The sequence below is a fragment of the Cyprinus carpio genome, chromosome A8 (assembly GCF_018340385.1).
Source record: "Cyprinus carpio isolate SPL01 chromosome A8, ASM1834038v1, whole genome shotgun sequence".
NCBI classification, from domain to species: Eukaryota; Metazoa; Chordata; class Actinopteri; order Cypriniformes; family Cyprinidae; genus Cyprinus; species Cyprinus carpio.
In genome coordinates, this window is record NC_056579.1 from 17,142,589 (window position 1) to 17,286,767 (window position 144,179).

General features: G+C 36.8%; 3 protein-coding genes, 1 long non-coding RNA gene and 1 pseudogene across 7 annotated transcripts in view; 2 read left to right on the top strand and 3 right to left on the bottom strand.

Annotated features, from left to right (window-relative positions):
- Positions 1-1,472: 1,472 nt before the first annotated feature.
- On the bottom strand, positions 1,473-12,453 carry LOC109074693 (annotated as a pseudogene).
- A 1,556-nt stretch (positions 12,454-14,009) lies between these two features.
- On the bottom strand, positions 14,010-44,413 carry LOC109074691 (solute carrier family 23 member 2-like). Of its 2 annotated transcripts, XM_042762551.1 has the most exons (16): positions 44,126-44,413; positions 34,006-34,068; positions 31,833-32,089; positions 30,390-30,485; positions 29,510-29,626; positions 27,970-28,127; positions 24,281-24,369; positions 24,119-24,186; positions 22,661-22,842; positions 22,425-22,545; positions 21,153-21,309; positions 20,154-20,301; positions 19,954-20,059; positions 18,563-18,830; positions 18,372-18,467; positions 14,010-17,491 (listed from the first exon to the last, which is right to left on the bottom strand). In XM_042762551.1, exons 2-16 carry the CDS (start codon positions 34,016-34,018, stop codon positions 17,238-17,240), a joined length of 2,130 nt encoding a protein of 709 aa, XP_042618485.1. In that variant the 5' UTR covers positions 34,019-34,068; positions 44,126-44,413; the 3' UTR covers positions 14,010-17,237. The 2 variants fall into 2 exon arrangements, with proteins under 2 accessions (XP_042618485.1, XP_042618486.1); XM_042762552.1 differs by lacking the exon at positions 34,006-34,068 and having other exon boundaries at positions 44,126-44,410.
- A 4,379-nt stretch (positions 44,414-48,792) lies between these two features.
- LOC109070172 (calsenilin-like) lies at positions 48,793-97,453 on the bottom strand. The gene is made up of 10 exons (XM_042763040.1): positions 97,273-97,453; positions 80,242-80,416; positions 52,502-52,504; positions 51,862-51,986; positions 51,147-51,216; positions 50,974-51,044; positions 50,759-50,866; positions 50,468-50,572; positions 49,486-49,548; positions 48,793-48,867 (listed from the first exon to the last, which is right to left on the bottom strand). The coding sequence occupies exons 1-10, from the start codon at positions 97,276-97,278 to the stop codon at positions 48,793-48,795; spliced, it is 801 nt and encodes a 266-aa protein (XP_042618974.1). The 5' UTR covers positions 97,279-97,453.
- LOC109070194 lies at positions 61,385-63,629 on the top strand. The gene is made up of 4 exons (XR_006160670.1): positions 61,385-61,980; positions 62,505-62,582; positions 63,208-63,315; positions 63,392-63,629. It is a non-coding gene; the product is annotated as an uncharacterized LOC109070194 (long non-coding RNA).
- Positions 97,454-120,848: 23,395 nt separating the features above from the next.
- si:ch73-138n13.1 (calponin homology domain-containing protein DDB_G0272472) overlaps positions 120,849-144,179 on the top strand; it is a 39,599-nt gene continuing 16,268 nt past the window's right edge. The window contains exons 1-6 of one of the 3 annotated variants that reach the window (XM_042762554.1): positions 120,849-121,176; positions 126,359-126,452; positions 127,488-128,802; positions 129,314-129,392; positions 130,818-133,952; positions 134,247-134,369. In XM_042762554.1, coding sequence (XP_042618488.1) covers positions 127,496-128,802; positions 129,314-129,392; positions 130,818-133,952; positions 134,247-134,369 — 4,644 coding nt within the window. In that variant the 5' untranslated portion in view covers positions 120,849-121,176; positions 126,359-126,452; positions 127,488-127,495. Of the gene's footprint in view, positions 121,177-125,529; positions 126,038-126,358; positions 126,453-127,487; positions 128,803-129,313; positions 129,393-130,817; positions 133,953-134,246; positions 134,370-144,179 lie in introns of those variants that run through there. The other 2 variants (XM_042762556.1, XM_042762557.1) reach the window with 2 other exon arrangements.

Consider the following 144,179-nt stretch of genomic DNA (forward strand, 5'->3'; position numbering starts at 1 on the left):
CTTTGTGCTTCTCATTATAATTGCTCTTTCCAGTGATCACTGGATGATGAAATTCCCTGGTTTAGTGGAATGTGCTTTTATATTATTGTACCTGCATGTGATTCCCTACAGCACCAAAAAATGTAGAGAAAAATATACAAAGAATTTTTATATAATAAGATGTACCATCCACTGGTCAGCAAATATCAATGCATATTAAGGGTTAACAATCATTTAGGACAGAAGGGGCTGATAAAATTCTGTCTGGAAGTCCATTGATTGACATGAAGAAGGGCAAGTGCTTGTCACATACAGCTGGAGCCCTCTGGCGAACACTGGAGCTGCTTCTCAATGATACACCGCAGATACTTGTATCTATTCAGAAAGAGATGTATGGATAATTAAACCACAAAGAAGGTAATTTAAAATGATTTTGACTGTCGCTTTTAATGCATCATTGCTTTGGAGGTCTCTTAAAAATGAAACGGATATTTTTCCCTGCCTGCTGCCATTGACGTCAGAGCTTAGGATAGTCTCTAGTGAAGGGCTTGTAACTGTGCGTCTTGTGGTGCTATCAGCCAATTAGCATTGTCATGACATCATTTTGTGTGGTGCTTCAGTCAGCAGTCACATGGCATTTAGACTCAAAAGACCTGGCAGCATATATATATTAGATACAGATCTAGCTTTTATTAATTTTTATTTCAGTTTATTTTAGTGCAGGTTAAGCTAAAATAAAAATTAGACATTTTTGCCATTTGAAAAAAAAAAATTCAACTCAACCATAAAATAACCATTAAATAAAAATAAAATCAAGATGTAAACTGAAACTTATTTCATGTAGAATATTATGTTATAGTTCTTTAAATTTATATATATATATATATATATATATATATCTATATATCTATATATATATATATATTTATATATATATAAAGGAATTGTTGGTGAATTCATTTAATATTTAAAACAAGCAGCCTTGTCATAATTACAGCAAAACAAAAAAATTAAAATAAAAATAAAAAAAAAACAGAAATAGCCAATATCAAAGGTCCTCTGAAAAGGTTGAGGTTACGAATATATATAGAGACAATAATATTTTATTAGTATAAAAATTATGTAAAAAAAATAATAATAAAAATAAATCTGGACATTGAATATTAAGTTATTATAACTGGAAATTGAAGGCATATTTTTATGTTGTTACAAAGTACAGTACTGTGTCACTGTAGCTGACTTTCCACTGCATTTACACGCTTTACCAGCAGATGTCAGCAGATGTTGAAACAGTGACTCATGAACTGATTCAAAGCTTCAGAACCCATACTTTCTCCGGTCTGCTTATGTAAGTTAGATCTTACCTGCTTCTCATCCTCCACACCCCCCTCCCCCCCTCCCCCCACATTTATAAAAAAAAACCTCAGCACAACAGACATCAAAAATAAAATACACCGCCACACATAGAACAGGAGAACAACAACCAACAATAATAATCTCTTTGCACGTTTCAGCATCACAAACCTTATAAACTTGAATTTCTAAGCAGATCAGCTCCTTCACACACACTCACTTCATAGGGAATCTCCTCTCCCAGATCCTGCTCCATCAGAAAGATCTTACAGACGTGCTCACATGGTCCCTGAAGTATTCTCACTACCAACGGGTAGTCTGTACGCTTCAGCTGAACACGCTCTGAAATATATATAATATGTTTTGTACATATACAAATAGATTAGATACAACTTTCTGTAGAAAATGAAGAAATGCAAGCAGTATATAGGAGAGCAGAAAATGTTTAGTGGTGACTAAATGTGTGCAAAACTGCTTACCACCACGAAACTAGTGAGTTGTGGGAAGTTGCCAAAGAGTCTGGTTGTTAAAATGTATGCATATGTGGTTGCATACTGGGCCAAAAAGTTGCCCTCTTTAACATCAGCCAGTTAAATTTTAATATCCATCATAAGATTTGAGGTATCATTCGTAAATATCAAGTTTAATACCAAAACTAAGTATTAGCAGTTCCAATACTTATCAAATGTTTGGAATAAGAATTTTTAATGTTTTTGAAAGAAATCCTTTGAGCTCACCAAAGTACATTTATTTAATCAAAAATACAGTAAAACAGCAATAACAGTTTTCTTTTTTTATGCAAATGTATTCCTGTGTTGAAATCTGAGATACATTTGAAACCTGAGATACTGCTGTATTAATTTTTTCATCTTAATTTTTTAAACTTTTGAATTGTTGTGTATCAGGCGATTCAGTGTTGCACAGTCAAGTCATTTATTAACTGGAAACTATAAGCAGGCAGCAGCAAACCTCCACTGGCATGAACGAGATAGAGGGCGAACTCATCTGGGCTGTTCTCGATCTTAAACTTATTCAGTAACACCCGCAGCACCTGTGGCGTGGTCATACAGCTGTTGATCCGTGCGTTCGTTACAGAACCATATGCAGGAGTGAACACAGACGTCTGAGTAAAAGAGAAAGAGGAACAAGAGACTGCATGACTGAGATGACTGAACATATGCTCAAACAATCTCACACACACACACACAAATGTTTCGTCTCAAGTTACCTTGTGGTTGTAGAAGTGACCGTTGATGGAAAATCGGTGCCTTCTGATTCGCCGCTGGCTATAAGACCGTCTCCTGCCCCGTCTCATTACAACAACATCACCTTAGACTCTACAAAGCAAACCGAAAGAAGACAACAGCACGACTATCGCAAAAAAAACAAAACATTAACACGCAGAACAAGTCACAGACTCAAATAAAGTATCACACTCAACTCAATCTTCATGGTCTTGTGTTGTGCCGTTGCTCGATTGGTCCTCTGGGGGCGTCACTTCCATCTGAGGTGGAGTCTGAGTCTGTTTCTGACCATCCTGACTGAAAAACAAGATGTAGATGTTCTGACTGAAAAACATATCGTAAGTGAACATTTTCTTGAACATAGAAACAACAATCCACAACACAACAAAAAAGCAAAAAGTAACCAATCACCAAACCTAACATTTTCAACATTTTCTTGAACTTATTTTCACCCAAAAATGTCAAAACAACCAAGTACAGGTAACTTCCAGTCATAATCTTTCTGTCATGCATGTGAACACATACTGGAGTGGACTTAAAATCAAATGATTCTGGGAACTCTCTTTAAAATAAAACAATAAGTAACAAACATTCCCTCCACGACCTCCACATTCTCACATCTCTTTACTAACCACCACCAGGTGCTGAAAAAAACAATATTAGCATTGGAGCGCTCAGAAATAAATAGTTCTTTTGAAGTCCCCATTTGGAACCATGAGGCAAAAATAGACAAGAAGAGATCAAAACCTATAAAAACCCATAAAACATCAGAAATTTGAGAATTATTCATAACACGCACGTCCAAAACATTTCAGCCAAAAGCATGGTCATCATAAGGATATGGAGTTGCTATGGCAACAAACAAAGCAGGCTCTCAGCTGCTATGATGTCAAGGTTACTTGAGTTTAAAGAACTGGGCTTATGAAAGAAATCTTGGTTTCTATGACGATGATAATGTTTGTATGCTACGGTTGATAAGATATGAAGTAAGTACTGATCAAACACTGTTTTGTTCAATAAAGTGATGTTTAATGGTTGAAAATTTTGTCTTGCAAAGTAATCAGTATTTATTAGTCTTACACCACCTTCCAAAAGTTTGTGGTCATTAAGATGTTTTCTAAAGAAATTAATAATTTTGTTAAGCAGGAACGCATTTAATTGATCAAAAGTGCCAGTAAAGACATTTATGTTAAAAAAGTGTTCCATTTCAAATGTGTTTTTATTAGAAACCAAACTTTCTATTCATCAAAGGATCCTTAAAACAAACTGCATCAAAGTTTCCACAAAATATTAAGCAGCACAACTGTTTTCAACTGATAATAATCAGAAATGTTTCTTAATCATCAAATATTCATATTAGAATGATTACTGAAGGATCATGTGACACTGAAGACTGAAGTAACGGCCAATGAAAATTCAGCTTTGCATAAGAGAAATAAATTACATTTTAAAATATATTCAGAGAGAAAACATTATTTTAAATTGTAATAATATTTCACAATATTAGTCTTTTTACTTTAACGACTTTTTTTAAAATGCAACATTTATGAGCATAAATGACTTCTTTTAAAAACACCATCTTAACAAATCTTACCCACCTCAAACTTTTAAATAGTAGTGTATATTTACACATTAATCAGTCTTATTTTCCAGTAAAAAAAAACATTCTGAAAACAAGGTATATTCACTTGAGGAGCAAGATAAACTTCATTCAGTTTTCTTAGATTTGTGCTTAGAATATATACTGAATTTATCAGTGGACTTTCTTTCTTTCTCTCTTCATCATATACAAAATTAACTAAATCATTTAAATATATTTGTGTGTTTGCTTCACTGTCTGACCTCTGGTTGTCTAGATTACACCCCGAGTGCCAGGAGGTAGAGGAGGGAGGAGGTCTGATTCGCTCATGGTCATCGTCTGAGGAGGTCCATGGATTCGCTCATGGTGAGCAGAAGGGGTCCTGCATCTGAAGCCTGATTGGTCGACGCAAACCCCATGAGATATTGAGAAGTCCTTCTATGATCAGCTCCTCCTCTTCCTGCATGCACAATACATACAGCATACATATATATAGTTTGTTACCTGACAAAAAGAAGTGATGATACATAATGAACCTGAATATTAGATTTAAATAACTTTTACTTTTAGAATAAATGAGGCTGATAAATGATAAATACAGCATATCTAAATCGGTCAGCACCTGAGCAAGCTGCATTTACAGACACAAAAGGAGCCCCGCATTAACACCCCCACACACACATCCCCGCCAGTCACAGACAGTTATTACTCCCCAGACAATAGTGAATAATTGATAAAGCACAGAAGGGGTCAAACGCTTCCCCACCTGCCACACAAAACTCTTTCTCACCTCTCTGTGGCGTAACTGCAGGTTCTTCCCTTCATAGTAGAGATTATAGGTCTTTAAATAAGAGAGAATGCTGCTCCTGAAAAAGAACAAAGTTTGTTCAACAATTATTTTAATCTTAGAAAAAAAAAGATTTTTATATATTTTATATATATATATATATATTTTTATATTTTATATATATTATTATTATTATTAAATTAAAACAACTTACCTTAAATAACCACCTAACTTTAAATTATAACATATTATTAAATAACTAATCAAAATATAACAGAACAATAAAAGCAAAAATTCATGTTGTTCAGAACAATTCATTATTTCAGATCATGGGATGATTTTAACACTCATGAGTTTGGTGCAAGATTTATACTCACTTGCTGATGAATTTATTCTCTCCGACCCGCACACCGTCATTCCTGTCATCCATTTTATCTTAGCTACGACTGCATGGAAGGACTCTAGAGAGACAGAGACAGAGGAACAGGGAGGAGAACAGAGAAAGAGAGAGAGAATGTTTCTTAATTTAACATCAAAGAATTAACTCTTCGGTATCTAGGTCAGAGCAAGAAGAGCGTAAGAGAATAACAAACTCTAAAGCAAGCGAAATAAAGTATGCATATCTCACACTCACTAGCTCGTGTCTCTCTTGACAAGAGACTGATGCTCTGTTCTATATCACACAAACCCATGTGATGCAGACATCTGCAAGTCACAGCTGAAAGCAAACTATTCATGAGGATGCGATCAGAATAGACATGGAGCACATACTGGAATGAATGAGAGGATTGAAACAGACAAAAACAGTTCAACACATTTAAAGACCCCATGAAATTCAAGTTTTGTGCTCTTTAGTCCATGTGTGTTAGCTTTGAATTCACCTACAGCAGTGGTTCTCGATTCCAGTCCTCGTGTACCACCGCTCTGCACATTTTGTATGCATCTCTTATCACTTCAGACGTTTAGTGCCCTGAGAAGTGGACTTCACACCATGATATTCCACCATGATTCCAGTTCAAAGGGAGCGTGTATGTTTCCTTCAAAGGGCATTAAAGTGTGCAAGACATTAATTTAAATTGTAATTATTTAGAGGAATTATGTCACACTTCTCACTTCTCTAGTAAGTTTCATCTGTGTGTGAAGGCGCTGCAGACAGTGCTGTAGCGCAAATCCGTGAATGAATTTGCTGTGTGCAGGGAGTAGGGAGCAATGAACACTGTTTAGGGACCATGTCAATCAGAACACAGTTCATTCATTGAGCTCTCTTCTAACGAGCTGGTTGTCTGAATCAGGTGTGTTAAGAGAGACATGAAAAACATGCAGAGCGGTGGTCACCAGGACGGGAATTGAGAACCACTTGCCTATTCTATACATTACCATTCAAAAAATTCATAAGTTCAAAAGTTTGTTATCAGTAAGATTTTATTACATTTTTTTTTTTTACTTTTTAGCAGTTAATTTCAGCAGTTACACATTATATTGATCAAAGAGGAAAAAAAGGAAACAAAAATATACAAGACTCTAAAAAACTTTCTATTACAATAAATTCCTGCTTTTTTGAAAAAAAGGAAAATCTAATATCCACACAAAGACACTGAAGACTGGAGTAATGTCTTCCCAAAACATAAATTATCCACAACAAAAAAAAAATAAAAGACTGGAGTAATGGCTGCTCAAAACTTAGTTTTTCCATCACAGGAATGAGCTACATTAAAAAAAAATAAAAAAAAAAAAAAACCTTGGTGGCCAAAAGAGACTTCTTTCAAAAACTTCAAAAACATTACAAATTCTTACCAACCCAAAACTTTTGAACAGTAGTGTATGCTAACATACTTCTTAAATTCACTTTTAGCAAATATTTGCATTTAAATTTTATGTCTTTCTCAACTGATGAGTCATGTTGCACACAGTTTTTTGTCCAATCAAAAGATATCTATTGAGAAAGCCCCACCCCCAACAGATACTTCAGGTTTGATCAGACTTTTAACATTTAAACTGCTTATGACTGATGCTCCGTCATAATGATCAATATTTTTATGTTTTTAGGAATGCCACTGATTGAAATACAATCATTGCTGTAGGATAATACAGTATTGTCCCTTGTGATTCATTACAGATGAAACCGGAGATGGAAGAAATTTTTAATATGTAATTTATTCATAATCTTTAGTTCCTCAACAACCAACAGAAATGCTCACACAGAGAATTAAAACACATGAGTGATATTCAGTTTAAATTCTTTATCTTAGTGTGAATTGTTTAAAGTACAAGTTTTACATTTTTCAATGCAGAATATGTAATGTGTCAGTTTCAAAGAGGAAAGAGTACAGTTATGACGGGCTCTAAAGCTCAGCAGCTGACAAATATACTCGTGTTTGGAGGTTCCCCTGCACAATACAAACTGCTCTACTCAAGGCTTCCTTCCTCACCAGCTGGAAAGGCTTTACAGAAGCTTCCGGAGACAGGGACAGGTGCAGGACAACAGGGGGACTGTTACCCCGCTGTTACAACTACTCAACATCTCTGACTCCTAGCTGTTGCTGTTTTATTGTATCTTATTCAAAACATTCAGTATAAAACTGTCATGCCAACAAAACTGAAATGAATAGGTGTCAAACCACATCTAACTTTAATAAAACAAGCTTTTTTTTTAAAGATACTTTTTCACACTGAACCTAATGTTAAAGGAACTGAAAGAGAGGAAATAGCAGTGGCTATCTGCCTAGTACTGTATATGGTTTCACAACTTTGTGAACCAGTGTTAAAGGGATAATTCATCCAGAATGAAAATTCATCATGTTTCAAACATGTATTACTTTTTTTGTTTTGTGGAGCATATACATATATTTTGAAGAATGTCGTCAATCAAACCATTTCGTTTTCCACTGAAAAATTACAATGGAAGTCAATGGGATCCGAAACAGTACTAACATTCTTTAAAATATCTTTGTGTGTTTGTGTGTGTGTGTGTGTGTGTACCACAGTAAAAAGAAATGGCTACAAGTTTGGAACGAGATGAGGGTGAGTAAATAATGAGAGAATGTTCATTTTTGAGTCAACTATCTCTTTAAATGCAGAAAACAGCCATTTGTCCTCTGTATTACATGATAAAATGATATACAAGTCATTTAAAAGAACAACCTTCCTGCATTTACGCCTCTTCATCCGAAATAAGACTTTGATTTAAATCCTGACATTTTCAACAGAGCGAAGAGTAATAGGCTACTTCCCATTTACTGTCTCACTATCTCACAGGATTTCCTGAACTAGATACAAGAAGATTTAACTGAACGCACATTACCTTCTTTCTGTTGTAAATGTCTCTATTGCAGCTGATCGTCTGGTGGTCTTTAAATGTTAAACCAGTGCAGAATCCATGTGACCCGCAGCTTCGCTCTTCTAAACTCTTCCTCCCTGATTTGCACAGCGGAAACTGACATGAGGCTTTAGACTTCCCCAGTGGTGGTTTCACTGCCTCCTCCTCCTCCTTCTCCCTTTATCTCTATGTGTCTGCCTCTCTCAAGTTCAGCCACTGTCTTTATGCACACTGCCATTAATCATTATGAGCACTTAGAATCACTTTAGGAGAACTACTTAGTGTACTCATGTAACTCCAACACACTTAAAAATACACACAAACAGAGCACAGGTGTCCTACTGAGATCCCAAATGGAACCGGTAATGGCCTCATTCAGTCCCTGACAAAACTCCTTCACAATTACCCCTTCACAAGATCATTATCCCACGAGCAAACAACAGGGTCTCTCTCTTGTATTGGCATGTTTTCTTATCAACACTTCCATCTCCTGACCCAGAGTGTACAGTTAGCTGTAGCTGTTAGAGCGTACGTGTGTGTGTGTGTGTGTGTGTGTGTGTGTGTGTGTGTGTGGCCCCTCCCACATCTTTCATACACACCACTCATTGCGCTCAATCAGGAGATGATGAAATATTCAATACCAATCGACCCAGAGCAGCTTATTCTGACATTAATATTTCATATCCCAAATATAGTCCTGCCAGAACTACAGAAGAGCTATTAGTCTCTGATACACATCCAAAAGTCATTGCCAGCAGATAATAGGCATCAGATGACAGGTGTTGATTAGATTATGGATGCATGATATATTGGTGCCAATTCTTAATGTGAATATCCATTTTTCATACTTAGCTAGCATTTGAAATTATTTATTTTGGTTTTTGATTATTGGTATATGTGTATCAGAATATATATATATATACATGAATTTGCATGTACACTACCATTTTTTAATTTTGGGGTCAGTAAGATAAAACAATGTTTTTCACAAATTCTTGTTAACACCAAAGTAGTGTACAGTACTACACACACTGGCCAAAAAGTCAATCCAAGACATGCTGAACAAGGAAAAGGGGAAATCAAGAAAAAAAAAAACATTTCACAATCTTATCTGAACTTTTTCTTCTACTTTTAATTCCTCCTTTATTCTAGCTCTTTGCTTAAAAATTGGTTAGGGGAAAAAAGATAAAGAAAAAAAATCCAGTTTTCCATGCAACATGACCTCGCTTCAGTATCTGCAATGCAAAAGCCACTTTTCACACTCTTCACACTAAAACACATCAAAAAACTACTACTACTAAAAAAACAGCACCACCACTCAACAAGAGCCATGTACTTTTCCACGCTTATGCAACTGTTCACTTGAGCATTAAAATATGTCAGGGGAGTCTATGAAAAATGAATGCAAAAGAGCATGAGAACTATTTTTACACAGTCTTCTGGAGTCATGTGACTATCCAATCTGCCAGTTCTCCAAAAGATCAACTCTGCATCTACAAAAGTACCCAATTATGAATAATTACATGTTTTTCAAACACAAATGGTCTGGTTGCTTGGCACTTGAGTGCTGGGAAGACTTTGGAAGTGCATGTTACTATTCAAGTCGTGGCCAAGTGGTTAGAGAGTTTGACTCCTAACCCTAAGGTTGTGTGTTCGAGTCTCGGGCCGGCACTACCACGACACGATATCACTTCACTTCAAGTAATAAATTCTATCTAATTTCATATTTGTTCATTCTATTGTCTGCAATGACTTGAAACCAACAACGGCCACCATTCCATCCCTTCTCTTCCTTCCCATGGCTTGGAAGTCCCCCCTTGTTGTCCAATTCCAAAGCAACTGCTCACTAACCTCGGTCTTTAAGATCCAGGCCAAGATCTCCGCTTGATGTTTCCTGGCCTACATCCATTCCCTCACCTCCCCCAACCAGCATCTCCCCAAAAACACTATAGCTCAGCTATTGTTTAAATTGCCACGGCAACCTGGAAAACACTTGCGAACCGACAACAAGCTTCGTCCAACAATGCTGAAAGTCACACGTCTGCTCCCTCTTCCTTTTCTTCTTCCTTCCCATCGTTCTTGTGTTTAGAAGCTTGCACTGCCACAGTTGCTGCTGTTTCTGAAACCCTCAAGAGTACGACAAAAAAGACGAAACACAGCTACTTCACAATCTGCTGCATGGAAAATGTGATGCCCACATCTGACTGAGATTCAAACTTGCAACTGAGACACCAAGGCTGATCTGGTAACGAGTAACTTACTTGGAACACCAAAAGAATCCACATTTATCAAAAACAAATGGTTTTTCGATGCAGTTGTTTAGTTTAGAAAAACTGTTTCAAGATGAAGAGAAGGAATCTCATTTTCCCTCATGATTTTCCTCATGTTTGAGCTCACTGAAGAGGTTTCCTTGACTCACTCAAACTCGAATGTGTCACAGGCACCGCCGGCAGTTGTGAGGATCACTGTTAAAAGGGATAGTTCACCCAAAAAATGAAAAATCTGTTATCATTTAGTCACTATCATGTACATTTTTTGGTCTGTTTCTAACAAAGTTTTCATATGGCTTAAGAAGATTTGCAAGAATTGCGTGATTTGTAGGCATTTAAAATAATTCTTGTGGTTTTATAAAACAATTAGTCCCGGTCCTCAAATCTTTACAACAGTCCAACAGCAGTGGGACATTTCACTATTTGTATCACTCTGCTTGTCTGTGTCCTTGGTGACTCACAAAAGTTGATGCTTTGGCCTCTTTTAGAACTATGTTCATTGGCGACAAAGAAATATATGAAATAACTATCCAATTTCAGTCTGAATCACACGCTATCACTCACAATGGTGCTCCTAGTCTAAATATCAGCTATGATTACCAGAAGCCAAATCACATGTTATTCAGTCCTTACTGGAAAGTCAAGGTCCATATATATATATATATATATATATATATATATATATAATTATATATATATATATATATATATATATATATATATATATATAATGTTTTTGAAAGATCTCTTTTATGCTAATCAAGTTACCGTAAAAACAATAAAAGTGTGAAATAATATTACAATTTAAAATAACTGTTTTCTATTTAACATATTTAAAAATACAGTTTATTCCTGTTATGGCAAAGCTGAATTTTCAGCAGCCATTAATCTTTAGTGTAAGATGATCCTTCAGAAATCATTCTAATATGATTTCCTGCTCAGTGAGAAAACTGATACTTTTTCCATGGACATTCTTTGACGAACTGAAAAAAATCTTTTGTAACATTATAAACTGTCACTTTTGATCAATTTAACTTGTCTGCGATGAACAAATCATGTTAATATGCTTTCACTGTACAGAAAAAAGAAGCATGAACTTCTTTTGTGTTCCACAGAAGAAAGTAAGTCATACTGGTTTGGAACAACATATGCATGAGTAAACAGTAACAGAATTTACATTTTTGGGAGAACTATTCTAGATAAAACAGACTGGTTATGTAATCTGGCCAAATATAATGCCAGGCGAGTCATTTGAGCCCATAGTTACTTTCCCATTGCAAACACAGATATCTCACAGGGGACATAAACAACTCTAAATGTTAAACACTGCAGCATATTATTCTCTTGACAAGAGTCTACAGATGCTATTGTAATCTGAAGCCTGAATATTATATTACATTTCCAGTAAGACATTCTCAGTGAATTGCAATGCAAAACTGATCATATTACACATTATGACACAAAGTTGCAAACATATGCCAGCATAAAACAGCCACGGGCACATCAGCATCCAAGTCTGAACAAGTCTTGAGTAACAAACATGCATGAAAGCATAAACACCCACCCCTCTCTCGCAGATCTCTGCTCTCCAGATGCCCGATGTCACGATGATCAGAATCTGAAGGGTTCTTATCTGTGCTTTTATGCCTCCACACGACACTAAACTGAACAAACCCACCATCCGCGACGATATGAACCGAGCCAAGGCTTTACTCACTCCAACTCAAACCGAGCTTCTGCGCTCGCATCGGGAACAATCGCAGTTTGAGGGGGGCGTTTGAGGAGGAGGAATACCCCATCTGCTGTTCCAGACCTCGGAGAACGCAGCAGCCAATCAGCGCTCCGCGGACGCCCCTTTGTTCGCGCTGCTCCTTTAGCGCAGAACAGCAGACGCGTTCAGCGGGGAATCCCCAAAACAATAGCGCGCGGACGCTGAGGGACAGGGCGACAGAGAAGAAGGTGGATCTGATAGGAAATTAAAGCACAGTTTCTCCCGTTTAATCCCCATCGGTAACATTTGTGACTAAAATGTACAAAAAGACACAAACAACTCTAAAAGATGATAACAATGTACTACACAAAAGCCTTAGTACATATTTGGTACACATAAAATTGTCACAATACTATTATATGGTTAAATGTGTTATTAAAATAATCGTACTTTTGCACGGTAACATTTTATTATGTCTCATTTCTTAACTTTAGTAAATGCTAAAATGAATTAACAATGAGCAATATATTCTTATAGCATTTATTAACCTTCTTAATGTTAATTACTAAAAAAATAATCGCACTGCATAATGATAACTCTTCATCTTAAAAAAAATATTAGTAAACGATAAGATTAACATTAGTTAGGTGTTGTAAAAGGTGTTAAAGCATGAGTTCATCCAAAACCAATCAACACCTGCTTACCCCCATTGAAAGGCTTGGAGGGCCCAGGACAATTTTTAATATAACTCCGATTGGATTCGTCTGAAAGAAGAAAGTCACATACATAGGATGCTTTGAGGGTGAGTAAAAGACAGGCTAATTTTCATTTTTGGGTGAACTAACCCTTTAATTGTTTAAGTAACAAATGTAGCTAACTGTTGTTAACAAATAAAACCTTATTCTAAAGTGTTACCATTTAAACATGTCTAGTTGACAAGAAAAAACACATTTTGGATAAGACAGATTCACGTTATAAAATTCTAAAAATAAGCCTGGTTACATTAAATCAGATATATGTATATATATGGCTGTTCAATGAACATTTGCACTTAAAATTTGGAATCAACTGGTAAGTTACACTGAAGGTGAGGATTAGATCATCATGGGTTGTTACGGGTCAGAAAATGAGCAAATCTGAGCTAATGACTGATATAGTTTAATCTCTTGTAATCTGGTACCAGCTATGATCCACCCATCTGTCCAGAGCACTGTTATAGGGTTCATACAGCCTAAAAAGCAGTAAAAGAGTTTAGGGAGCTCAGGATTAAGAAGAACTAAGACTACCAGTATTAAAATACAACATACTTTATTCATTGTATCATTTGATAAATAAACTGCGTTCTTTATTAATAATGTAGAACCCACCACTCAAATGGGACCATGAAGAATAGACCTGGTGTTGTTGACAGCATCTCTTCACTTTCTTCGCTCTGCTTCCACTATGCCTGCATCTATTAACTGTCTGGTTGAGTTGTGTGTGCTGAATCATGTTAACTCAGATGGTTACGGTCAACACACACACACACACACACACACACACACACACACACACACACACACACACACACACACACACCACACACACACACACACACACACACACACACACACTCGCACACACACAGGGTTGATGGGGGAGAAGCAGAGGTGAAGAACAGATATGTGTAACCTGATATACTTAATGAGTTTACCAGATCAGATAGAAAAGAGACCAAGATTTTACTGTCACCTTGCATACATAACTAGACCATAATTCTGAAAAAAAGTATTTTCATTAATTTGAAATGTGAAAGTTTTATTATTTATTATTTTGTGCTATAGCCTGATCCTGAAAACAGTCAAGGATGCAGGAATAGACAACAGTGTAATTTGATTTGTTTGAATAATCATGAAAATAATTATTTATAAAATGTTATTTATAATAATAAGTTATAATTATTATGAATAATATTTCCTTTTTAAATACTTGATATATACTGTTTTATTCGGGGAACCTTGATACACACACAAACACACACACATACAAAAAGACAAAAGACATTATGTTTTGCTCAGAAACATCTTATTAAATATCTTTAGGGACATGGAACAAAACAATTTCTGCTGTTTCTACTTACAGGAGCTGCAATGGCTGGTCCAAGAATATAGCACATTCTGCCCTAAATATATATATTCATATATTTATAATAGTCTCAATGCATTATGCATTCTATTTTTTTTTTGTACTACTTTTAACATGGAAGTAATGTTAGAAAAATACAATATGAAAACAGTCTAGTTAACAAAAATATTCAATCAAACTAAAGATAAAAAAAAGACAACAAAAAAGAGAATTTGTTTTACTCAAATAAAATGTAACAAATTGGTGCGCTCTGCAGCATGATGATTTAAGATAAGCATTTTTTTCCCAACATCTTGTCCGTAAAAACACAAAATGATGTGTAAAAAAACAAAACAATAAAACATTAAAAACATTGCAGTTCAGAGAAACGAAGTATATTCTTCAGATATATCTCCTTCAAAATAACTGAAGGGCTGTTTTTCTTTGAATCACATGCCACCATGTTATTAAGACCTATCACACACTTTACATCTCAGTGGATACTGAAATTCAGCACAAGAGCTTGTATTTCCAAAATGTTCTCATATTAAACACCATATTTAGCATCAATAAATCAACTTTTGCTATACTGTTTTTTTTTTCAGTAATCCCCATCACTTGACAAATATTTATGCATGTCACTGCCGTAGAAACCTTTATGACTGACAGACAAACACCACAGGATGTGAAAGGTCTTCATAAGATGTCATACAATAACATTTCACTAAACTATTTAAGGATAAAAGTTTAAGGAGATGAGGACTGACACCACTGCAAGCACTATCGGTGTGAATGGGAGAAGATTTAGTGGCAAACTGCACACTTTCTCACTTGCATTTACTTTGGATTCTTAGACAATCATTATAACACACTTTAAAATGCTGAATGTTTTAGAAGAAGAGTATTTTAGGAACACAAAGTGTTATAGTAATGAATTCTTCACGACATAATTTGTGTTTTGACACTCAGTGATTTGAACTGTAGATCTTATTCTACTCAATTACTGCAGTGTTGATGAAGCAGTAAGTAAATTATTATACAGAACTCAGATCTGGCTTTTAGGTCCCAAACACTGTCACTTAAACATTCTCAAACACATTAAAAACACTCTGCGATGTGTTCTTTCCTGCTGTAATTCACAGAAGTTTTTTTTTTTTTAAATGTGTAAATAAGGCTGAAAACAAAGTAACAGTTATAACATTGTGTTACCAAGTGAAATGGTCCTTGCATAATTAGGGTTTCGGTTAAAGACTAATACAACACAAATCCAACAAACCAACATCAAGCTGTATTACAGGTCAGCTAGAAAGAGGAAAAAAAAACATCTCAAACATGTTAGTTGGAATGATTCACTGAGGAAGCACCAGTTATGTTGTAAATGTCAAGAATGTGGTAATATAAAACTGCAATTTCTCAGCTGCAACACACACACACACACACATACACCTTCAGCATTTCAAATCAAACCTTAGAGTGGAGAACTGCATCTTCCATGTCCTGCTTACAGGCAGCAAAAGATTTGCACAAAGATAGTAGACATAGTATATATATAAATAAATAAATTACAAATCAACAAAAGAAACTCTTGATCTGACACTATGAGCCTATGAGAGGTTAAAGCACAACCGCACACTATTAAATCACGAGGGCCACTGAAGTCATCATTCCATGACTGAAAAAAAAAAAAAAAAAAAATGCTTTGTATTGTACATGTTGTTACTGTAAAGATCATAAAATGTATGTAAACCAAAGATGGGAAATGTGAAATTATAGTTACAACTAAATATTAAGGATTAGATATTGATTGTGATAATACAGTATAATAGGATTTGTACAGCTGGAGAACCTGTAAATAAATGCCCACTAAGTGCCGCCCACCCTCTCTGTGTTCAAAAACAAACTAAATCTGCAGTGCTTGTGGGAATCTACATTATAAACCACATTCACTTGAACAGCAGTGAGGAAGTGCCACCTATATCAAACAATGGGACTGCCTGAGTGCAACAATTCTCAAGTTTTTCCCTTCCAGTCTTCATTCTTTTGCAAACCATGCACTGACAGTACATTCGTTTTTCATCTAACTTTACCTACTGCATAGCTATCTGCCTCCAAAACGTGCAATCACTACAATTTCAAGGCGTCAAATAACAGTTTTTAATAAGAAACACCCCTTTCGATATGAGCTTTTAATCAAAATAGCAGCTAACTAACGATTTGGAAGCAAGACTCTAGAAGTTAAATTAGAAATAAGCTAACTACATTTTGTGCGTTAATTCAAGCAATGCAATTTAAACATAAAGCACAATAACCTTGCATCACTATGTAAACCTTATCGATCCTCTTGCTTTAACTGGATCCGGAACTGCACCATGCATAATGCGAGTGTGAGCACGTCTGATGTGAATGTGAAAGTGTGTGAGAGCACTCATTAGTGCGTCGTTTTAATTCAAACATCCAATTATCTTCAAAAGGATGCTTTGTGCAGATGGAGCAGTGCAGGTCGAAAAAAAAAAAAAGGAACACTGATACTGGAAATTCAGTAGATTATATAAAGTGATCTTTCAGTCTCTGTTCACATGTGCTCCCACACATAGAGAGATGAACAAGTACAACCTGAATTGTATCCACTCGCGGTTGTCATGGAGACACTTTCAGATCAATGCCGAAGCTGCTGTGCTGTCAAAGTTTTTAGAAACCGTGTTCACAGCTAGAAACCAACTTTAGCGTTGATGAAAAACTTGATGAGTCAATCACAAACGATACAGGGTTTTAAAGGATTGTGGGATGAAAAGAGTTTATAGCTGGCTGTTTAGTAAAGGACTGGACTGCGGATTGCACTGACTGGGTGGAATGGAGCATTGCGACTACTATCTAAAAACCTACCGGGGCTAAACACTATACCCCACTTTCTCCCAGTTCTGGCTTTGTTGGCATGTCGTCCTCTCTCCTGTCGTGGCGCTCATGGCATCTGTTGGTGAGGATGCTCCATCGGTAGCCAGTGAATGTTGGGCTGATTGGGAGGTACTGGAAAATGCGATGGCGCCGCAGGAAGTCCATACCAAACGGAAGGTCGTAAGACTCCATTCTCTCCCGTTTAGATACACCGTTTCCACGATTCATCTTGCGTATGCCCCTTTCCTCCGGGGTGCCTGGAACAGAATAGAAAGACTTCATGACAGCGAAGCAGGGAATGCACCAAAAATGAACTAAAACATCATCAACAAGAAAGAACTAAAGGTTTATAATGTTTTCTAAATATTTTAAACTAGAACTGCACAACTATTTGAAAATAAAACTGAAATTGCAATATGGTTTAGTGTGATTATCAAATCGCAACGGCTTTGATTTAATTTACATTTACATTTATGCATTTAGCAGATGCTTTTATCCAAAGCGACTTACAGTGCATTCTGGCTAACATTTTTACCTAACATGTGTTCCCTGGGAATCGAACCCACAACCTTTTGCACTTCTAACGCAATGCTCTACCACTGAGCCACAGGAATTAAATTGTGGTTCAAAGTATAGCACAGCACTGTATATTTTTACACAGGAGAAGATCAGGAACAAAATAAAAGCCTGATTGTTAAACATCTTATTTAACATTTTTATTATTATTATTATTAATATTGTTATTATTAGTCATATTTATGTATAATCACTTTTTGGCCACATTTGTACAGCCCTAATTTATATAGTGCTATAAAGTCTTAATATTATAATTTCAACTCCAAATGGTGATTACAAAAACTCATCATCATACATCATACAACAGTACAAAAAAAATGCATGTTTTATTCCTATGTTATTACTACATAAATTAAAATGACATTATTTAAAAACAATATTTTTTTTTTGCAACTGCAAATTATACATGAACTAGTTCGGATATTTTGAAGGGTGACAGCTACCAGGTAGCTACCAAGTGACATGAATTTTCACCAAATGTTTAATTGGATTGAAAAGAAATGGCAGTTCTTTTTCAGACAAACAGTGTGTTTATGAGTTTATTATGAGATTTGCACCTACCAGGAATAGTATTATCCAGCACAAACGCCACTGAACCTCCTACAAACATGGCAGTCGTAAGCAGAACGTTCAGCACCTGATCTATCTGCACTATACCTACAAAAGAAGAAAAGAATATGGTTCCTCACTAGTTCCTCAAGAAGCAATCATCATTTCCCTTTGGATGAGTATACAGGTGTTTGTGTATCTACCAGTCACTAGAGGGTTTTCTTTGAGGTAGCTGGGCAGGACCAGGCCAAAGAAGATGGAGAAGCCAAGGACAAACAGATTGCGGGAGGAGTTGAGATCCACAAATTGCAGATTGGAAAGGCCAACAGCGGTGATCATGCCGAACAGAGTGCAGAACAGCGCCCCCAGAACTGGGTCCGGCAATGATGCGAAGAGAGCACTGAATTTACCCACCATTCCTAGTAACAGCATCAGTGCCGCGCCATACTGAATTACTCGCCTACTCCCCACCTACACAATAAAACACACAGAGAAGAAAAGACAAATCAGAGAATAACTCCTGCAGCAAGTGCATTACATGACTAGCACACAATCCACATTGCTATTTAGAAATATACACTATAAACAAAAAGTTTCTAACCAATACAGCTGAAATATACACTATATTTACAAAGTTTGTAGTCAGTAAGATTTTTTTAATGTTTTTGAAAGAAGTCTTTTATGCTCACCAAGGCTGCATTTATTTTACTGAAAACTGTGAATATTACATACTAATATTGTGAAATATTATCAATTTGAAATAACAGTTTTCTATTTTAATATATTTTAAAATGTAATTGATTCCTGTGATAGTCATTTCTCCAGCCTTCAAGTGTCACGTGATCATTCTAATATTACTGATTTACTGCTCAAGAAATAATTATTATTAAAAATATAAATATTCTTAAAAAAAATATATCCAGTATTAATTGGGAAACAGTGATATTCCAGGAGTTATTGATAGAAAAAAAAAAAAAAAGAAATAGATACTAGAAATAGAAATATACTAACATTATAAATGTCACGTTTTTTCAATTTAATGCATCATTGCTGAATAAAAGTATTAATTTCTTACATAGAAAAAATTAAAAATTGCACTAACCCCAAAGGTTTGAAATGAAGCGTATGTCCATAAATTAACTGGTATTTAGTTTCCTTCCCAAATTGCTGAAGTAAACGTGTCAGCACAAATTGTAATTGTGGAACTGTAATACTTAAAGTATTTAAAATCAAAGTAGTAGTCTCATGTGTAGTAGTTGCATGCATAATAAATAAATAAATAAATAAGTAAGTTCTTGTGGGAATACATAGACAGCCAGAGCTTATTTTAAGTTACGATTGCTGGAACCTCAAGAGCTGCTCTCTTCAGTACTGAAGGTCTTTAGGGTGCTAATGATCTGCTGCAGTCACTGAGGGCCACTACAAACTCTAACACATGCTGCTATTTGCTATATGGACTGCTCTCTGAAAGCACTTTTAACACCCAGCTCCTTGAAGCCAGTTTACGAGTCAAGATGGTGCTATTTTGGGTTCCTTCGTAGTACAGGATTACAAAAAAGAAATACCAGGGAGGCTGAATAGGAAAAGACCTTACTTTGGTGATCCCCAGCACTCCAATATTGGGGCTAGAAGATGTGGAGCCATTTCCTGTCCCGAATATACCATCGAGAACACAGGAAAGACCCTCCATGAAGATCCCTCTGGGAAAAAGATTCCAATTAGAGCATTAGGACAACCAAACATACTAGGTGTCTTATCAGTTTTGGTATCTGCAATTGTGTCCGTGTTGTGTACCTGTTAATGGCATGTATAGGTGGAGGCGGGGCACAGGAAAGACGGGCACAGGCGTAATAGTCTCCAATGGACTCTATGATGCTGGCAACTACAGCACTCAGCATCCCAATCACCCCTGCTGCTGTCACTGTGGGCAACCCCCACTGGACTAGAACACAACCATTCAAACAAAGCATCATTATAATCTTATCAGGTTTAGCATTTAACAATTCCCACCACATGACGGTTTATTGAATATATTATATTCACTACACAATTTAGTTCTCACTGTAATTCTCAGTTTAAATGTAAGAACTGATGTAGTTCAATAAAGTACAGTTAAATAATTGTGTTATAATAAGTTTTTTGTTGCACCTTAAAGAAACAAACTTATTTTGATGTATAGATATTACATTTAAAGTTACACTATTAACTACAAATATATTACAAAAAATACACAAAAAAAAAAAACTAATATAAATGAATTACACTATTAACTACAAATATATTACAAATGTGTAATTAAAATATTATTTTAAAAAAATACACAACAAGTAAGTTTTAATAGAAATGAAATTAGTTGGGCATAAATGCTTGTCAGCACACTTTACCATATTTCAAAAACAATAGGAGTAATTATGAAATTACATAAAAAGATGTAAGTAATTAAGTCTTACTTTGGTGGGTCAAAAACACTTTAAAGTTAAGCTAGTTACATTTAATATAAATGTAAATGATAATACTTTTTTTCCATTTAATTGCAATAATGCAATTAATTAATGCAATTAAGCCTCCTAAAACATAACATTCAGTTCACACATAAAAAATATATTATATCCGTAAGTAGGTTTTTTTTTTTTTTTTTTTTTTAAATTTTAAGCAGGCAGTTCACTATACTACTTTTTAACAAGGGTTGGCCTTAAGAGGTGCAGAAATATGGGCAGTTCACTAGGTTTTGGAAAAGAGCAACACACACACACACACACACACACACACACACACACACAAACCAACACTCACAGGGGTAGGGTATCTTAAACCAGGGGGCGGCTGCCAGGATGCCCTGTCGGGCGTCTGTTCGGGCGTAGAACCCATATTTGTCCTTCTCAGGAGGAAATACATCAGTCACCGTGAAGATGAAACACAGAAACCATGACACAAGGATCGCCATGATGATCTACAGAGAGAAAGAAAAAGAGATAAGCTCAGCTACTTAAAAAAAAGAAACTCTTCTCATGTAAAATTCTGATGAGTAACCCAGACTGCTGAACACAAAGCCAGACATGTTATCCAACCTTCTTCACTAGCTTTCAAACAAGCAGACAGCACTGCATGCTGAAACTCTCTCACGATTCATCATCAAGGATCAATCTGTGTATTTTGGCTTGCCTCTATCTGCACCCACACTCACTTTCATTGCCATGTCTGCTGTGCTTCCATTTAAAAACACAGGCCAAAATGATCTCATCTCTGAAACAGCATGGTAATTACGGCTGTCATCAGAGCTAACGGCAGATTAAAGAGCTGTGCCAAACCTCTGAAAATGCCACCTCACGCTCCTGGAAGCCTGAGACACCAGACTGCTTATGATCATGATAATTCCTTTATGAGAATGTGGATCATTTTTCTAAATAAAAATCGCAATACACTGATTTTTGAGATATGGAACAACACGTTCAACAGCTTTACCTGACAATAGATTTAAAATGCAACATTTGCAATTAATCAGAAAATATAATTATTCAGAGAAGATCTCTTGAATGTAAAAAAAAAAAAAAATGTATATATATATATATATATATATATATATATATATACATATATATATATATATATTGGGGACATTAATTGCATTATATGAGTTGCTTTGGAATATAAGTTTTATTTCAGATAATAAAAAAATGTGAATTATATTTCAGAAAATATGTTAATTCCTGCTGTTTCCCTGCATTATTACAGGACGACTTCTTGTGATTACATACTGAGATTCTGCAATGAAGCAGCTCTAATGCACTATTAAATGAAATATGAAATACCATAGAGCAATAAAATAAACAGTGAAACTAACAAAATCTTGTCCAATACATTTTAATGGGCATAATTAAGTGTGAAAATAACTGAAGGAAATCTCTATTTGATAAAAAGTGGAATCGGTGCATCACAAAAATATAAGAAAACATATGTGTTTATACCAAAAAAATAAAAACAATAACAAAATAATTCTGTTTTAATTGTAGATGACTGTAGCTGTAAACTGTTGTGTTTGTCTTGAATTAATGTGGAGAAACTCACTGGGAACATCTTGAACAGCTGCAGGCGGTAAGACGTCCAGCCTTTTTTGGATTTGTAGATTGGGAGCGGCAACTGGATGTTACGCGCATACTGAGAGAACAGCAGCACCAGGAATATGGTTCTGTTTAATAGAGAGGAGAGAGTTTATACACTGCATCCACTGAGCTATAGTTTGGCTATATACACAGCCATCATGTGTGTGTGCGTGTGTGTGTGAGAGAGAGAGCTGTACTCACAGCATGGCAATGCCCCAGTGTTTGCCTGCTCTCTCTCCAGCTGCCTGGAAGCCCGAGAGCCCAATGAGAGTGACAGTAGGGGTGATGGTGAGCGGGCCGATGTACTTCAACAGGACACCTGGCAAACCCAAGGCCCCTATGACCACCTCTATTAGAGATGAGACGATTATAGCACCCTGGATCTACAGAGACAAGAGAAAAACAGAGTGGGAGAAAGAAGTTAAAAGTTGAAGTGCTTAAATCTGATCATCATACAAATAAACTAAAAGAACAAAAAAAGACGAAAAAGATGGATCTGAAAAAAAAAAAACAGTTAAAGGTTAAAAGCGATCAAAGATTGAAAAGTGTCATTGACAAAGACCTCCAGACAGCGTAATGTTCTGTTTAATCTAATTTAGCTCAAGTTGCTTTGTCTTTGTCTGCCACACCAAAATCAATATCAAATCTGTCTATGCAAAAGTATCTTAAAAGACAGATAAAGGGATAGTTCATCCAAAAATGAAAATTCTTTCATCATTTATTCACTGTAATGGCATTACAAACCCACAAGATTGGAGAACACCTCTTAAAGGGATAGTTCACCTTCAGTTGCTGGTCCCCATTGACTTGCATAGCATTTGTTTTTCCCCCTCTCCATACTATGGAAGTCAATGGGGACCAACAACTGAAGGTGAACTATCCCTTTAAGACCAAGTTAAGTCCTCCAATATATCCCCTGTAAGGATGGAATAAAAGCCTGAAGATTACCTGTCTGTTCTCAGTCGTCTCCTTCAGTGTTGTGACACACACAGAGTGAGCGTGTGCAAAAAAGGAGCTCTGTGTCTATAGTCATTACTGCTTCAACTTGTACATTATAGTTGTTTAATTTAATCGCATATTACATATACATTATTAAACTTGTATATAACAACTACTCATTTGTGTATAAAAAAAATATATATATTTTTTATCCACATTGATGCATTTAGTTTCCACTTATCTTTACAGTATATTCACTTCCACACATAATTCATGTCCTAATTTGTTTTTGCACTGATTTTATTGTACTAAATAAACACTAACATGAATTCTTAAATGCAGTTTCTAATAGCTCATAATTCCTGAGTCACTACATGGTTTATTGTACTTTAAATAAATAGTAATCACATTTCAAGTTTTTAATTAACTATACAAATGTAAAATATTGGGAAAAATTGATTTAGGTATTTAATCCATTGTAACATTAAATACTGATGTAAAAATGATTTGTTAACTACCACCTTTTTTATTAACATTTACAGTCATTGTTGTTCTAGAGATGTTTTTATAATAATTCAGAGCCTTTATAACAACTCTGCCTTAACTTGTCACCTCATTTTATTTCATTAGTTTCTCACCATCAGTTCCATTATCGATTTTTACATTAATGTTCCTCATTAAATACGTGTTCTGTTCTTGATTCTCTTTGTTTTAACACACCTCTCGTATCCTGGGGTACCAGATGTCTTCTGTGTGTGGCAGCTCGGTGGCATTTAATAGAGGAACAGCTGCAGAGAAACAAGACAATCAGAATAGTGGTCTTAAGTGTGACTGAGAGGGGACATGGGTGTGTGTGTGTGTGTGTGTGTGTGCAACATGTACCTGTTGCGTTACATTTCCACTTATCCAGTGAAAGGATGGCTCTTGCTGGGGCTAGAAAAGCAAAAGCACTAGCCTGGAACAATGGAAGCCTGGAGGCAAAACACAAAAACACAATCATTCACAAGAACAGCTTGTACTAACACACACTCAAACACTCCTGCTCCTTGGAAACATCTATCCTCCAAGACAGGTAATGGTCACCAAGAGGAGCTCTTAACCACATCATGAGTCAGTGATCAGATCATTCTGTTTGTGATTTGTCTGTAAATCACTCAACTATAATTATAAAAGAACAATTGTCATGAACACTAACATCTATTTAGTCTCAGCTAATCAGACCTTTGACTAAACAATGCAAGATCAGGTCCTTATGGCAGCCTATTTTTGTCCAAAAATAGACCATGTGACTGAAATGTAACACCAGCCATTGTACATGTGGTTTAAGGCAGTCGTTCTCAACCTTTTTGAGTCCAAAGCCCCTCACTGTTCAAATGCCCTCCTATCTAAGCTTATATGGCATTACAAATACAAAAAAAATACAAAAACTCTAAAATATAATAACATTTTGTTGTTGTACTTAATTAATAGCATTTTAAATTAATCAAAATCAAAATAAATTATCTAAATGTAAATCATTTTAAGACTTACACGGCCCATGTTGACCTTTGATTTGGCCCGCCATGCCACAAAAGGATATTACGAAAAAAACAAAAAAACATATAATTGAAGCATCTGTTAATTTCTAATTTATATTTTAGTTTTAACATTTTTCATTTTATTTGCCTTGAAATGTGTGTGTGTGTGTGTGTGTGTGTGTGTGTGTGTGTGTGTTTATATATATATATATTTGTGTGTGTGTGTGTGTGTATTTGTGAATTTGTGAATTTGATTAAAAAGAATTACATTTAAAAGATTATTACAAATGTTTTATTATTGTTATCATTATGATTTATTTTTTTTATTTTTTTTTTATACAGTAATGTAGTTGGATATAATGCAACATTTAATTTTAGCCTACACCCCTCAACCAAGTTCCTATCAAAAGGGGGTTTGGGCAGCTCAGCTTTAACCACTAGATGTCTCCACACACACTTCTCAAATGCTCACTGATGTGGGCTCGCAAGTCTGTCAGTAAAGACTGCTGCTACATCAAATTATAATTATAAAAGGCCACTGATTTTCAAACTCGCTCTCATTTTTTCCCCTTTATCTTTGCTTAAGAACACTTGTTGCTAATTTGCAGAGCAACAAAGAGGGGAGGAGGGTCATCATGACCCAGCAATGACAAAACACACAGTAATATCAAAAGGACCATGTTTTACATAACTACACCAGAAGAGCACAGATCAAATTTAAAAGGTTTGCCTTATGTGTGTCCAGATAAAGAGAATGTTAAAGGTTAAAACTTCAGTTCTTTATCCTCTACTCAGCGGAAAAATGTTCAGTCAGATGTAACAAGTATCAGTAAAGCTCACATACATTGATTCAGCACAAAGGTCTTACGGCAACATTCACCCATTTCTTCCCACTCTTATCTTCTTCTCATTTCCTCTATTTTCGGTCACTTGCTCGGGTTTCCCTGGAGACAGCATGTGCCACGAGCAATTGATGTCAAAACAGAGGGATCACATGAGCAGTACAGACATCTTATACAAGGGGCAAAGTGGCCACAAAAGAACATTGAGTGCCAGACACAGAACAGGCAAAGGCTAAATATCCATGACATGAACAGCCTAAAGGATCAGACCTCCACAGATACTCAGCCTCCTCCACCTCCTCCCACAATCTACGCCACTGGGGGTTTTACGTCATATCAAACAATGTTACGGCATTAATTACATTTAAGTGAAGTGCAGCAGCAAAACATTAACAGTTGAAACTTACGGAGGAATTAACAGTCTCCTGAGTTGCTGTGATTGATGATGTTTTATATGTTTGTATGGGCATAAACGGACCCAAGGACTGTAGATAAGACACTGACGCACTAGTAATTTTTTTAAAGGGATCAGAATGTACTCGTTTGTTTTATCAAATGCACTTGATCCTTATTCAAAGCAGAGGTGAGGCGACATAAGGGTCATGGAGCCACTGGTCACCAGATTGGTGACTGATCCACCCTGTGTTTTATGGTTTGCAAATTATATGTAAATACAAAAAAAATAAAAAAAAAATAAAAAATAATAATAATAATTAGTGATATTTAGTGAATCATGTTTTTGTTGAATATTTACATTACTGTTTAAATGTTCGGGGTTGATAAGAGGTTTTTGGAAAGAAATTTTGTATTCAACAAGGCTTAATTTATTTATAACAATTTAAAACACTGATTTCTATTCTATTCTAATATGACTGAGTGTCATTAAGAAGAAGAAATCTTTTCAAAGAAATCTCAAAGCTATAGGTCAATATCAGGAAACTGGTCTTCAAAAAATGTAATTGGAGGAGAGAATGTAGTCAGGTCTTGTAGCCAGTGGAAAAAAACTTCGGAACGCCCTCGCTCTTCACAGAACTGAAAGAAATATTTTAATCAAAACTAAATCTAGGTTTCACTTTCAGCAAGAGGGAGGAGAAAGAAAAACAATGTACTGTAAGGTGGAGGAAAAAAATAACAAAAAACAACAACTAACAGTAAAAACAAAAAAAAAAAAAAACAAAAATAAAAAAAAAAAAAAAAAAAAAAAAAACAAATAAATAAAAACATTAACAAAACATGGTAAAAAAAGAGGAAGACAGATGTTGTTTTAAGCCATTTCTGTGCAAAAACATAAATTATGGAAATGTATATTGAACATCATTAAAAAGGATGAAAAATATCTAGATTTACAATTTACAATCTCTCAGCATTATACTCTAGAATGATATTCACACTAACCTCAAGTACATGCTCAGACATGCCAACACAGCCTGTTAATATATGATGCCAACTTCTGTCTTCCATGAAAACTCTTACCTTTTGCTTTAATTACAGCTTTCCAGTAACTGGAAACTCCAAGTTCACCTGTGTGAGGTCATGACGTTCATGCCCTTGTTCTGACTTGCTTATCCAACCCATGAACACGAGTGATGCAGTGTTCAACATGTTCTGTCCATCAAGACGTGCTAATAATGCTCTCACACTTTGATCAGGCATTCGATGTTTATACACAGCTTTGCTGAAGAATATCTCACAAGCACAACATAATTTCAAATACGATGTCAATGATGATGACAAGCCAGTGAGAAAGCAGAGATTCTTCACAGCTGTCTTTACTGTGGTCAGAATGAGTGAACAAAAAGAAATAAAACCAAAACTAACATCCTGAAAGTAATCAATAAAACCACCCACCCCCACACACACACAGACACACACACACACACACACACCATACTGTGTGCACAATAAAAGCTGTGTGCACAATAAAAGTGAACAACAGATGGGTTTCTGCCATATACTGAATACTTTTATATGTTTTGATCAGAATAACAGATTCTGAAAGACAGTTATATAAGGTATAAGTAAACTGTTGAGCTTACTTGTAAGTAAGTTAAGTAAACTCCACTGACAGTGGAGCATTGCATGTGATGTCACCATGCAGGCTGGATGCGAACCTGTATCTTGCATTGTCACCATGGCACAATGTGTCTGGAACACATTCTAACAGCTAAAGCTTGCTTTAAAAACAAAAAACAACAAAAAAAAAAACACTTACCGGCAGCCAAGGGTGGTCTGCAGCAGGGTGGTGATGCCCACACAAAAGAAAATGGTGCCAATCAGCTGACTAGTTGCCCATTGGTCAAATCCCACACACATGGCTTCAGCAAGCAGGAAGGGCACAGCGATAGTTCCACTGAAGCAGGTAAGATAGTGCTGAGGAAGAATGGTGTGGAAAAAAAATATCACTATTTTTATCTCTGTAAAGGAGAACATCAAATTAGAGACCTGCACTCCCCCTGGACCCAAAGCAACAGAGTGCAGTGTGGGACAATGATTTGCGGTACTCCCGCAAAACAGAAATATCAAAAAACAAATAAGTTTTTATTCATTTATAGCAATGTAGCCAATCACAGACATATCTGTTGATTTCTGGGACGCTATTGCCATTCAGAGGTGTTTAAGTTAGAATCCACTCACAGCTCAAAACGCCTGAGTTCTTGTGCAGTGCTGAAATTTGCGTGCTTATGAATCTCCTCGTTATAACCCACGAAGTGCAGACATTATGAAAGATTCACTGTGCATTTATTCATTGTGTTATAACAGAGCTTTGTGAGATCGCGATGAACTGAGATGTCGGCTTTCTAGTGATTATAAAGAGAGCACCCTTTGCTCGCATTCTGTCATGCCAAACCATGCATGCAGCAGCCTATGCTTGCTTTTCTGTTAAAAATAATAGTGGTTTGTGAATGCTGATGCTTTAATAACATATTTTATCCGGAGTGTTTATGCTGGAATGTTGTGGCTAGGAGACACAGAACTTACTATTTCATGTAAATTTCATGCATATACTGAAAAATAAATCTACATTGACTGCTTTTATCCGGGCTTTTGCGGGTGGGAGCAGGACAGAATGAAAAAATCCATCTCGCGCAGGTCTCTACATCAAATCTTACACAAGTCTAGGGTAAAGTGAAATCACTGCGTTAATGTCAAGGGTCACTGCTGTAAATTCTAGGGTCATTACTTCAAGTTGAGTGTCACTGATTTAAAGTCTAGTTTGACTGCCGAAAGTTGAGGGCCACTGCTTCAAAGTCTAGGATCCCTGCTATGAAATCCAGGGTCACTGCATCATTGCCCTAAAGTCCAGGATTCACTGCTGTAAAAATGAGGGCCACTACTTCAAACTGGATGGTCACTGTTGTAAAGCTGAATGTTACTACTGTAAAATTGAGTGTTCTGCTTCCAAGTCAAGTTTTTACTGCTGTAAAGTTAAGGTCAAATCATTCAAAATCACTAAAAAATGATTTAAACATTACAAACACTACTACAAATTCTACAAATTTTAATAAAACAAGTATGTCCACATGTGACTGTGCATAGGTCAGTGATTTAAAGTCTAGGATTCACTGCTGTAAAGATGAGGGTCACTGCTTCAAACTCGGAGGTCACTGCTGCAAAGTTGAGTACCACTGCTTCAAAGTTTAGTTTCACTGCTGAAAGTTGAGCAAGTAAGTATCACAACATTTTACCTTTAAAACTATTAAAACACAAAACCAAGTAAGTATGTCCACATGTGACTGTGCATATTTTTGTACCTGTAAACCTAGGAACACACACAGGTACCAAGGTGGTGTGTCCTCTATGGTGTATATCATGTCCATTCTCCTGGCGTCAATGCTGTCTGCACTGTCCACAGTCTCTGATATGGAGCACTGAAGGGGAGAGGAAACAAGACACATGGGATTCAGGCTCTGGGCTGTTCCTATGGTAACCAATCTCTATTACAGAGAAGTTTAGTGAGAGCTGTACACTATAAACAGCATCAGCACACACACACACACACACACACACACACACACACACACACACACACACACACACACACACACACACACACACACACACACACACACACACACACACACACAGAGCGCAAACTGCTGGCAATTTGCAGAAATCAGTTCCTCTATAAGCAATTATCCTGAAATGAATTCAACCTGCTAAATAAACTCCATACTAATCTTCCAAATTGACAGAAGACATTGCTACAAGAGTTATTCGGTTATATAAGTTAATAAATACATGTTTTAACAATTTGATTAATTTAAACACAATGCAAGGATACAGTACAGCCATGAAAGTCTTGTCTATGTCTTTTGAAAAGTTTATTCTGAGATGCAACAGTTATTTTCCAACTACCAGACAAATAATTCTCATTTCATATTAGTGGGAACACAGAACCAGAGAGAGACAGACTGAGAAAGAATCCCAAAGTGTTGCCTGCTGTATTAGAGGCATACCCTGAGGAAATTCCACTGGTTGTTGTGACCTCCGAAATCCCTGTTTCCTCTGTGAACAGGGACTGAGCTATTACAGAACAGGGCTTAACACGGATAAGCATGACTGGTACGAGCAGCCCCTTGATTTAAAGGTGACGTGTAATTTCTATACCAAAAGCATCACAAAAAAACTCACTTTGTCCTCAGTCTGGCTGTCTTTTGCGTAAATGGCCATGAGCTGCGTGTCCTCTGCGTCCTGATCTCCAGGGGTCTGCACGACACCATTAACCACCTGTCAAATACACAGAAATTAGCAAACATGAGTTATTTACCAAGTAACAAAACAAAGAAAATACTTGTGGATAAATAAATGTGGATAAATGTGGATGTGGACATCTTGGTAAGAATTCAAATGTAGGTGAGTTTGGCACAGGAAGGGTTAAGCTTCCAGAAGCTTTCATTTGTTTCTATTTGCCAAATTCAAATGCCAGGGTTCCAGTGGCAAGCGCATAGTTTTACCTTACATTACATGATATTACATCCCCACACTGGTAAAACACATCAGTCCACTAAAGTTCAGCAGGGCACTCATTCAAATTTCAGAAACAGGGTTATGCAGATACTGTAAGTGAGGGAAGAGTTCACCAAAACAAGGATTACATGAGGTTTAGCTCTAAAGAAGTCAAGCTTTTGGTGGTTTCTATTTCTAATGACATCATACTAGACAGAAGATTTATATGACTGCACAAGGATCTTTCAAACAATAATTATACACAGAAATGACTCAGCAAAAGGACTATTAGAGTCCTAGAAAAGAACATACTTCACTAATAATAGTTACTTCACCAATTTAAAAGGATGACATAATATACATAAATGTTACAAGACAGTTTGTTATGTGATTGCATTTAAGGGAGTGTTGGGCATGACTAAGGGAAACCTGAGTCTTGACACTTCTTCTCAAATGACTGAAATAAAAGTCTCAGTCATTCTTCTCAAATGACTGAGATAAAAGTTACAAACATCAGACCATAGTGGACCAATTGATAAAGGGTCACTTCTGTGGGTAGAAAAAGAAAAACTAAAACTAAATGATAATATCTTATAGCATGTCTCTAACTTCTTGGCATGTTTATAAATGTATAAATATGCATATTTAGCAACAAAAACACTACCAAAAAGCAGCAGTTGCATATTTTATTTTATATTTTAATTTGTTTGGTTTCTTTAACTATTTTTTTTTTCTTTTAGAATTCTTTGGATCAAAAGAACAGCATTTATTTGAAACATAAATCTTTTGTAACATTATAAATGTCTTTCCTGTCACTTTTGATCAACTCAATGCATCCTTGCTGAATAAGCCTTAAACATTTGAACAATAGTGTATGACTTGTGTGTGCATCTTCAAAGGAAACCTTATGTATACCATGATTATAAATAAGTTGTTTGTCATTCCTAGTAGCTTATAGATACTTGAAATAGAAAATTCTAGAAAGCCAGCTTTTAAATGGCACACCACACTGTCCTGCTTAAAGTACACGTGGCCACAGTGTCCTGTAGAGTCACTAATGACAGGCTAGAAGGCATTGTTTCTGACCCTATGATTAGCATCATTCCACACAGACGAACACACACTCACTGGGATGGGATAGAAGTGTGCACTGTGTTTGTTCTCCTCCTCATATTTGCCAGGCTCTGCGGCGGAGTCCATGGATTTGGAGGTTGTGTTTTTACCAACACCCATTCCTCCCCTTTGCTCCTCTGCCTCGTCCTCCTCCTCCTCCTCTCCCTCTGGCTCTGATCCTCTCCTCCACTTCCTCTCACGCTCTGGTAGGAACACTGCTGCTCTGGCTGTCAGTACACTCTCATGCTCCGCTGATTGGCCAGCCAGGTCATCTGTGGTCAGAAAAAAAACTGAGCAATGTTGTTCACGAATGAATAATGAAATTAAAGTGCTCATCTGATGACTTAAATAAAACAATAATCCATATAGTCAAAAACCAATATAATTACCTTTTTAAATCTTATTAGTTTTTTGTAAAAAAAAAAAATAAAAAATATATGGAGTACTTCACACTCATTTTATGGAGGCAAAGGCAGAATGAACTAATAAATGGAATGAAATGAAATCTTAAAACAAATCCAAATCTGAGACTATTTATCAAACGAATAATGGTTTATAAACTCACATCGCACACTTTACAATGTGGTTTTGGACTCAAACGTCCATTTATATAACAATGATGTGTGATTAGACATCTACATTTATAGACACAAGCAAAAGAGGATGACAAATTTGTGGTGAAGTAAAGAATAATAAAGTTTAGGGAGTTAAAAAAGAAAGAAGTTGGAGGGGGTGTAGGATGATAAAGATAGGATGGGTGAGATGGAAAACAGAAGCGGAAGAAAGACAGCGACTGACTGGTGAAGGTCGGTATGCTTTATCAGTGGATGTTGTTGATTTTGGGAACCGTCAAGTTCTGTTTACTTTTCTTGTGGCCTTGGGCCAGCACCCTCCCTATTAATGACAGCGATTAGACATGTCAGCGCACCACCAACGGCTGAATCCCTCCCCACACTGCCCACGATCCCTCAGCAGCCTTGAACTCCAGGACTGCTTGGTATCTAGAAGCCATGCGGGTCCATGAAAACCCCCTCAGCGCTGCGCATGCCGCGCCAGACCCTTACACATGTCCAAACTAGCCACGGTCATGACAAGCATCAGGATATTTTGATGCCGATATTTCTCCCTATTTCTTGCTGCTTTACCATGCCCATTGTGAAATCTTAATGGTCCAAAACCCAGTTAATTAATGAAATAAAATACAATTATACAAACATTACATTAAATTAATGAAATAAAATACAATTATACAAACATTACATTAAATTGTGTGTACTTTTTTATTATTAAAAGATATATTTCTTAGATATGGGTCAGATATTTAGCAGAAAGTTAATTATTATTATTATTATTATTATAGCTTTACATTTAACATATCAATCAAAAAACATAAAACCACTATAATAACATATAAACACTTAAAACGAAACATATAACCGGTCTGATATCTTTTAAACACTTAAAACGCTTGATTGTCAGGGTGCTTTCAATTCATTAAAATAAAAAGATATTTCCTTGGAAATAACCTTTCTTTAATAATATGTTCAAATGTGATCTCACATTTACTATCATTTTAGATTTTGCATTAAAGGCACAATATGTAAGATTTTTTTTATTAAAATTTTGCTGACTTGTGTACTTACATTATCCCAAATGTTTCGAAGAATGTTTAAGTCCAGAGAAATAAGCAATTTTAACTAGTGACATGGACCGGGTCTATAGTGTCGCCTGCCAGTGATGTCATTTTCCCCACATATGCATAATAAAAGCTCCGCTGTTTCCAACCTTGTGTCACGCTTGTTCAGCGTTCTCATTTCGCTTTGATGGCTTTCAGCCTCACCCTGCTTCATTCTTCTACGTTAATAAATCATTAGCTCATCCATGAACATGATTTCTGCCCGAGTCGCGTCGTATTGCATCGGCTGAGGAGATGAAGACGACAACTCCCATGATACTCAGTCACGGCGTTACCCTTAAAAAAAAATAAAAATACACATTTTACCTATAAAAAATAACCCATAAATAAAATAATACATATTGTGCCTTTAAAGAGTTACCCTTAAATCAAAGTCGTATTTACATTTTACTGAGCAAGCAGAGTTGATACTACATATCTGTAACATTCTATTGATTTTTATTTGGAAAGCATTTGTCCTAGTGCAGCTGGGGACAGTAAAGAAATAAGTACCTAGTTCACACATCACTCCCACCAATCAGGTCGGCCGGAAGCATCTGTGTGGGAGGGGTTAAACTGGGAGAAAAGAAGGATAGAGAGAGGATGGAAAAGAGAAAGATGGAAGAATAGAAGTAGGGATATAGGAAAGGAATGAGGGTTGACAAAAAGGAAGATAGAGACAGGTGTTAATTAGCAGCCATAAAACACAAGCCATTTCTATTTGATCATTTAAACTATGCTGTTTAATTAACATGCTGATATTTTGAATGTGCTATAAGCGAAAACTGCCTAATAATACCTGACAAAGCTTAAATAAAATGTTGCCGGTTTGAAACAAGTTCAGCTCTACCAACAACATCTTTGGCATTCTACTCACTCAGTTTGTACAAAGTACAAATGGTTTGATTTTCAACACGTGGTAGCGGGTACTGCGCATAATTATACTTCTTCCACACAGACTATCTTATCAAATCAGTATTCTGAAATCTTTCACAGACAGGATGCATGATTTAGCACTACCGCGTCTTCTCTTTTCAACAGAACTCAATGGAGTATCGCACACCGTATTCTGTGGAGAATTGAAGACATTTTAATCATCTATGATCAAAAATCGTGTTATCGTGGCTGTGATAACACACGTATCTGGCTGTGTACGTGTGTGTCTGCCTGTAGGTACATAGACAAACAGAGTGAGCTGTCGATTTTTATCAACACTCAGCTTTACTGCTGTTAGTCAGGACCCATCAGGCATAATATATGTCCTCGTAATGTGATCATTGGTGGACAGTCCAAAACACAGCGGGACGAATCCATCCACAGATACTGTTGTCCCACACGGTTTGTCTGAGCAGATTTAGTCCAGATTTCAAACTGAAGCAGATCCATTCGATTACATGACAGGCAGCTAAACAACAAAATCCAAAAACTCAAATTGTAGGACAACTTCACAAACAAGGCACCCACACTGATCTGGCAGGAGCACGAGGTGGAAAATTTCAGAGCCACAAAAATATTTGACTAACCGAGGTGAGGTGTGTTCAAAATATCAATGCTGGACTTCAAATCAGAAACCTTAAACCTGGAGATCACCATCTCACTGGGAAACAATTATTACTGGAGCAAGACTAAACCAACAAACTTAACACAGCTTCAAGACACCAGCTGAGGGGATTTAAGGAAGAACTTGAGATGCTTTAACGATTGTGACGAGACGCCACTACTTTCTATAGACTTTTAATGTGGAAGGAAAATACTTACGTGTCCAGTCAGAATGTTTTGTAATATTCCCAGAACAATGTCTGTTGCCGAATTGGTGACTAGCGTGTGAAGCACATACTTAATTTTGGTCACCCTTAATTATCTCATAATTACAGCTTACTGATGTTTAAATGGTTAGACAACCTCTTCAAAAGCACATTTCTAGACAAAACAAACTGAGCTCATTTCTGTCGCAGCTTTAATGATGAAACATCTGCTAGTCAGAGTCAGATGTTCAGTAGTGAAGGCCACTGAGAGAGGTTGCAGAATATGACAGTTCATCACATACGTATTTAGCATAAAGCGAACGTTAAAAGTTTCACTGTTTCTCATATGAGAATTCAGATCCCAAAGAGAATTCATACATATTAAGTGCAACTTAAGTGTCCATATACTTTTTTAGGCCACTGTATATTTTTCTGAGAAGTCAACAGTATGTCCAATACAAAAGTTTGGGGTTAGTAAGACCATAAATACATATTTTTATGGTCATCAAAGCTGCATTTATTTATAGTATTTATAGTCATACGGTGAAATATTATTACAATTTAAAAGATCTGTTTTCTTTTTATATTTATATTTATTCCTGTGATGGTAAAGCTGAAGTTTTAGCAATTTCTTCAGGATTCTTTGATGATGAAGGTTTATCAAGAAAAAAAAAACAGCATTTATTTGAAATAGAAATCTTTTAAAACAAATTACAGACAAAGTAGAGACTGTCTTTACTAAAAAATAAATAAATAAAAAATAAAATGTTTTTGACATTTCTGAACGATATAGTGTATGTGTGACTTTTTTTTCCCATGATCAAATGTCAACCATCCAATGTTCATGGAACTGAAACCAGAGCTGGTCTGAGGGACAATCAATCCAGAGACTTATTGAATTCACTAGTTCTCTGTCGTTTGCTGTAGCGGAACATGTTACGCGTGACAAAAAAAATTAATCAGTTTTCACACACTCACAAACTTATCTAAACTTCCTCTGAAGTCTTGCTAAAAACATGCTGAATAATTTGACTTACCATTCAAGGCTTTTAAAATTAGGGTCCAAGAACCCCTAAGTGTCCATAAGAGGGTGCTATGGAGGGTGCTAAAAATATATCTGCACCTTAATTTTATATAATTAAATATTCTCCAAATAATATTTGAATAATATGTTTTGGCTCTATTGTAATATTGTATACTGTTCACAAGCTAAAAAAAAATTATTAAATGAAAACAGAACATATAAAATAAAAGCCAATTCAAAGTGTTAATAAATTATATAATAGTATGTAAACAATGAATTACACTTATAAAAACATATTAAAAAGTTGAAAAACCCCTGCCCCGAGTAATCATTCTTGATTTTCACTTAAACTACAAGCTTGGTTTCCCCCCAGAAAGAGGAGACCTTTTCACACTCATGACAACACATTCTTACTTACAGATAATTCACTCAAATATTCTGTTTAATTAGCCCTCTCAGTGGTGAAGTGAGATTTGTGACAATAGTGCAGCACTGCAGGAGGTTGACACCACAGGACCGCTGCCCCGGGGCACTGCAAGAGGAGCTCTATACGTCACAGTGCACCTCTGCAGGGGAGTGCAGGGAAAACTATTGAGCTTCTGTACAGTGCATGACAAATTCCTTTAGAAATGAATATCCACTGTGTCTCTTGGATACACATCAATTAAACACAAAGGGACCTCACGGGAAGGAAGGGCCATTCGTCTCGACATGGTGATCTGAAGAGCTTTTGTCAGCATACACTCTTAAAAATAAAGATGCTTCAAAAGGTTCTTCAAGCGATGCCACAGCAAAACCATTTTTGGTTCTACAAATAACCATTCTTTAAAGAACCATCTCTTTCTTACCTTTTCGTAATCTGATGAACCTTCTTTCACCACAAAAAAACTTTTTTAAAACAGAAAGCTTCTTCATATGTTAAAGGTTCTTTATGGAACCTTTTTTAGACAAAAAGGTTCTTCTATGGCATTGTGATGCACCTTTATTTTTAAGAGTGTAACAGTAAGGTCTGCCCCAGATTTACTGCAGCACAGCAAGGGAAATTCATAGGTGTGTATAAAATAAAAGATCTCGAGAGATGTGGCACAATTAAATGGTGTTCAGTAAGAACAGGCTGATATAAGTGTTTCAGGTCTTAGCTTTACTAAATGAGTTTAAAGGAATAATTCACACAAAAATAAAAAATTGGGTGAAAATTTACTCACCCACAGTTAATCTATTAAAGGGGTCATATGATGCTTTTTTTAAAGATCATTATTTTGTGTATTTGGAGTAACAGAGTAACTTTAATGTTCAAAAAACACATTATTTTTCAAATACTGTACATTATTGTAGGTCCTCTATGCCCCGCCTCTCAAACGCGTCATTTTCTACAAAGTCACCTCATTCTGACAAGCGCAGTCTGCTCTGATTGGCCAACTGACCCAGTGCATTATGGTTGGCCGATCACCGCAGGCACTCGTCGGAAATGTAACGCCCCTTTCCATAATCGCAAGCTGCATCTTTCAAAATAAATCTAAAAACAGTTAATAATGTCCTCAGTTTTACCATCAGTTCAAGCCTGAAAGGGGAACAGAGTCGTGTGACAGAAACAGTGATGAAGCTTGTGTGTGTTTGCAGTACACAAGTCATGGACGGCTAAGACAGCTGACTCCACTGTGTGACCCCATCTCTCTCTCTCTCTCTCTCTCATACACACACAAACACGCAAAACTCTGCATTTGAACAGTCAATAGCAAAAACTTAAACTAATAACAAAACATACTTACAGTAGCTGATTCAGAAGCACCAGATTGTCCTAGCAAAGTCAGAAATACCTCCTCTCCTAGGTTCACCAAACGGTCATCCATAAAATGCGTTGCTGTTGTGTTGTAAGTAATCTTAAAGATCCCTAAATGCATCTACTTTCGGAAGGCCAAAAAAAGTGCTAGATACACACAGCATCTCCCTGACATGGCTGCTTCAACACTAACTGCGGTTACTGAAACCACGCCTTCTTTCTTTGCGTGAACATTTGGGTGGCATTACACAAATATTTCCACATAGTGATGTAGATATGTGGGGGCGTGTTTGAATGAGCCGTTTTAGGGGGGTGTGGCAGAGTCTTAACTTTGATAAAGAATATCTCTTTGGATTTGATACTTTAGTCTTTGCAACTTTACAGATCTTCTTCATGCACCAAGAGCTTGTAACACTCCAAAGAGAAAGGAAAAATTGAAATCGCATCATATGACCCCTTTAATTCCTCATAGGAACAGATTCTGAAAAATTTGTTTTTTTTGTACTTGTTTTTTCACTTGTACAACTGTTGCAAGAGTCTTCTATCCATAATATTGTTTTTTCCAGTGAAAAAGCTGAGAAATATGCACAGACCAAGCACCATTTGCAAGCACAAACAGTCCAAAACAAGTACGTCCGTGGATTAGTGGATACGTCAGTGTAAGAAAAAGGACATGGACATTTTTACTGGGGGAATCATTCATTATTATAGATAACTGGCTTTAAAGTTAAAATGGCGGATTTGTTTCTTACAAACACAGCTTTTCACTTCAGAAGACATTAATTGATAGACTGGAGTCATGTGGATTAATTATGCATTATTGTGATGCATTTATCAGCTGTTTGGACTCTCATTCTGACGGCACCCATTCACTTCAGAGGATCCACTGGTGAGCAAGTGATGTCATGCTAAATTTCAGCTAAACTTCATTTTCATTTTTGGGACAGCTTTACTCAGAGCAAAAACAAAATGAACAGGTAAAGCTTTTAAATCTATTAATTGCAATATATAGTTAAATCAGTACATATACAGTTAAATCACCCTCTGCCTAAATTATGTTGTTTTAACATTATGGTAGACCAACAAGAGTCTCATTCTCCCAAAAAAAAAAAAAAAAAAAAAAAAAATGCAGTACAGTTTTGACATTTTGAATTTTGAAAAAAGCTTTGAATGCAGTGCAGTTTTTTTGCCATTAGCTGATGGCCAGTATTTAACATCCTGACAAAATCATTATCATTTGATTTGATGATATACCACCAGTGATCATTTCTCATAATAGGTCAATTTTCTAAGATGGTGATAGCAGCGAATCATTGTTTAAAAAATGTGTAAAACAACAGCCAAACCACTGAATATTGCTTTATTAAATGTTATGTCTTCATCTGAAACTAGTCAAGGAACATGTTTGTCACTGTACATATGGGGTAGTTAGTGGCCTAATGGTGTGTCACAAATTATATGTTTATATATTTACCTCAATGGAGAATTCACCATCAGGAGCTTATATGCAACCATGCCGCAACAGCTATAGACTGTCTATACTTACTTATGCAACCTTTGTCTCTACCTTGATTTGGCAGTTATCAAAAGCCCTGACTCATCTATTTATCCAAACTTTAAAAAAAAGAAAAAGAAAATTACACAGAATCCCCTGTTATATAATGGAGTTAAATCTGACAAATTGCCTTAAGGGACATGAAAAACTGAAAGGGTGAGGCAAATGAATGAAATGCGCTTTCTGTGAAGAAACCAGTGACATAAGAGCGAGGTTCCAGCAAGGTGTGATGTTCTCACTATTTCACAATTCACATTACAGCAAACCAATAGGATCTGAATTATGCAAGTACAATACGGATGATTTATTCAAAGGATTAACCTCAATCAGACGCCAATAGGTGCAATTCATAGGTTGTTATTAAATAGAACTACAGAAACTAAAAACTTAAAAATCTTAAAAAGAATAGGCCTAGTTAACAAAATATGAAAAATCCGTCATCATTTACTCACCTTCACAACATTCCAACCTAGCAAAACTTTTTCTTCTGTGGAGCACAAAATATATTTTGAGAAATGTCTCAGTGTTTGTCCATACAAGTTACTAATGTAAGTCATACAGGTTTGGAATAACACGACTTTTATAATCCACAGAAAAAAATGTAAGTCATACAGGTTTGGAATAACATGAGGGTAAATAAAATGATGGCAGAATTTTTTGGGTGAATTAACTACAACACAGATGACAAAAAAATAAAAATAAAGTATTATTAAAGCATTACATTTTACTGTATTGAATCATTAGATACAGAAGTGGTATTTTTGAATCCAAGTTTAAGCCTCAGGGCTGGGCTCATTCAATCAGAATTTAAAGTTTGAGCCAACAGCATAATTATATATATATATATATACACATTTCACTGTAACTGCTTTGCGAAACTGTTGTTTATATATATATATATAATATATATATATATATTTGATATAAATTATATATATATATACACACACATTTCGCTGTAACTTCTCTGCGAAACTGTTGTTGCACTGCTGCTAAACTAAGTTTATGCACTCATTTGATATAAATACATTTTTGGTTTGCTTGCATCCATCAACTACCAAACCCCCAACTACCAAGACTCTTATTTAAAACAACAGCCTGTATATGCTCATTCTGTAAATAATAAGAAAAGACTTACAAAACAAATGTTTCCTCATGAAAAATCGAAAGAGACAGAAAAAGAGAACAGAGAATCAAAAATGGTTTGAAAAAGACTGAAACAGCATGAGCGAAAGTGATCATATTTTTTTTTTAGCTTCAAGGGACTAAATCCCATTTTGTCAGTGATCAGATGACTGAGAAAAATAAAAGAATAAAAAATAAAATAGAAAGAGGAAGAAAGACTTTAAAACCCTCTTGTTTTCCGAGTGGTGTGTTAGATAATGTTCTGTAATGTCAGGCTGCTGGTGTGTTAACATGCTCTTTCAAAAGAATCAAAAAAAGAAAGAAAAAAAAAAGAAAGAGGAAGAAAGACTTTAAAACCCTCATGTTTTTTTTTTTTTCCAGTGGTGTGTTAGATAATGTTCTGTAATGTCAGCCTGCTGGTTTGTTAACATGCTCTCTCAGCTTTACCATTTAATTACATGGTTCTCACTTTTCTTAGTTAAGCTCTGAGAAATCAATACAGTTAATTGCCAGTTTCTAAAACAATCAATTTCTCGGCATAATTGGATTGTGAAGAGCGACTTGTGCTGACAAATGCTAATTTAAACTAACATAAAAGCAATAGGAAAACAAAACAAAAAAAAAGCTTTAATTCAACTAGGGCAAATAATCAAGTCGCGATTTTCATGCGCATCTCGTCAGTAAAGCCGGCTCTGTGATTAGTAGTCGGCTCCAGCACTGTGATTAGACAGAGCCGTAGTTCAGTACACATCTCCAGCACTTGTTTTCATATTTACTAGACAGAGCCGTAGTTCACTGACAAGCCGGTTCCCGTGGACACAATATCGCATTTTTCAAAATCACAGGCGATTCATTGCGCATAGCTTGTCATGATTTTCAACCTTATAATTCATATATTGCCATGTGTAGTAGGGCTGAATCCACCCCATATGAAAACAGGTGACGGATATTTTACCGCTAATCGCTTTACTGATGAGAACACGCATGGAGCATGCGATTTCGTGCAGCCCTACTACTAATTTGCACAGCCCTAAACACAACCAAATACAAACAAAAACTCACAAAAACACATTAAAAAACATGCATGACAATCACATTCGATTATTTGCACAGCCCTAAATTCAACCCTCTATGCACAAAAGCTCATTAAAACACATTTATTAATGTATCAGAAGAAAAATACAACTATGAGGATCCATTGCCTTTAACTTCTCTGTACAATATTTAGGCATGTCCAAACCAAGCACAACAGATTTGTTTAAGCAAAGCATTCCACTCAAAAGAGTCTTCTGGCGCTTGACAGCCTGTGCTATAAAATACAGCTGCCACAATCCAGTCTGTGTTTCTCTGAGCTACATCTGTTCATCTAAACTGTTTATGAAATCCTGGATGTCTTTCAGTTTATATTTTATTAAAGGAATGGCTCAAAAAAGAAGAATCAATTCTCTTCTCAGAAACATTTGTTATCTTTAGCAAATGGGATCAAACTGACCAAATACACTGTCACTAATACTGTCACATGCATCTAGGAGATGTCACTGACCAGACAAATCCTTGGTCATACTTCATACTATACCACATGAATGGATATTTCAGGAATCATTTACACAAATATCCAAAGCGGCATTTACACTGTGAACAACTCTTAAGCAAATATTATTTGTAAATTCTTTGTAATTTCTGTAAATTCTAATACTCTTAAGCATTCTCTGAACGTTTTATTTCCATTACATTTCCAGCTATTCATGATTGCTTGGTAAAAATCATTTCATAGAGATTGCTGATGAAAATTTTAATTTGTACGTCAGGTAGCAAGTTTTTTTTATATTAACTATTGAACAATTTTGCATTTTAATGTACAAATCTTTCCAATGAGACCCTCATCAGACAGGCCTATGTTATCGAGATGGCTAGTGGAAAGTTTTGCTCTAGGATCAACATCCTGTTTATTAAATTTTTCAGAGCTGAGCAATATTATAAACATACGCCACTGCTCAAAAGTCTGGGATCAGTATGATTAATACTTTTATTTGCCAGGACATGCTAAATTGATCAAAAGTGACAGTGAAGACATTTATAATGTTACAAAAGATTTATATTTCAAATGAATGCTTTTCTTTCTTTTTTTCTATTCATTCCATAAAAATATTAAGAGTCATAGCTATTCTCAACATTGAGCAAATCAGCATGAATGAATTCTGAAGGATCATGTGACTGGAGTAATGCTATTGAAAACTCAGATTTGCAGGAATAAATTGCATTTGTAATATTTCACACTATTACTGTTTTTACTAGATTTACGATCGCATAAATGCAGCCTTGGTGAGCATGAAGAGACTTCAAATTTTACCAACCCCAAAGTTCGTAGTTCATATTAACTACACAAGACCTTTTGAGATTTAACAAATTTACAGTCCTCAGACATCATTTCATAATATTTCAGATTTTCCATGACCATGAAAATCCGACTGTTTATAAATTACTAATTTGTCATTTAGCTGTCACTTTTATCCAAAGCAGTTTACAGTTAGCCTAACCTAGAATCTTTTACTAGCCGATCTCACCTACTACTTATTTCCTTAGACACCATTTACAGTTGAGCAATAACGAATGGAAAGCATGCACCAATTACCAAAACCATTCATGATATTTAATGTGGCACAAACCATAAATGACCAGGTTGCATCACATGAGTCACAGATGATGAAATCAGGCATGAACCTGCTCACAACTTCCTCACATGCTTCACCATTTGTCACCTCTTCCATCACATTATTACTAACCTTGACATACCTCTCAAAGATAATAAAAACAAGCATCCCTTTATTTAATCACCCAAGATAAGAATGTGTAATATTTAAACCATCATATCACCAGGATACATAAAAGAATAGCAATTTTCTCACTGATTTTGATGGGCATACCATATACTTGATATTGTGTTGCTTTTAGTTTAATTAAACGTGACAATTTAACATAGTCTTGTTTTATTACACCTTAATTATATGGCGAGGATTATATCTCAAACCAGACAGGCTAAAAGCACGTGGTCTTTTTCAAAGAGCCTGTAATTCAACATCTAACGCTATGGCCCAAGATCAATAGCGCTAAGGCCATCCATATTTCAAAATCATGTCTTATATAAACTCATAAACCAAGTGATCATATAACAGCATCGCCTTTATTGTAGATATGAGCGACTCGGTTATAATCAGCCAGACTTCAACACAGTTGCATCGCATCTCAGGGACTGGAATCCTGAGGTACTGATGGGATGCGACTAGGACTTTATTATCATCATTTTTATTATTATTATTACGCTTTTTTGATACTAGGAAAATATCATATTTGCTATTTCAATAGACCACATGTATTATAAAACACACTGAGTCGTTATTTCTCACCTTTCCAGGAAGAAAAAAAATCGTTGTCCTTTTTCTGTAATTTCCCCTTGTGTTCTTTCGCGGTACCTGGAGTGTCCTACTTCAGCACTACTGAGGGTAAATACAGAAACAGCGACTTTCTCTGACTAAACACCTTCGACAAGACAGAGTCTTCTGGCTAGACTGGCTTATATGATGAGCAGGAGACAAGTGGAACGATTTTTCCCTATTATATAGCGACACACGGATATACAGACGGCACACGGGCACTGTGGCATTTCAACGCATGCTCAAAACAAACCCTGCTTATAAGTCCCGCCTTCTGATGACTCTCGGCCAATAGAATTGTTCACAGGCGGTGACGCAACACCCAGTCATCACTTTTGCCGGTGTCGTGCCTCCTGTGATTCCATAAGCCTGCTCAATGCTTCCTCCTTCACACGCCCCCTATCTGCCTCACAAGACTCCCATTTCTTCCGATTTGCTTTAAAAAATGGCGCCGCAAGTCCCTTTTTAAAAAACGTTTTGAAAGCACTGAACAGACATACTTACAACAAACAATATGCAATTATACAAATAGCAACCAACAAAGTTGGAAGTTTACGAAAGAGACGGAAAACACATGAAAATATATCTAAATTAAATAAGCTCACCTCTAAAATAATTTTGATAAATGATAATATTAAAATAAAAAGCTTTTTAGGCGCCCTCAGTCTCACGAAAGGCCATTCGTGGGGGTTCTCGGCGCCCCCTTCCGGTCTGCAGGCTGAACTGCGTCATTACTTAATTGACCTACATTCTGTAACCATTACGTGATGACGTGACACCAATGATCCGAGCTGCACTTTCCACATGACAAAACAGTGAGAACTGTAAGCTTGGAAAAGCAGGTTTTAATTTAAGCCGGTGCTATTTTAATTATATTTTTTTTGACCAGTGCATTACCAAACTGGCTTAAACTTTTAAAGAACACAGGCCATCCAGGGAAATACAAGTACATTTTCAACAGGACTGAATAAAAATAACATCCTCATTACCAAACATCATCATTACAAAGCAAATTATATCGCTGATTATGACAGAGGGCCACTGAAGATATTGTAGAAGAAGAGTTTGTTTGCATTTCTCTATACTTACATAGGACAGATGACTGAACGTGAAAAACAGCACTGAATAAAGAACTTTATTATTGGTGTTAACAGAGCAGATTTACACTAGAAATGAAAATATTCAAGGAACTGCCTACATGCAGTTTCTAGTATTTAGAAACTACTGCAGTGAAACATGGACGTTTTCGAAATATGCACAAACAGGCTATGTGTTCTCTAAAAATGTTTACAGTACCTTCAATATGACTGTACTGAGTACAGTGTACTCCCCCTAGTGGTGTTAATAGGTTATAAATGTATGATATTTGGTTTGCAAAGGGTCAAAAGAGTGTTATTTTTTCAGGACAGCTAAATAGTTAATTACCACAGAGAAAGAAAAAGGTTTATTTTTTAATTTATTATTTGTTTTAAGCAGCAGGGAAGAAGAACAAGGAATGAGGAAAAGTGTCTGAAGCATTGTAACTTTACTAAGCATAAAAATAAAAATTAAGCATAAAAATGCATAAAAATTAATGCTGTAAGAAAGAAAGAAGCAAGTGGTCTACCCATGTTTAGTACACAATGTATAATCCAAGCTGTGTGATCATGTTTGATGGCTTATCCTAATTCCTCTTGGGCCTATACATAGTGTAAATATATTTATATTCAATAAGTTATTTGTTAAAATTATATTTAATTTAGTTGTTTCACTTTAAACATTATTTTATGTATATTTACTGTTAATTTTATAAGAAATATGAAGTATTGTCTAAACTTCTACAGTACCTTAAATTCATATGTCGATCGTGTCTTCCGTAATTTAATATTTGCACTTAAGCTATAAATGGCATGAATCAATAATTGTATTTCTGGTCAGAAATGCACACACAGGAAGGGATGTCACTCCTGGAAATAGCAGCAGGTGAGAGGAAGACCTGAACAGATGGGGGAAAAATCCCAGTTAGCTATAGTGCTTTCATAATGCACCAACAAGAACTAGACAGTGTTGACTTCTCTTCTTCCTGCTTATTTAAGAGCTCATGGCCTGAATCAGTGGCTAATCTATTGTGCTAATTGATGGATGTAGGTTAGTGGGTCTATGGGCCTCGCTCAGATTTGACATGTTGTATTATTTTCTTCTTTTAGTTGACATTTCAAGGAATCCCATAAAAGCTGTGATAAGATAGAAATGAGAGATGAAAGATATTATGGGAAACCTGAAGATGACCAACTAATAGAAATGATACATGAGAGGAGGGTGAAAAGTATAGAAAAGATTATATTCCACAGTCAGACACCCAAAGCAGACAAAATGGAGACGTGTCTCCAGCATGAGCCAGATCACACGCAGACTTCCATAAACATAGCAGATGGGAATAAGCATTTCTGTAAGGAAATTCTATTCCGTGTAAACACATTTACAGCCATACCCACAGATATTTAGTTTCAGATCACTGTGTTAAGGTGCAAATCTTTCTCCCTTTTCCTACTTGGGATCAGTTTGTATTATTATCATGCATGGGATTTAATAACCGGCACCTTTCTGATCTCCATTTACACGTGCAAATCAAACACACACACACACACACACACACACACACACACACACACACACACACACACACACACACACACACACACACACACACACACACACACACACACACACAGACTGAAGGTCCGATAAGAGTGGCCTGTTTCAAGTAAAGCACTTACTGAAAATCAGTGACTCTCAAACTTTGAGCATAATATTCAAAGATCTTAATATTACAAAATTAGTAATATATCAGTAATATTAACAATTTATTTTAAATACTTTCAAGCAGTGTTATTTTAATATTACTGATATACAATTGTAGAATTTGTTAATATTTTGAACTTTTTTTTCATTTTTATATTATATTATTTTCTGTTTTCATTTTAAAGTTTACAATTAAAATTAAAAGTGTAAATTTACATTTAAAATTAATAGTGGGCACCGCCACGCTGGTTGCGAACCACTGTTTTACAGTAAAATTACTCACTGTAACTGGCTACACGACACACACGTTCCTGTCTTTCTTTTGAAGTGAGAAGTCATTATAAGCATCAGTAACATTAACAGAAACACTGGTTTTGATCAAGAGTAGTGCATCTTTTATTCGTTGGACATTAAACTATCTGCTCCAACTAAACAAACAAACAAAGAACAAATAAATAAGAGCTTTTAGATAATTTAGGTGTTGCTACTGAGTGAACTGAAATCAGACTTTGAACTTTGAACCTTTACTATAACTTCACCTTCATCATAGTATTTGTTCATTTATAGATGAGCAATAATTTCTCACATCACCAAATAGAAGGGGATTGTTGCGTAAGATTAAAAGCTATCCATATTCCTGATGATATGATTGTCATATAAGAAGGAGATTCCCATCGTTGCCCATTGTATACTATACTTGGTGAAGCAACATGTAACATTTACAAAGCAATATGTGGAAAAAAGTAAAAAAGAAGGATAAACCAGCCTCTCGTACAGTATCTCAGTCTGCTTTATATATATTTATATATATATATATATATATATATATATCCAATTTATATATATATATCCATATTTTTTTTTTTTTTTTTAATGAACATAATAAAACTTGTAAACCACATTTTTAATAATCTGGAGATGTCCGTTCATGCCCAAACCCTGCATTCCATTAGACGCAGCCTGACAAATAAATACATTTCTGAAAATAAAACACATACTTCTATACTTCTAAAATGCCTATAGTGTAAATATAACTTTAAATATACCTCATTGCTGTGCAAGAATCAAATGTGACCAAACAAATCACCCTGGCCCCACTGATATGTGCAATACAGGTTTGAGCAGAACTTATAAACACAGGTACACCACTGTATGTAACTTCACGCATACAGTTGCTTTAGTTTGCTTACAGTCTTCTGTGGGACCTACTGGCTTACAAGGAAGAAAATGTACAACTTTGTCAGTCTTCATGCAAGTAAATGACAAATATCTCACATATTTGGACAGACATGCTTCAGGTCGGTTTTCATCACATCTATTTTGTTCTTTTGGTGAGTTTTACGTGTAGTTTCTGGTGTGCTTCAAATCGTCATTGGTGCTGGACCTTCCTTTGGGTCCCTTGAAATCCATAGTTGCTGTACTCTCCTTCAAACTATGGTATCTGGGAGGTTGAGATTGAGTCTTGTAATCTCCCTCAATCATAAGGCAGAAGATAGCAGTCCAGAGTGGTGATGGTTTTTTATGGACGTTAGAGAGTCCATTGGAATCCATCAACCAGTGATACAAAACATGGCTTTGCTACTTCATTTGTTCATTCAGATCAGAAAGTTCCACCACATGCTTGCCAGTATTTTGCAACTGGAAGGATCCCAGCCGTCCAGGCTTTTCTTTTTAAAAGTAGTCCTGCTGTGAAGTACAAACTGTGACGCCATACTGTAGGCTATGTGTTGGTCTATACGATTCTACGGAGTGCAGCAGGCATGGGAGTAGTGCTACAGGACAAGACAGAGAGTGACTGCTGTGCTAGGTTGATATATAGACATGTGGAGAGAACTGGATTGGGTGATTTCAGTTCTATCTTAGCATCGCACCGACCCACTCCCTACATAAAACACACAAACAAATACATGCATGGAGTTCATGATGTTTTCATCCTGGAAAGAAGAAGAAGAATCAATTATGACAGTTTGAAATAGTCAGTTCAAATATGGTATGACGTCAATGATGTCAAATGTTTTACGAACCATACACACAATTTGTTTTTACATTGAACTGAATGTGTTTAAGTATTTGTTTTTCATACATTTTTGCACTGAATATGGTCTAAATAGTGATGATTTTAGGAACATGAACAGCATTGAAATGAATGCAATATTTTGTGTAAAACTGGTTTTATGAATTATTTATGTGCATTTTGCATTGAATTTATTGCATTAATTCATGGTTTTACAGACTATTTTCATACATTCTTGCACTGAATACAAAGTGATCATTTAAAAATGGCTATACAATTTACATAAAAAATATGCGTAAATCTTCACATTAGACTGAATGTGATCATTTACATAAGAATGGTTTTATTAATATTTATGTAATTTGGACATTGAATTGAATGTGATAATTTTCATGAAAATGGTTTCACAAATTATTTAATTACATTTTCACATTGAACTGCATGTAATGATTTGCAGAAGAGAACAATTCAGGTAAATTTTCCCATTGTAAGTGATAATTTATGTAACGATGGTGAGTAAATACTAATTTCAACTTACCTTCTGACAGGTCTCAATAAACTCCTCAATAGTGACCACACCATCTCGATTTCTGTCCATTTTCTATAAGAAAATGTAGTAAGCGTAAAAGATCTTAAAAGGATACTCCATCCCAAAATGAAAATTTTGTCATTAATCATGTCATTCCAAACCTGTAAAAGCTTTGTTCGTCTTCAGAACACAATTTAAGATATTTTGGATGAAAGCCGGGAGGCTTGTGACTGTCCCATAGACTGGCAAGTAAATTACACTGTGAACGTCCAGAAAAGTATGAAAGACATCGTCAGAATAGTTCATCTGCCATTCATCAGAATACTCAGTGATTCAACCGTAATATTATGAAGCAACGAGAATACTTTTTGTACGCGAAGAAAACAAAAATAACAACTTTATTCAACAATTTGTCTCCTCTGTGTCTCTCCACATCACTGTAGCGCCATTTTGTCAGCCGCGCCGCACAGATGCACTGTTTTCATTCAAATCAAAATGTAAATACTCATAGAAAACGTACCCTTGTGTCGTGGCTGACACAGAATAGCGTACGCTGCTTGCGTTCATCAGATATTCTCCAAAATGGTGCTACGGTGATATGGAGACACAGAGGAGGCGAATTGCTGAAAAAAGTAGTTATTTTTGTTTTCTTCGCGTACAAAAAGTATTCTCGTTGCTTCATAACATTACGGTTGAACCACTGATGGCAGATGGAGTATTCTGACAATGCTTTTCATACTTTTTTATACTGGACCTTGACAGTGTAATTTACTTGGCAGTCTATGGAAGAGTCACAAGCCTCCCGGTTTTCAATTTAAATATCTTAAATTGTGTTCAAAAGACGAATAAAGCTTTTACGGGTTTGTAATGACATGGGGGTAAGTGAATAATGACAAAATTTTCATTTTGGGGTGGAGTAACCCTTTAAGACTCTGGTAAGATTGTGTGCATTGATTTTATATTGTCTTCATATTGTTAAATGTGCTGGTACCTGGAAGAACTTTTCCACATGTTCAGATGGAGCTTCATCTCGCACACTGGGGTAGGTATACCTGCCCATCATGTCGTAGATTGACTTCATGATTAACAGCATCTCCTACAGACACACACACACACACACACACACACACACACACACACACACACACACACACACACACACACACACACACACACACACACACACACGCACGCGTGTCACTCATAACTATTTGAGTCTACTTGACAAAAGCATCAGTGATGGAACAGCTGGAGCATTAGAACATAAAGGTTTAGCAAGCACCTCTTTAGTGATGTATCCATCCTTGTTGATGTCATAAAGGTTGAAAGCCCAGTTGAGCTTTTCAGTGACAGATCCTCTCAGCAACACGGACAGACCAATCACAAAGTCCTGCCATAGAGAGTAGAGAGTGGACAATGAAGAAATAATAATAAAAAAATACAAAAATGAGGGTGATAAAAAAACAAAAACAAAGCTGTGATTATGGATATTCTCACCTCAAAACGAATTGAGCCATTTCTGTCAAGATCAAATGCATTAAACAGGAAGTGGGCATATGTGGTGGCATCTGAGGGAATAACAACAGAAAAACATCCGAAACTTCCAATTAGTCCCAAATCAGAATTCATGCAAAACCAATAAACACATTTACTGAAACGTATGTATTTACCCCCTTGGGGAAAGAACTGAGAGTAGATGGTCTTGAAAGTTTCCTCATCAACCAAACCACTTGGGCACTCCTTAAATGGAAAGAGAGGCACATCTAATTAAACATTTAATTAAACAGATAATAGACTAATTCTCACTGTGCCACATCGGCAGCTCCTGAAAGCTTTAAATGAGTGCATTGTGCTAATTTTCTGTCCTATATAGTACACATCTGCTAATACAAACAGAAAGAACAACATTTTCAACTCCAAAGCTCTTCATTAAAAATGAACTGTATCATTTTTTTAAGAAATAATTAAAATACTACTACTACTGTCTGCAATTGGGTTTTCACCTGGTGGACAATAAAATGTGTTGGGGAAAAAGAGACTTATGTTAAGTGAGTCATATCTAGGGATGATAATATCATAGAGACTTAGACTATTTTGCCCTGATGGATCAGTAAGAAACCATCTAGAATACTCTGGAAACTGTGTTAGTGAGTCAAGTGGATAAATGTAAAGAATTTGAAAAATCTGTCCTTTTGCAGTTCTGTTAGGAGTTAAATTTCTAATTTAATGCTCAACATAAAAAAAAAAAAAAAAAATCACATCATTGATTTATTTCTTTTAAAATTGTATCAAATTGCAATATTCAGTCTTGATAGTTTGTCCCACCACAAAGTAAGCAACCTACCACAAACATTTATTTGCTCTCTCTCTTGCACAGATACTCACATTTTTGAAGCCCCTATAAAGGGACTGCAGCTCCTTTTTGGTGAATTTGGTCTGAGCCTGCAGCTGCTCCAGACCCTCAGGCTGATGTCGCACCGTGGACAGCTCGAGGTCACTGTCACTGCTGTCTATGGGAGAGAAAGTGAAAAAAAAAAAAAAAAAAAAGAGAGAGGAAGAGGGGGAAAGCAGAGAGATAGAGAGGGAAGGGGTCGGGAAAGGGGTGAGTTTATGGGATGCAAGACGGGATGGGGTGAGAGAACATTTCAAAGAGGGAGACAGTGGTTGCGAGGAGAGAAAGAGGAAGAAAAAGGGGAGTAAAAGCAAAAGAGTTAGCATAAAAGTCAAAGATGTGCAGGAAGAGGAAAAAGAAAGAAATGGAGGTTTGATAGACAGGGTATCACTTTCTTTTTCAATGTAACTGACTCTTGACGTCAATGTGAATGACTTTAATTTAGGGTTCAGGGTTCCCATACTGTTAGACTTCTTGCTGGATTTAAGTGTTTGTTTCTTCTGAGCTCTGCTAGTGTTTGGATATGAGCTAGCAAAGTCAATCACATAATGAAGAAAGCACCCCACGAAAAGAAAAGGAGATAGACCAAATAACAAACAGAAGAGACTAAACTAGACAGGTGCTTACACTCACCGTCTTTACAAAAACAGATATAAAGTGAGATAGGGAGGCACAAGGAGGACAGAAAGGGTCAGAGAAAGTGAGAGGAGAAAAAAGAGAGAAACAGTCAAGTCAAAAAATCCACAAAAAGCAATCACTAAAAAAAAAAAAAATCATCTAAGTACTTTAATTAATCGTGGTAATTGAGCAATCACTAAAAAAAAAAAAAATCATCTAAGTACTTTAATTAATCGTGGTAATTGAAATGAAGATAAAATAAAATAAAAATATTAGATGAAAAACTACTTTTAAAAACCTTAAACAAAAATTTTAAATGTTGCTTTGACACCTAACAAAAATAAAATAAGTTGAAGTTGAAGTACTAAAATTACTAAAACTAAAATAAACTAACTAAATATACATTTAAAATGACCAAAGCACATAACAAAATGACTACAATTTAAATGAAATTTAAAATGGAAAATATAAAAATAATTTTAAATATTAATAAATACTATAATAGTATGTAAATAATATTAAAAGAGCACAGCAAATAATCCTGTGATGCTTTAGGGAACAAAAGTTAATTCTAAACAGACATTTCTTGAAAACGCAAAGAACTGGAAAATCCCTCAGAAATTGGGGGGGAGAGAGAGAGAGAAAAAGGAATTTTCCAGGTTAAATACAATCCATCTGGCATGCTGTTAGTTACCAGACATAAAACTAAATAAAACAAAACACTTTTTCTCAATCAGTACTTTTGTTTTCCAGTAAAGACAAAAAAATCTAAACATGCTTAATACAATATAAATGTATTTAAGAAGCAAAAACATGACAATAACACAATATATGTACAGTACTGATAATAAATTAAAACTAGTGACTTTTAAGTACAAAAAAGAGGGTAAGTAAAATCAACTACATTCAAGATAAATTCTCTGAATATTACAAGCAACTTTGCCTCTCAAATAAATGTATTTTGTTTTAGGAAGATTAGATATTTTGTCTGAAATACCACAAATGCTGTCACAAATGCTGAAACAATCTTTAAATATCATCTATATACAATATCTCCATTTTGCAATCCCTGAAATGATGTTTGCTGTTTTCTATCTCTTTCTCTCACCTGTCTCAGTAATGTCTATGAGTCCAAGCAGATGCATGAGTTTGAGAAACATGATGACCAGGCAGACAATGCCCACAGTCTGTAACCCCTCAGTGTCCCATCTCACACTCATCCTGACACTCTGTCCCTCAACACTCTTTCACAGCACGTCTTGTTCTTCCAGCTCAGTCCTGTTTTAGAGTGTTAATTCCACGAGCTTCATAAATGACACATAAGTATCCTAGAAAGCCGACAAGGTAACTGAGGTAAAAAGATGAGCAGATGTCCTGTTTCGAGAAACATCTGTCACACTTTTTGGAAAAGTCAATAAAAAAAAGCATCTTATGCTGATGTCATCTTGTCTTAGTCTTGTGTCCAAAATGAATTTGGAGTCCAGATATACGCTGGTAACTCTCCTCTCTTATTATTTCTTTGCCTCTGTTCTTCTCACATCTATTTAAAAGTTCACTCTGACACAATTTTCAAAGGGAATTGAGAAAACTCCCACTCAGGAGACAAGGTTGTCCCAATTAGATTTAGACACAACCTCAACATGAACTTTGACATGATGATAAAAAAAACAGACATCTTGTTTCTGCTTTAAATGAGTCAACACAGCAAATCATCACGTTCTGTGGTATATCTTCATCCTCAGAACTGCAGTTCAAATGAAAGTTCCTTGACTAAAGTAAAAAGATTTTATGGCTTTGATTGGACTGGAATGGACATCTAATATTTGAAGTTGTTGGAACAGATGCACACTCACAAGGTGCCCTAAATCCTGCTTCCCCTGTCTTGTGAACCAGTTTCCCACGATTAATTGTTCTCTCTGTATTTCAGCCTTTGTGATATGACTGTGATCTACAGAGACTGTTCTTCATTTATCCTTCTATTGGCAGCATTGTTATTCAGTGCTCTCTTTCCAAGAGTGATCTTTTAAATTCTGCCATGCACAACAAATTTATGACAACGAAAACCATTAGCAAAACCATTAACTACTGTTCTAAAGTTTGGGGTCTTTAGGATTTTTTCAAAAAAGGTTTTTAAAAGAAGCGTTTTATATTCACCAAGGCTGCATTTATTCGATCAAAATACAGTAAAAAATAACAACATTGTGAAATAATATTACAAAAATATGTTTTAATATATTTTAAAATGTAATATATTTCTGTGATGGAAGAGCTAAATTTTCAGCATCCATTACTCCGGTCTTCAGTGTAACATGATCCTTTAGAAATCATTCTAATATACTGATTTGCTGCTCAAGAAACATTTTATTATCAATGAAAACAGTTGTGCCGCTTAATTTTGTTTGTGGAAACAGTGATACGTTTTTTCAATCCGGGATTCTTCAATTAATAGAAGGTTCAAAGGGAGCATTTCTTTTAAAAAGAAATCATTTATTACATCATAAATATCTTTACTGTCATTTTTGATCAATTTATAGCAAGTTTGCTTAATTTCTTGCAAAAAATAACTTTTGAATGGCAGTATATATTATACATTGTATTCCTTTTATGCCGAGGCGAGAGACAATGCTGCAATTTGTGATCCCTAAATCCCAATGGCCGTCAACAGATAAATGCTTTTTAGAACCAGAATGTCTAACCACGCTAACCTTGACCCCTTGGTTTCTCGCTTGAGCTCATCACCCGAGTTTGAGATCATGTAAAGAAGCATCGCCCTCTAGTGGCCAAAGCTACACGTCTGCGGTGCACAACAGTCAATTTGCATTAAACTATGAGCAGAGACTTGCAAGTTGAACCAAATAATAGTTGACAGATCATATTCCTCTCATGCAACAAAGCTGGCACATATTGACCATTATGCATGCTTCCCTTCAAAAGTAATACTTCAGTGTCACTGGTTATGTATTATAGTCACACCAGCAGAAGCCCAAAATAAACTTCACTCTCCTGAAACACGGCTCTCAGGAATAGTCAGAGCTGTAGTAAGTGATGCCACTTAGCTAAAAATAGCCCCCTGCTGATTCGTTGGGTGGTCCGGCTCACGGGCCAATGCTGGAAGAAGATTTATGTATAGGTTACAGGAGGCACTCAGACCCTTCCAAATGATCAAGTGTTTATTTGCATAACTGTCTGTTATAAAAAGTGATGTGTTATGCCTATACTGTTAGCACTTATACCGTATATCCTTGCTGAAAAAACTGGATACACCAGCCTTAAAACTGCTGGATTTAGGTGGTTATGTCCACTTAATTGGACATGTGATTGATTCTCGTTAATAATAGTGACCAATCACCTCTGTTCCTGAAAGTCAAACAGACACGAATGCCAAGACAATTAAAGGAAAACCAGACAAAAATGTAGAGAACACTGGAGAAAATAAAAATATCTACAATCTCAAGCTTTGTGACTCCAGAGGAAGTGCATCTATATGAAGGTGCTGACTCTGATCTGTACTTTCAGAAATGATTGGTGGATATGATCTTGTGATGAAGTGAGGGGTGAGATGGAAATGGACAGTGCCCTTCAGGACCCAGTACAGAGACCAGCGGACCCATTTTTAGGCAGCCGTAAAAGAAAGCCTGTTCAATACAGCATACATAATGAATGAAGGGTAATGTTAGACTGGGTTTTGATTCAAAGAGAGAAAGCGTGTGTGTGCGTGAGTGTGCATGTGTGTGAAAGAGAGAGAGAGAGAGAGAGAGAGAGAGAGAGAGATAATGCAGTGTTCATAACATTCTCAATAAGTTACTTTTATGTTTTTGAGTATGTTGTAAATAATAAGAAAAAAATTAAATAAAATCTGGACGCGTTGTTTGTGCAAAACAAATAGCATTCTAGCACATCATAAACCTAAACAATAAAAAGTTTCCTATAACATTTATCATTAATAACAGACACACTCACACAGATATAATCAGCTATTTAGGTAGTTATACATTAAGTCCATGAACATTCTTTTTTTTTTTTATTAAATCAACTTCAAGAGTTTGGGTTAAAATTTAAACAAATGTATAAAGAAACATCTGTATTTTTCTTATATTAAATTTTTTGTTCTTATTTAACTGAGCACCATTTCATAGTTTTTACACCATTTTAATCACGTTTTTTTAAGTGCAACATTTAGCAGATTTTCCATTTAGTTTCCTAATTAATAAGGTCATAAAAGCAGCAAGCATAATAATTATGAAAGAATTGACTAAATGCTGCTGTTAATAGTTTTAGATGGAGTATAATACATGTATGTCAACTTAATTTCATGTCAGATGGAATATAGCATGTCAAATTTATTTCACTTCTATTTCATGTAAGCTCCTGATTTAAATGAGGATATTCAATTGTTTTTATAATAACAATCAGCTAATTATAATTTATAATTGGCAAATAATATGTAAACTAATTATGATTACTCCTCCTCCTAAAAGAAACTTTTTAGAATTTAATAAAATAATTATTTGCTCTATTTGTGAATTATTATTATTTATTTTTTTTACCTTTAAGATAATTCCCAAAAAGAGGTTATGTCAGATTTTACATTTCTAAGAACAATGTTGTCACCAAATTATCCCAGTGATACATTCCTACTGTAACACTCGGTTTAAGATCTGTGTATTTGTTGTGTTTATTTCTGCATACAGCACAACAAACATTGTGATACAATAGTTCATATTTTCTCCCACCAGCCACATAAGACCCAATGACCTTCAAAACTCACAAGCAGTGTAAACTCAACAGGAACAATCTATCTATGCATTGAAAAGTACTGTAAAAGCGCAATACTCTTCCTTGACTTTAACACAAACATCATAACATTACTAGAAAAGAATCATCAGATTTGTTATATCTATCTTCGGGATGCACCTGATGCAACCCCAGCCCCACGGGCCCCATTGGTCAAGCAAATCACCATGACAACAAAGGGGAGGACCTCAGTTCTAGAATGCTCCTTACCTTCCAGTGACATGGGCTCCAGAATGCCGAACTGTTTGAGAACAGCCACAAACAAAATGATGACCACTCCGATGGCAAACAGCTCCATTCCCTGAATACCCATGACTGCGCTGATTTTTGGCTCTTGGCACAAGAGCTTCTAGAGCTACTGGAAGTATTAATCTGCTAGTGTGTATACTAACACAGGACAAAACCAACTGGCCGATATAGCATGGTGCCAGATGCAGAGTGTCTCAAAAAGAAAGATTCATTTCATTAGTTCCTTTAGAAGAATATTTAAAAGGAAAATCAGGGGATATTTTTGGCAGAACGTCAAGCTAGCAGTGTGCATGGGAAAAAGAGTCCAGTCTAGTTACACTTATTTTGGAGATGAGAAGAGAAGTCAGTGTTTCCATGTTAGGTCATTCTTCTTGAAAGCCCCATCGCATAAATAAAGAGCTGGATTGCAGTTCTTGTACATAGTCCAGATGTGTAAAAGCCATCCTGGGCCGCAAATGTTATTTGCAAGTGTCAACAACAGACAAGAGCATTTCAAACTCTGCCGTGAAGAAGTGCTGCGGCGACGCTGCGATATTCAAGATTGTTGATTCAAAGGTGCATGTTTTGGTGTGAGACAGGAGAGAATGGAAATTCATTCAATAGATCCAAATGAGTACAATGTGGAATTGCGACTTGGAAGCTACGGACACACTGCACTGATTTTGCTGTTAAAACGATCATATTTCATTTCAAGTCCTAAGTGGCTTTTAAATCCGGGTTCTGTTGATGTTGACACAGAAATTTGAGACTAATGGGCACCCTAGTGCCTCAAACTGGAATCATTTGTCTATGTAGAGGTCACAGAAGTAATAATCACTTTAGTTATACGCAGGATCAACATCTGGCACTGCCTCGGTCACTGCGACAACCACTGAGATCGCATCTCGAATCCTGATCCAAAGCGTTTGGTGGCCTCCTGCTTGCATGCTACACCAGGTTAGTGCAAATCTGCAAAAAAGCTACAAGGTACTTCCCGTGGCAGTGGCAAAAATACATCAATCCTTCACAGATTGGGTGGATCCATCTTTAAGTGGGTGCAAATCCCCTGAAGCTCTCAATTCTTAGCCCGTGAAACCTTTCAAACGGCCCATTAAGTTCGGTGATATGTCTTGGGAGTGGTCCTGAAGAATGCGGTTACTCGTCTCCTCCTTCTCATGTGTTCTGCCGTCAGTCAAGCGCCCTCATCTTTTCCCTCGTCTGTTTCCTCAGAGTCAGCATCAAGTGCTTTTGTCTCTTCTTTCAACTTGTACTGTACAGTTCACGTTCTTCCTCCCTCCCTCCCTTGCATCTCTTGCCCTCTCTTGTCCCGTAATAATCTGCAGTGGGCAGTTTATCTTCACCTCTCTGTCCATCCCACCCCTTCTTCCGTGTCTCTTTCTCTCTGCTCATCTATGACTACTCCATCCCTTCTTTTATCCATCGCTCACTTTCCAAGCCTTACTACCCCTGACTGCAAAGTCAGACTCTTGTGAGGACTGGTCCTTTTTCCCTGACCACAATCCCTTTCTCACTTTTTTCTCTCTCTCTTTTCCTTCCATCCTTTCTGCCAGGGGACTTGGGGAAAAGTCACATTTCCAAACAGGGCAGAAAGCAGCAGAGAGGGAGAGATACTAAGGGGATCATATTCCAGGGACGCCCTCCCCTACCGATTTCCCAGCCTCCATCCACCCACATATCTGTTCCATCTGAAGCACTTTCTTTCTCTTCTTCCTCGCGAGTGAAGCAAGGCAAGGCCTCTGTGTGGAATGGGACAACCAGAGGAGATAACATTAGCTCAAGGGTTTTCCTGTTTATAGTTTAGTGAGAGAGGAAAGGAGAGAGCTATAATAGCTCAGTTAGATAAAGGAATCAATAAAGCCTTAATGGTAGCTTTAAGTCAACCAAACACAAGGTGAGATCTTTCTACTGCCAGCATCCGCTCATCTTCTCTCACACCACCCCCTTCTCCACCTTTTTCTTGTTAAAAGAACCATAAAAAGATGATGAATGTCAGAAATGAAAACAGGAGAGAAAAAAAGCAAATGTGGTGCTAAAATATTTGAAATGCAATGGTAATCTTTGGGAAAAATCTAAATTTTTTAAATGTCATGCTCAAATTATACATTTAATAAATAAATAAATTCATTTAGTAGAAGTTGCATTCAGGGAGATTATTATTTGATCCATTTTTTTTTTGTATAAATTACTATTGAAATTACATCAGGATTTTTAAGAAAAAAAAAAACATTACACTTTTCGTATTTGGAAAAAATATTCTGAATGAATGGAACAACGGAGTTCTACTGGATTCTCATTTGATCCATTTTCGATCTTTGGTTTGTTCCAAATTATGATAGAAATCACACACACACACGTTTGATCTTTTGTTTGTTTTCCATAGCATTATGTGCTATTGACATAATGCAACACTCACACACACACACACACACACATAAGTCACACACACACACCTGTGTCATACACACACACACACACACACACACACACACACACACACACACACACACACACACACACACACACACACACACACAAACTAAATTTGATCACAATTTGCAAACAATAATCACAATACAATTAAACAGTAAAAGAAAAGATAAATAGATAAGTAGAATAGATAAATAGATAATTAGATAAATACACAGAAAAAAAAAGAAAATTAGAAATTCTGAAGAAAATAAAGACGAATCACAAAATGGTCCAGTAGAATCCTAGTGAATTCTTAGAATTCTTATTTGACCCATTTTTATCTTTAGATTGGTTGCAAATAAAGACAGAAATTGCATTAGGATATTTTTAATGAGAGGTTAAGCACATTAAAATCACCTTAAAAATCAAAATCTAAAAATCCTATCAAAAACATAAATATATGTACATACATACGTACATATTTTTTTCACTATTATGATGGCTGCAGTGCCTCACTTTCACCATTATAATGCATGCTCTGACTAAGCCGCTGTATTTATGGCTGGCGTCAGTGCTCGTTGTGTATAGGAATTAATGTTGAGCTTTTAGGAGTACAGGGCAGGTTCCAGTAATGCCATTAGAAGATGAACACTTCTTAATAGGAGCTCAAGCATGAAGCTTTTGCTGACAAGACACTATGGTCTAACATAACTCACTGAACCTGAACACGGGCATTAGAAAAACAATGGTACAATCTAAAAGCTTGGCATAGATGCTTGTAAAAGAGCAAAGATTTCCTTTTCAAATTTAATTTAAACAAATCCATGCCTCTCTTTTCATTTCATGAGTTTAAACCAGGTGTTCTTCCGAATATTGATTCGGTGCACTCCAATTACAAACGGCAAAATTTGGATTTGTCCATCAGTGCTGCAGTATTCATTCACAGCAAGCAAAACATCATATGGGCCATTACTATGAAGGAATAGTCTGACAAAGCGATCCCTCAATGTATACAAACACAGCACTTGAACAGAAATGAAACCTGATATAAGGCAGCTGGTCCTCTATCTAATACATAAGCACTCTTGAGGCCAAACACGGCCCTGCTCTTTGAGTCGTCAGACTCGACAGAAGTGCTCTCCCTGTCTCTCCCTCCCTTTTAATGAGGTGTGATGAATCGACTTTTTAATGATAAAAACACAGTGGAATGTACTGACGACATTACTTTTACAACAACAAACAAAGTTCAGGGATCCGGGATGGGCTTCAATTGATCGGAGGAAATGACTAATTATTTCTGATTAGCCAAGGATTCATCCATTTTCCATTGACGTTTATACGTTACACAGTTAACTTACACATAAAATAACCATCATTAGGCCCAGGTGGAATCTGTAGACTGTACTGTACTTTTTCTGTGCTGGAAACATTTGTATAAATATTAAATGGATTTACAAATCTCTGCACTTCACTCTTATTAGAAGCAGACCGCAACATCAAAGAAAACCCAGAGTTATTATTTAAATTATTAGCTATTAATTACATTTCATTCTTAAAGAACTGTTACATTTTAATCTTTTTATTCTTGAATTTTAAGTTTTGGTGCTAGTCTTCTTGATATTCTTTCCAACTAGGTCCCCGAAGAAAAAGCTGAACAGTAACAGATAACTGTTTCCTGATTTCCTGTCCACAAAAGCCAACGGTAGCTTAGATGACTGTAAATGTCCTACAGGGCCCTCTGTTGGACAAGACACATTACTGCGCAAACCTTTTGGGAAGTATCAGTGTTTATGATGTATTTGGTTTGCAATAAAGTACAGTGACTCATGCAGTTTTAGTATTAGTGCTGTAGCTACACTGTTATATTGGCAAAAAGCATCTTTCTGAGACTGGTCATCTTTGTAGGTCTGATTCTTGTCTGAATTCAGTGAGGAGTGCTCTGTAAGTTTGGGGTGGGGTCTCTTTTTGCCCAAACTTGAAAAGACATTCTGAAGCTCTTACAGTAGTAAGAAGCTTTGTCATTACTCAGATTTCCTTCGCAAGTGAGTATCCATTATTCTTGCTCAATAATTTATTTATATATGTATTGATTGATTGGTCGATTTATTTGTTATTTAAATATCTGCCAATGATGCTTTAGTCCTAAAATGTGAAATGCTGCATGTATGCTTGTCTTTGAGGTTGGTTTGAATATGTAGACTTGTAAGGCAGGCTTCCGCATAACTGCAAATATTGCAAATTGCAAAATATCTAGAGCATTTAACCCAAAGTACGTCTCTTCAATGAACATTCCAAAATGCAAATTCTGTCATTTACACACGTTCATTTTGTTCCAAATTAAAGTGATTTTTATTGTGCAGAAAAAAAAAATTACTAAAGGTTTGGAACAACATGAAGGTTAATTAATTTTTAAATAATTTGCATTTTTGGGTGAATATTTCCTTTTTACTGTTAACAATCAATGTGCTGTTCTCAAAACATGCTTGCTTGATTATTACTTGAAAAGCTCTTCATTTACTCTTTGTTTATTCTCTTTTTTGTTGCATATCTGCTGCCTTTCCACAAGTGGTTTGGACCACAGAGGCACCAGCATTTTACCTCTCATGGAACCAAACTTCATCTGTACCCATTTTGTCTGTAACACGTATGTTCATATTTACACATCCAATCTGTCATTCCCAGCTTAAAATACTTAATAGTCATTCTGCAGTATTTTCAGAATGTCATTTTTTTCACGACATACAGTGGGGTACAAAAGTCTGAGAACACTTTAATTTTGCATGTTTTGATCATTTAACACACTTTAATTACACATTACTGTCTGTTATCAGCAAACAGTCTAAACTGAGTTGAATTTCAGAATTTCTTTGACTTTATTTGTACCTATTTGATTTGACGACAAATTAGGGTTGCATGAACTCTTTGCATGATTGGTTATATGGTTGCATGATTTGAGGTGATCCAAAGGGCATTTTGAGCTTCAGTGGAAATATAAAAAAATCTGACCATCTGTACAGAGTCACATGATCAATGTCACAAATGTACTTACTTGACTAGTGACCTAGAAATAGTGCAGAATCAGAAGTATTTCTTATTTATTTTACACCATAATTGTTCTTTTTGGATTTATAAAAATCCCAAAACTTTATTTAGAGGTATAAATGTTTTTTTTTTTTTTTTTGGACCACACTGTATGTTGTGTGTATAACAGGGGCATGAGATTAAAATCATGAGCAGCAATGCTAATTAGTTTTATCATTTGTTTTCAGAATGGATCAATTATATGCTATATTGCATATGTGCTATTATTATCATGGTGTTTTTGTTTTATTGCTTTCATGGATTCTCTAAGAGATGCAGGCAAAACTGTAAAACAGGTAAAATATTATTATAATAATTACAATGATTAACTTCCTTTTTAACACAGAAAATAGTAACTGCTATTTTGAACAGGTGAAGTCACACTGGAGGCGGGCAACAACAGTGGACCAGAAAACATAAAGGCAAGTAAAGTAGAGTAATAGCAAAAAGAGGGCTTTATCTTCAAAGATACTCATATGAGTAAGATTCTGTAGAACTGAGCGGTTCTCTTGTGTTTAGGATGAGCGCCACTCATCGTCAGCAGAACAAGAAAACACCAGTGTCAGGATGAGCTCTGTCTACCAGAGCCTGATCCCCTCTGCTACTGAGAGACAGTAAAAATATTATATACCTAATAAATACTAAACTCCAGACATTTATGAGAATTTTGAGTGATGGTATAATCACTGTAATGCATAGACTGGCAAACTTAATATAAAGTGTCTTTACCTACTATGTACTTACCTATAATCATTTAATACAGTGCACTTATTGTGTACATGTTTTCACGTTGTTTCACATGTTGCATGTTTTTTTTTATTTATTTTTTTACTTTTTTTTACTTTGTTTTTTACTTGTATTTAAAAATACTCACCATGTAATTACCCAACCTTAACGCACACCATAACCAAAAACTTAACCCACCCTTAAACTATAAGTTAGATTAACCCACCCTTAAACCTAACCAAACCTATCCCTAACCTTTAAACAAATTTTATCAAAATAAACTGCCATATAAAATAATAATTCACATCACTAATAAATATCAAAATAAACTGCCATATAAAATCCAATAATGTGCCTTCCTGTGTGTGTTTAAAGTCATTTTAGATTTAGAGTATACTTTATTGTCCTTTTCAGGAAATTTGTTTTGGACTCACAGCTGCAGTAATACATCTGCCCTTGATAAAACACAGTGCCACAATGACAACACATGACAAACTGGCTATATATATATATATATATATATATATAATATATATATCCATATATAGGGCAATATATCGCATCAATTATTGCAACCACACCTTGCTATTTAAAATACCAATAAATACAGGTAAAAATTAATTTGTAATGATTGATCTTGGGACTCTATAACGTTTCCCTGATGGCAAAAGTTGATACATTGGAAATAAAAACATGGCTAGGATCACTCACTATTGTTTGGCAGTCCCTCCTCCCAGTCTCTATCCAACTGTACACAATAAGCACAAAGGAGAAATTTTAAAAGTTTGATGAAACCTCTCCAACGATCCTTGGATTTGTGTATGATATGCACTAGAAAGATTATGCTTAATTCTTAGCTGTTTCAAGATTTTAAGATGAGATGTAAGGTTTGTACCCTGATCACTCTGAATGATCTTAGGAATGCCAAAGATTGACAAAACTGCGACAAAGCTCTTACATTTGAATGTGATGTAATTGTGCGCAATGGATAGGCAGAAGGGAAACATGTAGCCAGAAACATGACCGTAAGCAGATATTTGCATCCCAACTTTGAACATGGTAGAGGACCCACGCATGTTCAAAGGGATCACAACCTGCTGAAATCGGATGCAATGGAGCCAGTTTCTATTTTTTTATTTGTTTTACTAGTTATTTGACAAGTGTGACATTTCTTAATGTAAGCTGAAACATTGAAACAAATATCATAAAACCTGATCATAGGTTTTCCGAACACCAGGATGACCAAATTTGTCATGGGCAACTTCTAAAACCGTAGGACGAAACTTTGTAGGAACAACCACTTGAACAATAGGATCACCAACAAAATGGTGGCCATGAGGACTCCACTTCCTCAGCAAGAGTCCGTCCTGCACAAAGTAACCTCTGGAAGCATCAGGTACCTCATTGTCAGAAAGAGCAGTAGTAAACAATTCAGCCAGTGAAGAATCTAAACATTGTTCTCTACTCAAATAATCTGTGGAGACAAAATAAAAAAAACAGATCAGACAAATCAGGTATAGAAAGAGAAACAGTTGCCAGTTGACACGCCTTTATTTTTATCTGTATGTTCACGCTCAGCATTTTTAGACATAGCTCAAGTTGCGACAGCCACAGGGTCTCCTTTTGTAACTTCCTGAAGCAACTCCCCATCAGATCAAACCAGGAGATGAAGACACATTGGGCCAAACCTGGTCTCTAAAATAAGATGAACACCCTCAATTGGTAAAACAGGACACACTCCTACCACTACTTCACCAGTCACTAAATCAGGGTGAAGCTTAACCTTATGTAAAGGAAGTGTTAGTGTATTCAAACCTATTCCTCTAACTAACACACTATCACCAGTTTCAGATTGTGAGGAAAATGGCAAAATGGACTCTAAAATAAAAGAATCCACAGCTCCTGTGTCACACAAAATTTTAATAGGAATTTCCACAGCTCCATCCAATAAAGAAACTCAACCTTTTGTAATGAAAGGAGCATAAGTGGACAAACAGTCATTAGGAAGTATGAAAAAGATTGTTTGTTTTCTGCTGTGTTTTGTTGTTTCTGTTGTTGTGTAATCCGCAGCCAGTGTTGCCAGATTGGGCGGGTTCCCGCCCAAATGGGCTTCTTTTGGTAACGTCAGACCGGAAATAAATGCATTGGGCGGGTTGATAAAATTTGGGCTGCTTTTTGATACAACTGGTGGGTGTTTCAGTTTCTGCACTTGTAATTTATTTAAAATAAATAAAATATTTCAGTGTGAAAGGCACACGGGACAGATGACGGAATGTATCATTTGCACATGCTTTTTAAACTGTGAGACTGCTTTCTGTGAGCTCGCCCAAAGCTAGAGCTACATCTGAGAGTGCACAACTACAGAATGAAGTTGTGTTGCACCTTATTGCATGTAAATGGCCAAATACATACAAAATTGGCAAAATGCACGTCTTGAGTATTCACATAAACAGTCGGTTTATACTAAACATTGTCAGTATAGGCTATTAAGTGAATGTAAACAGTTGAGAAACAAAACTTATGTGTAACAGTTAGATCCATGCATGAAGTCTTAAAGAGACAGCAACCTAAATAAACCTGCTGCTGTCTGTCACTAATGTTTATTTATACATTAAAGACTAACCAGTGTTATTTTAAAGTTAAATAGATTATTCAGTTTCTGTGGTATTTCTGTACCTTAATATTACTGTTATACCTACCTGAAAAACTTAAAGCACAGTTCATTTTATTTGTATCTTGTTATTGTATTTGTTTGTGCCATTGCTTGTCATTTATATATTCTTATTTTATTACTGACAGTTTACTTGTCTTTTTTAGTTAAAATTAATTCAATTCAGAGTTTGAAATCAAAGTTCTTTTTAAGCACGATCTCACAATATGGATTGTACTGCACTTGTGGAAGAACTGACAATAAAGCAGACTTGACTTGATTTGACTTAAGTGAATGCATGAAAGTGTAATGACTGTATGTCATGTTGGATGTATGAAGTAAAACAAGGTTAAACCGAAAACCAAACAAAACCAAGCCCAGAGTGCAGCTCTCTCATGGCCAGTTGTCGTATTGCTTTTTAAAAAGCCCAACAGGAGGTCAACAACAGGTGTCCTCAATGAACCCATCCAAGAGCAATCAGTCAGGAGGGTGGAACCAATCACGTAACTCGGCACAGGGAAAACCTCACAAAAGGCATGGTCATCACTAATGATGTAATGATTCACTCAACTCACGATTGGATTGGATTGGATTCACGATTTTGACTACACCATACTAAAATTGAAATATAACACAGATTTATTCATTTATTTATTTATTTACAAAATGAGATTTAAGACAAATTATACATTAAATGCGTATTGCTTGGACAAAATGCTGCACATTTCTTTGTGAAATTGAAATATAACACTATAATAATATACTAATATAGCACTTGTATATTTTTGCTCTTTTGTTGGTTTTGATTGCTTCTATTGTCTTCATTTGTAAGTCGCTTCAGATAAAAGTGCCTGCATAATAACAAAATTTTAATATAATGTAAAGCAGAATGGTTTGACTTCAGTTTTGTGAAACTATACATAATTTTTTTTGCATGAAACAGAAACAGCAGACGAGCTGAACGAGACACAGATTCACTCTCTGCCAGCAGGTGGCACTTAAAGCATTTCCTTGGTTTCCGCTGTAAACAAAGCAACGCTGCACTTATAAACTTTAATATGTATTGTACAGAGTCAAGATGAAAAGAAAAAATACCATCTAAACTTTTCTAAAGACAGTAAGCTCCCCTCAGACATACTGTCAGGGTTATGGACCGGTCTGTATGTGTTTTTGCTCCCTGTGACACAGTTTCTGTCTCCCGTTGATTATGTTAATTTGATTCCAGGTGTGTCTAGTTCTTCCCCAATTTTCCTGTGTTTAAAAGCCCTAGTCCTTTCAGTCAGTGTTTGTCGGTTCTAAACGTCTATCCATGTTTTCCTGTGTCTCCTATGTTCCCTGTGTGATTGGATTATTAAAGACTGTTGTTTTGAAGAACTCCTCTCTTCCTCGTTCCAGTGCCACTCCTGTCCCAGCCCCCCATCTCACACGAGCCAGCGCCTAATCCCACCGCGATCAACGAGCCAGCGTACCATTTTCCCGCCGCGATCCGCGAGCCAGAGCAAAACCAAGCGACTGAGCAGAGGAGCCCAACCCGTCAGACCAGGTGCGAGAGCCGGCTTCAGAGCCCACCACGAGGAAGAAAGCCATGGACGGTGTGAGCACAGAGAGGAGCTCTGCCCCCTGCATCGCAGCTGAGGGTGAGCTGAGTATGGTGCAGCGTTGGTGACAAAACGAAGAGGGAAGGGCTCCAGCCCCCAAATCCAATTCAGAGCGCCCTCCAGTGCCCGCTCCTCAAAAATGCCCCCCCTCCTACTTGCTCCAGCCTCCTCCACCGCTGTCGTATGGCAGCCCATCTGCTCGCTCTCAGCCCACCATTATTATGGTGCAAGCCCCGCAGGACTGCCATCCTCCAGTGTCACCGCGGTCGGAGTATCCCTCACATCCGCCAGCTCCACCTTGGTCCTCAGTCGCTGTGCCCTGGATCCTCGGATTTCCCTTGGTTTGTTGGCTCTCCGTTTCCACCTCGGGCCCCTCCACCACCCGGCGGGCCCTTCCTCCACCTGCTCTGCCGCCGTTGGTGGGCCCCCTGGAGTCGGCGGCCATCCCTCCTCCATGGCTCCTCCCACCATCGGCTCCACCGTGGGCCGATGTTACGGCTGTGGCCTGGGTCCTGCTGTGCTCCTGCTTCGGGGCCCTCCTGTCTCCTCCCTCCTTCGTTGCCCCCCTGGTCTCTGTCTGCTGGCCTCCTCCAGGATATCCGTTTCCTCCGGAGCCCAGTTTCTGTCTCACGTTGATTGTGTTAATTTGATTCCAGGTGTGTCTAGTTCTTCCCCAATTATCCTGTGTTTAAAAGCCCTAGTCCTTTCAGTCAGTGTTTGTCGTTTCTAAAAGTTTATCCATGTGTTCCTGTGTCTCCTACATTCCCTGTGTGATTAGATTATTAAAGACTGTGGTTTTGAAGAACTCCTTGTTTCCTTGTTCCTTACTCGCCAAGTGAATTCTGACATACATTTATATAAACTTCTACCCCTAATTGAATCACGATTTGTTTAGCATCTCAACTGATTTGAATTGTCACATATTTGAATTGATTTTCAACCGGCTCACAGTTAATCATTACATAGTTGTCACACACCTGTTCAATGATATTATAATAATTGAATACTGGACTGTAATCACCTAGTCTTTTTGGGTCCACTGTAATTTCCTTAGTTTCTGAAACATTTACAATAAGATGATTTGTGTTACACGGCTGCACAAAATTCTCTATTTCAGACTGATAAGCCGATATATCCTGATCTTTTTCTAACAGACTTAATACTACAGTGTCATCAGAATATTTGATAATATAGTTATTCTTATTTCTACTTGAACAATCATTTGTATATAAAGTGAACAAAATGGGAGAACATATGCAACCTTGAGGGGCACCAATACTAATAGATTTAATATCAGAAAGTGTATTGTTTACTTTTACTTATTGAGTATGATTTGTTAAGAAAGAAAAAAACCACTTAATAATAAAATGGTTAACATTACTCCTTACAAGCTACAAGCCAGGAGTAACTGTGGCTGAAGTGTGTTAAAAGCTAAGCTAAAATCTACAAAAAGTAGTCGTGCATATGCATTAGAGGTTTCTAAATGTTGAAGAGTCAGATGTGTAACAGTGTTAACAACATCAACAGTCCCCCTCCCCTCCCTAAAAGCAAACTGTAATGGATCTAATAGTGTATTTACATTACATTTCAGTCTGGACACCACATATTTCTCTAGGCATTTCATAATTATAGATGTTATAGCAATTGGTCTGAAGTCATTGTTATCAACAGCACCCGATTTTTTAGAAACAAATGTAATGGGGAAGTCGTGGCCTAATGGCTAGAGAGTTTGACTCCTAACCCAAAGGCTGTGGGTTTGAGTCTCGGGCCGGTAATACCACAACTGAGGTGCCCTTGAGCAAGGTACCGGACCCCCAACTGTTCCCTGGGCGCCGCAGCATAAATGGCTGCCCACTGCTCCGGGTGTGTGTGTGTGTGTGTGTGTGTGTACGCGTGCACGCACTTTGGATGGGTTAAATGCAGAGCACAAATTCTGAGTAAGGGTCACCATACTTGGCTGTACTGTATGTCACTTCACTCACTTAATAATAGTATTTTTCCACAACGAGGGGACCATATGATTGTCTAGAGATTGCTGGAAGATTGGACACCATGCTGGAGTTAACTCTTTTGCACACTGCCGCAGTAGGTAAGCTGAGATATCATCTGGCCAAGTCGGATTTGATGAAATAGTGAGGTGACGTCTCGAGGGTCCACAAGTAATCTAGCTTCCGCAACACATTCAACAGTTTGTAGAATGACATTCACATTCTTTAACAGGGTCATCATTATCAAACCATATAAAAAAAGTCATTCAACTCATTTGCTTTCTTAAAATCATCAGCTGTAGTGAAATGTTGTTTTTTAGAATCCATTTTAGAAATGGTTCTCAGAGAGTTCCACAGTTTTTAGTTATTCAAGGATGAGAAGTTTTGTTCAGTGTTGTCCTTTTTATGTTTCCAAACTTCCCATAATTATTCAGTTACTTTTGGATAACTTTTAACTTGACCTGCTTCTTTTTCATGAAAGCTGCTTTTTTCCTGTTGATGCAAGCTTTCACTTCTTTCGTTATATGGGGCTTATTATTAGGAAACACAGTATGCATAATAAAAAAATAAAATAAAATAATGGTTTTGATACTGCTTAACTTCCTCTCACCTACATTCTGCATTTCATCCTTATTTGTTCAATGTAATATAGTCAACTTGATAAAAAATAAACATACAATAGGTACATGAAAAAAAAAGTTTTCTAATCATTTTACTGTAAAAGTAATGCTGTAATCTGTCCAATTTTCACCAAACTGAACATGCCAAATTAAAGTGACAAAACACAGACAGCTCAAAGACAGTGTTGTTCTGAAGAGCATTACCTGAGCGCTGATAGCGAGCTGTACTGTGACGACAATCAACCAGGAAGTTGGGTCTCGAGAAACGCCGACGCACTTCTAAAGAGAGCGCAGCCATCACGCTCCCCATAATAGACTGCTACAGAAACCACACCAGATTCGTTACAAACGTCAACCACAATGATCATAAACCAGCTTTTCTCCAAGAAAGCAGATGACTACTTCTCTCTCTGTGTGTGTGTGTGTCAAAAAGCACATTGGGCAGTCTGTTTGGTGACTATGGGTCAAACATTCAGATACAGATACATGTGAGGGAGAAAGACACTTCAAAGATCAAGTGCTACGATGACCTTTCACTTAAAACACAACACGCACTCTCTCTCTCCTGTGGCCTATGTTTGAAATTTTTTCTTTCCTCACAGAGGTGAAAATATTAATATGAGTATATGAATAAAACAGATATGCTTCAAGGCCCCTGTGTCGAGCACAGACCAAAGCATCTTTAAAAAGTGCATAGGCTGTTTTTTAGAGCCAGTTACATAAGTAAGTATGTACAATTTAGGACAGGGCTCTTTAACAGTGCTACTGCTGGGGGCCTGTTGATTATTGTTTGAATTAATTATTTTATCAATCCACAAATTCGTTATATTTATTTATGACAAATTAAATGTGTAGTTTAATAGTTTTGTGTATTTTAAATATAATTGATTAAATACATAAAATTCAATAGTATCCATGTTTTCTGAAAGAAGTCTCTTATGTTCACCAAGGTGGGTAAAAATGCAGCAAAAACAGTAATGCTGTATAATAATTCTACAATTCAAAATTAATTTTCTATTTAATTTTAATAATTTTCTGAATATATTTTAAAATGTAATTGATTGCTGTGATGGCAATTACTCCAATCAAGTTTGTATTATCTATGTACCATTATAGTTTTATTGATATTTTGAATTAGCTTTTATTATATTTTCAGTTTTCTTTTTTTAATTTTAGTTGAGGTTTAAATAATTTGTTGTGTGTTTTTCTTTATTATTATTTGATTTTTTTTTAAACTAATATTATTTGTTTGGTTTTCTATTTTGTATTACTGTTTAGGTTTATTATATTTATTTCAGTTTTAGTTTTAGTTCAGTATTTTTTTCACTTCCAGTTTTTATTTATTTCCTACTTTTCACCTTAAACTTATTTCACTCAGTTGTCAAGGCAACATTTTCATCTAATATTTATATTTTATTTGATTGATTGATATTTTATTTTATTTCAGCTGTTTCAAACCAAAATGAAATTATAGTTAACTTTTAGTTAACAATAATAATCCTGCTCCAGTCTTCAATGTCACATCATCCTTCAGAAATCATTCTAAAATGTTCATTTCAACAGATTAATTATGTTGAAAACAGTTGTGCTGTAAAATTTTCCTGGAAACTCTGATACATTTTTCAAGGTTGTTGAATAGAAAGTTCAAAAGAACAGCATAGAAAAAGAACAGCATATAGTATAGAAATATTTGCAACGTTCTAAAGGTCTTTATTTTCACTTCTGATCCACTGAGTGCAGCTTTGCTGAATAACTTAATGTCTTAATATACAAATAAATAAATAAATAAAATTCTTAATGAGCCCAAGCTTTTTCAGTTCTTGGTGTCAGTAGTGTGTAGTGTAATGGACTGCTCTGTCCACTGTGAGGCACTAGTGCATCAGTGACTCTTGTGATACTTTCACAGTCACATATAATGTCCTGGTTGTTGACCTGGCTGAAGGCCACTGAAACATGAGACAACAGATTGAGTCGATCTGACTATTTAAGGGACATATAAATGCTTAGTTAGCAAGACTTATGATCATATTCTGTTGCTTAATCTGAACTTCCCTACTGACGCTGCAATTACTTTTCCTGTCACACAGAAAAAAATAAATAAAAAATGCCTGTTTACCTGCAAGCTGTCAAGAGAATATATCAAACAGATATTAACAGATATATTGAAAATCTATTTATTTTAACACCATTATAGAATCAAGCAGATTCTTTCTGAGATTGTCCAAGACTCTATTATCATTCCATTTTGGAGGATTACACTGTGAACCGTTGAAACCAGACTCTTTTTTATTCAAACATGAAAAGCCTTTTAAAAAAGCTATTTTATTTTTGTTTATTCGATTTCCAACCAAATACTCTTCATATTTCGAGTCTCATGGATTAGACCTATGCAGAGCTCAAGGACACCAACTTGGAAGATTTATAAAATGTGGCTAACATTTTCTGCTGAAGGGTTTTTCTGCTAGTTTTTGAAACTTAAGGTCTATAATAATTAGGCCCAATAGCATTCAGCTACATTTGAACACATTCTGCCTTGTTTGAAACTATCCCACAGTGTTTCAACCCAAAATCAAAACAGAAATGGCTAGATTCTGCCAGGGCCTGGAAATGATTCATTCTCTCCTGACCCCAGAGTTCACATCTCTATATGAATATATGAATGTGCAAATGGAATTGAAATAGACTCGGTCTCTCTGTCTCGATCTGTAGTGTAAATTAGCACACACAGTGAAGAACATTTTAAGACCATCATGTTTAGCTAACAGACCAAGAGGTGCACACAGATTTGAATTAACTGGCTGCTACTGGGCGTTTGGAAAGCTGAGGGCAGATCTCACAGGAGAGACACAAAAAGAGAAAAATGTGACTTAGGTGGAGAATTAATAAGAGAGACAAAAAATGGCAAAGTTGAGAGGGCTTAACCATTTTACATGTGGGATAACATGGCGTTTTGGAGCTTGAAAGTCATAGTTGCCATCTGTTTTCATTGGAAAAGAGCAGTGTGAACATGCTGCCAAATATAACTGTTCATGTTCCACAGAAGAAAGAAAGGAACAGGTTTGGAACCACTTGAGGGTGAGTAAGTCTCAGTGGTACCAAAGGAAAAGACAGGACAAAGTGAACATCTGTCCTTTGACCAGCAGTGACACAGGACAATGTCTTGGTACTTGGGCTCCTGTTACACACACAAACATAGTCACAATGACAGCGTAACACTGCAACAACACAGCATAACTGCCAGAGACTGTTTTACACTGAATCAGTGTCCTGTAGAAGAACGGATCTGCACAATCGCACCATCAGCAAATAAAAACATCACAGAGGACAGTTATCGACCTGCCTGTCCATAAATAATGTCTTAATTTCTTCATTACTTATATTTACTGCTATTTACCATTTTAACTGTAAAAACTGTTTTAAAAATTGTCAGTTTACAGAAAATATATTTTCAATGTTTTTCAGCATAATTTCATGTAAAACTATGTAATGTATACATTTATAATTTGTTCATAAAAAAAGGAAACCAGAAATACAGATTTAACATTGTCTCAGTTCTGTTATGGAGAACTATTTGATATTAGTTATTTTATCTCCCAAACAACATAAAACTTCCCTTATGCAGAAACTTCATAAAGTGCAGTATAAGAGAATGTGGTGTTCAATAATTTTAAAAGAATGGAGAGATACAGAACAAAGAAGTAAAGCACAACAAGTACCTTGGGCAAAAGAGCCGGTGACCAAGCCGAAAAAGCAGCGTAGCATACTGGCCAACTCCTTCTGACACTCATTCTTACAGTCCTTCACAGCATCCATGTCTTCAGTAATGTGTCTCGAATGTCTCAACTGCTGACCGAACAGTCTCTGTTAAACTACTCTATCTCATACAACGAAAAAAGTCAAACAAACAAAAAAAATCAAACAAACCACCACAAAAACACATACTCTCTAAAAACTTCAAAAACACTCTGACACTTACTTTTTCCTCAAACTTCCTCCTCAGTTAGGAGAGTGTTTCAAGATCACAGATTTTAGTCAGTTAAGATCAAATTCATGATGGAATATTTATGAATATTCAGATGAAGAGTTTTCTTTAGGCTGCTGTGATTGTCAAATTAGTCTTATTCTTTTTCAAAGAATGGACAAAACCATACTGACATCCTAAGATCCAGAGCTGTAGGGTTTTGCTGCTCAGTGCAGAAAAGTCTCAATGTGACCCAATGTAGAACACACTGCTGATTTGTGATCTGGATAACATTACACCTCCCAATCCAGACGTGGACAGTAATCCAAACCAGACAGCTAGTGAGGTCCTCAGAATCCTGACAGAGTTCTGCTGTATATATCTGAACATATCCTGACTGCTAAGGAATTAAAGCTATGAACAGGAAGTAGCACTGATCGGAGAGCGAGAGAGAGAGAGAGAGAGAGAGAGCGAGAGAGAGAGAGAGAGAAAGAGAGAGTAGAATACTCAAGTTTCAAAGGATGCACTACAGTATGCTGCACAGTCACAAAACATCAAATAATCTCTTAATTAATAGGAATAATTCACCAAAAAATGTACACCCTCAGGTCGTCCAAGATGTAGATGTGTTAGTTTCTTCATTGGAACAGATTTGGAGAAATTTAGCATTACATCACTTGCTCATCAATAGATCCTCTGCAGTGAATGGATGCCGTCAAAATAAGTGTCCAAACAGCTGAGAAAAACATCACAAGTAATCCACACAATGGTGCTTGATCTGTGCATATTTCTCTCCTGATTCAGATGAAAGCCATATTATGGATATAATCTATAAATGTCTAAATGATGGATTTGTCTCTTTCAAAAAATCTTTTATGGACTATATCTATAATATTGCTTTTATCTGAATCAGGAGAGAAATAACCCACAGATCAAGGGGATAGTTCACCCAAAAATCAAAATTATGTCATTAATGACTCACCCTCATGTCGTTCCAAACCCGTGAGACCTCCGTTCATCTTCGGAACACAGTTTAAGATATTTTAGATTTAGTCCGAGAGCTTTCTGTCCCTCCATTGAGAATGTATGTACGGTATAGCTGTCCACGACCAAAAAGGGTATAAATACATCTTCAAAGTAGTCCATGTGACATCAGAGGGTCCGTAGGAATTTTTTGAAGCATCGAAAATACATTTTGGTCCAAAAATATCAAAAACTACGACTTTATTCAGCATTGACTTCTCTCCCGGGTCTGTTAGGAGCGCGTTCACCTCACATCTGGTACGCGAACGAATCACTCGATGTAACCGGATCTTCTTGAACCAGTTCACCAAATCGAACTGAATCGTTTGAAACGGTTCGCGTCAACAATAAGCATTAATCCACCAATGACTTAAGCTGTTAACTTTTTTAACATGGCTCACACTCCCTCTGAGTTCAAATAAACCAATATCCCGGAGTAATTCATTTACTCAAACAGTACACTGACTGAACTGATGACCGAGCCAGATAACGAACGAAACATTGACTCGTTCTCGAGTCAAGAACCGGTTGCATCGGTTTTCGGATCACCGGTAGTGATGGGAAGTTCTGTTCTTCTCCGCGAACTGGTTCTTTCGGACAGTTTGATTCAATAAAACCGGTTGCCGAAAACGGTTCACCAGTTCTTTTGCGCTCGACGTAATAACTTCATTGGCGATGATTGCCCTTGATTGAAGCCTTCGGTTTACCCGCGCTCATAACATTAGCACAGAATCGGTTCAGAATCAATCACCAAAAGAACCAGCTCGGTTCAGACGTGCTGTGTGTCAGTCTGAATCACCCATGCGCAGTATCATCAGCTCCTCGGTTCTCGAATCGGACGCGTCCGACAGAAACGAAAAAAACTAAGAGAACGAGTCAATGTTTCGTTCGTTATCTGGCTCGGTTCAGTCAGTGTACTGTTTGAGTAAATGAATTACTCCGGGATATTGGTTTATTTGAACTCAGAGGGAGTGTCAGCCATGTTAAAAAAGTTAACAGCTTAAGTCATTTGTGGATTAATGCTTATTGTTGACGCGAACCGTTTCAAACGATTCAGTTCGATTTGGTGAACTGGTTCAAGAAGATCCGGTTACATCGAGTGATTCGTTCGCGAACCGGATGTGAGGTGAACGCGCTCATAACAGACCCGGGAGAGAAGTCAATGCTGAATAAAGTCGTAGTTTTTTGATATTCTTGGACCAAAATGTATTTTCGATGCTTAAAAAAATTCTAACGGACCCTCTGATGTCACATGGACTACTTTGAAGATGTTTTTATTACCTTTCTAGACGTGGACAGTATACCGTACATACATTCTCAATGGAGGGACAGAAAGCTCTCGGACTAAATCTAAAATATCTTATACTGTGTTCCGAAGATGAACGGAGGTCTCACGGGTTTGGAACGACCATGAGGGTGAGTCATTAATGACATAAGTTTGATTTTTGGGTGAGAGTTGCATCATGTATGTTTAATGGACTATATCTATAATATTGCTTTTATCTGAATCAGGACAGAAATAACCCACAGATCAAGCACTTGTGGATTACTGTAATGTTTTTATCAGCTGTTTGGACTCTCATTCTGACGGCACCCATTCACGGCAGAGAATCCACTGGTGAGCAAGTGACGTAATGCTACATTTCTCAAAATTTGTTCTGATGAAGAAACAAACGCTAGCTGGATGGCCTCCGGGTGAGTAAATTTTCAACAATTTTTTTATTTTTTAGGTGAACCATTCCTTTAATAAGGACGATACAGAAAAAACACGGGGGCCTCTATATGTCCACAATGGCCCGTAAATCTATTTGAACACTTAAAATTGTATAAATGCTTTTTTTTTTTAATACATAATATAGACAATATAAAGATTTAAAATATATTTAACATTCTAGCTTTAATACTTTCACTTTATTCCTTCATAACTTACACTTGCTTTAATATTTTGCTATTTAATGTTCTGATGAATTGACATTCATACAGTTTTAAGTTGTGGTTTAAGCATCAAAATAGTTTTTAGGGTCACTGTAAATATATAGGGCCACTAGCCTGATTCTGATACACATCTCTTCTTTCACTCTTCCTATAGCCTTCTCTGATTTCCCCATTTGCAAACCAATCTCTGATTTCCTGATCCTGCTTAGAGTGCCACTTTCTTTTAATGGTGCCACAAACTGTTCCAGTGTCTCTTTCAATGCTCTCATAGGTAATTCTCAGCTCTTTCAACAATCTTGATAGTGGAAAACAATTAAATCAATACAGCATAATTACAAATGCTTATTATGTACACATCACAGCTATGTGGTTGAAAAACAATTCATTAACAATGTAGAAGCATTCATAAAAGCATTGTGTCTTCTAATATCGTGCACAACATGGCTAAATGCATTTTTTTCATAGCAGTTAATGTATTAATACAACCCCCCCCCCATATAACCACTAGATGGCACTAGCTGAGCATTCTGAAGATCATAGTAATACGTAGGGATAATGTGGAAAAAAAAAGACACCCTTGCATTTATATCATTTTCAAGAAAAGTTTTATATTTGATGACTCATCAAGTAGAAATGAATAACATATTTTCCTTACACGTTGAATACATGAGTGTACACGGTTTTTACAAATATCATTAATTGGTACTTTATAAGTCAACTGATCTGATATTATCTTATACATGACTGGTTTTGCATAAAGTTTTTCAAATATTTATTAATATATATTACTTGTAAGAAATAACAAGTTATGATTATGCCAAACTATAGCACTTAATTATGATATCAGGACATTTTTCACTTTATGTCCCAAAAACATCAAAACACATTTTAATATAGAAATTAAAACACACTCAACATAAAAGAGGTGGATTAAAGTCATAATATGTAAGACATTATATGTTCACATTAAACAGATCACAGTTATAAACACCTATTAACAATATCAACTTACAATATTTAAACAAACTGTATACATACAAACCCTACTGTCACTCATAAAAATCAGCTCTGGATTATTGTAGCCATCATGAAATGTACTCTAGCACATCCTAACCTGAACTGGGAATATTACTAGAAGCTAAACAATTGTTCTGCATTCAAAGCTGACATTGCTAATAAAAGCAAAAGTTTGGACAAGCAGTACTTTCTTGAAGGCTGACTTTAACCTCTGTTTTGATACAATCTCATTAATGACCCACAGAGGGCTATCTTACGTGAAGAGAGTGGCAACACAGATCGATCAAAACCGAATTAACCTGAATCCATTCCATGTGCTGTGATCAACAGAAACTGCTGAGGTCTATTTGATCAATGTCACCCTCTCGAGGTCAAGACCCTGCATCTGTTGTTACAAGCTGATTGGGGACACATTTACTGATGGATATGCTGTGATTACATGACATACTGTGTCATGTACAGTATGTAGACATGTTTTTGTATGCATTCTCTGCTGGTGACCAAAAAAAAGACAAAAACAAAGCACCTTAGAAGTTTCATTAAAGTGGTTCATTTTAATGCAAAAAGCATTGTAAACCTCAATAGTCCTAGACCATTGATGTCATTGGTTTCTATGATATTTTTAGGCTTGCAAAGCCTTTGGGAAATGCAGCCCTGAATTATTTGTTCACAAATCAGACTGATATGGTTCTTGAGTTTACAGTTGTGGCAGTCCTTGAGTTATTAGCTCCCTGGAAGGGACAATTTCAAGTGAATAACAGAGAAATGATTGTTTCATTTGTGAAAAAAATGGTTTGTTCATCACAGAAAAATATCATATGACTACTAGCAAAAGAGTTGTATGAACCACTTTCAGCTTCTTTTGTCCCAAACTTATTTTGTGAGCAAAACACTTTTCTCATCTAATATCTAAGCCATGTACATTTCCCCTTCCATTTGGGTCTAAATGGATGACATTTCTGTTTTTTTGCAGGTCAAGTAATATCAGATGCTTCGTCCTGCCATTTAATAACTGGCCAGTTAGGATTTCGAAAATGAGTTGTTTGCATAAATGTTGTTGCACCTAAAAAAAAAAAATTCCTCACCCAGAGGAGTGCAACTGTGGACGTACTTTGTCTGATGTCATCTTCCGGTTAACATTGTGTCTGACAGTTTTTGATTTTGTTTGACACTGCGAATGCAAATTAAAAACAGCACAAAGTAGAAAAGTTCAAAACTGTGGATTGTGCAAATGTTTGTTAAGATATGCTATTACTTTAATACCACTTTAAAAGCCAGCATTTCACTTGCATTTCCTCTACTAAACAGCTGACTGCAATTTAATTTATGTTCCCTTTTCAGACGGCATGTGTGCAGTGTGTCATATTTCTCCATTAACCACACCTCAAGCCAAGACTCATTTCACATATCAACAGCTCAGCAGGTGATAAACACCACATTCAAGTCATTTCAGCATCAGCCTGAATGTAAACCACATATAAACTAATCAGGAGATAAAACAGCAACCGCATAAAAATAACACTATAATCACAATTTTAACCGTTAAGCACCCAGATGAGCTGGAGAGCCTATTACAGACAATTTTCCTTAGGAGCAAGACATACAGTCCCAGGCTGCTCTGAGGGAACTGGACCATCAAATATGCAGACATTCTTCATCAGCGGGCCTTCCTCCTGTGCCCTTTCCACCATTCCTCTGTCTCACCTTGCTCTTTGGGTCCAGTGCTGGCGATGATCCATTTGACCAGGCAGCACCTCATGAGGGCTTTCCGTGTGAATCGAGGCCTCTGCCATTTGCCGCTCTCCTTCTGTCGGCCTGTGCCAGGCTCCACCCCATTGGCATCACCCAGCAGACTGCCATCCACCACCTTGCCATCCTCCTGGGAGAGAGAAACAGACAATGACAAAGAGCTGTTGTTTATTTGGGGGAAAAAAGCAACATACGTCACAGAATGATAAATTATCATGAGACATGTTGAACATATGGAAAACACATAGAAAGGTTTCATATTAGCCTATGAAACTAAACTTAGCCTGCTGCAAAAATTCCATAACCATATGAAAAATATCACACAAAGTCCTGTCCATCAGCTACACTGACATCATAACAGCGCACTGGCAGATTATTATATGTGTCTTTCTTAGAATCCTGTCATTGTCACATCATAAGAGTTTGCATTATCAATTCAAAATGAGATATAGAGGCAACATTTGTAATATCTGATTTGACACTGTAACATTTCAAGCTGGAATAAAATATACCATGATGCTTTGAGCTCTGTTTCCTGTAACTGTTACAAAACTTTATCTTACTGTAGCAACCATAATTTCTGGCAAAAATACCTCAGTCATTATTATTGCAATAAAACTCGGTAACTTGGTATCAGCCACAATCGTAATGTTGGAAGGCTGATTTCATATGGATTTACCTTTTTTTATGGTTACACTATAATTTAGTTTATGTTTCCTTCTTTAACACCAGCTCAAGCCAAGACTCATTTCAGCATCTCAACTTGTAATGAAAACTGGTTGTTTCTGAAGCCATATCAGCATTGCTTTGAACAGCAATTTCATAAAGTATATTATTAGTTAACATTTCCCACTGACAGAAGAAATATCTTGTGACAGTCCCAATACATACTTGTGTGCAAAATAGTTTCTACAACAATAAGATTAACATATGCACCTGTCAAGCTGATCATTATCTCTACACTGTTGTTGCCTGTTTGTTTAGGATTGAACAATCAAAAATGAATCACACACAACAATACAAAGGGAATGTTACATCACTGTTGCAACAGATCTTAAGTATTAATGGCATATTCTCAACACTTGCTGAGTTTTCTACTTTTGAAGAACTGCCTTGTTTCAAAAGAACTAGCGCTGTTTTTTTCTCATGCTGCGGGTGCTGTGTGAAGATGTCTTATTTTGTTATTAAGAGCAACTCATTGCTTTGAGTTTGCACAAATAATGCACTGTGGGTGCTGCTCACTCTTATTGATGGTTTGTGCAAAGCTGAGAGGAACAAATGCATTGCTGATTTAGTTGTCATGTTTGGCTACTGAGTTCAGTACTGAATATACAGTATTGGTTTTACAGTACTGTTTTCAGAGAATGGAGCATAGTTTTAGGGAAATAATCTTGATAGGGAAAAACCTATATGTTTAAGTTTGGTCATTATAGTAATTAATACAATATTAAAACGTTAGTTCCCCCCAAAACTGTAAACTGCTGTAAGCAAAGCTTGGTTCTTGCCAGACTAACACATTCATACCCGAGCTTACACTACGCTACGTCATACATCATCCGCTGGAACGCCACTCTCTCATGTGTACAACAGTTAGCGGAAGCTACAGATTACAGTTTCAAAGGTTTTAAATATGAATATTTTTCTCACACAAACACATCTTTTCACTTTCATTTTCAAAAGGCCTTTATTAACCTTCTGGAGTCGTGTGGAGCACTTTTTATGATGGATGGGTGCACTTTTCTGGGCTTCAAAATCTCAACCCCCATTCACTGCCATTATAAAGCTTGGAAGAGCAAGGAAATTATGAACATAACTCTAATCGTATTTGCCTGAATGAAGAAAGTCATATACACTTAGGATGGCTTGAGGGTGAGTAAATCATGGGGTAATTTTCATTTTTGGGTGAACCATCCCTTTAAATCTTGTGAATGTAAAAAACAGGAAATTGCATTGAATGAAAACAAAAAGACATTTCAAAAAACAAAATACTGAACCAATTCATGCACAATATTACATTACCATTTTCACACTGCGACAAAGAATCAAGCTATTATATGTAAATGTGTGAGACTTTCCATTCGTCTTTGAATTGACATCCCAATTGTGGTAAAAGGTAAACCTTTGTGCTGCCAGTGAGTTTATGATTACAATGATACATTATAATAATATGATAAGAAATACCAGTCAGAAATAATGAGCTGTTTTGTATACAGGTAAAATTATTTGAAGTGGCTGGCCCACTCTTATGTTACAAATAAGGTGGATAGTCATAGGAGCTGCAACACCATCTATTCTGCACCACTTGCACAGTCACCATTAAATAATATTTCTTATGGTAACATAGTGACCAGAAGAGCCTGTTCGCCTATATAATACTGAACACGATGTTTTATTCCATGACCTTTGCTAGGTGAAGAAAGAGGAGAAATTTGAACATTTGAGAAACTGAATGGGAAAATGTGGCATTTCAAAGCTCACTTGAGTTATTTCAGCCCACCGCAGGATCTCTTGTATTGGAATCAACAAAACCTGGACTGGAGCAGACACATACAGATAAACAAAATGCCAATAATTGTAATTTGGTGGTGGAAGTGGTTCTGGATTTTTCCAGCCCAATAGTGACTACCTCATGTTGAAACAACTGTCACCATCATGCTTTAAAAACCAGGACGGGTCTTGTTTGCTAAAGGAATCCCCTCGACACGTACTGTACTTCACCTTGTTCCTGCACAGCAGAGCGCCGCTCATTCGTCTTTCAGCACTCAATTATTCAGACTCTAACTCTATAAAAACCCCATCAATAAAAGATCGGCAGAGAGCAAGAGAGCAAGAAACGGTAGGACAAAAGCCTCTTTTACATGCACACACAAAAGCATGGCAGGTAGAGGTTAGAGAGCCGCCTCACTCTTCATAAACTCACAAAGCAGCCCGTCATCATCCTGAGAGGGCTTTTATAGAGATAAACACAGACATTGATTTGGCTCTCAGGGAGAGGTTGGTTTAGGCCACGCTGTAAATGCTGAGCAGCATGAACCGGTTCGAAACACAATCGCTAGAAGCAGAGCTAAATACCAGGTGAGAGAGGGACTGTCAAAGAAAATGACACATCAGTCAGCTGCTGCGACGAGACGCTGGGAAGGGGGGCCGTTCAATCCTGACAGTGAGCGCAATCGGCTAAATTAAAAATGGAAGAGCCGCTGCTCTCACCACATAAAGTCTTAGAAGACTGAATTAAAAGTGTTGTCAGGATTAATGACAGTTTTTCTGATAAAAATGGCAAATTAGGTATTAGAACAACTTTGAATTAGAATAAAGAGACACATTTGCATCATATTTGTTCTGCTGAATTAACACATAATACGATTCAGACCTTTCCATCTGGTGAGAAAGCCACTCTAACAGACAGCATGCAAATGTGTCAGCTTTCTTAATGATAGTAGATTAGGTCCTTAAATATGCTCTTTCTTTTTACTTTGTCATGTGTTGATATAACCAAAATACCTCAATATCAATATTTTCAGTCTTTTGATCAGGACTTAAGTCTAAGCTCACCAAGGCTGCATTTATTTGCTCGAAACATATTAGGGGAATGATATTAACTCTTTCTATGTTAACATGTTTTTCAAATATAATGTATTCCTGTGATGGTAAAGCTGAATTTTAAGCACCATTACTTCAGTGTTATCACTTCAACACTCACATTCACAAAATCATTCAAAAAATAATACTAAAATTACAATAAGCTTTTAAATAATTCCCATATATTACAGCCAGTTGTACAGTTGTACTGCTTCAAACATTATGAACATACATACATTACGAACAAGTGATGATGCAAATGAATCAAAGCTTTGAATCAAACTGAGTCATGGAACTAAACTTAACTTATCAAGTCTATATTAATGCTCTCATAAAGTAGGATCAAACAACAAGTCTGATGACAGTCTTTTGGAAACCTAATGATCAAAAATAAAGTGCATTAAAATCACTGTGAATATATTTGTAAATATTAAAAAACACCAGTAATGTTTATTATTATTCTTTGGTACCAATTTGTAACCACACAGTCATGCCAATAAAGCTCATCTGAATTTGACAGGAGACAAATTGTCGAGAGAGAGGCAAACACATGAAAAATGTGTGGGCTGTTCAGAGCTTATAGCTCCATCCGCTCAGTTCATTTTTTACCCAAACATTCCCATGATGCCTCAGTCGTGGGATAATCGTAACACTACTTGCCAATGATAATCTCCCTTGATCCCTTTAATTGACCCAACACTGTCTGACTCGCTCTTCATCCACCCCCCCCCCCCCCCACACACACACACACTATTCAGTTCATACACAGAGCCATGCTGTAAAGCATGGACATGCATATGGGTACATGTTTGCACACAAACACATGCACGCTTTATTCCAGCAATTATTGATCTAGCAGCGTTTGAGGGCGTTGTTTACCACGGAAACAGACGGAATGCAGAATATGCTCCACTGCAAACGAGAGGACAAGATGAAAGAAGCAGGAGAGAAGACTCCATGTTTGTTTTCCATAAGGGACAGGAATGAAGGATGAGAAATACAGAGAAAGGGGATGAGGCAAATTGAGTAGTGTAAACGTTCTGACCAAACACTCCCACCACGCTGAGATATAAATAGAAAAGGAAAGACAGGGTGAGAGAAAAAGAGAGAGAAGCAGCATAACAGATAAAGCGTAAAATAAGCAAAAAAAAAAAAAAAAAAAAAATCCACCACTGGATTTGTTCTTAGAGACCCTGTTACGCCAATTAACATAATGAGCACAGAAATACAATAAAAGAAAGGGAAGACAGAGCGGAGGAGTGAAGAAAACAGATGAAGAGGGAAATGACGGAGAGAATGGAGAATGGTTATTAGAAGATATAGAGATGATATGAAACCATTTTGGAAGGGGGGAAATTTGCATAGCTATTTCTGTGCATTTCATTGGGGAGGGAGAGAAAGAAAGAGACACTGTGAAAGAGAAAGGGAGCAAGGGGAGAAAAAGAGATGAATGAGAAAGAAAGAGCAACAGTGACCAAAAAGACTCAATGACACAGGTGGAGGAATAAAATACATGCACAAATTCATCAAAAGCTAATTTAATGCAGACTAAAGTAAACAGAAAGGCAATGTGTGAAGTTCACAATGTGCTTTACTCCTTTATTGTGCATTTATTTGAGAACATTCATCTTGTTTTCATGATAAATGTAACAGCCATTTAATGCATTTTAATGTTTGTCTTTGTAACTCTTATGTGAAAAAAAGGGGAAACCATAATGGGGGGTGGGATAAAATCTTAATAAATGTTCTTTATTGGCTTCTATGGTTCAATAAAGAACCTTTAACATCCATGGAAACTTTCCATTGGACAAAAAGTTATTTAGAGTAAAAAGTTAGTTCTTCACACTAAAAAAAGGGTTGTTTGGGAAACCCATTTCAACTTAACAACATAATCCATTCTTGAACAAGGAGTCAACAGCAACTTGTTGAGTTATGGCGGGACATGTGATATATTGTATATTTGGCTGCACATTTGTTTAATGAAATGCTATTTTGCACTCAGACGTTATTTGCTCTCACTACAATGAACCAAAAACATGAGTCATTGCATGTGAATTAACAAAAACATTTTTTTAAAAGATTCATTCAAGAGCTCTGTTTCGTTCATAAACAAAACAACATTAATAGCACTGTGCTGGAAACCACCCCAAACACCCTACCATCATGCCTGCAAGTTGCGCAGCACCTCCTTTTCTTCAGAAAACATAAAAATGTATCCAGCCTTTATACTTTTACTCAACTACACACATTCCAGTCACTCCTTCATTCAACATATTTACAAATACACAAAACATGTCCTTGTTTAGCATTTAATGCCAGAGAAGCAGACAGTCAGGACTGTATAATTAAAGCCTGAGGGAGACTCTTTTATTCAGAGGAAAGGGAAGATCTCTGCGTTAGATCAGGTACAGAGTCACCATGAACTGAACAACCTCAATCCACTCAAAATCCCACACACAAATATACAGGCACATTTAAAAAAAGAATTCCTGCAGCTCAAACAGTAAAGAATATGGCTCTAGCAACACCAAGGTCAAGGGTTCTCATAATTAATGAGAGTGGAGCCACACATGTGCTGGGAAGGAGGACCTGCTGAGACTGTGTGCTCCATTAAAACACCATCAAACATGCATAATGCTCTCTGTCCTTGAGTCTGCTTCCATGAGCAGAACGACAGCTAAGACTAAGAGCACATGAGAAGTTTCCTTTTTCTTTATCTGATGATATAATCAATTATAACATCTTTATAATCAGTGTTCCTTGGTCCAGCGTTGCTGTATAGGAAACAATAGCATTACGGAAACAAAAGTTAATATCTACATTCATTCATTTTCAAAAAAAGGGAAATTGATTTGACCTACTGTACAAATTGCAAAAGTCCCTTTTTTGTGGAAAAAGTACATTGCCCATAATTCTAAAAAGATCTCCATCAATCAGACAAGTCACATGTACACACTGTAGCTAAATTTGGTTGCCATTTGACCTTTTAGTGCTGAATCTTGATCTGTACACACAGTTTAGTAACAAATACATTCTACAATGTGAATTAACTGCAATTACAAAATTCTATGCAGTGTGTGCATAGAACTCAACAACTAGCTGTTTATGACATCTTTATATCAGAGATGTGTCTTTCTTCAAACGTCTTTATGTCTTTCTTTCTTGTCCATGGTGAGTTGGTAAAAACAGACAAACAAGTCATTCGTTGCTGTAATAATATTACTTTAGTCAAAAATAGTCAATACCAAACAAATGAGACGCCACATTGTTGCTATAGTTACCACGTCACCAATCATCCCAGTTTGAGGAGTGAGTTCTGTTCCATCCACACAAAACAATCATTTAGCAGATTCAGTCCCATATTTAAATGCATTATCACTACTGAAACTTTTTAATGCAAAAGATGTAAGACACAAAACAGTGTTCAAGCATGTCTATCATTTATGTTTACATAGCAAACTAGTTCCAAAACCTACACAGTGGTATACAAAATGCAAGACAAATGAAAAAAGCAAGGTCTAGAGTTGTGTTAACTTTCAACTTGACAGCGTTCTAAAAACGAAGTATTCATGTGCATGATGCTGCAAAAGACACAAGACATAAGTGCAACGGTCTGTCAAACACATCCATCTAGCACAAGTAACATAGAAAACCAAAGCAATAGCAGGGCAGTGAAACAAAACAAAACAAACAAACACAAACAAAAAACTCCCCAAAAGGTCTAGAGATGCATTGAACTTCTTTTAGCTGGATGCTGCATTTTTAAGATGCTGTGTCAAGAGCAAGATGCTGCAAAAGAGTCTATCACAAGTTTACATAGAAAACCAATACAAACAGAGCAGTGGAACACAAATATGTGAGACACAGGACACTGAAAAAAACAAAAAAAACAATCAAGGTCTACAGACATGTCTGGACTGCTGTATTTTTATGATACTGTGTCGTGCAAGACACCGCAAAAGTTGAGAGCATAATTGTCAAACACATCTTTCTAGTGTATGTACACATTGGAAAAACTGAAAAAGCAGTGCAGTGGAATGCAAAAACGTGTTCTGTGTGAACAGACTCTTACACTAGCAATATTATATTAAACACAGTGCATGTTGATGGCTGAATGAATAAGTGGGTGGTCACTGTTGGCCTTCAGATGACATTACTATAAGATGTAACATCAAAAGTAATCATGCATGGTGAACCTGATTCTTGAGCATGTGGAATTAAAGGTTGTGATCATCTTGTTCCCTCAACCATGTCCTTGAGAGGAAACGCCTGCTCTTATGTGTCCATGTGACATTTTGTTTGTATTTGTAATGCAAAAAAAAAAAAAAAAAAAAACTTAAAGATGTGTAACATGTCTGTTGTTTTCTGTGTTTTTAGTTTATCTAGTTTTCCTTAGTTGTCTTAATTATTTCATTCTGTTCACCTGTGCTTTAATTATCTTGTTAGTCCCAGTCTTTAAATACCCTTTGTTCCTTCTAGTCTAGGTCTGTCTGGGTTTGCATTTATGTTTAGTTGTGTTTTACTAGTTATTCTAGATTTTCCTTTGTTGTGTACTTTTGTGACAACCAAACTGTGACAGAAAGACGGAACCAAACAGTTATTTGCCTCGTTTTTCTTTTCCACCTCTTCCCTGTCACTATGGACATTCCTGCCCTTGCCCTGCTATGCCTGGAGCAGAGGGACCGCTCGCCCCAGAGCCAGAGGCTATCGACGCACCTAACCAGGTGTATGAGCCTGCAACATTGCTAATGTAAACTATTATGAGGAACTAAAAGACATTTTTGAAGTGTATTAAATAGACTGGTTTGGGGTGGTAATTCCCAATTATCCTGAGTCTCCTATGTCTCCGCTGGTTCTGCCCAGCTCCTGTTCTCCTGTGTTCCCTCCCAGCCTTCATCTCCCACCTCCTCTCCTAGAACCAGCCAGTTCCTCAGCCATGCCTCCACTGGTTTCTGTCAGTCCCTCAGCTCACTCTAAGTCAGCACCATCCGGTTGCTCTGATTCTGCTTGGGCCTTCCAGTCTCCAGCTCTGCCTTGGCATGAGGATCCCTTATCTCTGCCTCCAGGCTTTGTGTCCCGGTCTCCACCTCAGTCTTTTGACCCATTGACTACTCTTGGCATCTTGCTCCCTCGTCTCTACTGTGGCCCATCATACCACTGGCTCCACCTGGCTCCCTCATTCCTCTGGCTCCACCTTGGTCAGTCGTTGACTTTCCTCCGCTACGGGATTCCACTCCTCTGGATTCACCTCATCCCCCTGGCTCCACTGTTGTCCTTAGCCACTTCAGCTTCTCCACAGTCTCCGCCTTGCTCACTTGGCCCTCTGGACCTCGGGTGTCACCCTGGCTCTCCGTCTGCTTGGCTCCACCTTGGTCTACACCTCCAGAGGCTCCCTCTCCATCGCTCATCCCCAGGGTATCATCTGCCATGTTTCCACCATGGCTCCTCCCTCCCTCAACTCAGCCCTGGGGCCTCATCCTGGCTGGTCTCTGGACCAACACCTGTCTCCTCCTGCTCCTGGCCTCCCCCTGGCTATGACCACCCTCCACTCCCCCCATGGACTAATATATTAGACTTGTTTTGTTTTGCCCCTCTTCAGTTCCTCACCCTCCTCCAGAACCCCCACCTGTCCTCCCTCCCTTCCTCCTTCCTCAGATGGACTATATGTGATGCGAGGACGCGCCTGCCCAGGAGAGGGGCGAACTGTAACGTGGCTGTTGATTTCTGTGTTAATTTTCCTTTGACCTTAGTTGTCTTAATTATGTCATTCTGTTCACCTGTGTTTTAATTATCTCGTTAGTCCCAGTGTTTAAATACCCTTTGTTTCTTCTAGTCTTGGTCCATCTGGGTTTTCGTTTATATTTGATTGTGTTTTACTAGTTCTCTTGTGTATTCTATATTAAAACCCTGATTCCTGACATTTTCCTTCATCGTGCGCCTTTGTGACAACCGAACCGTGACACAGAGGTGGTCAAAGAATAGTGGAGTGGGCGGATGATAAAGAGATAGCACTACTCTGCCAGGCTTACCAGTCAATGTACTGTATCTCAAAATATGAAATCAGCTTTTATGTTCCGCCTTAACGGACCACAGCCCCTTTGACTCAAGACAAGCCTAAAGGCTTAGGTCTTCAAAGAGCTTTCACCTTAAACACTGAGAAAGAGTGAGAGAAAAATTGAGGAATGGATGTTGCTAGATGAATCAATTATTCAGTACAAGTCAAGGGCATCTGTGATATACAGTAAGTGCTTCTTCAGATCACGCATGAGATATTTACCACCCTCCACATAAACACGCACAGGCGACTAAACAATACAGACTGGTTATTAGAGACTTTTGGACTGCAATGTCATTCTCTCAAGAAAAATATAAAAATACAAAATTAGTCATCAATATGGGTTTTTGAATGGCTGATGCCTGTACGTACACAATATCTCACAAGCAAGATACACTAATATTCAAACCAACACGGCAGTGTGTGGTTTTATTTTAAGTTAGAAATACAATGTTAATATTGAGTAGCTTACATTTTAGACATAACATTGCTTGTTAAATCCCCCAAAACTGAAATAGTTTGCTTTCACAGCAAGTATCCTGGCAATCAGAAGTGGCATTTCAATCCAAATGATTCCAAGATTTTGAACAAATCACCTGAGTGAATGATTCACTTACTCATAAAACTCTTGTTTAGTTTCTGAACGATTCAGCACTTTTGAACAAATTGCTTGAGTGAATGAGTCACTGTCTCACTGATAATACATTTGTTTCATTCTTGAATGATTCAGTGTTTCAAAAAAAAACTTTTGAATGAATCACTTTACTGACTCACTGATTAAGATTGTCACATGTTACCAACTATTGGCGTAACAATGTAACTTGCAGAAAGATTCACTGAAAAATCTCCACTACTAACAATAAATAAATAAATAAAAGTCTCAATGCTGTTGGACTAAATATCAGCAATACTGACTATAATTTAATTCAGATTTTAAATATTATTGATGCTACTTCAATAATAACTAATAATTGAAAATTATTGGCATTGAATCAGTGCATCTATTTGCAGTTACTGTACATTTCTTCAGTTGCTCAAGGTTGTTTATTGATTGTCTAGAATATTAATTTCCAGATATTGAGGATTGGTATTAATCAGCATGAGCAGGCATATCAGCCAAGTTTTTCCTCAAGTTAGCTAAAAACTGGCCTGCCTGTTAAATCAGTCTATCAGTATTTGCTCTGATTGGCATCTGGTCCTGACTTGTTGTAGCTTTTGATAATGGGCCCTGGAGCTCCAGAATGAGTCTCAAAGACATTTAGGAGTTTATTTTTAGCTGAGACCACCCTGTGCACATTCTCCCCTGAGACAGAGAGAGACAAAAGAAAGATCCTGCAATCAGCTCACACACCTGCTGCTCCTCGATCCATGCCGTCAGTCTCTGTAATGTAAATGATACACTACGCTCACCTTCTTTCCACAGAGACGAACTCACACTCACAAAATAAAGCTGAAAGTAACGCATTATCTCTCCATCTTCCACAATCTATTTCTCTCTCCTTTATTCCTCCTGATACCTGCTCCAACTCCATCTGCCTTTCCCGCTCAATAACTTTTGCTGTCAATCTCACCCTTCCCATACTCGCTTCCTGTCCTCCCACGCCTGATGTCAGATACCATATCTCTCCATCTTCCCCTCCTCACTCCTCTTCACTGTTTCTGTATTGCTTTTCTTAAAAACAACCTCCCTGTCTCATTTTCTGTACAGCATTTCCCTGTTTCCTCTCTCTGACTCGTTCACTCTGTACCCGGGATCTGTTACCACATGAGAGCGACACAGTGTTTCTCTAAATATCAAAAGCAGAATGTGAGTGTCGTCTTGTTAGAGTCTGTCTCTTATATAATCCCTCTGATCTACAACAAGCCTGCTGCTCGGTCAATCATCCCAGCTCAGGACCACCCAACTGCTATAACATACTGTATACAAAAACAAAACCAAAAAATAAAAATCTCCTTTCTGAGATTAAAATTTTAATAGTGAAATCATCATGAGAAAAGAACTAATAGGTAGAATCAGTTTCCCAGAATTCCCAGGAAATAAAATGGCAGCTATTCGGATTCCAAAAGGCTTTACCAACCTGTAAAATCCCCTTATGAAACATTCGCTCTGTTATATAGCACAAGTCTATTTCACTCTGTCTCCGTCCTTCAGGATTAGACAAAATTAATCGACATGGAAAGCCTCTAAATCCTCATGGTGGACTTGGAATCTCAGAAGACCTGATCCTAACTGATCACTGATTGATTGGATTGTGAGATGTCTGGCATTGTTTTGTTGGCCTAAATGAGAGGCTGATTGAAAAGTTGGATGGAAAACAGAGAAAACAGGCTCTGCTGTTCCCAAGGTGAAGATTTAGAGGCACATACATGGGGACGAATGGACAAGAAAAGGGATTGATTTCAAAGCATCCTCTACTCTTTCATGAAATTCAAACACCCGGATGCCTTGGCCCCTGCCTCCGGAGAAATGCCTCGTCCGTGATTCCACACAAAGGGAGAAATTACCTTTTCAGAGAGGATCCGTCTTGACTTTCCTCCTCTCTTGTAATAGTGGACTTGCGTGTCTACAGTAACCGTTGATAGTCAGCAGGAGGGGCATTATGTAGCCTCGGTGCGTTAAGGTGCCATGATGCTATTTGTGGCTGCGTGTCTCTGTGGCGGCGGAGAGAGTAGAAGGAAAGAGCGCATGCTTCTCTGTGCTTTATGGAGCTGGTGCATCTGTGAGTGGGTGGAAGGCAGATCCTTTCGCATGTCTGGGTAGGGTGGTAGGTCTGCTAGGGGAGCACATCTATTTATTACAGTGTGTGTGAATGAGTGTTTGTCGCTGCAGGGAACAGTGGGGGGCAGTGAAAGCAATTGTTCTGGGCAGTGTACCTTGTTTGTATGCCCAAATGGTTCCTTGTGATTTCATCCATTTGTGCAAGCATTTAGTCCTCCAGCATGTTTCCGCTTCTCTTTTTTGTCTTTTAGAGATCCACAATATATCTGTAGTTAAATGGGTTTTTGGCTGATATTGTATCAGTCGTTACTGTATATGTGTATATAAATGTTTGTAGTTTTACATTAAGATTTCCTTTGCCATCATAACACTAACTTGAAATTAATATGTGGTAACACTAATATTTGTTAAATGTAATATTTAGCAAATCTCAAAATGAATATCAGTAGTGTATACATTATAATATTGTAATGCCTAAATAGTGTGCATTATTTGGGGGAATTTGAGGATTTTTTTTAACATTTTTTGATTATGTATCAATGTGGCTATATAATGATAATTATAACAATAATAATAATTTTACATTACAACTGTTACACAACATTTTACAGTTTTCTTAATTTTTAGACTTTAGACATCAAACTTTTATCTTAATGGACAACCAGGAACCCTTTGTCTCAGGAGTTTTTTGAAGCAGGAATTTTTTGCTTTTGATTTTAGTGTTTTAAGACCAGATGGATGGATAGACGGACGGACGGAAGGAAGGAAGGACAGACAGACAGATAGATAATTATTGGCTTCAGTTATTCACATAACACAGAATTTTAATATTAGTGCACTCCTAACGTCATTCAAATTTGATCACAAATGCATGAAGAATGTCTACATACGAGTGCATGATAAAAAAAGTGTATGCCACTTTGAACTCTGTGCATGTTTGATGCAGAGCAAACGGTGTCTCTCTAAGGGATGCTGTTTATTGAATGGTGCACTAAAAAAACCCTGTTTCAATAATGCTTTTGGCTGTCTCTGCCCAGCTGTATGCGCAGGTCTGTTGATAATGGGTCTACAGGGAGAGGTTAGAGTCAATGGAGAACACGCACCATTTCTCATCTACTGCTACGAGCCGGCAGGTCAGTCCTCCTACATTAAAAGACTACAGACGAAGGAGATTTAGCTGTAACTTGAAAATATGAGAGATTTGCTTTGTTTGATCCAACTACTGTAGCATATTTATCATAATTAGTGACACATGGCTGATAAAGCTTCAGTCATACATCTCCAGGCCGTGTGCCATGTCTGTTCCACCATCTGGGATAGCAGAGACCAGAGAAGCATTTTATAATGTAGTTGTAATCTACAGCATTTATTTGCCATATGCATGTTCTGGGTGTGAAATAAGCATATTACATAGACATTAATGTCAATTAACTGTGTGTTGCATCTTTACTCTGAGATACTGTATCTCACTTGCTCATACACTGAACACATCAGCATTAATTCGTAAGGCCCTCCGGCCTATACTGCACTTGCTGATACTGCATTTAGTATTCCGTCTACATTCTTTCAATTTATGTTTCTTGTTTAATTCAGGGCGGCGTGTATCGCTGTTCCAGGTTCTAGGCTTACACTGACTTAAAATTCAGAACCACAGACTGATTAAAACTCAGAGAAGCGAGGCCAAACAGTGCACTGCAGCCAGCCAGTTCAGTTATGGGTGAAGCAGGCCAAAAGAAAGTTCCCTTTCAGTTTAATCAAAGGTCTACAACGTGGCTCTACTGCTTCATGATTCTCAAACAGAACCAAAGCAATCTTTCTTGCTGTTGCTACCTCACGACCACATGTGCTTCCTTGTAAACAGAGGGAAAAGCACTGACCTCACACCGAACACTTTCAATCATGCCCATCAGAGGATAAATGAGCCCTGGCGGTGCCGGCAGCTCCAGCTCCAGTTCACAGCGCCACTGTATTATACTGTTCTCCCTTTCCAGGAATTTCCTTCTCCTTTCACTTTAGCAGTGGTATGGATTACACATCACCCCAAATTATTTATTATTCGGCTTTTCACTCACCTGGACCCTATTGAGACCAGGCCACTGTGCGGTTGTGTGTGTAAGGGGACATTGAATTACATTTAATGAAAGAACCTAATCTATACCAATTGATTTGTTGCGAATGGCTAAGGAATGGTGTTTGGTTTCTATATGCCAGTAACTGAGGGCAACATGGCCCATGACGTACACTTTGATGAAATCTATGGACACAAATTAAAGAGATTTTATTATCGATGCTGATATGAAAACAAAACAATAATAGAGAAAAGACAAAAACAATCTGAAGGATTGCTTCCTCACAAAAGCCCAATGCTAGATTTTAAAATGACAGTTCACATAAAAATGGAAATATTCATAGCTGGTGTCACAGTAGTAATTGTCATTATTCCAAACTCCCATAAAACCAGCAGGTCTGAACACATGCAGCCGCAAATAAGATTAGAGAGCTACGCTGTCAAGGCAAGAAGAGTTATGACCAATATACCAGGGGTTTTCAATCATTTAGATGACACTGAAACCCAAATGTGATCATCCTGGTGTGAGGGTCCCCCATCCTGAAGTTTAAAAGGCAGCAACTATGAATATTTTCATGTATAAAGAGCCAATTTATACAGTGAAAAATTATATATATGTAAAATACTATGTGTTTTCTACTCACTGTAGTATTGTACTGGTAGATGCATTATCTATTTTTTATTACTTGTAATTTATATATATATATATATATATATATATATATATATATATATATATATATAATATATATATATATATATATATATATATATATATTAGCACTCCTTTGTGGCCCCCTGAATGTCTCTGGACCCCAGTTTCAAAATTCCTGTTTTATATGATAAACTGTGCTGATAAATTGGTTTTGATAGCTGTTCAGATACAGAGAAAACAAACTGTTTATATCAAATCAATCAAAATTTAATTAAAAACAAAATCATTTTCTCTGTTCCAGGGTTGGTAGTTGCTGCATTTGGCCTTTGTATTAAGCTAATTTTTTTTTCATCCTTTTTTGAATGATGTAATTATGCTGTATATGTAAAACTGCAGCATGAACATTCTTCAAAACATCTTCTCTCTCTCTAAAGAAACAGGGCTGTTTCTAGGCAGGCGATTGCCTAGAGTGGCATCAGCTGAGCGTGCACAAAAGATGTCGGACAATGTCAGACCGCAAGGAGAAATTTGCATCCTGGATTTTGAAGAACTTCACCACCTAGGGTGCCTAAATGCCTAGAATTGGCACTTCAAAGAAGACATAAAGTCATTCTGGTTTGGAACGACCTGAGGGTAAATGCTCACATAATTTTCATTTTTGGGCAAACTATCTCAAGTCAGTGAAGTATTCAAAAAATCTACCAAGTCAGAAACAAGTATTATTTAGAAAAAAGTGAAAACTGCCTGATGACTCAAACTTAATGTGTTAATATTTTGCCATTTCTGTGCTCTTCAGAAACAAATAAGCTGTCTCAAAACATCAGGAAAGCATAGTGCTCATTATCATTAGAGAACAATGATAAATCTAGTTTTCACATGTTAGATCAAAGCTCTCGGGATGCGTTCTGGACTGCTCCCTAGGGTACAACAGAATTTAATCCACACAATTATTTCAAAGCTGACAAAAACAAATGAATAAACCTTTTAAATGTCAAACCTTTCATGTGGTGACTGAGAAGGCTTCTCGCAGCTAGAAGCCATCATACACTACAAGGATCAAAACTCATCAGCTTGAAACCCTCTGACTCAACAGCATGAAGCCACCCTTCATCATAATACATCATCCTTGAGGTCCAAAACTAAATCTGCAGATCAATCATTAAAAGATAAACAAATTGGATTTAAATGCCACAGAACGTTCAAAACATTAGGTGTGCTTACAGCCCCAAAACCAAGAGGAGATGAAAACAAGAAAAAGGGAAAAATAAATAAAATCTGGGAATAAGCCTCTTATGTACAGAGGCTGGCGCGCAATGCTTTCTAAATTTATGCGTCCTCACTCGACCTAGTCGTATGTTTCTGCACAACTTTTAATTCCTCTAACTCCCCGTGTTTTTCCCTCTTCACTGGTAGAGCATGTCATTCCATTTGAAGAGATTTTTCACCCGAGAGTATTTAGACTAAATTGCAGAGGCACCCAGTGGCTTTGAAGCGCGCGCGCGAGAAGCATCTCTATTCGGTAGAGGTCCACAAGTGCGATGGAGAGTCATCATCACTGCCCGAACGGTAATCATATATCATACATAATAATATACATCATATAAGACAAGATGCAACTTAGACGGACGCGGTGATTGACGCCGCGAACGATCTTGCGCTCTGAGGACGCGCAGCTATACAGTTCGAGTGAATTATGTAACTATCAACACGGTCTCTCATTACAGTAAATGATCGTGTTAGAAACCACAATGATTATAAATGCATTCTGATTTAGAATATTTTTTTTTTCTAATTTATTAGCGTTAATTAATTATACCGTACATGATTCCTATTTAACGGCACATCATCAATTTGTATATATTTTAAAAAGACATCCGTTAGGAATAAAAGTGCTATGATTGATTCCTCACCTGCATTGTGTTCTCGTGATGAATCCCCCTCAAGCGCTGAGGAGAAATGTGTTTCTTCCACTCACTACAGGAGCAGCAGCTTCACCGCGCAGATCTGTCAAGTGGAATGTGAGGGAATGCCCAAGCCTCTCTCTCCTCTCCTCTCCGCTCCTCTCTTGTGAGGGTTCGCGCGTGTGTGTGTCAAAAAGAGTGAGCGCCCAGACAGATTGGATGAAATGTTTTTTTTTTTTTTTTTTTTGGCTTCATCCATTTGAAGTCATATATTATCTTGGCACATTAAAAAAAGAGGCCTTCGCTGGCAGATTAGGACGCAAATAGAGTAGCTCCTATGTCGAGACCGTTAAGTGACAATAAAAAGACCTTTAGAGTTAAGCGATGGTTTTCTCGCCTTCTGCGTTATAGTGTTAAAAACTCCATTAGCGTTCCTGTAGCACGAAGAGTAGCGCATGGAAGCAACGTCAAGGTCATGGGTTCGATTCCCAGGGAATGCCAAACTGAAAATATGTTTATCTTGAATGCAGAATGAGTGGCATTTGGATAAAATCATCTGCTGAATGTGTATTTTGGTCTATTTTCAAACGGAATTTTGAAATGCTGCATACTTTACATTATGAGGGCAACAATATGACACAGTCCACAATAAAAATTTTAAACAGCAGTTTTCTTGTCTTTATTTTATTGCATGTTTAATTCTGCAAGCGTTGTCCAGTTGTATAGTTCACCCAAATAAAGATTTGCTGAAAATGTACTAACCCTCAGGCCATCCAAGATGTAGATGAATTGTTTCTTGGAGAAATTAGCATTGCATCGCTCATCAATGGATCCTCTGCAGAGAATGGGTGCCGTCAGAATGAGAGTTCAAATAGCTGACAAAATCATCACAATAAACTACAAGTAACCTACACAACTCCAGTCCGTACATTAACGTCTTGTGAAATGTTTTTATAAAAAAACAAATCCATAATTTTAAGGCATTTAAATTTAAACCATCACTTCTGGACCAAATAGGAGTCCATAATCCAAAATAACGTTCATCCCCTGTTGTCCTCTCACATCAAAATCCACTGACATGTTTAGAACTATTTTGGACTATTTTCCCTTGTAAATGGTGCTTGATCTGTGCATATTTCTTTCCTGATTCAGACAAGATGACTTTTTCACTGGAATATTTTGGCCAGAAGCAATGGTTTAAAGAAAAAGGTCTGATGGCACCCATTTACTGCAGTGGATCCAATGTTGAACAAGTGATACAATGCTAAATTTCTAATTAAAAACATATTTATTGCACATAGTATATATACTATATCTTTCAGCAATACCAAGCAGTAAGGAACAATTCCAAACACAACCTATATAGCCAATGGGGTTCCTCTGTTAGGTGCTATATTGACCAAAGACTAAAAAGACTAGAGGCATTTCTCAAACCATAATTAAAAGTCTCAAGGAGATTCCTCTGTTCAGTAATGTGTCAGTGAATCAATTTGCACTGCCTCCATTAATAGCATGTCTGAACATTTAGATAGACATGGCTGTAGCTGAGGATCTGCAGTCAGCCTCATATGCGCTCTATGATGTTACATGCACTCACCGTCCTCTGGGACATCACATGCACTGTCAGCCCCCTGTGACGTCACTTGCACTCTCTGCCAAGGAACCAGAAGCACATTGCAGTCAGTTCTTGTTTGAAGGTGGAACAGCAATCTGAGTGGGTTAGACGCTTAGACATGCTATCTATCTTGCATGTTGACAATCCTCAGAGTGACATAAGACATAGCGTCAAAAAATATTTTAAAGTTATGAATATTTTTTTGAAATATTAAATAACATAGCATTTTAATTATATTTTGCCCTCCATATATTTCAATACAAGAAAATACATCCACATCTCATATTTGAAAAAACAAACAAATACTTTAGGTTATTCCAGCCACAATTTAATTTTGCCTAAATGTAGGCTTCTGTGAGATTTACAATGTATTTTCTTGATGTAGGTTTGTTTTGAAATATATTTTGGTATATGAAGGATAAAACTAAACTTATTTTCAATTTTAAGAATAGATTTAATCAGGTTTTACGGTTATGTACTGCATATATATTTTGGCATATAGGATATAAAAAGAGGCGCTCTGAAAAGTGAATTCAAGCATCGCACTGTCATAGGATGCCACCTTTGCAATAAGTCAGTTCATGAAATTTCATCCCTGCTAGATATTTCACGGTCAAGTGATATTATTGGAAAGTGTGGAAGCATTTAGGAAAAGTAGCAACTCAGCCACGAAGGGGAAGACTACTAATGTAACCGAGCGGGGTCACGAGTGCTGAGGCTCATGGTGCGTAAAAGTCACCAACGTTATGCTGATTCCATATTTGAAGAGCTCCAAACTTCCAATGGCATTGATTTTAGCACATAAACTGTGTGGCAGGAGCTTCATGAATGGGTTTAAATGGCAGAGCAGCTGCATGCAAAACTTACATCAACTAGTACAATGACAAGTGTTGGATGCAGTGGTGTAAGGCACACCGCCACTGGACTCTGGAGCAGTGGAAACCTGTTCTGTCGAGTGGCAAATCACGCTACTCTGTTTGTTTGTCTGATAGGCAAGTCTGGGCTTGTTAGATATCTGGTCCTTACAGGTTGTTTTGATAGTACAATTACCTCTTAAATGTCAAAATATCAAGGGAATTTTGATTTCTCAGTTCAAGACCCCTTTAACATGAACTGGAATGGAGATTGCGAGCCAGCCTTTCACATCACAAATGCTCTGCTGAATGGCAAAAGTTCCCACAGAAATGCTCAAAAATATTGTGGGAAGCTGTTGTAGCTGCAAAGGGGGGACCAACTCCAAACAAATGTCTATGTATTTAAAAGCATGCCATTAAAGTCCCTGTTGGTGTAATGGTCAGGTGTCTCAATATTTCTGTCCATCGAGTCTATGCCTAAATAAATACATTTCTGTTGTCCTATATATATTCCATTCACCAAAAAATTATTTTCTTCCCCCTTGAAGATCATTTTCTTATATATATATATATATATATATATATATATATATATATATATATATATATATATATATATATATATATATATATATATAATGTAATATATTTTCAGTTTGAAGATATACATTTCCTTAAGCTGTGTGATTTACAACTTCTATTTAGCTTAAATTTGAAATAAATTCTGGTTATATATATATATATATATATATATATATATATATATATATGTGTGTGTGTGTGTATGTGTGTGTGTGTGTGTGTGTGTGATTGTGCGTGTGCAACTGTCAAAAATACTAGTGCACTGCAAAAAATGGCTTATCTTACTTAGTATATTTGGCTGTCATTTGGCTTATCTAGTCATTTGGCTTATCTAGTAAAAGTGTCTTGATTTAAGAATTGTAAGATATTTGACTAGAAACCAGACAAAAATACTAAGTAAGATAAGCCATTTTTTGCAGTGTGTGTGTGTGTGTGTGTGTGTTTCTGTTGTGTATCCAGTTATCCATCCAATCACCAGCAACATATTTTCAGCAATGTTTTGAGCTGCAATGCATGACTAATGCAAAAATGTCACAACCCAGTAATCTCTGTCATAGTCTAACATGCCAGTGTCATATTCAAATGTTACATAAGATGGGAGCTATATAACACCTTCAGCATTTTATAAGTCTAGGACAACCGGAAACATCTTACTGAGTTCTAAAACCAGAACATTGTAATTACAATTTGGCAAATTGCAGCAGAGACTGTGGGGCTTCTACACCAATTAATCACTCTCGCTCTCTCTGTCTTCATCACACACAAACAAACACATGTTGAAATAAACAGACAAATAAGGCAAACGAAAGTGTGAGTGTAAGGAAGCAGGAGTAGCACTGCAGGTGTTGGTAGACTACTGTACTGTATATTAAAAGATTTGGCCTGCTAGCAAAACTGTTGCTGAACATAACTGGGAGTTACACAAGGCACTTGCCTCCAGGGATACTCTTCCTGCAGACTGTGCACTTCAGGGTAAAAAAAAAACTATATTAAAATGTGCAAATAGTAAGGAAGCAAGTACATAATGCCCTAAAGTGTGCACCCATTTTTTTTTTTTTTTTTTGTTAAACATGCATTTTAGAACTAAAGTGACAAATTTATAAGCAAATGAAATGTTACTGTTGAGCTTGATGTGCCTTTAACACCTGAAGTTGAGTTAATTATGTGTTATGCACTTGTTATCTTTACTTACATTTGAATGATTACTTCTCACTTCTTATTGTACAGAAGTAGTACTGTATATACTATGTGGTTTGAAAATATGATGTACTGTATATGTAGATAATTCTTGTTGAATCTGACTGTTCCTGAAAATTTTTGCCTTAAAAAAAAAAAAAAAAAAAAAAAAAACAAACAGAACATTTGATCTAACATCCTTGAAATGGAAAATGTCCTGTTCTATGAGTTCAGTATGTGCAAAGTCAAAATATTGATTCTAAGAACATTTGATCTAACATTTTTAAAATGTTGAAGATTTATAACGGACATCCCAGAAATCCCAGATTTTTATTCATTGCTTATTGATTGAATCAATAATAGTTTTTCAGTCTTCAGTTTTTCATAGTCTTTGGAGAATGCAAAATAATAATAAAAAAAGGTTCCCTCTGGTTGAAAGAAATTGCTGATAAAATTATATTTTTGTCACATTGTACATTCCTATTAACATATAAATTATATTTTCCTTAAGGTTTGCTTTTACTCCTGTTGTAACTTATATTCAGCTTGTTTCTGTTTACAGTGTAAAAGAAAACCGCAAAGGCTTTGTATTGTGCTCATAAAGAAGACAGTGCATAAAAGAGATTACAGCTACATGTGGTTTTAATGAATCTAGATGGATTATGGTATTGTTATAGATAAAGGAAATTGCAGTAGTAGCAGAGGTGTTGGTAACTTAATGAGAATTCAAGTGATAAAATTTATGCAGAGTGTCAGAAACTGCTAACCTGTGAACCGAAGAGAACCACTATCACCATTGTGAAATTAAACTCATAAAAAAAGAATACTATTTCCATCCATACATAAAGATTAATTTGTTAAAATGGCTGAGTAAAAAAAAATTAAAAAAAATGGCTGATTAAAAAAAAAAAAAAATATAAAAAAAAAAAAAAAACAAAAAAAAAAACCCCACACACACACAAACACTGCTTCCTATTATAGCCATAGCTTTGTGGGTAGAGCTCTGACATATTGTGCAGTAGCATTTTAACCAACTCCTGACTTGAGGTCTTTTCTTGAACATGTTCCCTTCTCTTCATGTCCTGTCTGCATATGACTGTCCTGTCCAACATTGGCAAAAAAGTCCATTCCAAACAGTCAACTGAGATTAAACAGAAACATCTATAAATAAATTAAGTTGTGGAAGGATCTGTGTGGTCAGGTGGATAAAACTAATAATAACAAACAAACCATAAATGAGATAAATTAACACTTTGATGCATAACATGGATCAATGTTACCCGCCTGAGTTTTTATTTTCTATATTTTTGCAAGAAATTAATTTCATCATTCAGTATTCCAGATATTCCTCAGTGAACTTGTTTTTGATCATCACAAATCCTTATTTTCATTTTTTCCATTCTTACTTTTGAGTAAAAATCATTTTTGTATCACTACCCTTCTAATGCACAGCACAACATGGGTCTAAAATGACCCGTTCGTGTTATTTCAATCATTTGTTTCTTTGCTGAACCAAATTTATTTTATCATTTATTATTCCAGATATTAATTAAATATCTTGTTTTTGATTTCCACAAATCATTGTTTATTTTTCCTTTCTTATTTCATAAACAAACACAGTTTTTGTATCTTCTACATCAATTTTACACACATGGGTCAAAAGATATTTGCTCATTTTTGCATGTAGGAACATATTTACTGCAGAAAACTTTTCACCTGCCACACATTTCACAACTAAGCATGGCTGCTTTTGAATATTTGATGCAGGTAAGTAAGTAAGTATTTAATTATGTATTTATTACCATCGAAAATATTGGATATATTGTGAAAGATAGCTGGACATAACATTTGAATGTTAGGCTATGGTTACCTTGACCTTGAAATCCATTACTAGTGAGAAAGAGAAACATGCCCAATTTAGCTAGCCTGTTGTTGACATATTCTATTCTAGCTAGCTAATGTTAGCTAGGTCAAGGTTTCTGTCTGACAGTGACTATATATACTAACTATATACATGATCAACTGTTTGATGTGCATTTTAAAATATTCTTGTGCTTTTCATTTTCTTTATCCATGAAAAGGGCCATGAAAAAGTGCAGGATCTGTTCCCAGTGCACCAGGCCTGTGTGCAAGGAGCCCAAACATGTAGTTGTCATTTGTGAAGCATGCAAGCACTGAGAGGGCAATTTGAGATTTTATTTTTTCAGTTTTATTTTCTTTTATTTGGTCACATTCACTACAGCTGCACTATAGATCCACTACAGTTCAATTTCAGTGGTTATTAGTGATATGTGTATGTTATGTGACAAAATGATTATTTTAACAAAATGTTGTCTTAATTCTTTTGTTTTATCATGCTTGCATTGATGGGTCATTTTTGTCCCATGTGTGTAAACTTGTTGTAGTAACAGAAACCTAGCAGAAATTAAAATAATAATTTGTGTTCGTTGAAAATAGGATATTTTGAATATTCATAATGGAATTCATAGATCAAGGAATATTAAATGCTGAAACAAATCGATTCCAAAAGATTGCCCAGCCATGCATGAAATGAATATGGGTTATTTTAGACCCATGTTGTGCATTGTGCAGTTATTACATCAGCCTGAAAAACTTCTTCTAAAACTTCTGAGCCACATTCACCAAACTCAGCACAGAGCTTCCGTCTGTTCTCATTCAGGTTACTTGATCTTTTCTAGCAGATCATACTTACAGTTTTCCCATAATGGATGATCAAGCATGCTATAGACTTCATCTGATGATTTCTGACTAATTCTTCAAGCTACATCCATCTCTCTTATCCAACGCTTAATGTTTTATTGCTCTAAAAGTATTTAAAGTACAAGTATACCTTCAAGTCTTTAAAAACTATTATCAAGAAAAAAAGGACTTTCAGGACTTTGTCAGCCAACATCAAAGACTGTCTTGACAATCTGTTCTCTTCCGGGTTTCTAAGAATGCAACCAATAGATTGTTCAGTTTCCCATTAGATAGTATACATTTCCATGTGTTAGTAGTTCTATACTGTTAATTGTATATTGTTACTTTAGTTTGTCCTGATTGTATATTTTTCATTCTTCAATTGGTCTGAAGCCATACAAATCTCTAACATTGTGGAAATGCACAGAAATAGAAAATATGGAAAATTAACATTTGTATACAGTTTTCTTTTTTTTTTTCAGTTGAATATCATAGAATCTTTTTCCCTTTTTCAAGATCACATACACTCATTATAAAACTCTGAAAGTGTTCAGCCAATCCAGGGTCACTCTTGTATCAGAAATGTAACAGCTTGCTGACAGGCAAGGATCCATTTAGCCATGAGGCACTATGCGGTGTTAACAGAGTGCTAGTGTGTACAGCTGTTTTTACTGCCTATACACTGCATTTAGTGAGTCCGCTGGACCGACTGAATGAGCATTAGTTTTCTCCCTCTCTCTTCTCTCTTTCTGCTGTCTGAATGAACATTGGCAATTGAACTTTTTCTCTGGACAGCCTCACTCAGAGGCTGTGAGCACAATTCTCATGGTGATCCTCATGGTAACAAGTTGAAATTACAATTTCTAATAAATATATGTCCTGTCATAATATGGTTATATTGCTAATCTTGTGGATGCTTCCATCTGAAAAGCTGGATTTAAAGGGATGGTTCACACAATATTAGAAATTTTGTCATTTAATAAAATTTATTCACCATTGTTCTATATTACACTATTTCCTCGAAACCCAGAAACACAAAACCAAATATTTTATGAGAATATCCTGGACATATAATGTTAATAATAGCTGTTAAGCTCCAAAATGCACCAAAATGTGACCCATAAAATAATATTTTTTAATTTTAATTTTAATTTAAATTTTTGTTTTACATTGTGAGAATTACTGTACTGTTTAAAAACTCCAATAAAAAGTCCAGTAAATAATGCATTTAAAAAGTGTTCCATATTAAAAACCTATTTAAAACTGGGCTCAATATACACTACCATTCAAAATTTAGGGGTTGGTTAGATTTTTATTTTTATGTATTTATTTATTTTTGAAAGAAGTTTTTCATGCTCATGATGGCTGCATTTACCATTTAAAATGACAATTTTAGCTTAAAAAATAGTTTTCTGTTTTAATATATTTGAAATGTAATTTATTCCTGTCATGACAAAGCTGAATATTCAGCATCATTACTTCAGTCTTCAGTGTTGCATGATCCTTCAGCAATCATTCTAATATGCTGATTTGCTACTTATGAAACATTTCTTATTATTATCACTGTTGAAAACAGTTACAGTTTTCAGGACTCTTTGATGAGTATAAAAGCACAGCATTTATTAGAAACAGTCTTGTAACATTATAAATGTCTTTACTGTAACTTTTGATCAATTGAATGCAAGCTTGCTGAGTAAAAGTATTCATTTCTTCAAAGCAGTGTACATTCTCTAAAAAATCTTCATGACCTATATACAGTTTTGTTAATTAAATTCATCTTGTTTTAAGGATATTCGTGTTTATTTATTTATTTATTTATTTATTTGAATTTTTTTTGGTGAAAAACAAGACAAAAGTCTTGATAAGTAAGTGTTTAAGAAGTGCAGTTTGGTCAATTTCAATTCTTTATAAATAGGTTTTCTTCATTTGCTAGTTGCTTTCCATTAATCACTAGCTGATGCAGGCTTTATTAATGAGCACATTGCAGTGAACATTTTTGTGGCTGATGCCTCTCTCTTACTCATTATTATAGGAGATATAATATGGCCATCTCCAGATGGGAACAATAACCATGATGGTGAAAGATCCCATTGCTCATCCAGCCTGTGTTACAGTAAGTGTTGAGATCGTTACACCCATCAGTATTCAGTACAACATTGTGTTGTCACAGAAAATTAAATAACCAATCAGAAGAACAACTTTCTTGTTGCTGTAAATCAAATGATGTTTATCATTATTATGATGAAGTATGTAATCCTGCCAAACTACACTGCAATATATACAATTCAATGACGCACAGGTGCCGCAATGATGCCATTTGTTTTTAGGGAGAGCAGCGGGTCTAATTTTAGTTGCATTTAAAAATAGCTGACTTTTCACTCCCTCGATTTGCATTCCTCACACTTGATGGCTGCTTTGCTTTCATTCAGCAGACACAATCCAAAGAAAATAGATCTCATATTGCAAATTACTTTATCAGTTTGCAAGACAACACTGCAAACTTTTTACTTCACGACACACGTCGGATGGTTTTAGGCTTGTTGAACCAATTATAGCTAAACTATGTCAGTAATAATTAAGAAAAAGAGAGGCAAAGTGAAACAAGACGAGGAGGAGAGGGCTGAATTTGTTGTCTTGGAGACTGTTGCTAAGTAGCAATATCAGGGAAGCATAGTAACAGAGCTAAAGGGAGAGACACTTTTTGAGACTGTGACTTAAACTTAACTAGGCAATAATAGATTAGACGCATAGGGATGGTAACAGTGGTTGCACACTTTTGAAAAATGTGTAGCTTGTGTGCACTCATGAGGGTTGGAGTTAAGTCCAGACTTGATGACCAGGATTATTTTTAGCCCACCTCAAGCAGTGAGAGACCCCTGGAGAATGGGAGCATTCAGAGATTTAATTATGGCAGAGGAGGAAGTGTGTTTGTGTGTGTGTGTGTGTGTGTGTGTATGCATTAAAGAGAGGGAGAGTGTGAGCAAGACTGATTTAATCAACAATACACACAATTAGCTCAGAGGACATTTAAAACTGTGAATTAATTTAAAATCAGAGAAGCTACATTTGCTTTACATTTGATCCAGTGGTGGATTAGATCACTTGAAATGTGTAATAGAATACATAATGATGTGTGTTCAGCTGTGACCATCTTCCCACTTCCCCCCGAGAAAAAAAAAAAGTCAGATATAGGGGAAGATGGGGAAGATGCCCTCCTTTAAAAAGACTGTGCATTTACTTTTAAATTGTTGCAGCCACTTTATTAGGCACACCTGACTGAACCCCCTTTTGTCTTCAGAACTGCATTAAATCCTCATGGCATTGATTCAACAAGGTGCTGGAAACATTCCAGAGAGATTTTGGCCCATACTAAAATGACAGCATCATGTAGTTACTCATCACGCAATTGAACACATACCAAATGCATTATCCTTCTGGAAATATCACAAAATGGGTACACTGAGGTCATAAATGGATGGACATGGTCAGCAACAATACCCAGGTAATCTGTGGCGTTTAAACAATGCTCAACTGGTACTAAGGGGCCCAAAGTGTGGCAAGAAAATCCCCCAAATCATTACACCACTAGAATGGTTGATACAAGGCAGGATGGATCCATGCTTTCATGTTGTTTATGCCAAATTCTCACCCTACCATTCACAGCAGAAACTGAGACTCATCAGACCAGGCAACCCTTTTCCAGTTCTCTGTTGTCCAATTTTGGTGAGCCTGTGCAAATTGTAGCCCAGTTTTCAGTTCATAGCTGACAGGAGCGGCACCCGGTGTGGTCTTCTGCTTCTGTAGTCCATCTGCTTCAAGGTTCAATGTGTTGTGCGTTCAGAGATGCTCTTCTAGGAACTCTTATCTGAGTTACTATTGCCTTTCTATCAGGTCAAACTATTCAGGCCATTCTCCTCTGACCTCATTAAGGCATTTTAACCCACAGAACTGCTGCTTACTGGATATTTTCTCTTTTTTGTACCATTCTCTATAAACCCTAGAAATGATTGTGCATGAAAATGAAATGACAGAATGACAGCATTAAAACTACCATAGCCATTCATTAAAATGTAATTTTGCCCTGACTTAACCTATATGGCAGGGGTCTCCAAACTTGGTCCTGAAGGACCAGTGTCTTGCAGAGTTTAGCTCCAACCCTAATCAAACACACCTGAACCAGCTAATAAAGCTCCTACTTGGCATACTAGAAACTTTCCATCAGGTGTGTTGAGGAAAGTTGGATCTAAACTCTGCAGGACACCGGCCCTCCAGGACCGAGTTTGGGCACCTCTGCTATATAGAAATAAAAGAAACAATACTTGTGTCTTTTTATTGCTATATACTGTATATGGAATTCAATATACTATAATGCTATATTTTATGTGGGCCACGAAAGGTCTCAGTGCAAGGTCAGGTTTGAGTCCTCGTGTGTACAGCAGTCACTGTGCACGTACATTATGTCTAACAGCTGTCTGATCTATTGTCCGCAATCTACAGTTGTCTTCACAATGAAATATGTTTGGACAACCTCATTTCAGTCTTGAAGGGATTTATTATTATTATTATTAAATCATGTCTCACACTACTGCATGACATTAATATGTCAGACGTATGCACTAATGTTGAAACACTAGAAATAACTAGCGGACATGTTTTTCTATGATTTTTGACCCTGTCAGTGTATGGCTATCAAAATATAGCATCCTACAAGAATATTCACTTCTAAAATCTTCTGTTTACATATTTACAATTAAGCACACTGGATTTCATTCTATATACACTTTGTAGATGTACCTCCTGAATGCACCATAGACCATTAAAAGAGATGTTTAAATCTTGATTTATAGTGAAACAGCCCCCTCTGCTGGCCTCTGTAAATTATTTTTCCACAACACAAATGTCTGTATTCCACAACACAAATGACTTCTCCAACTCATCGATCTTGACCTAACCATTAAATGTAAACTATAATCTGTTATGTTTTACCTCCAGCATGATCATGGCATGTTGTTGACATTGACACGCAAATGATTGATCTAACAATTAATATTTTGGTGGCAGGTGAATCAGAAAAAAAAAAAATAATAATAATTGGTTAACATTATGTTCCCTTACTAAATATGGTGAAAACTGCAATTAAGGGGTGTCCAATCCTGGAGGGCCACTGTCCAATTAAAAGCACCTTTTAGAAAAAAAAAAGCTACTTGTGATGAACTTTAATTCTTTATGTGGCTTTCTCTTTACCACCTGTGCTATTATATAGGTTGTCATTTTATGTTAAAAGTAAAAAACAGAGTTTAGTAGCAGCAAGGTAATGCTAATTCAGTGGGAAAATGCTGTTGGATTTACTGGTTTAAAATGGTTTTGTTTTTGGTTTACTGGTATAAAATGTTTGACTGCTGGACAAGAAATGTCCCTGGTTTTTCAGAAATCTGATCACCTTAAAGTATTATGTTACTGTATAATGAAAGCTGTTCTGCATGATACTGTGTATAGGTGATCAGTCTGAATGAATCATGAACCAATTCATGGTCGGTCATAGTTCAGATATTCAAAGAGGCATCTCGAGTGGCCAGTTAAATTTTAGGGGTGGCTTGTGTCCACGCTGCTGCTCTTATTTGAAGCTGACACATCATTTTCATAGAAAACTTAATAACCTGAGTCATATGAATGGATAGAGCTGAACTGTGAAGGAATGATGAAAGAGATTCTTATGCTATTATTGTTGTAAATATGAACAGGTTGGCTTATGTATAGCTTGACTCAAAGCCTTTGCTCTGTCTGGTCTTTTTTGCCATCATGGGATGTCTTTGATCCAGCTCCTTTGGCGAGTTCCATTTGGAAACTGTGTGTATGTAACATGTATTTGTATTTAAGCCATATCGATCCCCCGGAGCCGTCTGCGGCACATTTCATTATGAATGCGCAAGCTTTATTTGACAACTTGTAATGACACACCTGCTGACTGCAATGATAGCTTGGAATAGCCAGGCCCATTTTTAATCTAACTCAGATTGGATTCGTCTTAAAGAAGAAAGTCATATACACCTAGGATGCTTCGAGGCAGCCGCTCTTGAGCTCAGAGTTTAACATCCTCCCTATCAGGCCATAAAACGATGAGGTAAAAGAATAGAGTCATATGCAGATGCACAATAAAAAAATTATAAATAAAGCAGCATTAAATAAAAACAAGTGTACACAGGCCTTATTGAAATTAACAAACCAAAAGACCCTGTAGAGAAATCCATATTGGATGTATATCAAGTTAAAAAAGAATTAGGACTCCAGTATAAACTTCAGCCCTTTACTGCTGTTAACGTTAACTCCCCAAAACAATTATTTTATAATGTTAAACCATGTTAAACTCACTTTAAAGGTTCCTCGCCATCTTTTCATGTGTGTCAGTGCAAGTTAAAAATAGCCTAAGGTAGCTACTGTATTACTGTTAAGCATGTATTCATTTATAGAATTATGCTCAAGTAATATTTACATATGTAAGGAATTTGTATCTGTTAAATAAAGTAATATAAAATGTCTTACCTGGCTTTTATTGCACAAAAATGGTTTTAAAAATTACAGTGTTTTGATATTATTCAAAGAAGAAAACAAGGGAAAAACTGAATTGATTTGTGGTCTCCCTGAGAATGTGAAGGGTTTGTTTGCCTTTCATTATTCATGGGGAAAAGACAAGTCCCATACAGAATGTTGAAAAGATGGCAAATTCAACATTATATCGATATTAATATGATATCAATACAAAACATGGTTTTCTGCATCACAAGTTTTCTGTACTTTTATTGGACGTTTGTGCCCAAACACCCCTGACATATTTAGCTGGCTCATGTCACATGACTCTGCCTTTAAGTTGAATATATTTTTTTTCTTCTAAAAATAAACATTATTTTAAAATATCACATACCAATTTAAGAAATATTCAGTATTGTTATTTATAAAATTTGTAAGGGACCATATTTGAAATGTTTGGCATCATCCATTTCAAGTTTGCAAACACAAAGTCAGTTCTCTAATCAGTGATTGTTGTCCAGGACAATGGCTGCGTTCAGCCCCGACAAAAACGGTGCAAAACGTTTTTTAAACAGAAAACGGTGGTGCATTGAACACCCTGTTCTGATGACACAAGTGTTGCAACTATGGCAGCTGAGAAGGCCATTCTTTGTGTTCTTTTTTAAGAATTTTCGGAGCCTGATATGATCGGTATAAATTTTGTGTTTAATACAGCAAAATAGGCTCAATGTTACAGTCACTGCCCTTGCCGTACAGAATAAACGAGAACATCCCAATCGAGTGAAGGGATTTGTGGAAAACTGTGGTTCTTAATTATTGCGATCCAACATTTGCCTCACAACATTTCAGGTGAAGAAAAATCCACTTCTTACATGCAAGACTGTGTTATGATCTATATGACCATTTTTATTGTGAGTATTAGGCTTACCATTATTGCTGATCACTGTTGTTGTGCTATGTTATTGTAATATTTACCATTATATAATCAGAGTAGTATAGAAAAGTTTATGAAAGTGTCACTCCACAAATACAATAGCAAAATATATAAATATGTATAGTATTTTTGTTATATTAATCACTGTCGAGCACACCTTCCTAAGGAAAGGATATGAACCAGAAGACATTGCAATTACTAAATGATATTTAGACAGACTTAAAGAAATTCCAGATCTATAATTGTGCTCTTATTATTTTAGTTATTTTGCCTTTAATGTAAATAAACGTGCAAACAATATACTTGTTCTTGTGAATTTATTTAGATGGTAATTACATTGTACGAGCTGTCTCTTTAATACCGCGTGGTTTATACAGCATACATGCTGCCGCTGATTGGGCCGACATTTCTGACACACCCACCAAACAAGAGAAAACGCATCTCCAACCCGTTTGCACACCGTTGCACACCGTTTCCAGGAAACGTGTCGTTCAAAACCCGGAAAACGTAGCAAAACGTTGCGCACCGGTGTGAGCTTGAACGTGCCCCAGGTAAATAAAAAGTCAGTTCTCTAATCAGTGATTGTTGTCCAGGACAATGCTGTATCCAAGCAACTGATCTCCTATATAAGCCTACTCGTGCCACGTTAAACAAGCTACTAGGATTGCAGATTAATAATAATATTATAAATTTATAAATCAATATTCTAATATTATTGCAGTGTTTTTCTTGGTTCTTGGTTGTTTTCCAATGACCGACTGTACAATGTCACTTACATAAGAAAGAGTTTCTTCACAGGCATGAAAACTATTTCTATTGTTGCCCCCTTACATAATACAGTATGATGCATACCTTAGTGACAAAAGGAAATATCTCTCTTTTTTTCTGTGACAAAGATTAGAAGATTATTTAAATCTAAAATAGGACTTTCTTGAACTTTCACATTGTCCTTATTGATAATATTTCTCCACTGGCTTCACTCTTCGGCTCAGTTACCTAAAAAACCTACAAAACTTGTGACATTTTGTTCTGAATAATGAATTATGTAATATGTAGATTTTATATTTATGCCATTGAAACTACATTTCAAACACAAAATCTACTGTACACCAAAGCTATTAGTGAGTTCTTGTTCAAATCAGTCACACAAGCAGGTTTACAGGTTTATAGTGTTTATTTATTAATTTATTTTAAATATGACTTTTACACTGAAAATGATTTTTTGACCTCAAGTCAAATTTAAACATGCATTACAAAATGCATTTACTTTTATAAAGTACTGTATAAAAAACACAAGCTTTTCAAAAACATTTATGCTTTTAAAAACAAAATCCCCAAACAATTGTTTGGACAATTTTATTCAGTGGACAAAATACACAGTATATACTGTACTTACAGTACATAAAAAGAAAACAATTGATAAGTTACAACAGGTTCTTTCAAATATATCCACTCTTGCACTCATACTAACACAGCAGGTAAAACAAGGTCTTTACAACTAAGGGGTGTTTGTGTGTGACATGCAGCATGATCTACATTGCAGGCTCTAGCAATGTTTCATTTCGGATGTCTGTATGCACTTTATCCCCCAAGTCAATTCTCAAATTAATCATTTCAAATTACCAATTGCACAGGGCCGTGATAAAATTCACAGAGCTCAGGTCAAAATGTTACTCGGTGGTTTCCCCAAAAGTGTATCTTGCTAAGCTAACTGCTCTACACAACAAATAGGTAAAATAAAATTAGAAAAAACAATGCAAACCCCCCCTTTATGAAGCCTGTATTTATAATACATTATGAGGATATCTATTATTCACATTCAGAGTTTAAGAAAATGCCTGTGCATCTTCTTGAAGAATATCCTGAGTCGATTGACTTAATGGAGATGATAGAGTTTCTTTCAGATACTGTGAAGGAAAGGCATTCAGATTAACTTTTTTTTATTCTTCTTTACAAATTTTGAGTAATAAATATAATGCATAAACCCTGTGAGATTTAGTTTCAGGATCATGAATAATGCTGCTTTTATTGTTAGATAAGCATCATTTTATTCTCAGTTTAAGTGATGTGTTTGGTTGTATGAATACTTACACAATGTCTCATCCAGTCCTGGACTGCATTTCTCTGGACTTCGGTTTGGATCGAAAATCTCTGTGTGGAAATTGTTGATTACAAAAATATTACCGAATGCATTCTATAAGTAGGATGAAGGACTTAAGACATTGTTTATTTCTATTGTCACTCCTATCTTTGGTTTTCATTTATATTCTCTGTGTGAAAATGTATTGATTATTACAAAAATATTACTGAAGGCATTACATATGTAAAATAAGTTGTTTTTCAACATGTTCATTCTGTAACACAGATGAAAGACTTAAGATATTCATTCATCATGTAGAACACTTTTTAACATATGCTTTTTCAACATAATCAGTTCATAACTGAAGGATGATGGACATAAAATACACATTCACTCACCATGACACCAACATTTAAATCTTGAATCCTCGGAACTGACTAGAAAAGAAGAAGAGACACAGATGAAAGACAATATTTCATGTGCTTATGGTATGAATTATGACTCAATGGATGTCCATTACATAAGAAAGGTTTGTTCAGAAACATAAACTACTGTCTGTTGACTACAGTATTATTTCAGTGTTAAAATGAACATTTGCAAAATAAAAATGTGTAAGAGCACAAATAAACTTAGAGTAGCATGACAGAGCACTTCATTTATAATGGTAAAAATAAAAAAAATAAAGGTCAAAATATAAAAACTGTTTCTATTATCACTCCTGTCTTTGGTTTTCATTTATATTCTCTGGGTGGAAATTGTTGATTATTACAAAAACATGTTTTATTTATTTTATTTTATTTTTTTTTAAATAAGCTTTCTCATCATATTCATTCTGTTACTCAGATGAAGGACTTGAGATATTCACTTACCACACAGAACACACGTTAAGCTTATTATTACTGTTAATATTTAATGGCATAACATTTTGCAGTGTCATACGCACCACAAAATAACACTAGCTTCACTTATTGGCACTGATGGGTTCTTAGCATTGACTTTAAAAAGAACAACAGGACTGTTGAAAGAGAATATTTCACTATGCTATGAGCTTCCTGTAAAAATACAAGCTTACTTTCAGGTATTGTATTATATTTCAGGTACTCACAGTTAGCAGAAGTGTCCATGCTCTGTCTGTTCATTACTTTCACCTTAACATTAGTGTTCTCTGCCATCATGTCAACATTCTGTGCAATCTGTGATGGAAAAATTGTGCATTGGGGACAAGATTATTTTTAACCTTATCACTGATTTCTTTCTATCGAAATATAGCTCTATAAGGACTATAATGTACAACAGATTGTTAACTACCAACATGGTGAATGTTTAGTGCATTTAAAGTAAATCATGTCCAAACTATATATACTATATAGTTACAATACAAAAAATAAATGTTTTTTGTATTTCTCAAATAAAACAAATTACTGTTACTAAACAGGTAGTCATAGACAGATTGATACCACTGCTCACATTTGGCAAAATATTTTACATATGAAAGGTTTTTTGTATTTGTTAATTAAAATAATATAAAATGTCTTCCCTGATGGCACTATTCTCATGACTGTTCTGAGTGGAGAGGTGTTACTTGAAGGAAATGATAACAGAAAACAAAACAAAACTGAACTTCCTTCTCATATGACATGATCAATACTGGTTTAGCAAGAAAGTGTGAACAATGCAAAACATCAAAACAAAACAATCTGCTGAAGCACACTACATAAATGTAAAATCAGGTCATCTAAAATATGCTTCATTTAAATTAGAAGTTAGAAAATTAGAAACATATTTAAATATGACCAAATTAATCTGACTATTGAGGTTACAAAAGTATATAAATGACTGATCGTTTCACTAGATAAGACCCTTCTTCCTCAGCTGGGGTCGTTTAGAGCCGTATGAAGCTGCATTTAAACTGCAGTTTGGAAGTTCAAACTCGCTGGCACCATAGAAGTCCACTATATGGAGAAAATTCCTAAAATGTTTAGCTGCTTTGGCGATTTCTGTTTTGAAACAATGTGTACTGTGAAAGATACAAATAAATTTGACTTGGCTTGAGATTTATGAGCTTATCACCGATACTGCACCTCATTCAAGCAGTGCAAGTCGACACCTATGCATATTGAATTCTGTGTTTATAAATTATGGATGATTATACATACGAAAAATAAAACAATCTGTTAACATAAATGCATTGGTAATATCAAAACTCAAAAAATGACAGGCTCAATCTAGTGAAGGTGTAGGTCTCCATTATACAAACTTCAGCTCAAATAATTAACCTGGATTTAATAGAAAATAATATAAATGAAAGGAATTTGTATTTGCTAGACAATGCAATATAAAATCTTACCTGTTTTTTATGGCACAATTCTCATCAGTTTTAGAGAGGTGTTACTTGATTAGACTGAGTTAAGCAACAAGTAGATGAGAATGCAAACAGAAAAAAAATACTCCCTTGACATGACCAAAACTGGTTCATCAGGAAGTAAAACATCAAACAAAATCTAAGTAGGCTACACAAAAAAAAGTTTCTTAAAGGGGTCATATGATGCTGCTAAAAAGAACATTATTTTGTGTATTTGGTAGCTTAAGGAAAAAAAAAGAGGTTAAAGGTTAAAAAACCACATTATTTTCCACACACTGTACATTATTGTTTCTCCTCTATGCCCCACCTTCTGAAACGTGTAGATTTTCACAAGGCTCATCTCTCTGAAAAGCGAAGTGAGCTGTGATTATCCAGCGCGTTGTGATTGGCTGAATGCCTCAAGTGTGTGACAGAAATGTTACGCCCCTGGGCTTGAGGTTATGTTTGGGCCCTATACCTACACTACAAATGCCCTCAAATAGAACATCATTATGGAGTAACACAAAATGCACAAACATGCTTTGAGGTTTATAAACAGTACAATTAATATGCAACATGTCTAGGCTATAGTCAAAGTTTAAATGTAATATTAAATATTCATTATAATATAATAAACAGGATGTGTTCTCTCAGTTGAGAGATCAAAACCCCGAAATAACTTTGAGCAAAAAAAAAAAAACATTCTGAGATGTTGGCTTATTAGTATTATAAAAGTTATTGCCATATATGTGTCGTCTTATGTCAGGTTCTTAGTTAATCAATAAATTTAACCGAATAAAAAGACTTGCTGGCTATTAACAATCAAATTAAATCACTATCAGCAAAATTCTTAGATGGATTGTGCATAAATGAATAGAATCAAATTTTAGTGTAGAAATATTAAATGATTGCAAAAAATATAAAATAAGCTACTTTTATTTAAATATGAAACTACAACCGCCCGTAGGTGGCAGCAAGTGACTGTCTTAATGAGTGAGTTGAATCAACAAATTCGTTTTAAAAAGCTGATTCATTTAACTTCGTGCCGTGCTGGTCCGTGTAACCCTGAGGAACAACACACTTGTTCGGAGATGCAGCGGTTCTGCTGTTTGTTCTATTTTCTTTCTGACATAGCAAAACGAAATTCTGTAAGTTGCTGTTTACTGTACATTTGCGATCTTGCAGATATATATAAATTATAAAGTTTTATATGATATATATAAATTATGCAGGTTTTCATGACAAAACCCACCCAACTGGTACTCAAAACTAGCCTAAACTAGCCCAATCGCATTTCGAGGGGTCCACTGGTTAAAATCGCATTTTAGGGACTAAATATCACGTTCTTGTGGTCGCTTAAACCCACGGACATGAAAAACAATCCGCGGAAACAGTGTTAAAGTAGCCCAATTCCACGGGGAAACTGCTGACTTGGCAACACTGCTTTGCGTGCAGTGGAAATATAATTAATGAATTCTGAATGGCGTATAATAATGAACAAATCAAACAAACATAAATGGGCAAAGGCGGGGCCCCCTACAAGGCAGGGCCCATGGGTTGCAGCCCACTCAAGCCCAATGGTAAGTCCGACCATGAGTGTCACACACCACGGCCTTGAGTGAGCAGAGGCGGGAGGCCTAGAGTGAGCCGCGGCCGGCTTGAGTGAGCAGAGGCGGGAGGCCTAGAGTGAGCCTCGGCCGGCTTGAGTGAGCAGAGGCGGGCGGTTTGAGAACGGTGCGGCAGGCGGATTCTACGAAGGAGCGTACCTTGGGCTTGCAGCAACCACATGTGACGACCCCGGGCTGGACACCGCTTCATTGACTGTGAAAGCCCATTCTGCGATCCACTGTGCAAAGTTGATGTATTTCCTCAGTGACCAGCACGGACCAGCTCCAGGCATGATGAAGCAGATATTGTCCTCTTTTAGAAGGCCAAACAAAGTAGTTTCGCTTTCACAGTGAAACACACAGCGTCTACACGACATGGTGGCGGCAGCAACAACAATACTACAATGAGAATAAAAGGTATGCCTTCTTACTTTGCATGAACATTTGGACAGCGTTATGCAAATCTTCCCACATACTGACGTAGAGATGTGGGGGCGTGTTAGAACGTTACCCGTTTAGCCATTTCAGGCGGGCCTGGACGATTCTCAACTTTTATAAAGAATATCTCTTTGGATTTGAGACTTTAGTCCTTGCAACTTTACCGATCTTCTTTATTCACCAAGAGCTTGTAACACTCCAAAGAGAAAGGAAAATTTGAAATCGCATCATATTAAATTTAAATGAAATTTAACTTATGCATTTAGCAGACGTTTTTTATCCAAAGCGACTTACAGTGCATTCAGGCTATCAATTTTTACCTATCATGTGTTCCTGGGGAATCGAACCCCCAACCTTGCGCTTGTTAACGCAATGCTCTACCACTTGAGCTACAGGAACACTATATGACCCCTTAAAGTGAAAGTGACGGGACATGTGGCCCATACTCAGAATTAGTGCTCTGCATTTATCCCATCCAAAGTGCACACACAGCAGTGAACACACACTGTGAACATTCACTCCCCCACACCTACAATCCCTGCCGATACGAGACTCGAACCCGCAACCTTTTGGGTTACAAGTCCAACTCTCTAACCATTAGGTCATAACTTCTCCCTTTAAGGTAACAACTTAAAGTGCACCTATTATGGATTATCTTTCATGCAGTAACACAGCTCTAAGTGAATAAAAACATCCTGCAAAGTTTTAAATCTGAAAGTGCACCATGTATAAAGTTATTGTCTCTCAAAAGAAAGAGTCGACTCTGAACCATTGAAACGAGTCACTTTAAAACGAATCCCAAGCCGTTTCATGTTGAGGTCAACACGAAACATTAGCCTATTACCCGCCCACTTGTTGGTCTTTTCCGTTGGTCTGAATGAAAATGCAAATTCATCCTTTTAGAGTGGTAATAATAGAGGTTTCCCGGTAAGGTGCCACACAAAGCAGCACTGCACTCAGAAACTGTTTTATCAGGCATGATGAAATAAAATAAGACCAATTGGACCAATCACCACAGATTAGTGTCACACAAAGGAGGGGTTTGGAAAAATTTATCGATGAGCGAATCATTTGGGAGTCGTTGAGCAAGTAAGGTAAAAAAATAAATGCATATTATAAGACAACAAAAGTGTTTTTTGACATTGCATGCATGTCAACCTGTTGTTGGGGAACAGCAAGGGAGAATCTCTTTGATCACTGAGAACATAAATAATTAGTTTGCTCTCAATGCACAATGCTTAACATTCCCAAATGTGATGACATTTATAAGGCTAAAAAGGTCGTGGAAACATCATGGAAATTCATTGGTCAAAGGTGAGGGAACATCTGCAATCTCAAGCTCCTTTCAAAAGATGACAAATTATATATACATTTGCAAAACGGTTTTCACAGTTTAAATCTGTTTTCCGTGTAAAAGTAATTTGTGTTTAAGCTGTGTAAATGTAATCATTGATTATAAGGCCATCGTCTGTGTATTAACAGTCATTATTACAGTTTTCTCAGTCACACTTTATTTTAAGGTTTAGTTCTTGCTATTAACTAACTATTAACTATACTTTTTCCTCAATAAACTCCTAATTACTGCTTATTAATAGTTAATAAGGTAGTTATTAATTTTACAGATTGGGTAGGATTAGGGATGTAGAATATGTTCATGCAGAATATGTGCTTTATAAGCACTAATAAACAGCCAATATTCTAGTAACATGCATGCAAATAAGCAACTAGTTAATAGTGAGAATTGGTCCCATATATTAAAGTGTTACCGTTTTCTCTGCCCACATCACTTATGCAGAGCTACAGCTTAATTCTCATCCTCAAAGTGCTGCTCACCATTGACTGAGCTGTCCATGCGGTCTCTTGATTTAAACGAACCACATCATGAACTTGCAGATGGAGAGTTACAGGCGTCTGAGGTTTTCTCCTTCCTCACTATAAAGGGAAACGTGTTATTTAAACATGCTCAGAGAAGTATTTATAATAATAGATGAGGAATGAATCAGTGTGAACTTGTACATGTTTTGCCTTGTTGGATTTGTTTCTTGATTACTTTAATCCTCACACATCATGATGTTCTCTCATCCCACAGTATTTCTGTTTTCTGTCAGAAATGAGATTGTGAGGTGTGATGCTGGCTCCTGATACTGTCATTGTCGATTACTGTAAAGACACATGATTAGGTTATTAATTAAATATTTCACACACACAATGTCTCAGTATCTCCACATGACATGTTTTTGTCATTACTAATAGTACTAAAAATAAGTGTGCTTCTTTAAATCATGGGGAAAAAAGATGCTTAAAAAGTAATCATTAATTATTTTTATTTTATTATGTTCAATATACTTTGGCATCTTGTTAAAAGATTAACACAACAACAATGCATTAAAATTATGAAAAAAACATCACATTGAATTAAATAGAGGCATGGGCCAGTGTAATACAACTAGTTGTTATCATTACTAAATCAAACGCACATCTATGATCAGATGCCTTTATATAAATGTGTGTTTGTTTGCCTTTGTGAAGTAAACTCCTGCAGTTTTTCTTACCTGGCTATACAGTCGTACTTCAAGCACGCAACAGGTTGGAAATAAACGACGTTCGCGTTCTCACGTGACCATTATCCTCTAATCCAGTTTGTCTTGGCCTGTTTGATAATCCTCCACAGGAGGGAGCAGTGAATACCTCTCCCCCCCTACACTGTCCCAGTCTGGCGTACCAAAACAAATCCTCCATCCTTCCGTGCAATGCGATCCCACACCGCCTTCCGCTCTCTCAGCAAGTTTGTGTGAGCCAGCGTCTGATAGTGTTCATAGAAAGACCGAAGTTTATCCGGAGGTACAGGCGTGAGGAATGGTGTCCCGGTGCTACTTATGCAGGACAGAGCAGCTAAATAACAAGCTACTCACCGGTGTTGTGCCGAACATTAATCCGCGATCGACAGGACGCTCTCTCCGGTCCATCCCGAAAGACAGCAGCGAGGTTTGGTTGCGCTTAGATCCCAAACAGCTCCCACACAGGTGGGACAGACAGACGGCTGTTTGAAGTTGACGAAAAGGTGCGTAAAATGTTTCTGTCTCTGTTTGTGTTTCACCTGCTTTTCGTCACACTTTGCGTCTCAGTTGTTCTCCACACTGAAGGAGTAATGAAGCAGGCTAACTAGTCAAATCAGCTAACAAAGAAACCCACACGCAAGCTGTTTACATTTCTTACCTTTACAAAATATACCATGGTGACCACAATATACGCCAACATACCACAGATACTCTATGTATTCTCACGTTTTCTCAGGAAAAGTATTGTGGTATTAGTATTATGGGAATAGCTTGTCAACAACATAGAAATAAAACAAAAATACAAATATCGTGAAAGCTTCTTACACTGTTAGAAAGGGAACATAATCGCATATTAACAATATTTTTAACTGTTTTTTTTCTGCAACCGAGTACTGATATTTTAAGGGTCTTTGTGGTTTTATTTCACCATGTAATAGATGGAGATATCCATAAAGTTTGAACTATGGTGGTCTTTTCATTTCTGCATACATTATTCTTTACAGTGTAGAATGTGCTTTTATTTATTTTATTACTTGCTTTATTTCTACTATTAATTGCTTTCAGAATAACCAGTAGTTTAGTTTATTTCTGGTAGTTGTTAATCAAGTTTTTCTCCAGTCAGTCAAGCCGTAGATCGGTTGTTATGGTCTGTGATTTTATTCTTGGTAATATTGTAAGATTGTTTGCATGTCTTACAAGTTTCTCTCTCAGCTTTGTTCTATCTAGAAACATTTGCATACAGTACATGAGTTTGTCTTTGAAGGGGATGGTATCATCTCACTGCTGTTCAAATGTTTGGGGTCAGTTTTTTTTTTTTTTTTTTGAAAGAAATTTATACTTTTAATTAGTTAGGATGCTGTAAATTCATCTAAAGTGAATGTAAAGACATTTATAATGTTACAAGGTTTCTTTTTCATAAAAGAATCCTGAAAAAATGCATCATGGTTTCCACAAAAAAAATATGAAGCAGCATAACTGACTTCAACAACAATAATAAAACAAAATGTTTCTTGAGCAGCAAATCAACCTATTAGAATGATTTCTGATGAATCATGTGACACTGAAGACTTGAAATTTCAGCTTTGCCATCACAGGAATACATTACTTTTGAAAGTGCCTTAAAAAAAACATCAAATTTGATGAAAATGCAGACTTGGTGAGCATAAGAGACTTCTTTCAAAAACATGAACAGATTTTGAATGTTAGTATATGTGTCTGAGCTGTAGATCAAGGTAAATTCATTTGAATCCTGATGAACGGAACAGAATACAGCATATATATGTATCCGTTCACTTTTTGATATTCACATTTTTCTTTGTGATTCAACTTTCCCAGTAGTCTTTCCTAGCAGGTGTGCTTTAAATGATTTTCTGCTGGTTATTTACACACAGATATATGATGACTGGAGTCTGCTGTGTATTCAGGGGATGAGCTTCATGTGTGTGTGCTGAAACCCTGCCAGTCCTGTTCATTCATTGGTGCCGTTGCTCAGGTCGAGCATGAAAAGTATTTTCCTTCTGCAAAACTGGCTGAACCAGAGTGTCAGTTGTGCGCACACAGACACTAAAAAAAAAAAAAAAAAAGACAGGAAACACAGTGGTGTAAAAATGCTTCAGGGCAATCAGTTGGTCCTTGCTGACTTGGGTTCTTGTCTGGTTAGTTGAAGATGGTAAAACTGTACATAAAATTGTTACACTCTTTCTTAGTGTGTCAAACACCTGTGCTCACTACCCTTTTTGAAATGGTTTTTAATTATATGTTTATTTTATTTTTAAGTACACAGAAGTATTTTATTTAACTTTTAAGCAGTTTAGTTTTTTTTTTATAATTATTTTTAGCTCAGATTTTCTTTGCAAAGTTAGCTGGAAAGAGGGTGAGGTTAAGTGCGTTGTTGTTGTTGTTGTCATAGAACCAGTTGCATGTAAAAATACTTAGAAATTTAAAATAAAAGTTAAAGTATGGATACTTCTGGGGTAATACTACAGAATTATACAATAAAAGTCAAAGTATCTTACCTAAAACATACTAGACTGAAAGTATAAGACATTTCTGCTTTTCATTGTGTTCAGTTTTAAAAGAAAATATATATTACAGAGATGAGCTACATTTTTTTTAAATGGACAGAAATCTAGACTGTCAACAGTTTTTGGTTCACCAAATGTACTCTTAGACCATCCAAGATGTAGATGAATGTTTCTTCGTCGTAATAGATTTTTGAGAAATTTAACATTACATAACTTTACATAACACCAATGGATCCTTTGCAGTGAATGGATGCCGCCAGAATGAGTCCAAACAGCTGATAAAAGCATTAGAATAATCCACAAGTAATCTACGCGACTCCAGTCCATCAATTAATTTCTTGTTAAAGTTAAAAGCTGTGTGTTTGTAAGAAACATTTATCATTAAGGCATTTTAACTTTAAACCATAGCTTTTGGCCAAAATATCAGTCAGTTATCGATAATAATGCTTCACAACATGTTAATTTATGAATTTATTTATAATGAATGGATAACATACGTAATTATTTATAAGTAATCCATATTTATCATAAATGAATGAGTCGTATGGATTACTTGTGGATTATTTTAATGTTTTTCTCAGCTGTTTGGACTCTCATTCTGACGGAACCCATTCACTGAAAAGCATCCATTGGTGAGTAAGTGATGTAATCCTAAATTTCTCCAAATCTGTTCTGATGAAGAAACAAACTCTACGGATGAGTCATCTTGGATGGCCAGAAAATCCTATATTGTCTGCAAATTTTTATTTTTGGGTGAACTATTCCTTTAAAGTACTTTAATGTACAAATACAACGCAACTTGTTTAATCACAATTCCTCTGTGTCCTGAGTATGTAAAGCTGTACGACACACCGGGTGTTAACCTGAAATCTGTTACCTAAAATTGTTTAATGTTAAATTGAGCAGCAGCCGTTATTGGCCATTTTTTTGACACTTGAATATTTAGTATATAAAATACTGTCTTCACACTCAAGTCAAGTTCGTCTTCAATGATGGTCAATTAACACATTTACAATGTACTGCTTTAGGACAAAGACTCTGTTGTGATAGTGATAAGATGTCTCTTCACAAGCATGGTTGACCATAGTTTTAGCCATTTACTTTTTACTTAAGTAGTAACATTCACTGTAACGTGAGCTCAGTAAGAAAGCACTTATTTTTATGATGATAAATTTACGTCATGGTGATCATTGGCATATGAACCTTATACTTGTAGTAAATAAACTGAAAGGAGTAAAAAGTGACCTGGGTGGTATACGGGCGATACTACTTCCCCTCTCTTTCATCTAAACTTTTACATTCTTGTAAATAAAAATGAAATTAAACCCAGTGGAATAGATGCGATCAATAAGGTAGAAAGGGTACTTTACACCCTGGGTGTGTTATGTTATGTGGTTGGGTAATTGTAAATAATTTGTAAGCATGTTTCATGTTAATTTTTCTTCTTTATCTCTCTGTATAGGGCTCCTAAAGCTATTAAATCTTTATGGTATTGAAGTACAGTAATTTCCATTTGATAACTACACAGTGGATATGATTATCTGTGTGAACCCAGTAACTGTTTTATTCTGCCACTCCTAGTTAAAGAGCATGTTTAATGTCCAGCAGAGTCACTCGTTTTATGATCTGATTTCCACAGGATCTCTGGCAGCTTCTTCTTAAATGACAGTTGTTGATTTAGGCTCTTTGATGGAAGGCTAATGCAGTGCCTGAGGATGGTTTTCTTGTTTATCTTTCCAGTGGAATCTGATTTGACTGAGTGATATTTACAGCCTTGGTTTATGTTCCTGGAGCTTGACTGTGTTTTTTTAGAATTGATTTGATGGTGAAGGTCAGGCCTTTATTTTGAGACCAGGTTCAACATGGTGGGAAAGTTTTGCAAGTTGAGTGCTGTATAAAAACGCATTTGGTAGCACTGAAATCTTTTATGCTGGCAAAATATTTAATGCTTGCCCATCACCAAACAAGAATTTGGTTTATGTAGTAGTTGATATATTTCAGTAGGAATAGATTGAATGACAGTGATTTCTTCTGTATATAAAATTGAATGGGGGAAAATATTTGAAGAAATATCTGACTAATATTTTACAATAAATAAATAAATATTATTTATTAATTTAGATAAATAGAAATAATATTTTATCTAAATAAGATGAAGCCTGTGTTTAGGCCCATTATACATTTTTTTTTGTACTGTAATATTAGTGTAATGTGAAACCATAAATATGTATGTATGTGAAAATAATAATCCTAAAATATATCAAATGTAAAAAGAAGTTAACCTTTTAATTTTTTTTAGATTAATTATATTTATTGTAATTGTCTATATAATTCCTTTTTAGAGACGCATTATTACTCTTAGCCCTCTAGCGTTTGAGGGATAAGATTTGTAGTTACCAAGAATTCTTCCAAGTTCCAAGATTTGAGATTTGCAGTGTGACTTAAGTGCTGCTAACTTTAATACGGAGGTGTAAAGATCTGTTTTAAAGTTTCTAGGTTAATGGCTGGATCATGTTTGTGTGTAAACGTGTCTCCATGGGATGCCAGAAACGACTTCCCTAAACACTTTGGTTTTGAAGCAGTAGATATTAAACATTCCAGCTGCAGAGTCGTTTCCTGTCAACAAGCGACTGCCAGTCCATGCACTCAGACCAGGATCCTCCTCCTTTCCTTACTTCGCAGTCATTCTCCCTCTTTCCGTTCATCTGTTGGCCGTCCCCCTCCTTCCATGTCACTACTTCTGTCCCCCTTGCGCAACCACACAGCTAAGATTTCACTACCGGAGACATATCAAATGTGTTGGTTTGCTTGGTAATCTGTAGATGTAGGTCAAGTGCTGGTAAATATCTGGCTTCGATCAATGTGTCTGCTTTCTTGGTGTTCATTTGTTTGTAAAAGAGACTGATGAAGTCTAATTTGCATGTTGCGTAATTTCGGATTTCGGATATGTGTTTATGTGGTTGAATCTGTGCTGTGCCTCAAGTCTTTTTAACATTCTCGTTTGACTTTTCAATTATGATATTCAACGATTTCAGCAAGCTGTATCATTGACAACAAGTTTACTTGTGTATATTCGTGCATGTGTGGAGACTTCAAAATTACAAAGGACACTGATACCTTAAAGTAACGGTGTCTGACCATGCTGTATTCCCTGCAACAGAGTCTGGCTCCGCCTCCTCTCCATATGATATGACATCACTCTGCGGTTACCACAGAAACCAGGGCTCCACTGCAGACGGTTGATAGCCAAGCAGGTGAGTTATTATTGTGGTGTTGGAAAACAGCAGGCAAAGCACAGTTTGATTACTGCACGGGGAGGCATGGCAAATGCATGTGCATTTACATGGGTATATGAATGTGTTATGAATCATGCTTGTTTACTGTGTAAAGTGTGAGGGTGTGTGTGTGCTGTAAAAGTCTGCGTGCCCATCTAAGTGTGAACACGTGTTTGTATTAGCGCACAGCTTCCAAGAGCGACATGTGTACTGCATTAGCAAATATGGCTCTCTGGATCCTCCTGTGAATTCCTTTTGTTTGATGTGTATTTGCCTGTAGTAGCAGGATTTTTACGCACAGACAGTCTCAGTCTGGACTCTTAATTCAGCAAATTGATCCCTCCCTCCTGGGCAATGTCCAATCATGCTGACTTAATACACCCGTACACACACGTACTCTCACAGTGTGATTAATGATGTGTCAGTAAAGTGTTCGATGTGCTCTTGTGAGCTCTGTATCTGCCAAGGCAAAGTCCACAGCAGAGGAGAGGAAAAGAGCATTTTTCTTCAGCTTCATAGTCACACCCCACCACAACAACATTTCTGAGAACACTGTATTTGTTTGTGGTATAAAATGATAGTGCAGAAATTCTGCTCAGCATGTTGGATTTTAGACAGTGCTGAAATTGGAAAGTGGTTTTAACTGACTACAGACTTTTCCCGCCAATCTAAATGAGGGTTCGCACTGACAGAGTTGAGCTATGATAGATGGCTGGCTATCATTTTCAATAAGAGCCCGTGATTTCTGGTGACATGAGTGACAGTTGGCAGTGAAACAGTGTTGAGCCAAGCTGAACTTTATGCAAATGAGCAGCGAAAAGATTTGGCAACGAACAAATGGAGTGCAGGAAGTCATCTGTCGCCACATACAGTTAAACACCTGACAGTTTAGGACTGCTTTCTATAAACGGACAGCCTTAGTGATCTACAATTTATTCGCTGTAAAAAAAAAAGAGACTCATTTAAGTGATTGTTTGCAAACTCTGGATTTTATTATTTTTTTTCTTGTTTCAGGTGGTGCGATGGCTGCCCAGGTTGAGGTTGATGCTGGGCGGCCATGTGTGGTTGGGAGTCGTCTGCACCTTAGCCCTCTCATAGACTCTAGCAACAAGAGCTTGGTGGAAAGTTCAGGTGGCACCCAGGGGCCACTTATTATTCCCTCGGAGCCTAACAAACCTGTCCCAGGCCCCAAGCCCAGACTCACCCCAAAACCTTTCACTGTGGAGAAAAATCCTGCTATACGCTCCATTTTTGCTCCCAAACCACAGCCAAAACCAAAACCTGAACCCAGTCGACCAGTTTCCTCCAAACCAGTCCTGCCCAGTGCACCTAAACCACAGCCAGCCAGTAAACCCAGTCTACCACCTGACTTTAAAACAGGATCGAAGCCCAGCGGACAAACAAACAAACCTGTGGCACAACCCTTTAAACCAGCACCTACCATCGCCTCTACTGATTCCAACAAATTTAGAACAACACAAACTGGGGACGTGCCGAGAAGAACAAGCTTTGGAGCCACACCAGCTCGACCCAAAACTGTTGTTCAGGCCTCCACTCCTGGTGCTGAATGGCCTTTTGCTCCTCGGAAAAAACAACCCGGCTCTTCAATCACTCGTGCTAAATCAATGGGTTTCCTATCAGAGATCGGACTGAATAATGAGGACAGTAAGGAGGATTCTGATGCCAAGGCTGAGAGTTCTCCAACTGTTCTTCGCCCCCAATCTAAAGGTTCAAGACCCAGACCGGTTTCAGCTGTGTTCCTCCAAAACCCCACTAAGTCTGAGTCTCAGGTTGTGTCCCCTACACCTGCTCCTCGTTGGACAAAGGGACGACCCCTTTCATCTGACCTTACCTCAAAGTTTGAGTCAATTGGGCTGTCCCTAAACCGGCGGCCTGCCAAGGAGGCTAGCAAAGAAAACACTTCTCAAATGCCAGAGAGTGCTGTAGCTGAGACTCAAGAGAAAGAACAGGGTGCTGAAAAGGCAGAAGGGCCAAATAAGTCCCCTGTGGTTGAGAAAAGGACTCAAAAGATTGAATCGAAAGATGAGGACTCCAAGAAAGACTCTAAACCTGAGGATACAGGAGGTAGCAGTATAAAGAGACGCATCAGCCTGCTCTTGGACTCTTCTTCCTCCTCCTCCTCAGTGGCACGTGTGGATACTCCAGGGACTGAGCCTCACTCACCGGGGCTGTCTGTCTCTGATACTGATGGAGCAGTGTGGGTGAAACAGCGAATCAAAGAACTGACCGAAGAAGTGCCTACTACGCTGTCACCACCCCAGAAGCCACAATGTAAGCCACGTACCCTAGTATCTGACCGCACTAAAAGGTAAGGTCCAGTGGTTTTCAACATTCATTATTAGAGGTGTATGTATGTTAATCAGTTATCAGCTTCATGTTGTATGCAAATATGTATGTACTGAAATACTTAATATGCACAGTTCTGCAGTAGTTTTACTGCCTTCAGGTTTTACCAAATGAGTTCCAGTTGTAACTTTGACATTCAAGCAATTTTTGTGGGAATAAAATGGATGTAGTGTGCAACGTCTCTCTTTTACTTCCTGACAAAAGAGAAAGTAAAAAGAAGCGTTTTATTATGGTTTCAAAGAGTAAAGCATCTACATTATGTGCAAAAGTGAGTCTTTATGTATATGTGCTCGCACAGATAATTCTGAAAAGTGTAATTATATCTTGCATACACTTTTTTCCTCAAAAGTACACAAAAATGTAATAATTAATACCAATTTGCCTTTTGTCATAATTCACAACCTTTACTCTGAAAATCAAAGCAATAGTATTATATATAGTATTTGTTTCTAATTATTCTGATTTGTTTATAGATTTGAGGCAGAGCTTGAAAGCCATAGTTCCTATGAGCTCAAAAGCCCCCAGCAGGCTGAAGAAGATCTCAGCAAAAAGGTATGGGAATTTGAACCACTGCTATTAATCATACTGCCAAAAATTAAACACATTTGCAAGGTTCAGGAAGGTATGCTTTGTGTTTAGAAGTTTTTCATGAGAAATTCAAACTTTTTAATATCTTTTTTTTTTCTTTTAAACAAACGACACCAGAGTATACTATAATTGTATATAAAAGTCTATCGCAAATTAATTGAACTAATAATAATTTCTTGTTTTCCATTTCCTGTAACATTTGTGGCAGAAGGCCCTGTTTAATGCTTTTTATGTGTTTTAAAATTTGAAATTCTTTTCATGAATACAGAAAACATGTAGCTTTTTATACTCAAAGATTTGTATTTGTGTTCTTACCCTAAGACATTTTTTCTATGATAGTCATGTGTTTGATAAAGTAAAACCATATATTGTTAAATGAAGAGAAAATTCCTTTTGAAAAAGGGCCTTTATGAAATTTGTGACAGTAACTGCCCTATTGTGGTCACAGCCCCAAAATAAATGTTGATCACTCTTTAAAAAAAAAAAAAAAGAAAAGTCAATTTGAGGGAGAGAGAGAGAGAAGAATAGAGGAATAACAAATGATGTTGAAAAAGGCACTTGTGATGTCACAGAAGGTGTGGCACTCCAAATGCGTGTAACCTGAGTCATATAGTGATTATGAAACATGCACGCTTCGAAGGGAGTGGGGGTGAGAAAGGTCAGTTTGTGAGAGAAGAGGACGCTTTGATTATGGCCCCTTCATGCCCAACCCTGCTTTATGAGCTTTGACAAAGAGCATACAGATCCCATTTCACTGTTCTCAGTCACACGCGTCAAGCTCCTCTCTTTTTTCATGTGCCCTTAATGCTTGCTTCTGTCTGCATCCCCTCTTTACAGTACTTTCTCTGTTTATTAAAGCCTTTTCAGTAGTCCTTCACATATCAGTTTTTTCATCTGTCATGATCTTGTACTTCCCGCTTTTGTTATCTTTTTATACCCTTCCCTGTAAAATAATAACTTAGATAAGTAATTTGCAAGATTTGACAATCTGTTGTTTATTCAAATGAGTCTGTATTGCATTCTTTCTGTGGCTGATTTGCACTTTGGAGTAGAAACGTAATCTATTTCCTTTCAAAGTTTGCCTCTAAATCAGTCATGTAATACACATAATGCACACAGACGCCCACTGTAATGATAGTTCATATATGAGCAAAGAAAACGTTACCTCTAAATGCCATACCTGTCAGTGAAAGCTATAATTACACATGGGGCAAATGCTGCTTCTTAAAGGATCACAGTTGTAGACAGAGCTCAACTTGTCTGACTGAAAGTCAATCCAAGTTCTGGGTTCTTGCTTACTCATGAAAGGAACTGAGACAAAGAAAATAATCAATGGCAAGTGAAATCATGTAAAAATATACTTAATTTTATTTTTATTTCATTTTGTAGTTTGATTACTCCACAATTGAAGGGAAGTTCACCAAACAGGAGGAGAGGAAAGCATCATCACTGGGTGTTCAAGACTTGCCTACCAATTTTGATAGTTTTGATAGTGGTGGAGTGCAAACAGTACGAGCGTCTATGTTTGACCATGTGGTGGAGAGGCATAATGTTCAAATAATGGAAGATAACATTTCACAAGACCCAAGAGCACAGCAGGAAAGCACAATTAAACCCATGCCAAGACGAAACCACTCTTTGCGTATTCAAGATAACACCTTTAAAGCTCTTGAAGATGATGATTCTTGTAGTTTGGTCAAAGCAACCTATAGAGAACAAGTTTCTCCTTCCAGTCCTGTACGTGTGGAGCATGTCTTTGACACTGTGGCTGTGTTTGGAGAGAGCCATGCTGTAAGTGAGGTTTTGCCAACAGCTTCGCTTGAAGACAGAGCTCTCACACTGCGTTCTCGGCGATCAGTTCCTCCAGGTAAAGAGGACAGACCTACTCATGAGATAAGTAACCTGCTAAAGGATGAAGCAGCCACTCCACGTTACCTCAGAGTAGGGGCATTACACAAATGGACTGCCACAGAGGCAGACAGAGGGATTGAATCTCAGAGGGAGCAACAGAGAGAGATGTTAAGAAAGATGGAAGAAGAGATACAGAGGCAGACAGAATTGCACATGGCTGCAGCTGCAGCATTGGAGGAAGAGGAGGAAGACAGCGAAGCAGAAAGGAAGAAACAGTTAGAAGCACAAAGAGACAGAGAGAGGGAACGAGAAGAAGTTGCAGCACCCAAACGGCCTAAGATGTTAGAAGCCGAAGAACAAATGAACAAACCTAGAGCCACTTACTTTGCTCTGACTGGACAGATTCAAGAGCCTGTGCATCAAGGTGAGAGAGTGGATGAGGAAGCAATCTTAGGGAGAGTTAAACAAAATATGGTGGGTGGAGAGGACAGAGGGATGAAGGAGGTTCCTTTTGATGATTTCACTGTTAGATTAGGACAGTGGGGTCCTCAGAATCCAGTTGCTCCATTTAGAAGAAATCCTTCATTGGAAGCTGCAATGCATAGAGATTTGCAAGAGGAGCAGCATAAAAATGACACTGGACTAAGAACAGATAACAGATTACAAGAAAGGGAACGGCAAAAAGCAGTCAGGGAGGAGATGGAAATAGAGAGACAAAGACAAGCAGAGTTTGAAAAGATGATGAAACAGAGAGATTTGGAGATAGAGAAACAAAAAATTGAAAGGGAGAAAAGGAGAGAAGCTGAGAAACAGAAACAAAAAGAGAGACAAAAAGAGTTGGAAAGACAGAGGGAGTTGGAGAGACAATGGGAAATCGAACGTCAGAAACGAGAAAAAGAGCGACAGAAACAAATTGAATATGAGCGAATGAAAGCTGCAGAAAAAGAACTAGATCAGCAGAGAGAATTTGAGAGACAACGACAAAAAGAGTTTGAGCGAGAGAAAGAGAGAATGCTCGAACAAGAGATGCTTAAGATTAGAGAATTTGAAAAACAGAAGGAGATGCTGGAGTTGGAGAGACAAAGGGAAATTGAAAGACAAAAGCAGAGAGAACTTGAAAAACAAAGAGAGATGGATAGGCTAAAGGAGTTAGAAAGACAGCGAGATTTGGAGAGGCAACGAGAGTTGGAGAAACAGAAAGAGCAAGAGAGGGAAAGACAGAGATGGTTGGAAAGGCAGAAAGAATTGGACAGGCAAAGGGAACTTGAGAGGCAACGAGAGTTGGAGAGACAACAGGAGATTGAAAGACAGAGGGAGACTGAAAGGCAGAAAGAACTTGAAAGACAGAAGCAGAGAGAGCTTGAGATTGAGAAATGGAAGCGACAGAAAGTAGAGGAGAGGGAGGCCAAGAAAGAGCTGGAAGAACTTGAGAGGATCAAGGAGCTTGAGAGACGACAGCTTCTTGATTTTGAGCTGCAGAGACAGCGGGAAAGGCAACTCCAGCAAGAGCAAGTGAAACAGAGATCAAAAAAAGAGCGAGAAGAGAGACAACAGCACCCTGAACGGCAGAGAGGAGCAGAGCGACATCGGATAGAGACAGAGCAAGAGAGGTCTATACCTACATCTCCACTTCGGCCTAAAGTTCTTGATCTGGATGCAGTGTCCCTTGGTTTTAGGAGTGGTCGAGACAGCCATGAGAATAGCCCAACAGCCCGATGGAAGCAACCCTCACTTCGTCCTGATGAGCTTTACAAACCTGCCATCTTAGACATTGATTCATTCAGAAGTCAAACCCAACCTAATACCTTCCCTTTAACTGGATTTGCAGGTTTGGAGTCAGGAGGTGTTGGTTCAGTGATTCAAGCTTGCCCACAGGCCACACAACCAAATGTTCTCCAATCCCAAACAGCATCTCAAGTTCAGTCTCCTCCTCAGTCCCAGTTTCACCCTCAGTCCCAGTCTTTCTTCCAGCCCTCCCCAGCAGAACGTATGAGAACTCAACTCCCGCCACCCCTGCAACCTCAGATTCTGCATCAATCCCAACCTCATTCACTGCCTTTTGCTACAGAAAGACCTAGGCCACAAACCCACTCATTGATTGAGACCTCAGATTGGGCCTTTGGTGCTCACCAGCCCATCTCAGCTTTGCCCCATGGGCAAACTAATGCTTGGGAACATACTCAAGCAGAGTTGGCTGTAGATGACCCCCATTGGGTATCAGCCATGGAAGGATCCAGAAGACCAATTAGCACCAGACCTGGTGGCCTTGATCAGCAACTATTGCATCATGAGGATAGAGGTTCAAGTAACATTTTGACACCCAGTTCAACCTCTTCCATGAGTCCAGTCTTTATTCCTGTACAGCATCCCACTTTTGCACCATCCATGGTTCCAATTCAAACTACTGTGCCGACTGCGCAACCAGGTCTTGGACCCTCTGTAGCCCCTACAATGACCCCAGAGAGATGCTGGACCTCAGCACCTTTGAATGTGGGGTCAAGTGGAGCTTTGGTTTCTTCTCCCACAACACCATTATCTAAGAAAGAGACTACAGTACCCACTAGTCACGTTGCAGCGTTCTCTGTCAGCGATCCTATGTGGAGTCCAAACTGGGAGCTGGCATCCCAGGGACAGAGAGAGAACCGTGCCTCGCACAGGGACAAAATACAACAGGTGAGGAAGAATGCACACACACACAGAAATATACGCACACACACACACACTCCAAATTCATATTCTATATTTGGTATAAAAAAATATTTTTTGGCGTGAGCAAATATTGTGTCAGGTGTTGTGTTTAGCATAGTATTGACATTGGTCAGTTGAATTGCAGAGCCACCTTGACATTGGTATAAAAAAATATTCTTTGGAGTGAGCAAATATTGTGTCAGCGGGTCTCTTGTTGTATTGCGTTTCTTTTGAATTCTTAAAGAAGCTTGATTGTGGCCCCCTTCTATGTTTGTGTAGAAACGTTCAAGGAGTATGTGTCGAAGATCTGCCCCTACGGAAATCTCTGCTGATGGCCCGCTTACCCATGTAAGAACTCGCAGAAGTCGCAGCGCACACAAAGAAAGAAGTGGAGAGAGCTCGGTAAGTAGGAGCATAATCAAACTTAGTTTTGTGTATTTTTCTCTCTGTATGTCACTCATTTTCTCATACACGTGCTCGCACACAACCCTATTTATAGGTACTTAAAGTAGCTTTTTTTTTATTGAGATTATTTTTATATCAGCACTTCTAATTAACAAATAGTGTACAGCTTTTTTTATTAATTTAAATTTCCTTAACTCACCTGCCCTTTATAACACAAACTTGTCACCTTGTCAGTGAAGGTGTAAGAAGCTTGTTAATTTCTCAGCTTATGAGACTTAGCCAAAATCACTGAGGTCATGGTTTCTCTCGCTCCATCATAAACATTGTGAAGTTGTTTTCGTTCAGTTCCTAACCTTAAACTTGTAATGTAGCACATAGTTTTGAGCTATATTTCAGATGTTGTCAAAAGGCTTAAGAAAACTGAGATGAAATTGCCCAGCCCTACTTTGCACATGGACCAGCAAACATCTTACATAAGAGTTAAGTTCTTCACCATGTTCTAATGGAAAGTGTATAAAAATGAAGGATGGAGAGATTGCCTGTTGACTTCTGATGATGTCACCAGCTTGTAGAGACCAGATGTTGGAGGAGTTCCCCGACAATGTGAATAACAGCTGTCATATGACCCTTTCTGGCATGCAGTGCTCGGCTAATGATGTTTGCCCATATCTGATGGACTTAATAGAATTGTTAAAGCGCATGTTGAACTAGTTATTTAGGCTGAGGGTCATTAAAGCTGAATGTTTATATTTATATGCATGTTTGTCGGGTATGGAGGCTAACTAGCTTGTGTTTTATTTGTGTGTGTTTGAGTGGGTGGTGCAGGAATGCAGTCTGATGACAGAAAGGAGTGCCTTTAAGTTATTGTGCAATGGTAGAGCATTTTCTCCATGGCTACACTGCTAGCAGTGAGTGAGATTGTGAAAATCAAAGTAAAAACAGATTTAATCACAATCATAACAACTGTGTGGAAAGTTATGAACATGTATGCACAACATTAACTCCAGTTTAAACATTCTGTTGAAGAACTTAAGATTGATCACCTTCTTGTTTTTGGCGGACAAATTCATTGAAATTTCGTACAAAAAAAGTGTTTTCAGAAAAGAGGGAAGTTTTTCCACCTAGAGACTTACTCAACAAGGCAGTTTTTTTTTTTTTTTTGCCGAGTTCCCCTGAATGCATACATAGTGCCATCTGCTGTATGAATCAAGTTATTACAGTGTTGATTTTTATGAGTCACAGTAAGCTGTGGCCATAAAAATGTGTCTGATGCCAGCCGAGAATATCCTCTTAACCTTTAATTTAGTTTGAAACTGAACCCTTTCCAGGACTGACAGTTTGTTTCTTATTTTAATGATTGAGTTTATTGTTGTTATGTGGGTGTCTACATGTGGGCTTCAAGAGGAAGCATTCTCTCTCTCTTGCTCTCTCGCTCTCATCTTTTCTCAGTATTGGTCATCATAGGAAGTGTCATTTTTACATCACTGTGTGCTCACGGGCACAGAGGATTTACACAGACACTGAGAGAGGCAGAGAAGTAATAAACAGTCACATAATCTTCAAAAAAAAGTAAAGACTGTAAGACATTCTTTTGAGCTAAATAGAAGGATTTGCATCATAGAAACATGGCTTATCACTTCTGTCCTTCCTGCTGTTGGTGGCTGTGGGTAAGCTTACTTTATTTTTCTGTCAAGATGGTAAACGCAGACAAATGCTAAGATGTTTGACTTTTGGATGAAGCCAAAAGTAGTTTTTTTCTCCTAGCGTAGATGCATTTAGTCTTTTTTTATTAAAATATTGATTTGTGAAGTTGTTTCTTCCCTTATGATTTGTGTGTATTATTCTGTTCAGTAATATTATCTTCATGTGAACAGTGTGAGGCCTCTGTAGATGCTTCCAGTTGTCTGGCTAATTAAATAGACATCGTTTACACTCTGTTCTTTTAATTTCCTGAAAGTTATTCAGGTGACGGAGGTGGACAGATGGCTCACCCTCCATAAAAAGTACTTTTATTTCTTTTCTGTCTCCCTAGGCATCTTTGAATAAATCAGATATGGGTTTTGGGCTCAGGTACAGTTTGAAAAATCAAGCAATCCATTCTGTATATTGCACTTTTTTGGAATCTATTATGATGTTGTTAGAAATACACTAGTATTTTCTGCTTGTATTGTGCTAATATGAGCCTAGTACTCATATGCAGTATCAGAAACATTTAATATAGACACATAGAGTACACATTTTATTCAGCTAGCACTGCTCATTGACTGGCTGTGTCTTCCAGCTAGACCAAAACATATGCTTATGTAGCATTGTTATTGGTCTTATCAATTATCAATCATTTTAGTATGCATACCAGCTGAATGAATCAGTTCTGTTAATGTAAATGGCCATTGGCCAAGCCAATCTTAAACAGTGCACAATAAACTTATTCAAGCAACATGGGCCAGTTCCCTTCTATATCATCTGCACATCAACAGCATCTCTTTAATTGTCATGTAGGAGAAGGTTTCGGTGAAACAAAAAAATGGAGTTCAAATACTAAGAGTTTAGATTTGTTTCATTTCCAAATTTGAGTGTCTTATTGAGCAAACAGATCTTTTGCATTAACACTTTACTTTGCCATTGCTGTATCAGAGTCATAAAACTGGGCTCTAATACAATGATCTTTACGAAAAGCCGAAACATCCACATATGTCGTAGCCTGTGCCACCACCTGTGTATGCTGTAATTTTCAGTTTTGATGTGTAAAGTGTTAACACAAAGGAAGTAGCATCAGTCAGTGTTACCCTTCCTGTATAGGCAACATGTGGTTTAAAGAGGAACATCAAACGATTTAGACCACTTGTTCTGTTTGGACTTTAGAATTACTCTTTGTTATCTTGATGTAGTCAGAGTAATAGGATATAATAACCCAGTAATCAAACCCAATATGCTGTTGTTTGTTGTTAAAGGCTAAAGGCTAACCCTTTAAAATGTTACTGAGATATTGGAACAGGCGACCAACTGATGACCAAAAATAGGGTCAAGTTATTTTAAGTGAAATATACCTACACAACCACACACAAAGTGTACACATATACACAGTACTGTCGTATCAGGGCCAAATTTATTTGACATTTATGTTACACTACATTAGTTAGAAACAGCATTTTTAATAACATTGCAAGATTGTCTTTCTTTTAGTTATCCTAAACTAACGTGATTACTTTGGTAATAGGCTTTTAAGTCTGTTAGTAGTCATGAGGTTTCTAAAATTAGGGTGGAGTAAGTAAAGCTCTCTATCATAAACTATATTGGTGTTGTACGTTATATATTTTCTAAGCAGCGCTAACTATGAGTAATGTCTAAATAAATATACTGTATGATCCAAACAGTGTTTAAAAAAATGCAGTAAGCAGGAGATTCCAGTTCTTTGAGGTGGTTTTACCATCAGGCAGATGACTGAATCATGAGCAATGCCTCTGTGACTCATTTGAATGCCAGGCTGACATGGTGGTTTTCTTGTGATGATACATTAATAAAAGTATGGTCGTCATTTTGCCACTCAGCACTGTGGCTAATGTATGCACTTAAACGATATATGGACGTTAGCCAGATTATCCTCATGTCAGTTAATATTGTATCTGTATTTGAAATCTTTGCCTTTATGCTGCTTATCTTGTAATAAGATTAGTGGTTGTGTACCGATTGTCATAGAAGAAGGAAAGCATATTTCTATTGCTCTGTCTCTATAAACGGAACAAAACCTAATTTGCCATTGATTGGCTTGTGCCATTTATAAGACTCTCTTGTCTTGCTGTTCCTCAATCTAATGTTAGCGATTTGTGTCTTCTGTGCCAGCTAAAACTAGAGCCTGTAGTATTTTATTTAAACACAAATAGTTATAAATAGAATTTTGTATATTTCATATTCATTTTATCACAACATTTCAAACTTACTTTATTTCAAAATTTAAATTAGACTTACGTGAGGTCTCAGACTTATGTGTTTAAAAAAACACAACTGACACAGTTATTTAGATAGCTGTAATAGTTCAGTGGCACATGGTTATATTATTAATATTAATATTCAGATGTAGATTTGGTCTCAGGTGTGGTTAATGTGTGAGATTTTTTTTCTTCTTTATTTACATAGTGTAATTCACTCCCAGTCCACTAGTGGACGCTAAATTGCACCTCAGCATTTCACTGGCTGTCTTCTTTTTCCCCACCATTTGAACTCATTATGTTTAGTTCATACATCAGTGAATCCCATAATCTATTAAGATGTACAGAAAGATTTGCTAATTTCATTTTTGCTTGTGATCTGGTTGATTTTTTTAAAGACTCAAAATCAGAAATCAGATTCTGAAGTTCAGTAAGTGGATATGGAAATATATGTCAGGCCAAAAAAGGACAGCAAGGTTTGGTTGGTCATCAGTGATGTTTGCATGACAGATTGTGTACATTTGCAAAGCAAATTAACTCATTGTACCATGTGCTATAAACACCTTACAAGCCAGAGTGAATTACTCTTAACATGCCCAGATATGTGCTAATAATCCCATTTAATTGTTTCTAACAATTTCTTCTTCTTTTTTTTTTCTTGGTTAATTTCATCAAGCATTCTTCTGCTCTCAGCAAAATGAGCTGCTGACAATATTGCATAACCAGTGGACCTCTTTCCATCTCTCTCTCCTTTTCTTTCTCTCTCAAAGCTGGAACCACTGCAGTGCATATATCTTCCTCTCTCTCTCTCTCTCTCTCTCTCTCTCTCTCTCTCTCTCTCTCTCTCTCTCTCTCTCCATCCCCATATCTCTCTCTCTCTCTCTCTCTCTCTCTCTCTCTCTCTCTCTCTCTCTCTCCCGTGCTCATATCATATGGCTTCCCTAACCCCTCCCTCTCTGTCTCTGCTCTCGTTTTCCTCCTCCCTCTGTTTTCTCCTTGAGTACAAGTCCTGTAGCACGGGGGACGGAGGCAGGAAAGCTGACGCATTTCTGTTCTACCTGCCAGTACCTGCAGGGACACATTTAAGGACACCAGAGGAAAAGACCACCTCGGAACAGTATTTGTGTTTCAGTGCCTGCGAAACCACCTGGATACTTCTGGCTCGTAATTTCCTCATTTTACAAACAGACTTTCACCCTGGACTTGTGTGTACTAGGCATTCTAGCAACAAAGAAATAAGGAAACACTCATCCTGGTCTCCAGCTTTGACCCTACACTGAGAGTTACGGATGTTTTCCGAATTGACAGGTTGACAGTTTTGATGCTTTTTGGGAGATGCAGTTGTGTTGAAGTAGCTCATGCTACCTGACAGGTTTGAGACGTGACTGGGGAAGTCGGTATGTTTGACAGCTCTGATCATGAGTTGACTAGCGTTTGTTTGAGTATATGACTCGGCTGACAGATCCACTCAAAAGACTCTCAAACATTCATGTAGGAGCGGTCCACTGCTCATTTCAGACCATCTCTAGTGACGCAGCTTGAAGTGACATGACATTTGTCTATGAAATGTGACATTTGCATACTATTCATTCATTAATGCATTGATTGATTGAAATGTAACTATTTAAAACAAGTTGCTCAGGTTAATAAGTAAGGCGTATTGAATCAGCTTCCATGACATCACGCCACTCTATTTTTTGTTTAGGGACGTAATTGCAGGTGCCTCTGTGGTTACATAATAACTATAACTTTGTTGCTTTGTCACTGAGCATAAGGCATTGCAGGACTGCTGTGTTCTTTGGGACAACCCAGTGTCCTCTATTCTAGCTCTTACTGTGATGTCTCAGAAAACTGCATTGTAGAATGATGACTCTATCAACAGTGTGTCATGTATGTGCCTAATATAATTTTGTCCATGTAATTTTGAGTAATCGCTAATGAATAATCTTAAATTACATGGGAGTATCTGAATGACTTTATATCTGTGACTCGCAATTAAAAATGTAGCCATTGAGGTATGTTACTAAAACTAGTCCCAAAACTTTAGTCAAGAATTGTTGGAAGTTAGATCACGGTTGACTGCTTGGTGGTAATTTGCAGTTTGTTTCATACTGGAGCACAATCTGTCTTGGCCTCGCTCTGGAGACATGGTGTATCAGAACAACACTTAAGTTGCTGGACTGGGCTAAAGAGGAAGGCCCTCTGTATCTTAAAGTGCCACCCAACCATGGAGTTTAAACACCGATGCTCGTTCAACTGGACCTTACTGGAATCGAGGCCATTTCCCTGAAGGGTGAACCCTCAGTGGACCTTAGAACTTCCATTTGAGAAGAACTTCACTGAAAAATCTTGACATTGAGCTTCATAAGGACAAACTTTAATTCAATTTACTCACTCTGAATCCTGAGAGATGGAGTACCTGGGCGACAAGTTGTCAGTGGCCCACTCGCAAGTGTCAGGCTGGATGGGGAATGTGCGCCGTTCCCTTCAAGGTGCCCTCAACTTGGTCTCCAGCGGTGTAGAGCGAAGATCTGCAGGAGGACGTGGAGATGACGGAGGTGGCTTTAAGAGGGCTGCCTCTCTTCGTAGCCTGGCCAGTCGCAGCCAAGAGTCCTTCCGGAGATTCAGCCTGCGCAGCCAACAGCGCTTATCCCTGCGCAGACGAACCACCTCGCTGGCTTCACCGAGCACTCCCTCGTCTGTAAGAGAAATATATGCAATTTATATCTCTGTATTACCCAAATTCATCATCTCTAAAATCACAGAGTAGCATACATACTGATTTCCCACCTGGCACCATGTAGTCCTCAATCTCTGTCTAGGAGGTCATGAGTTGGTCATGAGGTCACTTTCCATTTAAACAAAACTGCTTATAGCCTTTCTTTTGTCATTGTCTGAACCTGATACTGAGCTTGCTTCTGTAGTTGTCTCAAGCTGTACGGCAGGAATGGGAAACTCTGGTCCTGGTGGGCCACAGTCCTGCAAAGTTTAGCGCTATCCCCTATTAAACACACCTGAAAAATCTGACCTCAGATGTCTTCAGGATTGCTTGAAAATTACAGGCAGGTGTGTCCGATTAGGGATAGAACTAAACTTTGCAGGACCGAAGGCCCCCCCCATGATTCCAGTTTGAAGGGAGCATATATGTTCCATTCAAAGTGCATTAAAGTGTGCGAGACATGAATTTAAATTGTATTTATTTACAGAGGAATATTATATCACACTTCACACTTCTCTAGTAAGTGTCGTCTGTGTGTGAAGGCGCTGCAGACAGTGGTGTAGTGCAAATCCGTGAATGAATGTTCCGAAGTCAAGTAAACTTCAACAGATTTCCTGTGATTAATGAAAGTGTTCATATTTTACAAATGTTAGTTGGTACACAAAAAAATGTACACCTGCTCCCAGCCTCGCTTAAATGGGTTGTAAATCTTCCAAACGTTTTGCTCATTGATGGCGCTGCACGTTTATAAAACTGTTTACCTTATATAATCACGTATGTATCATGCAGCATTTTGATAAAATAATATACAGTATTATATACCGTATACTGTTTTAGCACTGTTGCTTGATTTGGCAGACAGAGTGCTGCACAATAGACATATTTTTAGAGGCTGTGGCAGAGAATGATGACTGGTCGATTAACAGATGAAACTGCATTAACAGCATCTGTAATGTGCTTTTTAGGACATGATACTCCGCTATGTACACTTAAAAATAAAATGCTGCGTTTTGAATACACTTCCGATAACAAAACTTCAATTTCTGCGTCTGAGAATTTTTTCTTTTTTATTCACTTTTGAGAGGATATGTTGAAATCCTTATTTTTGTTTCATGATATGATGCCCATATATAGTTGTCAGTCGGAATACATGGGCAGGGATTATGGTTTTTATGAATGAGCGTGCATGCTCGCCCGATTTACGAATGTTTGGAATTCATTAACATACACGTTTAACTATCAAATCTGATGTTTACGAAGCGTTTGTGAATCCGGAGGAGAGTTGTCGGAAAGGTCGGTTTTATGCGCAAATTACTCTGAATTTACTCGTATATTTACGCAAGTTTCATGAATGAGGCCCAATGTGTGTAGTATTTTAATAATACAGACATGCTACGTCTGTTATGTTGTCATTGTAACGTGACTTATGTTGTCAGTTGAGTCACTTCACTTTCATTCAACTCCTTTCCCTTGGCTTAATGGGATAGTAAAGTGTTTATTGGATGCAGACTTTAGAATCTCAGTGGAAGTAGTATTGTTTCATGAATAATGTGAATTTTCAATCGACGTACTCTTTATCACCCACTATATAGTAGTAGGCATATGTGTACACGGCAAGACCTGAAATGGATGGGTCAGATAAGGGAGACATCCGACTACTGATGTGCCTCCAGGAACAGAAAAGATACATTAGGCTTATAGGAGTTTTATTTAAATCAAATTTTTATACCATGACTCTGTATGTTTAATACATCTTCACCCTTTCATGTATGTTGTATACATTTTCTTTCTTTTGTACCTGGTAATTCTCCATCTCCTACTCTGTATGTGTTTGTGTTTGGTGGCTTGACCTTTGCAAAGGTATAAGGGAAGCTTTGAGATGCACAGTGAGCTTAGAGCGGCATTCTGGGAAAGCTAGGTCAGCACAATTGATAAAAAATGTAGACATGGTCTGCATGGGTACTGTTTCATGCATACTGAAACCTGGCACTACACTGCAAGGGTAGTTTGCATAAACTTCTTGGACATTTACATGCATGTTCTCAGCATGTTCTCTCTTACACCAAAAGATCATGTACATTTGCAAAGAATTGTGATGTTTGAGTTATGCCTCATATTCAGTGCCTGCTGATGTTTAGGTATGTATAAGCCAGATGAAAGGGGTGTTGTCCTGCTTGTTCAACAACACACTGAGTGATTTCAAAAGCAAGAAGCTGCTGTTTGTCTAAGACCATGAGGTGGAGTAAATCAGGCAATGCTGGTGGGCAGGTTTTCAACTAGATTATATACCCCCTGATAGATGAATTTCAGTCATGTCACGTCTCATAATGCTCATTCACTCTTCTGTCAGTCAAGGGCTTTTCCTCCACCACTCGGACTCTATTTTTGTGCTTGTGTGTCACAAAGATTGAACAAAAGGAAGAACTGTACTGTACATTGATTATTTGTTTCAGTGAAACAGGAAACAATCAAAACAGGTACGTAATCATTGTAACTGAATTAACTAGCCATAATGGGGTGTTTCCTGTGTCCTTCAGCCGTCACCACTCTCTCTGTGACATACATAGGAAGAATGCTCCATTCGCCTTCAGCCATACTATATATTATCACACATGAAGGAGCTGGGATATGAACACTTTGCCTGGAATAGTTTGAACTTTGTAACAATTCTTCAGGGTTTACAGGCTCAGAATAATGCAAGTTTGAAAGTAAATGTGTACATTAAGAGCACTTTAAGCATATTATTTGAGGCAAAGCTCCAGTGAACTAGTGCTTTAAATGACAAAACTGCACATTCTGACCAATAATTGTTTTGACGGAAATGCTTTCATTAAGATTGGGTTTGCCAGTAATAAATAAATATATATAAATATATATATATATATATATATATATATATATATATATATATATATATATATATACATATATATATATATATATATATATATATACACACACACACACATACACACACACATACCTACACATATATACACACATACATACACACACACACATATATACACACACATATACATATACACACATACACAGCTTACTTTAAGAAATATAAATACTTTTATATAATACTATATATACACACACACTAGCTTACTTTAAGAAATAAATACTTTTATTCATCGAGGACACATTGATTAA

Bases quoted from the DNA above. Each gene is read 5' to 3' on its own strand.
- LOC109074691 (XM_042762551.1), bottom strand. The intron at 22,546-22,660 runs GTGAGTACAGCT...TCTATTAAACAG, and splicing joins CACTGGGGCATTGCCATGCT to AACCATATTCCTGGTGCTGC. The intron at 18,468-18,562 runs GTAGATACACAA...CTTCTTTTGTAG, and splicing joins AGAAAACCCTCTAGTGACTG to GTATAGTGCAGATAGATCAG.
- LOC109070172 (XM_042763040.1), bottom strand. The intron at 49,549-50,467 runs GTACCAGCACAT...ATTTTCTTATAG, and splicing joins ATGTGGAAAAGTTCTTCCAG to AAAATGGACAGAAATCGAGA. The intron at 48,868-49,485 runs GTAAGTTGAAAT...TCTTCTTTCCAG, and splicing joins TTATTGAGACCTGTCAGAAG to GATGAAAACATCATGAACTC.